This window comes from Urocitellus parryii, assembly GCF_045843805.1.
Source record: "Urocitellus parryii isolate mUroPar1 chromosome 8 unlocalized genomic scaffold, mUroPar1.hap1 SUPER_8_unloc_1, whole genome shotgun sequence".
Taxonomy (NCBI): domain Eukaryota; kingdom Metazoa; phylum Chordata; class Mammalia; order Rodentia; family Sciuridae; genus Urocitellus; species Urocitellus parryii.
In genome coordinates this window covers 39,731-181,918 of record NW_027551785.1, presented here as the reverse complement: position 1 = coordinate 181,918, position 142,188 = coordinate 39,731, and the positions used below count along the sequence as shown (strand labels likewise).

Sequence of the window (142,188 nt, the reverse complement as noted above, 5' to 3'; positions counted from 1 at the left end):
AACATTTTGTTTCTATTAAAATTTCTTCAAAAATATGACTGCTGATGAATGACTACATGATGATATTTAATCTTTTGTTCATTATTTTTAAAATAATTCCCCTATTAGAAAACATCTGCAGTTAATAAGCCTCCATAATTTCAGTAGAGGGTGTACCCTTGTATATCTGTCTTATATTTCTGATCACTTCCTTGGGACGAATTATTACAAGAACAATTACTCATATGGGATTTTAAGGCTTTGAGACAGAAAAACATAGTAGTCATGACCATGGGCTTTGGGTTCAGAGATTTGGGTTTGACATGCACCTCCAGGTTACTAATTATCTGACCTCAGGCAAATTGTTGGTCTCTTCAAATCTCTGTTTCCCTGTCTATACAATGGAGATAATGGTGGTACATCCCATGGGTGTTGAGAAGATTGATAATCTCATTCTTTAGAGAGCTCCTACGCTATGTCCCAAACCAGAGCAAATGTTGAATGCATGTCCGTCCCCACTCTGACCATTTTCAAAATAATTTGTTTCCAGAAGCTGCTCAAGAGAGAGCTTGCACAATTCAACCTTTCAGTACTAGGCATCTTCCTAAAACAATACAAAATGGAGAAGGAAAAATCGACATCTACATGTTTTGATTGGCATGCCTAATGATTAGTGAGGTGTGCGTTTTCATAAGCCTGTTATTAATATTTTTTGTTTCTTCCTGGGTATGTCGCTCTGTGTTTCCATTTTTCTTCTCAGGTGGGGGCCGCTGTTCTCACTGCCCTGTAAGAATGCACCAGCTCTTTTGTGCTCTTCCTCCTCTCCACCGGAAGCTCAGGCCCTTGGGGCCAGCAGCTTGGCCTCAGAGCTGGTCCCAAAAAGGGGTGAATGTTGAATGTTCCTCACCCAAGCTCAGTTCTCTTTCCTTCTTTCCCATCCACTAAGTCAGCAGCCACAAGGACCCTGCCAGGGGCCCAGAGCAAAAGGAGAGCAGGAAGGGAAGGAAGATCTTACAGGGGATATTTTCCCACCAGGCCAGTATCCCTGAGGGAGCTCCGAGCAGCAGTCTGCCCAGGGCCAGGCCAGGCCCCGTCTGGAGGCCCTGCAGCCCTGTGTGGTGGCCAGTGCTGCTTACAGCGCGCCTAGAAAGAAATATGAACAAATAAGGGAACGGTGCTCTCTGCATAACACGGCCCACACTGACTTTCTGCCTGGACTCAGTGCATTAGAAAACAAAAATGTCCTTCCTCGAACTTTATGTCTTATTATTCTTGGTGGTGGGAGTGAGCCTGGATTTAAAAGAAAAATAGGGTAAGAGAGTAGAAATAAACCAAGTAAGATTATGCTTTACATGTGTTGGGTGTTTCCATTGTCTTTTTTCATGTGCTTGTTAGAGGGGTCCTGTGAGGTCAGGGTCATCCCCATTCAACATGGACATTGAGGACTCGGGGCTCCAGGGACCTGCGCCAGCTCTGCAACCTGTTGTCATAGCCTCTCCTGGATGTGGGGGTTTTCTGACTCCACTTCTGGCCCCCGTGTTTCATGCACCCCATTCTCCCATCTACATCATCCCTAACTGTCCCTAGAGATTCTGGTGCACAGAGGGGTGGGAGGGCCAGCAGGTAGGAGCAGTTCCAAGGAGAAGCCCAGTTCATCCTGGAAGTGGGGTAGAGTTTGCAAAATCTTCCATGAAGATTCCAGTGTGTTCTTGTGGTCACAGGGGGGCAGTCACCTTCTTTGCAAAGTCACCCCCATTTCTGCTTTTGACCATGTTGTCTGAAACAAGTTATTTATTGGCTTTTCCAGTGTTTACTTTCAGCCTCTCTTGGAGACTATAGCATTCAGGCAATGCAAGCAGCTCATATTTGTGTGACAATGTTACAGTGAATAATTTTACAGTGAGTATGTGGTACTAGAGCAGTACCACATTTTACTATTGGTTCTGTTTAACTTTTCCAAATGATACCAACACTCTGTGTGTGTAGACCCAGTACTTTGCACATCATACACACATACACACACACACACGCACACGTGAGCACACCTACACATGCACAAGACAGGAGGGGACATCCATGAAATGACAGGAGCATTAAGGGGAACAATTAGGTTTTATAGATATTCTTAGGGGACACTCTGTGGTTGCAGCGAGAACAGAATGCTTCTGCTTTAGAACGCAGCAGGCAGAAGGTCAGGGCCCCATGAAGTAGCCCTGGAATTTGGGATTCCCTTAGGGTGGGCTCTCTCCTCCCACCCAGTACATCCCCTTGCTGAGGACTGGGGAGGAAGAGCCCTCCCTACAAACCTGAGTCGCTGTGATCTTTCTGCAGGGAGTGAGTGGGAGTACTCACCGGCCAGGGATTTGGGGTTTTGTTGTGCGGAGCTACTTTGGTGATCCCTAGTCCTTCCCTAGGGCCTGTTATTTCTGCAGATCCTTGTCCAGCAGACAAGATTCTTGAAGACTGGAAGACCGCAGGTCAGTCTGGCAACAGTCTGTTCTCAGGGTCTTATTTTGGCTTCAGATCTGGCCAGTGAGATCTGAAGTCCTGTTGGCCACGCTGGAGGACAGAGGGCGGAGCCAACCCTCCTCTGAGTCCTGTCAATCAATTAGATGGAGACTAACTCACCAGTCAGGGCAGTTCTCCTCAAGTCCCAGCCAATCAGAAAACGCCCCATTCTGCTCCCCGACAGTGAGCCCAAGACATTTTACTCTTTTAAACACGTGTTGTTCTGCACACCTGGCACTGCGGGCTCGGGAAGCCTCTGTGTTCCCCAACATCTCCACACCAAGGACAACCCTGGGGCGCCATGCTCCTGGCCCACCAGCTGTGGCAGGTGCGTGGGTTGGCGAGGCCCACAGCAACCAAGGCACATCCCACCCAGATCCTCACCACCCCACCTCTCTGTGGGTGCTAATGACCAAAGGGCATGGGGTGTGGGATGCAGAGTGGGAGGGGACATTCCTGGGGGATTGTCTTTGCTGGTGACTGGAGAAGAGGCGCCGTCAACCCTGCTGTCCCCCCCTGTTCTTTCTTGGGGTTGCAGGGCTCACCTGTGATCCTGAGATACCAAGGAAGGGGTTGAAAGGAGGCTTGCAGAAGAAACTGGATACTGACAGGACAGCTCCAGCAAGGCTGGTGCCACCAGCTCCGGTGGAGCCATGTTTTGATGATGTCACTGTGGTCAGCTCTTTTCCTTGACCCTGAAACCACACCAGGCAGGTGATTATTTTCGATATATTTTTAAAAATCAAACGGTAGGGGCAGAAGACAAGCTCCCTGCTGTGAGTGATCCCCTTTGTGATTCCCCTTTGTGATCCCCTCCCCTTGAGTGGGGGGAGAACTTGTGGCTTGCTTTTAATCAATTGAAAATGGTCAAGCTGAGAGAGCCCTGTTCTAAGAGTCCTCGGGATTTGCTTGAATCACCTACGTAACATGGAGACATGAAGATGATTGTCATAAAGGAAGAAGCAGAGGCAGGCATGGCTCTCGGGTCCCACAGGGAAGCACTGGAGTTGGAGAAGAGGCAGAGGGAGAGGGGGACTGTGGGCAGCAGGCTTTACTGTGGTTTCCTGGAAAGAACTCAGGTGCCTGGCCCTGGGGTGGTTAGGGCAGGTGGATAGAGGCCCAGAGTGTGAGAGCCCTGTAGAGGCCGCGGTGGTGGGAGGACAGACTCCCATTAGTGAGTTTGCTTCTTCTGCAAGACAAACTCTCTGTCAAGTTCACTGTCTCCAGAAATGCTAGCCCAGGGAGGGGTTGTTACATGGCCAGCAAGATCCAGGGAGTCAAGCACAGAAGACAGACCCTGAGGACAGGGCTAGGGCAGAACTGCTGGCGAGGTTGCACTGGGCTGCACCATGGTCTAGGCTCTGGGGAGTGGGGCTCCTGCTCTGGGGACTGCCCACGGGGAGGGCTGCATGGTAGGGAGCTGCAGGTGGTCTCCAGGACCCAGAGCCTCAGTCCTGCTCTCCCAAGGCTCTGAATAAGAGGATCCCCTTGCTGCGTCTATACCTCAGACACAGTCCACACCTTGACCCCCACCAGTGAGACCCTGAGCCGAGCTGAGGATCCAGAGCTCAGGATGCATCACCCACAAAACTGACATGATAAATAAGTGTTGTTTTAGGCCACTATATTTGGAAAACAGCAAGAGAAAATGGATCACTATGGGAATATAGTTAGAAATTAGAGTCTTAAAAGGCTTATATTTTGCAAAGAGATCCTATTCCTATCACTTCCTGTTCTACTTTTAAAATAACAGCTATTTTGAATTTTTCAGGAGACTTCTTCTGGACTCATCCCTTCATTTAAAAACAATGGGTGCGCTCTACCCTTCTTGCTCAAACATTGATTTCTTCCAGTTTGGGTTCTGCTTCATCTCACCACTTCCTCTCCAGCTCTGACCCTCTCAGCGTAATTAAATCTAGTTTGTAGTCAAGTTCCTTTTTCTTGTAATTCAGTTGCCTTCCCTAAACCTCAGAAGGTTCCAAAACCCCAAGAGGATGCCTAAAAAAGCAGGTAGAATTGAACCCTATATATACTGTTTTCCCTATACATACAGACCTATGATAATGCTTGATTTATAAAGGAGGCACAGAGATCAGCAACAATAAGTCTTCATAAAATGGAACAATTATAGCAATATGTTATGATAAAATTTATGTGAGTGTGGTCTTTCTTTCAACATATCTTAAATGGCCAGATGTGGTTGCCTTCGCCTGTAACCCCAGCTACTTGGGAAGCTGAGGCGGGAAGATCAGTGCAAGCTCAAGGCCAGCCTGAGCCTCCCTGTCTCAAAATTGTAAAAAAGGGGCAGAATGCTCCTGGGTTCAATTCCTAGTACCACAAAATATACATGCTATATTTTATCAGGGCAGACAGCTGGACAAGGAAGATTCAGGGAAGGAGCAGGATGGTGTGAGATTTCTTCATGGTGCTCAGAATCGCGGGACATAAAACTTATGGGACTGGGGTCACAGCTCAGTATAGAGCAGGTGCCTCGAATGCTCAAGGCCCTGGGTTCCATCCCCAGCACAAACCAGAGCAGGTGCCTCGAATGCTCAAGGCCCCGGGTTCCATCCCCAGCACAAACCAAACAAACAAATAAATGAAGGAAGCAAGAATTATTTCTATAATTTTTGGTTTAGTGTTTTGGACTGCAGTTGACTGTAGTTAATTGAAACCCCAGAAAGTGAACCTTGGATGAGGAACGGGTGGGGACAGCTGTCATAGAAATATTCTTCACCGAAGGTTCAACAGGGGGACTGCGGATTGCTTCATATTTTCTTGAAGAGCGAATTCTTATTTTCCACCAGAGTGAAACAGGGCCCCACATTTTAACGTTCACATTTTTCTATCTATTCTTATCTTTTCCTCACATCATCCTTGTTTTTTCCACTCCGTGTGTCATGTGCCTTAAAATATGTGCTAAAGATGCAAATGTTCTGAGCTATCTGCCTGGGTTTTCTGGGAGCTCTCGGCCTCTGCAGTCAGGCCTTGCTCCCAGCCAGCTGGCCACGCTCGCCTTCCTTGGTCACTTTTCTGTGTTAGGGACCCTCTGGTTTATTTTTCCTATAGGCCATCCCAAGGGGCTTCCAAAGACAGGGTGTAAGGGAGATGAATTTCGTATGGAACAGAGAGACATGAGCAGTGGGAACATGAAATCACTGGAACGCTTTTATAAAGCGGGCCCTGGTGCAGACCCCCACAAGCTTTCTCTTAGGAAGCAATTCACCTGCAGCCCTGCCTGCTTTAATAGACAGACTATGTCACATTCCTTAGAAAACAACTTGTTATCTTCAGAGGAAATGCAGGCTTGAAATGCTGATAAAAAAATTTACCCTGAAAGTGTCGGGGGATTTTTGTGACAAGATTGCAGAACTCAGGGACATAAGGATAATTTCCCTGAACTATAAAATCTGTAAAAGCAGGTCCCAAGCCAAAGTGACCTAGGGCTGTCATGGCAATGGGGACTTGAAAGTCTGATGTCATCCTGCTGTCAGTCAAAAGTCAAGAAGTGGGCCTGGGCAGGATTCTGGAAGTTTCCTGAGACCCCTCAATAAAACAGAGGGCAGGAGAGGCTTGCCGACCCTCACTCCTCTGAGAGGGTCCACTTCTTCCTTTCCCCTTCCCTGTCCCTTCTAACAAACTCATGCCTGCTGCCTGAGCCACATGCCTGCTCTCTTTCGAGTCCCATCACAAGAATCAGGGTTACAAGGGCGGGAGGGTCTGTCTGTGCTGCCTCAGTTTCTGGCAAGGCCTAATGCTCTCTAACAGGTTCTAGAAAACTTTTTATTATGGGAAACGTCCAACATATGCCAAAGTAGAGAAAAGAGTGTTGCCGGTGCCCATGCCCCTTTTACCAAATTTCAGCAATTAACACAAGGCCACTAGGGCTTCAGCTTGAACCCTGCCCACTGGGTATTTTAAGGCAATTCCCAGGTATTGCATAACTTCCTCTGTAAATATTTCATTACACAGTTATAAAACAGAAAGGCAAAACCAAAACACAAAAACATCCTAACCACACTACCTTTACATACCTGAGAAAATAGCAGTGTTCTCTAACGTCATTAAGTATCCACTTGGTGTTATATAAAATACAGCTTGTTGTGGGAGTCGACATCCAGATAAGGTTCATTTATGATTCTACGTGTCTCTTAAGCCTCCTTTAGTCTTTAGGTGTCCCCCCGCGCCCTGCCACGCTCACACACACCTTTTTTTTTCCTTGCAGTCTTTGTTGAAGAAACTTGCTCATTGGTTTCATGGAGGGTTCTGAATTCTGGACCTTTGGCCCATATCTCCAGGGAGCTCAGCCTCCACCCTGTCTCCGTGTGTGAGAACCTCAGTTTGTTTCACATCCAGTCTCTCTGGGGGATTATTTCCTGGGTGTGCACTTCCAGCCACCAGGTTGTCTCGCCTCTGTGGTGCTGCTGTTGGCCATTGATGGTGATCACCTGGATCAGACGGCGGTGGTCCTCCTTCAGCCCCGCCACCAAGGGACTCTTGGCAACTTCTGGAGACATCTTTGATCACGGTGCCCAGGGAGGGTGGGTGCTCCTGGCACCCAGTGGGAAGAGCCGAGGATGCTGCTGAACACCTGGGAGGCACAGGGTGGTCTCCCCCGACTCCCACCTACAGTTCTCTGGCCAACCTTGCCAGTGGTGCAGAGGTCTACGATCACTTCACGGAGTTTCAGAACAGTGATGTCCTACGTCTCCCATTCCTGCCTCACTTATTAGCTGGAACAAGTTCAGTGTTTTGCCAGACTTACTTCCTCTACACCTTCTCTCTCTTTCATTTTTTTTTTTGTTATTGTTGAAAAACTTAGAAGCAAATCCCACACATCGTGTCGTTTCTCTCCTCCACTCTCAAAAATATTTGGCATCCTCTTGAATGATCATAATGCCATTGTCACAATCAGAACTAGCAGTGCTCTTGGTCCTTCTCCGCTTCCTATTCAAATTTACCTCACTATCTCAAATACGCCGCTCACCCCCTTTTCTTTTTCCATACCAAGATCCAAGCAGCCCTCATTGTAATAGGTGTGCCTGTCTTAAGAAGTGTCTAACCTACAGTGGTTGAGCTCTCTTTCTAAGCCCCTGTAGATCTGAAAATATGTAAATCTGATCCCTAACCTGACTCTCAGGTCTGCTGGTGTCAAAGACCCTGGGCTTGTCCTCCCAGGGTCCATGTGAACTTGCTCATTCCTGGGGATTCCTCCCTCTAGAGGCAGCTTGCGCCTTGAGAGGGGACGGTTCCAAGGTGAGCAGGGTCACTGTGACAGATCCCATCCCTCCAGCTTCAGACAGGAGTGTGTGGCTCAGCTCTGGCTCTGAATCCTGAGCAGATATCTGTGGAAGGCTTGGGGGAAATGTCGTGGACTCTAAAAGAGCCACTTAGGAGACTATTTCCTTCTGGCATTTCCAGGGGTGGGTGAGACACCTGGGACAGCCCTGTCACCTCAGGATTCAGCTCAGGAGGAGCCCAGTACTAAAGATGTCGGAGGGAGACAGGGACAGCACCTGGTCCAGCCCCTCTAGCGCTGCTCTATCTTTGGGCTTAGTGATATAGCAAGAAAATATGTATTATTTTAAGAACTAATTCAAATGTTCACTTCTGGTATTTGCAGCTAAAACATCCTCACAGATACAGTTGAGTTTCTGAGTTTAAATTGATTGACTCTCCAGATCCCTTTAGAAGACTGACCTGATTAGGGATAACATTACTTTTCATTAATTTGGTCAGTTGACTAGGGACCACTCCAGGGGAAGGATTCTACCAGGTGTTTCCACTGGAGGCAGGAATCTGGGGCCATCTTGAAGTTCTGTCTCCCAGAGCCAACTATCAGTCCCCAAGTGTTGCTCATATTTCTCGTCTTTAATGTTACCCGTCCCCTCCCTTTCATCTTAGTGGCCTGTAAGTGTTTTGGAAGCTGTGGATTTATTCTTAATCAGCAAATACTGTTTTATACCACAGACTTGTCTGACCGCCTGCTGGGCACCTTTATAAGAAATCTTCTGGAGAGAAAAATCCACCACTTGATGGCACCCAAAAGTAAGGTACCCAGAGGGGCAGCTCCTTGCCTGCTGGTGAAGTCCCCCAAACTCCACTTTCCCAAGGGAGAGGGAGGGATGCTATTTTTTGAAATGTGTTTTGATGTATTTTTGTTCTCGGAAGAGCTTGTTACCGTGGCGCTCTAGCCCGAGGCTAAGGCTTCTGTGTGTGAACCAGGGCCAGGGCCTGGACCCTGCACACCCTGGCTGGAGTCAGGGTCTAAGAGTTAGCTGCAGCCCTGGTTGAAGGAGCAGGGTTCTGGGAACTTCCGAGGCCCGGCTGGGAGTGTCACTGGCCTCCCCTGGAGCACTGGAGCCTGGACAGTTTGTTTTAAGAGGGAGCCTGGGGAGTCGAGGCTGAGGCAGGGAGGGGGCGAAGCCGTAGAAGGGAAAGGAGATGTGCTTCTTTCCAGGCTCCCAGGCCCGGCTTCTGACAATAGTCAATTCAGTTCTCTGCAGACTCCTGATGGATGTCCTACGACTTAATCCCATCCCGACAGTGTCTGCCTGGAGTCAGCGTCAAATCCCACAGGTGTGGGCTCCAGCCTACAAGATGCTCCCCACTTCAGAGGTCAGGGACAAGTCTGGGCCTCCCATGTGACTCCTGACTATGAACTTTGGTTCCCAAGACCCCCTCCTCGGCGGGGGGGGGGTGTATAATTTTCTAGAATGGCTCCCAGAATTTAGGGGAACACTTTCTGTCCATTGGCCATTTAACATAAGGCAGGAGCAGCCAGATGACGCACAGGGTGCCCGGAGCAGGAAGGGACAGGAGCTTCCAGCACTTCCCACTGGCACCAGCACAGAAACTCTCCAAGCCCGTCTTTGGGCTGTTGGGGAGGTCCTATAAGTAGGACATGAGAGACATCATTGGCCCCTGGCAATGGACTGGACCTCCAGTCCCCTCCTGTTTCCTGAGGGACTTCCCCAAAGTCTCCTCGTGAACATAACTCAGGTGTGACTCAAGGGCTGTGTTATGGTTCCCATATGGGTGCTCCCCCAAAGCTCCTGATAATGCAGTGTTCAGAGGTGACATGATTAGATCGTGAGAGCTGTAACCTCGTCATTTCTTCCTAGTTTGAATGAACTACCTGTGTAGTATCCGCAGGCAGGCGGGATGTGGCTGGAGGAGGGGGTCGCTGGAGGTATGCCCTGGTCCAGACCTGTAGGGGACAGGTAGGGAGCCCAGGGGAGCCCATCTATTGCTCTGGGGTGGCTTCAGAGTGCAGACAGTAGAGCTAGATGGAGCTATGGTCCTGAGGTGACCTCCCGGGGGGCTTCTGAGCCTGCAGCAATCCCCAGGTCACCTGTCATGTTGCAAATAGTTAAACAGAGAATTGCCATTTGATCCACCAGTGACAGCAGGGACTTGACAGATCCCACTGCACCGATGTGCACAGTAGCCTGATACACTGCAGCCACTTGGGGAAACAACCAAGTGTCCACCCATGAATGAATGCATGCACGCAATGGGGTCTACGCACGCAACAGAACACGGTGCAGACTCAAGGAGGAAAGGAATTCTGATACACAATAAATGCTGTGACACGCAAGGACCTTGGGAACAGGCTGAGTGAAGTAAGACAGGTACAAAAGGACAAATGATGGATGATTGTACTTGAGTGTGGCACCTGAACAGGTAAATCCATAGAGACAGAGAGGGGGAGTGGTAGGCGGGGTAGGTGGGGTGGGGAGCTAGTGTTTAATGGTTACCCAGTTGCTGCTCAAGATGATGAACATGTTCTGGGAATGGATAGAAGTGATAGTTGTACAACATTGTGATTGTACCTAAAGCCATTAAGTTGTACACCTTAAAAATGGTTAAAACGGTGATTTTTCATCTTATGTATATTCTACTCCAACAAAAGTTTTTTTTAACAAGCTACTGCCCTGTTAAGTGAAATATATTCTATCCCTTATCTTTTTTTAATATCTTTATTTTATTTGTATGTGGTGCTGAGGATGGAACCCAATGCCCTGCACATGCCAGGCAAGTGCGCTGCCGCTTGAGCTACATCCCCAGCCCCTCTACCCCTTGACACAGGCACTTCTGTAACATTTGGAAGTCTAGTTACAAATTTAGAATTTTTAAACTCTTCAGAGCCTGCCTAGGCTCTTCCTGAACTTGGCTCCGCCCCTCACCATGAGGGGTCTCACTTGCACATTATGGGTACCCCTGGGAACTCAAGCACATCACTGCACACAGCCCCAGCCTGGCCACCGTTAGCCCAGGGGTGTGTGCACGGGCAGCCCTTTATCCTCAAGGGATAAGGCTGAGCTGGCCTGGGAAGCAGGCTCAGAGCTTTCTGGCTGGAATAGCAGGTGCTCTGAATATGACCTCCATCAGGAGGCAGGCACACAGCCTGGGCCCTGGGGACTCTGATCTTGGGGTGGGACAGGATGGAGAAGGCTATGGGGGAGTCCAAAGGGAGGGCTCAGGACAGGGACCCCCTTCACTGGCCGAAAGCAGTGTGGGGTAGTCTAGGACCCTTACTGCCTGCCATGAGGAGCGTGACGGGGCTGGAGAGGCCAAGAGAACCTGCAGTGGAGTGTGGTTGCTGCTCTGGGCCATCCGGTGTCTGAGCCCTCTTATGTTGGGGGAACTTCCCGCCGTGTGGTGTGACAGTCTCCCTTTCCCAGCCCTCCTTCTGCTGGGCAGGGACATCTGACGTGCCACAGCCAGTCAGATAGACCTGGTCCTGACTTTGCCTCTGCTGTGCTGCCCAGAAGGGGCAGGGTCACAGGTGCTGCCTGTAATAGGGGCGACAACAGCGTGCATGCAGGGTGCTGGGATCCAGGGTTGTGGGGCTGCACTGGGAAGAGGCTGGCTCTGCTGTCAGGATCGGGCTGTGGTTTCCAGCACCTCTTTGATGCCTTTGGTTTCCTCCTCCCGGAGGTTCTGAGCTGGCGACGTCTCTCTTTCTACTGCACTTGATGGGTGCCTATTTGTGTTCCTGAGGTTAAGAACCCTGACTTGCAGGTCCCTTGGTGCAGGTGTGATTCAGAGCCAGAGGTACGTGTGCCATGCCTTTTGAGTGGCTTTAGGTGAGGTCTACCATATTACTGATTCCAAGAGGGTTTCTGAGAACCCATGGAGAGAAAGATGAGTTCAGGAATGATCTAGAAGCATGTTCCACTGGACAGCAATTACTCAAATCTTTCAGAGTAGTTAATAGTGAGGATTTTGAAAGTTTTTAGCACAAATAAATATCTGAGTAATAGATATGTCAATTACCCTGATCTGATCAATGATGTACTGAAATGTCCCACTGTACCCCATGAATATGTACAATTGCTACTATTTTACTAAAGATCCATTAAAATAAAAACTTATTTTTAAAAAGATATCCTCTAACAATCCAAGTGTCCACTAACAGTTACATGGATAAACAAAACATGCTTTATACTATGTTGGAATATTTTTCCAAACTTAGAAAGAAGAGAAATTCTAAAACAAGGTGCAATGTGGATGGACCCTGAAGGTGCTGTGTCAGTGAAATGAGCCTGTCACAGAAGGACACAGGGTGCCTGGAGAAGTCGGCATCACAGAGGAAGAAAGCAGAACGTGGAAGGGTGGTGGCCAGGAACTGAGGGCGGGGACTTAATGTTTAATGGGTACAGAGGTGCAGAGTTTCAGTTTGGGAAGGTGAGAAAGTTCTGGGGATGGGTGGAGGGTGGAGAGGGTTGCACAGCAATGCAAACGTGCTTAACACTGAACTGCAGCCTTCAGGGTAATCAAGACGCAGATGTTACAATGTGTGGATTTTACCATAGTAAAAATAATTAGGGGAAAGGGGGAGGAGAGAGGGGGAGGAGGGAAGGGGAGGGAGAGGGAGGGTGAGGGAGGGTGAGTGGGGGAGCACTCTCTGTCTGAGAGTGAGATTTGAACCTTACGCCATCTTGGATTTCCGGTTGGCCCTTAAGAACTGGGTTCAGGAAAGTGATGTGGAGTCGCTGTTGGTCATGTCTGAGGTTGTTCTTTCACGTGGGACACACCTCAGAGGGAAGGAACCCTGGCTGGGGTCACACAGAGGCTGGGGCCACATGGTGGTCACAGCTGTAACTGTTGGGTCCACGAAGGCTGGAGCTGAGTGATGGAGGCCAGGGCCTCATTCCTGCTGTCCTGTCTGCAGGTAACTGAGAGTCTTCCCAGGAAGGGCTAAGTAACCCTGGGGCCCAAGGAGGGCAGGAGCTTTTCCTGGGGGAGAATTGGCTAAGATCCAAGCAGAGAGCCCCTGCCCACAGAGTGGCAAAGTCCAGGGCACCAGTGGCTCTGTGCCACTTCAGCTGAGGGAAGACACAGAGGAAGACGGTGGGATGGCCCTGCGCTGAGGGAGTTTGAACAGAGAGCAGATCTTTTTGTTTGCCAGGGCCCCACAATTTACTGTGGAACTGGAGTGAAGTGCGATCGGGTCCTGAGTACCTCGGAGGCATGTTCTATGGTGCTGGCAAACAGCTGCTCTCTCCCCTAGGAAATGTCAACTAGTTCTGGAGATATTAGATGATCACTTGAGACGTCTGGAAGGCAAATTTTTTATCCAACATGACAGATTATAGTGATTCTTAAAAAAAAAATCAAGCCAAACCACAGAAGTGTTGGCTTTATTAATTAATTAACGTATACTGAGGGTGAACCCAGGGGTGCGGTATCACTGAGCTACACTCCCAGCCCCTTTTTCATACTTTCTGACAGGGTCTTGCTAAGTTGTTGAGGTTGGGCTTGAACTTGCAATACTCCCATATTGCTGAGAAGTTCACACCCCTGTGTTTGACCAGAATAGAGGATTCTATATGAGAGCTCTGGGTCTGCTTGGGGCAGAATCTACCACTGGATTCAGCATCCCAGCATATGGGCTTCCTGCCGGAACCTTCTGGTGTCTGGGTGTGCACGTGGGACACACCTCAGAGGGAAGGGCTCATGCAGAACTGCCCGCCATCACTACCCAGAAGGCCTCGACGGGAGACACGTCATGGAACTTTCCATAGGTCCTGAGCATTGGCATGCCCACGAGTCTCCAGGGTGAGACCACAGGCTCCCCCTTTGTGCTGGGGACTCAAGTGGGAGCCTGACCACCCGTTTGTTTTTTGAAGGAGTAAAGATACAGAAAACCTATTCCACTGTGCGACTGATATCAGGAACAAAACACAAGACCACAGCAAGCAGCCACCAACGCGCTTGGAGCATCTTGGACTAGAATAGGCCATGGCTGCCTGCCAGACAGAGGGGGTTGGGGAGCTGTGGGCAGAGAGAGTCTCTGGGCTCTAAAGACAGGAATGCCGCAGTCTGGCTGGGCACAATTCAGGAGCCACTTGTCAAAAGAAACTAACTTTATTTTTAGAACTACAAACGCCAAGCAAAACAGCTCCTCAGGAAAAGAAACCCTCAGAGACCAACTGCCACCACCGGCTTCCACAAGCCTCTCCCCACACAAACCTCCCCACCTCCCACAATCCTCCTGCTCTTGAGGCCGATTGGCTGGGTCCCATGGGCGGAGCCGAAGAAGTCCCCCAATGAGCAGTTCTGTAGTCTGAAGGGCAGGGAAACAGCCCAATGAACATCACCGCAGAGGAGCCAATCAGCTAGATGTTGCTGGGGCCACTGTGAGCCAATCATCAGCCGGCAGCTGGAAGTTTGCTGGCAGCTGGAAGTTTGCTGGGCCCCTTTGGCTGTGGCTCTCAACACAGGAACAAAATGGTCCACTGCCAGAACCCCTCTGTGTCTTGAGCTGCAACAGTTTAGGACCTTATTCATTGTAGTGGGCTGTACCATGTCCCCCTGATAAATGTGTTGAAGCCCTAACTCCCAGTACCTCAGCAGGCAACCCATCAAGAGTTAGGGCCTCAAAGGAGGGATTCAGTCAAGATGCGGTCATAAGGGTGGGCTCTGATCCAAGATGGCTGGTGTCCTCAGAAGAAGAAGAGTTCAGGACACAGGTGGTACACAGATAGAGAGAAGATCTTGTGATGGTGGGTACTCATGTAAGGTCAAGGAAAGGTCTCTCTGCTAACCCCTTGACCTTGGGCTTCCAACCTCCAGAAGTGTGAGCAAATGAACGTCTTTCCTGTCAGCCCCCAGCCTGAGCACTTTGTTACGGATGACCTACACAGTGGGCATAGGTAGGAGAGGAGAAGGGAGTTGGACGAGATGTCATGATCCACAGGAGAATCTCTTGCCTGGTGCTGAGCTTTCCCTGTGGGCACCACGTAGACAGATCTGGCTGGACGGATGATTCTGCTTCCTCGGATTGGGGGTGGGACGGTGGTCACCATGTGGGGAAGGAGCTCTCCCGGGTGGGTCTAAGCCTCAAATGCATGCCATCAGGGGCAAGGTGGAGATCCCTAGCCCAGGTGTGGGCTCCAGGGCAGGAGCAGCAACTCCATCCTGCACAGGGCGAGCGAGTACGCAGTGCCCACACACGGCCCGGTGCTGGTCGGTGCTAGCCGGTGCTAGCCGGTGCTGGTCAGTATGCCAGGTGGGAGCCCGCCACTCTGGAGAAACAGAGTGGGGACAGTCCCAGCTCCTCTCTGGTTGGGCAAACACCTGGAGGAAAGAAAGTCTGTGGGGCCTCACCACGTTCTCACCATGGGACCCTGAAGGCTTGTCCCTGGCCCAGCCTGCCTCACTCTACAAGGTCATCTGCCGCAGACACGGGAAAGGGGGAAAGGGGGCTATGATTTGAGCAGGACAGAAAGATCAGGAACATCTTGCAGAGCAACCTTTTCCATGGACAGTGAGTGGATGAACCATGACAGGTGGGGAAGAAGGAGAAAGTCACTGGGGTCCAGATGGGGCAGGGCCTCAGGGTGGCCTTCCACATGCAGGGGATGAGGATCTGCTGGGCCAGACTCAGCTTGAGCTGACCCTCTTGCTCCTGGTGTCCCTAAGGTCATTTCATTGTCCACAGGGAATGAGAGCCTCCTCCATCCCCCAGGCCCTGCCCTGCTCTGCCTGTCTGTGGTGCAGGGGGCAGCTGTCTCCTTCACAGTCCTCCACAACAGAGTGGGGAGCTTGAGTATCTAATAAGGGCCTGCAGGGATCCTGCTGGAGGGGAAAACAAAATGGGGCCATTGGTTCCCATACCAATTGCCTGTTTAGGATCTAGCGAGGATATTTGCTAAAAAAGCCCAGAGACAGATCTCCTTGTACCTGTTTCCGCTCACTCTCTTTTTTTTTTCCTGGACAGTTTGCTTGCTTTAGTCTTTTTAAAAATCAATTTCATGGATATGTACTTAATATGCAAAGAAATTAGCATGATTCAGTGGGCAGGTCAGTGACTATTGATGACCGCACACACCTTGTACCACCACAGACAGGGGACAGGAAGGACGGCGACAGGGGAATTGGTTCCTTTCATCTCAGTCATTGCTCCCCAGGCACCATCCCTCAGCTTACCCACGGGACTTTTCAATCATGTGGAAATGCTTTTGTTTTCTCTGAACACATAATTATCAGAGGGCTGGGTTGGGGTCCAGAAGAATCCTGTGTGCTCAGGGAGCTGGCCAGGCCCCACGGGAAGCCCACACCACCTACTGGGGACGTTGGGTCTCCAGAGTTACCCGAGCAGGTCAGGAGAGTGTTCTCCAGTGCCTTCCTGGTGCAGAAGCAGGTGTTACAAGTTGAATTTGTGTCCCCCAGAAAATATGTTGAAGTCCAACCCACGGTATGTTGGGATTAAGCTCATTTGGAAACAGGGTCATTGCAGATATAATTAATCCAGATGAGGCCATCCTGGGGTGGAGTGAATTTATATTGGGTTACTCCAACATGTGGTCATAGAGGCAGAGACTGGGGTGCTGTAGCTGCAGACCAAGGACACCAAGAGTGGATGGCCACCTCCAGAGGCTTGGAAGGGGAAAGGAAGGATTCTTTCCAGTCTGGAGAGGCCTGACCCTGCTCACGCCTGGACTTTGAGCCTCCATAGTGTAAGAGAACACAGTTCTGCTCGCTGTTCCAGCAGCCCTGGAAAACTGGACTTTTTCATTGTACGGTCCCCACCACACCACTCCAGTGATCTTCTGTTACCTTCTTCCCAAGTCCCACCAGCCAAGGCTGCTTTATTGAGTTGGCTTTTTTATAGTTTGTATTGTAAAAACAAAGAAGTGACTTATTGAAAATTTAGACAGAAGTTCAGATGGCACATTCTCTGAGCCTCACTGGCCTGCCCACCACAGCAGAGGGGCAAGGACTCTGCAACAGCAGCTCAGATTGGCAAGCACCTACTGGGAGGATGTCTGGCACCACCCCACTTAATTCTTCACAGCTTCATGAGATGGGCATGTCATTGTCTCCATCTTGCAGATGGAGAAACCCAGGCTTTACTCGAGGTCGATGGTGGTAGAATTGGGTGGAAAAAACGGACAGGTCCAACACAGGAGGCCACGTGTGTCCCAGTGCTCCCTCTTCCCTGGGCACTTCCACCAAGAATCCCCATGCAATGCTTGCTGAGCCCTGCTCTGGCCACAGGAACTCAGGTGTTCAGGTCTGGCTGGAGGTGGAAACAGGAAGGGGTGACTGGGTTGTCCCTCTGTGCACGTTGGGGTAGAAGGAGTATAAATGGGTCCATTTGCAGAGTATGAGGCTTAAAAATCACCTGGTAGCAGCCTGTGGTCAGGTCCCTGTTGTGCTCATGTCCAGCAAGGCGGTTCCCAGGAGGGCGCGTCTCCATGAGGGAAGCTATGAGTGCAGAGGTGGCTTCTCTCTCTTGTGTGCTCAGGGTGGGAGAGTGCAGCTTCAGAGGAGCCATGCTGGAGATCTTGGTCAGGAAAGGCTTCCTGTTCTAGAGCCTTCTAGATCTTTCACCTCAGTTTTGTTTTGTTGGCAATCCCAGGGTATCAGAACTATTTAAGGGATTTGAATGTAATTCAAGTGAATCTTGCTAAGAGCCTGGATTGGGCTTGGGTTGATCTACATCAACAAGCCTCTGTCCTCTGACCTGACCTTTCTGCATGGTTCCACGGATTCCTTGGGGGGTGGGGAGCCCTTGGCAGGGCTCATGCATCTTGCCCTGTTTGTGGGGGTCTCCTGCTTTCATCATCATCCATCCTGCCCCCTCAGCACATAGGATTCCAAACTCTCACGCCCACTTCTGAACCTGCCCTGTCTCAGGCCTCGGAGGACATATTGACGCTGGCATCTTCTGACTCAGTCACTGACCTGAGGTGGCCTCACATGAGCCCGTGGTCAACTGAATTTTCCTTGTCACCAGAGCATAGGGGGAGAGAACTCAACAGGAAATGCTGAAAATCCCTTGTCTCTCATTGGACAGTACAGGCCACTCGGCAGGGTGGGCTTGACCATCTTGTTTCCTATTAGGCACTTTACATGGTGGTGAGTCTGCAGAATAAAGAGCAAATCTCCAAAGGTCAAGGTGACATGCAGTCACACACGCACCGCCAAGTCAGCCTCTGGAAGTTCACTGTACTTTCTTCTTTCCCTTGAATAATGATGAAAACTGAGACCAAGTTGTCTATTTTACACTTTTGTAGGCAACACTAATTTCTTTTTTTTTTTTAAAGAGAGAGTGAGAGAGGAGAGAGAGAGAGAGAGAGAGAGAGAGAGAGAGAGAGAGAGAGAGAGAATTTTTAATATTTATTTTTTAGTTCTCGGCGGACACAACATCTTTGTTGGTATGTGGTGCTGGGGATCGAACCCGGGCTGCACGCATGCCAGGCGAGCGCGCTACCGCTGAGCCACATCTCCAGCCCCCTAGGCAACACTCATTTCTAATTTTGTTTACTACAAAATTTTTTTATGAGTAACTGATGGTAGCTGGGTAGCTTGTCTGTTGTCACAGTTACCCGAAATATTGAACCATTCTTTTCTGGGTTGCAGATGTTAAGTATCTCTCTTAACAATGGGCCCTGTATGTGGTATAGCATTTGGGTGTTGTACAAGTTAATTTTAGACCAATGCAGCAAGTTCTTTGCAACTTTTTACCAAAATTGCTTAGTAAATGCATACTGCGTCATGATACATCATTCTGCTTTTAAAAAAGAAAGTTAGCAAGTTGCTTACCCTCTAAAATATGAAGGTAATGACAAAGATGTCCCACATATACCCTAAACAAACATAAGTCATTAGTGTTGTGTCATGCCACATCCAGGGAAAGTACTTGCTAAGCGTTAATTATGATCAACAGAGACAGATTGGTCCAACAAAATATCAACAAGGGCTCTGATAGGTTTACTAACCGTCACAGGGAGCCAGACATCTGTGAGACCATCGATCAGTAATCAGCCCTCACTTTATTCTCAGCCCTGTGGACTCAGTAGAGTTCCTTTCCCAAATGACTTAGAGTCTGGCTGGAAAAATTAGACCAACATGATACAAAGAATGACAAGACAAGCAATATTGGAAATTAGGGTACCAATTCTAAACATACTTGATTTATTCAACTTATCTGTTGGCTCAACCAACATTAAACAAGTAAGACAGTTCCTGCTTCAAGGAGCAAATTGTTGTGAGAAAACAGATCCATAAACAAGTAACTCTAATGTAATTTAATGTATGCAACCATGGAATTTTGAGAACTCCCTCTGCTAGGATTCAGTGTTGCCACCATTTAAGTTTCTTGTAGCATCCCTAGCATGCAGTATACTATCATTTGGAGGTGTCTTTTTTTTTTCCTTTTCTCAGTATCTTTAAGGATTTTTTGGATGAAAAGGCATTGTTTGCCAAAATCCGAAGTTATTGGCAGAAAGCTGACTTCTGACTAAATTAGTAATTTTGAACATTTTTCTTTTATGGTACATTTGCAAAGGCAGGTCAAATATGTGTCTTAAGACTTCTGAGCATGAAAAGGAAAAAACATACCCTATTACCTAATTTATAGTATTCCATCAATACAAAGTAATTGGCTGCTGCTCAGGAGAAATGCAACTATTCCAGGTGCAGAAATTGGAGAGGCGACTTTGTTAGTGTGGTGGGAAGGGTGATAGTCAACCTGTGAACACAGTTTTGGTTCTTTTACATCTCTTTTTTGTAGAGCCTCGGAATGCTGATCATTCTCCAAAGGAAAATTTAGAAGTCACAGTTCTGCGAACAGCCCAAATACTGCTGGCCAAGTATGCGGCTGCGCCCAGGGAATATTTAGAACAGCCAGCAGAATGAACCCAAGGCAAGGCTCCAAAAATATTCTTTCTCAACTTGATTTTTGCATGATGTTTAGACAAGGGAGAGCATGTGATGATAATCTAGGTAGGGGACAGAGAGGGCCAAGTGTCTCTGTAGCAGATTGGGTGCTGATCCAGAGGACAAGGAAATTTTCCAGTTATTAAAATGATGGAAACTGCCTGATACTTTGGTCTCGACCGATGGCCACTGTTGGGGCCCAGAAAGGCCCTAGCGATTCTGCCAGGTTGCTTACCAGAAAGTTTTATTAACGACTATTTGCATTAGCAACATCTATGAGCACCTCTCAGGGAACCCTTTCCAGAATTGGGAATTTTAATTTTTAAACCTTTGAAATCAGTAAATATATTTTTAAAATTTGCATTTGTTTGGCTAATCATGAGAGGGGATGTTTTCTGTGTCTTTGCTCATTTTTTCTGTTGGGAGTCAGTAGTTTTTCTTATAAATTGACATGAGCTCTCTGTAGACTGAGCATGTTCATCTGTTTTAGCCTGGACCCAGAGAGTCTCCCCAGGGGAAATCTGAAGTGGGCCAGTGTAAGGAGTGCTGGGCTTAGATGACTGAAGTGTTCCGATGCTGTGAGGCTTCAGGCCGATGCTGAACTCCTCTACTTGCAATTAATTTTTTAGTCTTATTCCACCCCACAAAATTGTGGCAGATACCATAAGCTACTTGAGTAATGATCTGGGCGTGGAGCAGCTGGAAAGAAGAAATGGAAGCGAGGAAACATCCAGGAACTTCAGTGTGTCACTTGGAATCACAGAAGAAATAAATCCAGAATCTCATTTCTCCTCAGAGTTTGCAAAGCAGGCATTTCCATTTGATACAGTGTGGGCTCCTGCCTGAATGTGTATATTGCAGTTTAGTAGCAAATCACTGAAATCATTTTCCTTCGCCACTGAGGGAAAAATGTGTGAAGATTCCGGTGACTAAACTCAGCTGTAACACTTTTTTTGAGCTAAGAAATACTCTCATTGAAGTCAAATTTATATGTAGTGAAATACACAAATTTTTATTATGCTCTTGGGTCCATTTTGGTAGACGCATACACCCACACAGGTCACACCCCCACCAAGACCTGGCACATCCTCACCTCTGAAAGGGCCCTCATGTCCCCTGCCAGCCTGCCATTTCCAGTGGAAAATGATCAGGTTTCTAATACTATAGACAAATTTCACCTCTTCTAGAATTTTACAAACTATCTTTGTGTGTGTGTGTGTAACTTCTGTCACTCAGCACCATGATTTTGGGATTTATCCATGTTGTTACAAAGGTTCCTCCTTTTTATGACTCAATAGTACTCCATTGTATGAATATACTTCAGTTTGTAGATCCAGTTTCCTCCTGATGGCATCTGCACTGTTTCCAGATTTGAGTTTTTATAAGTAAGATGGTTATGAACATTCTTATCTGGATCTTCATGTGGATATAGGTTTGAATTTTTCATAGATAAATACCCAAGAGTAAAATTTCAGGGTCACATGGCAGATGTCTGTCTCATGTTTCAGCAACTCCCACTCAGTTTTCCAAAGTGGTGGTGCCACACCAGGGAGCTAAGGAAATGCCTTCAGATTTCTAATTATCCACATCTTCACCAACATATGGGTGTGAACAGCCTTTGGTTCATAATCTTTTGCACCTGCATTTTAATGGGTATGGAATAGCATTTCATAGCTTTTAATCTGCAGTCCCCGGATGTTTAATGAGGTCGAGCACTTTCTCAGGAGCTTATTGGCCAATAGTATGTCTGCTCTTGTAAAGTACTTGTTCAAGACTTTTGCCCATTTCTAAAAACCAAATTATCTTTCAAATGTCCTGTTTTCTTTTTTTTCCAGTTGAAGAAAGTCTTTATACATTCTGTGTATAAGTCCTTGGTCAGAAATCTTGCAAGAATTTTCTCTGAGAGGCCCAGTCTCACAGCCTGCATGGATACCCTGCTCAGAGGAGGCACTGGGTGGCCTTGGGTCAGAGCCAGGGCATCAAACATGACTGTTAACATAGAGTCCATCTTTTTTGGTAAGATTGATAAAATATTAAGGTTTTAGAATCCATGTCCCCAAGAAAGAAACTATAGCTTTGAGCATATGCTTTAAGTTTTAAATCGTAAAATCCTTTCAGTTAACTATGTCTTTGATGATTAATTGAAAGTTATTTTTCTTTCCCCTTCCAATGCAAAAGTAGAAATCAAGGAATTCTGCTGCATGTAGATGCCTTAATTAGCTCACTGGTCCTCTGGTGGAAGTACCCAAGAATATGAGCTGTGTCATAGTCTTTCTCCCCAAACTGTGTGTTTATATGTGACGTCTGTAGCTTTATGGAAAGACGTGGGGGAGGGAGATATCATACCAACAATTGAGAAAATCATAAAAAGAAAAAAGTTTTTTTTTAAAAAAAAGCATTTTCTCTGAGTCTGTGGCTTACCTGGAATTTTTTTTTTTTAACTGTGCCTTTGATGAGCAGAGGTTTTTAATTTTGAAGGAGTTCATTTTATCAGTTTTTCTTCCTTTGTTTTTCCTCTCCTCCCTCCCTCCCTTCTTTCTTTTCTTTCTCTCTCTCCCTCAATCCCTCTTTTCCTTCCTTTCTTCCTTTCTGAATTAACGCTGTGTCCTAAGAAAGTCCACAAGATGTTGTCTTATGCAGTCTCTAGAAGCTTTCTGCTACAGTCTGGATATGGTTTCCACATGTTCCCCAAGAGCTCATGTGTGGGAAGCTGGGCCCTGGCGGTGGCCATGTTGAGTGGCAGAATCTTTTGAGAGGTGGGGCTTGCTGCGAGGTGGTTAGGTCATTGGGGGTGTGTCCTCAGAAAAAATGAACATAGTTCTCATGGGATCCTGGGTAGTTTCTGTAAGAATATGTTGTTATAAAAGTTCAAGCCTGACACCTGAATCTCTCTCTGACCTATCTCATGTGAGGTGCTTCTCACCTGCTCTCCTGCCACGATGCCATCCATCACTAGGCTCTCACCAGAGAGAGGTCAAATGAATGGGGCCTGCTGATCTTGAACTTTTGTTTTCTCAAACTGTGAGATAAATAAGACTCTTTTCTTATAAAGTACTTAACTTCAGGTGTTTTGTTATAGCAATGGAAAAGTAGACTAATACAATTTGTAATTTTAGCTTATATATTTAGATCTATGATCTCAATTTAAATTTGTTATATGGTGTGAGGTTGGAACTGAGTTTTTTAATATAACTATTTACATGTTCTATAAAGACTTTATTTTCCTCATTGAATTGCTTTTTCTCCCCCCACTTTTTTAACTTTTTGAAAATCATTTGGTCCTGCATGTGTGAGTCTATTGCTGCACTCATTACTCTACTTCGTTCTTTTGTCAAAACCACACTATCTGGATTACTTACTTGATCATAAGTCTTCAAGTCAGGCAGAGTAGAATACTGTAACTTGAAATCCTCCTTTAATAAATGCTAAGGCTTCGGACATCCACTCTATTTCCCAAAACATAGACACTATAAAGCATCCTTTGGGAGTGTATTATCAGCTGTCTATCCACACACTGAGATGTTAATGTTGCAGATGTCCTGAAGTCCCTACTAGGAATTTATAAACTATTAGTACAAGCTTTTGAGCCTCTCCCACCCTGTACTTATTTCCAAATATCTTTAAAGAACAAAATTTCACTCTTTAGTGTGATGTTCTGGATATATGAAGGCAGAAAATGAGAGGAAGAAGAGTGGAAAATAGAGAAGAGATTCTAGTTGACGACTTTCCTGTCCTAGATGAAGGTGGGAATTTCAGATTTGGAGTTATTCTACCCTTTCTCCATCATGGGAGTCGGCAAGTTATTTAGGCCCTGCAAGCCTCACTTTCCTCACCCATAAAATGGGGATAAAAGATCAAGCACTTAACAAATGTTCATGTAACGCCTGGGAGCAAGAAATGGAATTCGGGGGACTTACCATGTTTCCATAGTAATCAAGATGGTGTTGAGATGGAGGCAGGACAGACACGGCACATTGAGCACAAGCAATCTTCAGATTTGATTGTAGGGAATGAATCATCCTTGACGTTCCTATAGGCTCACCTGTAGTTGAATGCAGACTCTCTGAGGGATGTCTGTTTTGGAGAGATCATGGCAACGGGTGCAGGCCTCTGCCTCTCGGGGCTCTTTGCACAAGGATCCTCGGTGGAGAGGAAGTGTGTGGGGTCACAGCTCCCACACCATTGGAGTCTGCAGACCTTTCAGGCAGACCCAGACATCCCCTCTGGGGGTGTGCCCTTCCCTGCTCCCCACCTGCCCTGGCTCCCCTGGAGCCACTAGCACTCTCCCTGTCAACCGGGCACCATGGTGCAGGCTGTCCTTCTCAACACCTCACTCAGTTAGTTTTCTAGTTATTCTCCCTGCTGTACACTTTAGCCAGCCCTGCAGACCTGACACTGGTGATTCTGGGGGACTCCAAAAGGGCATTTATTTATTCCCATTTTGCTGGCTTTGGGAGTTTTCCTGGTGGAGCCAGCGAGGCCTTGCCTGTCAGCTGCAATGATCTGTACTGGTGGCAGGCAGGTACCAGGCCCTCCTGTTGGGAACAGCAACTCCTGCATGTTCCTGGGACCTCAGCACAGAGGGCTGTGTGGTCAGGACTGCTCACCTCATTCTGGGTCACTTTACGTCTACTTCTTGCTCCTGGAAGGCCCTTGTGCTGGATGGGAAGAGTCTAATCCTGGAGTGCAGGGGGAGGCTGGGGACACTCAGGGATGGAGCTTGGCCCCTCCCCATCTGAATGCAATCTGCTGCTGTGGTCGGTTTGCACCCGTCCTGGGGTTTAGCCAGGAGGGCTGCTTCCCTCAGTGTATGGATGTGGCTGTGCCGTCCAGAATGCTCTTGCTGTGCCCCACCTCGTGGACCCGTCTAGCTGGAGGAAAACAGGAGATGCCACCACCTCTTCAGACTTGACATTTAAGAAATGTGCATTGAAGGTAAAGATCAGAACTTGGAACAGCCCCAGCCAATCCCCCGGCAGCATAGGCAGGAAGCCCAGAGATTTCCCGAGGCTGAAGGGATCAGAGAGGCTGAGGGGATCAGATTGGCCTGAGAGAGTTTTGTTCTCAGGGTTTTATCTTGGACTTTTATCTAGCCACTGAGATCCAAGAACTCTGCTGCAGGACCAGAGGGCAGAGGGCCGATGGGTTCTGCTCGGAGAGTCTGTCAATCAAACAGATGGGACACAGAACCACTCATCACTCCAGTCAAGTTTGCAAGTCCAAATTTCTAGCATACCTGAAATCGTTCTGCTCCCAAATGGTGAACCAAGACAACTTGTGCTTAGTTCTGTGTCGTTGGCAAACCTAACTCCAGAGCCAGCTTCCTATGGAGATGAGCACTGGGCCCTCCCCTCCGTCTTTCTAACTTGAAACAGGTGCTGGGCCTTTGCCAAACATTTAATGGCCGTTTCCCCCCTAATCATAGGCCCGACACCTGGGATTCAGCGCCTGCCCAGGGTTTGGCACCTTGGGAAGCCCCGTAGTAACTGGAGGCTTTGGGCCCCCCGTGGAAGCAAGGAACGGCCCCCACTCACAGGTCCACTCAGCTCCTCGTGGGTCCACCCTTCTGGGTTGTTAGGCTTCTTCCTCCCTTGTTCCCACAGCCCCTTCCCCGTCCCCTCTACCTGTTTCTCTTTCTCTGTTTGATGGGAGAGAGTCTCTAAGGAGAGAAAGAACTTTGGAAAGGTGACTTGTCTCATGAAATGCAAGTTGGAACTTCCACTTAGGAAGTTGGGAGCCACAGACCCTTCTTTTCCTGAGACTTAGTTGGTGTTCTCTCTCTCTCTCTCTCTCTCTCTCTCTCTCTCTCTCTCTCTCTCTCTCTCTTTATTTATTTACTTTTGGTACTGGGATTGAACCAGGGGTGCTTTACCACTAAGCCCATCCCCAGTCTTTTTTATTTTTTATTTTGAGACAGGTTCTTGCTAAGTTGCTGAGACTGCCCTTGAATTTTTCCATCCTCCTGTCTCAGCCTCCCAAGCCACTTGGCAATGACAGGGGTGTACCCCGGCGCCCAACCTGTTACCCATTCTTGCTACACCTCCCTCCCCCCAAACTCTCCCCACCTCTCAAGAAGATTACTCACAAAGACAAACCAAGCACAGAAATAGCCAACCTATTTGTGGCTTAAATGCAAGCAGTTTTATTTTTACTGTGAGTTGCTGTCTTTTCTGTAAGTAGAAATCATTCTCTACCACAAATGAAAGTCCCGGCTCCATCTGCCATAGTTCCTGCTTTGTTAGTGGGGCCAATTAGTCACAAAACAATTGGCGCCTTCCCCTGCCACCCACTCTGGGGGAAGAGAGACGTCCTCTCCAGACCCCTGGCCAGCAGCCCGTGGCCAGCCCCCTCTAAGACGCCCCTTCACCTGGCCACCCCAGCTTCCTGCTGGCTGGCTCCTCATTTGCATGGTGATTGTCGTTTTCCGAGTCGGGCGACTTGTCCTCTGGCAGTGTGGACAGACATGTCTGTTCTGTTATGAGCTGGAAAAAGCATATTGGTGAGGTCCTCTGTTCTGTTGACTTAAATAATGACGTCGGAGACTCCCTTCGAGTTGGGCACTCCGCTCAGGGTTTTGCAGCACCTGTAGGGACAACTGTCCACCAAATCTGGACAGCCTCTGAGCTGAGAAGAAGCAAGTATGGGCAGAGGGGCAGGGAGCGCGTTCCACCCCTTCCCCCTGGCTTCTCCCTCTTCTCCCTTGAGGCTTCTCAGCAGCCTGACCCCTCCTGGTGGTAAGAAGGATCCCGCCCCACAGCTCCTTCTTCTCTACCTTGCAGTTTGCTTCAGACAGACGTCCTTGTTTTCCTTTCAGCTCTGACTGTCCTCTGGGCAAGGTGAGTTCTCAGGAGGTGGACCTTCTCCTCCCCTGGAACAGCAAGGCCAGGTAATGAAATGCACTTGCCACCACCCCCTGCCTCCTTTCGGGGCTGCAGTTTGAAAGTCTGCAGGGAAGGACCCTTTCTCCCCTTGCCCCTCCCCTGTGGTGGCAGGGAGTGGGGTGGGGTGGCCCCAGGGTCCAGGTCACCTTCCTGTAGAGCATTTTGCTTCAAGTTTGCACATGCCACCCAAGTCTGCTTTCCCACATCTTCTGGAACTCCTTCCGAGTTGATCCCACTGGACTCAGGGGTCATTACCGCGGGACTTGGCTACCTGAGATCCAAATGATCCGGACGGAATTCTCCTGCTCAGCTCTACACTGGGTCCCTGGAGAGAAAGGGGACGGGGCCATGGAGTAAAAGGACTTCTGTGCTAAACTGGGCATGATAGTCCCTGCAAATGGCTTGTAGGAAGGGGAGGAATAGCTAATTAGTTAACCTTGTGCCTCCCTCTGAGCAGCCAGGACCCACATCTCGCTCAGGCATTATACCTCGGGAGGGAATTTTGTCAGATCCACTTTACAGCTAAGGAGACTGAGCCTTCAAGAGCTCGGCAGAGGTCACATGATGAGTCGCAGGCTGCCTGGGCTAGGAAACCGAGTGGTTCTATCTGATTTGCCCAGCCACGTGGCATTTCTCTGGGTCACCCTTCTCCTGCACAGCGGCGGGCGTCTCCACAGGCTGGCTGGCCACAGCGGCACAGGGTGCTCGGCACCTTGTGTCATCCCAGCGCACTCCCACTCTGGATCAGCCTGGGGATTTTCACTTGAGTGTGTCACCGAATGATGCCATTTGATGTTCGGCTTCTGCTGATAAGCGTGGGACCATCTGCTTGGCACATCTCAAGGACTCGCAGCAGTCGGAGAGCAACTCTGATTTCTTGAGAGCCGGAGGCTGCAGCCGTCCTTGGGGATGTTGGGACCGGAGACCCTGTCGGTCGGTGGGTGGGGCATGGACATCGCAGGATGTGATGGGACGCTGCCCCTGTTGTCACCTCTGACCCTTCCAGAGTGAAGGACACCAGTGAGTGTGCACCCCAGTTTTTGATTTTCTGGATGCCCTTGACAACCAGAGTCAGACCTTCCCTCTCGGGGAGCCGCCCGGGCAGCTCTTCCTGGGCTGATGCAGCGCTGGATGAGGGCTGTCCCTGTGTGCTGGCAGGGCTTCTGTCTCCTCCTGCCTTCATTCTGGAAAACGTGCTGCTCTGCTGGGTGAATGGCGCCCAGACACTGTTTCTCAACTTCAGGGTCAAAACTTCCGTGCTGTTTTGACTCACGAGGAGGCAAGAATCTTAGGATCAATTCTCAGATCCGAGGGTGGGCTTGCAGGTTGCCGAGGTTGCTTCCTTTGGTGTTAGGATGGATACAGGAGTTTGGGACTCACGGGGGTGTGACTGTATTTGACTCCTATGGAGAAATCACTTGACTAGATGCCACTGGGCTGATTGAGGTGAGCAGAATCAATTTTTTCTTTGCCTTTCCTTGGTGAGCACCGACTGGTGTTAGTCTTAGCTTTTGATTTCAGAAGTCACATGCATCCCAGTGGTGACAAGGTGTTGCTAAAGAGAATCTCCTGCTCGGTCTCAATCTTGGCTGTGAATATCTGAGCAACGTTTCCCGGGCAGCTGGGCGGGGTAAGCTGGGATGTACAGGTGTTGTTGGGCTCTGTGAGCAACAGTTAGCAGGCAGCAGCAAGCCTGCCCCGGAGCAGGGTCGTTCAGCCTTGGTACTGCAGACAGTTTGGGGGGTGGATAATTCTGTGTTGTGGAAGCTGACCTGGGCTTTATCAGATGTTTTGCCACTAGATGAAGTTAGCATGCTCCTCTCAGTTGTGACAACCCCAAATATCTCCAGACATGCAAACAAATGTCTCAGAGGGGTCCAATCTGTGCCCTCCCTTTTGAGACCAGTGTTGTAAGCTGGTCCTGCTGAGCCCTTGAAAAGGGAGCCAGGAGTCTCTGCTTCTGCGTGCAGATGGCTCTGGGGCTGGGAAGGTGGGGAGATGCATGAACACCAGGACAGAGGTTCCCGCCACACATCCCGTCCTCAACCTTCCCTGCCCTGGAAATTCCATCTCACACATGGTCTCTGTTTGCCCAGGTTACTGCACACATACGGAGGGGAGGACTCGTCCTTTCCTCGGGATCTCCCACCTGGAAGGGGCAGCCCAGGGTCAGGCTCTCTTGGTGGTTGCCTGGGGATAAGCAGAGGTTTCAGCTGCCCGCTCGGGAACCTGAATTCTGCTGGCTTTCTCTTTTCTCCTTCCCTCCCTCCTTCCCTCCTTCCCTCCCTTCCTTCCTTTCTCACCCACCCCGACCCTGCCCTCTCTCTGGGGCCATGGAGGACTGCTCAAGTGGTCGGGATGTCTGCTTCTTGGGTCTCTAGAGAAAGCTCGAGCACAGAAAGGCACAGCATTTAACGCCCCCTGTGTGGTTCTCCTCGCCCTCCCTTCAGCCCCACCATCCGTGTGTCCTCTCGCCTTCACTGAGAGGTAAATGCCCCGCTGTGGGTGCACCTGCCCCGGCATGGCTCTGCGAGCCACACCCTTCACCATCCAGGGGAACCGCCATGCTTCTTTCCTGTGAGCGGATCCCTTATCTCATTTTGGCATTTCCACGAGACTTTGGCAAAGAACTGCTTAATCTCCAGCTTTTCCATCTCTGACATTTCTTACACCCAGGCTTCCAGAAGCACGTTCAAATACCGATTATGAGAAGGAGTCGAGGTCCGGAGAGGCCATCCTGCTTGTCCCAGGGCTTGCTTCTGGGGTCAGTTTGCTTAAAAGCATGGCTCCTGGGCCCAGCAGCCCTAGACACAGGCAGGATAGGAAGCAGCCTCAGCATTGTAACTCGAACAATGTCAAAACCCCTCTCGAAAATCTGTTTTGCACTTTGCCAAAACTACTGAGAATGGAGGCCGTTCTCAGCAATGGGGCTGTTGACTTTCAGAAAATACACACAGTTATTGTGAAAGGCCCCAGAGGAACCTTGAAGAGGGACTTTGGACTCCTTGGAAAGAGAAGAGGCTCTGGTTGGCAAATGGTGGGGGAGCAGAAGGGAACTGGCTGCTGTGCACCCTGTCTGTCCTCATGTGTCACAGTGGCTCTGTTGTAAGGCACGGTCTGTGTGCTGCACTTCCCCAGCAGCATTGTCACTCAGGAGAACAGGACCCTTGTGGAAGTCTAAAATTTCTTGGGTGAACCATGCATCTGCAGGGCTTGGGTGAGGCCAGGTGTTGCTTATTCCACATCTCCAAGCTAGAAAGATGATTCATCTTCAAGGAAACATTAGAACTTGGTTCAGCTACTTCCATCCAGCAAGTTAAAAACAAGGATGTCAGACAATTTGGGGTGATGAATATGTCTCTGGAAAAGGAAGATTCATCAAATTAATGAATAAGAGTTAGTTATGCAGCTGCAGAAACTAGATTCCAGATTATAAGACAGATTTGCAATATTTTGCGGGGGGAGTACTGGGGATTGAACCCGGAGGCACTCAGTCACTGAGCCACATCCCCCCCAAAATAAAATAAATAAAATATTTTGTATTTTATTTAGATACAGGGTCTCGCTGAGTTGCTTAGTGCCTCACCATCGCTGAGGCTAGCTTTGAACTCCCAAAACTCTTGTCTCAGCCTCTAGAGCCGCTGGGATCACAGACAGGCATGCGCCACTGCATCTGATTGATTTGCAATATTTTAAGGATGCACTAAAAGACCACTGATTTGCAGGGGAAGCCTCTTTTGCACCCTGATGTCGTACTGCCTATGGTTATTTTGATTTCTTTGGGTGGTGTGTGTTAAGTACTGCCTTCTCTGGTGGTCAGCCTGGCTTGTGACCAGCCGTAGTGGCTGGGTGCTACTGGCATCGGAGCAGGTGAGGTAGCCCAGCCAGGCAGTGGGGGTGGTGACAATGCAGGGGATGTCACTCCAGGCAGGGCAGGAGAACATCTGCATGGGAAGTGGAGGGGACCTGGGTGTCAGAGCCCCTGCTGGGTCAGAGTGTATTCTGGTGCATGGGGCCAGGGCTGTGGTAGCCTGACATGAAGTGAAATGTCCCAGCAAAGTGAGGAGCCTTGTAGGCAGGAGTGGGGTACAGGTTGTTGACACACAGGGGACTGATCACAGAAGTAAGTACATGGAGGACAATGGGAGCCAGGGGCCTCACTGTCAGGGGAGGAAGTTACAAACGCACGGATGGAGAAGTTGAGGACGAGCTTGGTGGTAGTAGATAAACACTGAGATGTTGGTGTGTATCGTTTTGTCTAGTTATGTATAACATAGAATATGTATATACATCTGTAGGTCTGTGTGACTGCATGACTATGCATCTGTGTACTAATCCATGTGTATTCCTTAGCCCTGCCTTTGAGAGGGCCTGGGAACAGTGACACCCAACAGCCATGAGCACATTTAGCTCTTAGACCTTGGCTTCTAAACACACTGCTTCATTGTAAAGGAACCAGGCTCCTTAAAGAAATGGCCGATTCTAAGGACTCGTGCAGCGGACATCCAAGATTATCACTTGGTGAAATGTCTAGCTTTTTTGTCTTGGAATACTAAGCATAACGGAGGAAGTCAGAACAGCAGGGAAGGTCTGTTTCTGTTTGGGATTGGCCGGGGTTGGAGTGCCCTGTGGAAGGCCAGGCTGGAGATGTCCAGATCTGCTGGTTACAGGGGTCTCATAATCTGGGGAGAGGTCTGCACAGGATCCGTAAATTCAGATTTTATTGGTGTATGTGTCAACCAGGGAGCCCCGAGGGTAAGAAGGACAGGGGCCCAAGAGTAAAGCGCAGCGGAACACTGAGGCCCAGGAGCATTTTAAGAAGAGGTTCAATAAAGAGACAGAGAAGACCGCAGGAAGGCAGAAGGGGAGTCCAGGGTGAGAAAGCGCGTCCAGGCCCTAGCAGCTGAGACAGAAGTGAGGGGAGGTGGCGCACCTCCCACAGCTGCCTCGTGAGTGTGGCAGGTAGAGAGTGGAGAAGGTCCACCCCCTCTGGGGACTTGGGACAAGGACTGGCTGTTGAATGGGCTGGCTCATTTCTGTCCTTAGTTCTGATGGAAGGACACGCCTGGACCTCCCCTGGACGTCAGTCCTCGTTCTACAAGCTGAGGCCAGTCCCTCTTGTCCTCAGAAGTGTTTGCTCACGTGGTGGAGACCGAGTCCCTCACTTCACGGACTAAAGTGGGGACAGAGGCAGTGCTTCTGAACACAACTCGTCTTGTTTGTCAGGCTGCTGTTACAGGCTTGGCATTGGACAGACGGTGCCTTCATAAAGACCTGTAATAAATACGATCCACCTTTTGTTAAAGAAAAAGGCCTTCCTTTGAGGCTTTTGATAAAGATCATGACCGACAATCAAGTTATATGGTGTCTCCTGGTGACACACAGGCCGTTACTAGAAGTCCCCAAAGCTCTGCCATCTGCATGAAGGGCTGTGTGCCCCCCACACATGAATGGACTATCGACAGTGAGCGGGCATGAGGGGTGGAAAGAGTGACAGCATGGACCCGAGCACTCTGGGCCCTGGCGCTGCCTGCTACTACCCAGTCCTGTGTTCTGGGACAGGTCACAAGTTAATTTCCACTCCTGTAAGACAAGGGGGTGGGCGGCAGCATCTACACAATTCCTTCAAGCTCGGAACCCAGGTGAATGAGAGAAGACAGTCAGACTTCATAGTAAAGTAGTGTTTTTAAGAAAATTCCAAATGGCATCCCTCAATGTTTTCTATAAAATACTCCAGTGTCTGGGGGGAAAGAATTTATGGCACAAAGTGTTATATTTACAAAGAATTCTTGCAACTCAATAAATGACAAGGATAAAAAGTGCAAAAAATATCCATTAAAGAAGAATACAAGGAAATGTTAACATTATAGAATGTCTAAACCATTCACAGGCAAATACCTGCAAATTCAAATGAGGTCATTTTCAACATCTATCAAATTTAGAAATTCTAACAAATGAACATATTGTGGGAATAGAGGGGCATATATACTGTGAAAAAGAAAGCCTTTCTGTTGGTATAATTGATATGGTGATTTTGAAAGATGATTTTTAAATATGACTTTAAATCTCAAAAAATATATCTTTTGACCCAGCAATTCCACTTTTCAGAAATATGTTCTGGGGAAGGTTCTGAGAGATGTGCACAAAACTTGTACCCACCAGAGTCCGTTGCAGTGGCTTCCCCTTCTACTCTCAGCTGCCCACAGTCAATCCCAGTCTGGAAATAGTAGGTGAAAAGTTCCAGAAGTAGAAGATCCATAGGTTTTAAGTAAATTCATTACAGTATGTTTAATAATTTGTTTCATTTTATTATTATTTGCAGTGATGGCTGTTATGTTGTTAATCACTTCCTGTGCTCAGCTCACAAATGAAGCTTCCTCGTAGGCATATATGTAAGGCAAAACCTACTGTGTATCGGTGTGGAATAGTCCGTGGTTTCAGGCATCCTTGGGACGCTGGAAATGTACCCCCTGTGGATAAGAGGGGACGCTATACCCTGCTTTGTCTTAAAAATAATGGTGGAAAACCACGCAACTGTTATGTCCAAAGCCAGGAGATCAGGTAAACATAACTCCTGGTACACGTGAAAGTGATGATGAAGCCATGTTTTAGAGAGCACAGTGACAGGGAAAATGTTCCACTATGACAGGGGCTGGAAAAGCAGGAGGCCACAGCAGGTTATAAAAACTGGTCTCCATTTTTTAAAGGTGTGTGAGACATTGAACAAGACTAAAAGGGAGTGTCCCAGACAGGAATCAGCTGACTCCAAGTAGAGCTGCATGAGTGGATGGACAGAGGCTGCTTTATGAGCAAGCCTGCACAGGCAGGGGCGTTTGATCAGTCCACGGGCCACCCCACCGTGGACCTGAAGGGCAGAGCGCACAGAGGCCAGTCCCGCCGCTGCAGCTAGAAGTTAAGTCTTCAGGAAGAGTCGCCCGTCACCTCAGGGAATGTGGGGCCTGTGGTCCCCAAGTAGGAAGGACCAGAGGCAGACTAGCTGGGAAAACCCAAGCACAGGGGCCGTGGGGGGCACGGTAGTGAAGACGGGAGGCCCCAGAGCAGCTGGGGGAGCTCAGGGGTGGGATTGGGGCCCCGCCCAGGGCTTCCCACATCAGTGACAAACCGACTCTATGCCTTCTGTTTCTCCATCTGTGAAGTGAGGGGTTTGGTTTGACCTGTGGCCCACAGACTTTCTTGTTTTCCTTAAGAGGGAGACTGGCTCCTCTTTGGATGGGAGTCAGGCCATCTCTCCTCCTAGGACCCACTTGAGCTTCCAGACACTGCCACCCCGTGGGCCTGGGAGCACCAGGCCCGTAAAGCAGGTGCGGATGTGGAGCCGGGTGCTGGGTGGCAGCAGCTCAGAGCCGGGCCTTAGTATTACCCGTAGTTTTCCCTGCAGAATGGGGGCAACCTTGCCTTCCCTGCCAGCCTCCCTGGCTGGGGGCAAGGGACAGTGGGGGGAGGACAGTGGCCTTGAGCCTGCCGTGGTCCTCTGATGCTCCACCAGCTTCTTCCTCCCCAGCAGGTGCCCCCGTGAGCAGGAGGAGAGGAGATGAGACCCTCCCGGGTGCCCCAGCCCTGCCTTCCAAGGGCGATGTCGGCCGCTCCACTCCTCTGGCACTCTGTTCCCAGCTGAGGCTCCGGTCACTGTGTTACTGACCAGGTCAGGGGCGGCGGGGACTGTTAGGATGAGCTGACCTCACACCACACACTGTCCCTGCCAGATCAATACACATCACTGCAAATACAATTGATGTATTTTCAAAAAACCGGTGCGTGTCTGGGCAGAGCCCGGATAGAACTGGATGGGCGTGGAGTCAGGAGGTCACCCTGATGACCTGCTGCAGTGCCAGTGCTTCCGCTCCTCCGCACTGCTTTCTGAGCGCTCACTCGGTGGTCTTTGTTGGTCGTTGGGGAGTTGAAAGTGAAAACCTCTGAGCCAGGTGGTATTGTCAGCCGACAGCAATTACTCTCCTACTCCCCTAAGCCTTCCCTACCTCAATACCCCAGACATCCACCCACAGAGACCAGTAACTCAGGAGATGACCAAAGAGCCCCGAGGAGGACAGGGTCAGGGGTGGCGAGCACGCAGGGCCCGCTGGGTTCCAGGCCCCTCTCCTCATCCGTTATTTCACTGTAGAGGCTAAAAGTCAGTTTGGCTGGGAAAGATGGCGGAAAGTGAATTCTTAGCAATGTGCTCATTTAAATAAAACCCATCCAAGGCTTTCTTACATGCTAGAGCCCCAGATTCATTTAATACACAACCCCTGGGAATTTTTAAAGCATCAGAGTTGGATAAACAATCTGCAGGAGAAGCCGACGTGCTCTGCCCAGCCGTCCATTTCCCTGTGGAACCTCACCCACCGCGCAGTCTCCCCGGGTGCCCTCCCGTCTCCCTGCCCCTGCCCGTGCTCTTCTCTTTCCTTCAGTGCTTTAACCCCTCCCTCAGCTAACAGTCTCCTACTGACCACTTAAGACCTGGCCCCATAGTCCCCTGAAGGCCCTGAGATGCACCTTCCTGCCGTGTGTGTGTGTGTGCGCGCGCCCACCCTTGGCCCAGATCTCCCTCATTCCACCTGCCTTTTTTTTAACCTTTTAAATTTATTTATTTCTTTCTTCTGCATTACAATTCTTAATACACCATTATACCATAATTTATCATCTCTCTGATTGTATATAAGGATGTTGACACCAAATTCACATCTTCATACATGTATTTTGTACAATGATGAGGGTCTCCTTTCACCATCCATGCTATTCCCCTTCTCCTTCCCTTTCCCTCCCACCCCTATTCCCTATCTAGAGGTAATCTTCCTCCCTTGCCCTCCCTCCCAACCCCACGGTGAGTCACCCCCCTTATATCAGAGCCACCTGCCTTTTTAATGTGGCCCCTAGAAAAAGTTCAGTTACCCTAGTGGCTCATGCTCCATTTCTAGTGGACAGAGCTGATTAGACTTTTTTGAATATTCCAGGTTATTCTTTTCCTCTCCCCCGCACAACACCCAGCTCTGAGGCATGCACCATCAACTCCCCCCACAGCCGTCTCGCCATGGCACCTGCAGACCTCCGAGTGGCTCTCCCAGGTCCTTGCGAGCTCAGCACTGGGCTCACAGCGTGGTTCCCTACAGGAGGCCTGTGCTCCAGCACTGTTTCTCAGTGATCTCGTTGTCTATGTTGGTAGCTCTGGCTGCAGGTCCTGACCCCACCTGATCTCGTCCTGCACTCTCCCTCAGCCTTTCCTGGGCGGGTTGTGCCCTGCACTTGTTCACACCAAGAACCCCAGAGCGACGCCACCCGGCTCAGTGACACCCCACCTCCTACTGCCCCTCCAGTGCCCGTGGTGCCCCTCCTCCACATCCCTGGACAGCTGGGATCTACCTCTGATGCTCCCGCTGCTGTTTGCTGTCATCTTCCTCTAGGTCTCACTTTTCTCCTTACCCTGTTGGCTTTCCCAGCTCACGGTCACAGCCATCACTTGCCCTGCACTTCAATTCCACGGGCCCTGCTCTCGGATGTACCAATCTATATTTCCAACCTTGGGTAGATCCTGGTCCATCCTGGCACCTGGACAATGGGGCCGTAGCCGGGTGCAGCACACCCGAGCTGGATTACCGTCCTTCAAACTCCTGAGCGTGGGCTGCGGGACTCCGAGGCCTGCCTGCCATCCTGCTGTTTGTCTGTTCCTGGTCTTTTCTTTCACTTGATCATGTCACTCTCACCTTCTCTTCTTAAACCTTGAATCTCTCCTCACCCTTAGCTGATGACCTTGACCTTAGTTTGCTGAGAAAAGAGATCCTGTGTCTTCAGGGAGAACATCTAACTTCTTTCTACCCCTTCTGCAATCACAGCTACCCACCAGGCTGCATCTGGGCCACAGCTCTGCTCTGTGTCACCACGAATTAATGGGGCTCCTTGTCCAGCACAGGCCAGCGATCCCCAAGCTCTAGACTCGCACGTTCCTGAAGCATCAATTGCTTCCTACTGGGTATTCCTCTCAGCTTATCAAATCTCCCTCCCTCCCCAGCCCGGGAGGCTTGTCCATACCCTGTCTCCACTGACGCATTCTCTCTAAATCCACTCTAGCCAGGGCCGCTTTCCCCTCTCTACCAGAACGGCTGCCATCAGGGTCAGAAACGACTCCGCCCCCGTGGCCGAGTTCCGCTTCTCATCTCACTTGAGCTTCCAGTAGGATCCGCTGAAGCTTCAGTTGATTCCACTCCCTTTGCCTTCCTGGAAGGCTTGGCTGCCCCCTGGATGCATCCTCCCTTCTCAGGACACTCAGCCTGATGGAGCCCTCTCGGTTTCCATCGCTTCTTCCTTCTCCTCTCCTCTAAACTTTGAAACCTGCCAAGATTCAGCCCTTAGACCTCTTCCCCTTTTCAGTGACTGGCGTTTTGCAGGTATACCCATCCGACCTCAGGATTCCAAGTTCCGCCTGTTTGCACACAGCACCCACATTTAGATCCCTGCATACAAGTGTCCCCAGCTCCAGGTACTCCACTGGATGTCCCCACTGGCGGTCTCCTAGGCTCTCAAGCTCCAGAGGTCTCCACCTTGCTCCACTGCTGTCTGGTCCATTCAACAAATGGCTAGACACTTATCCTCTCTTTCTTCCAGAACATACATCGTGTCCACATGCAAATCCAGTTGTATCCAGGCTCCATCCAGGTATTGCTGTCTCTCTATGGTCTAGTCCATGTCACTGTCCTCTCTGTCTGGGCTGATGCAAAAGCCCCAATTTGGCCTTTCTCTTCCTGCTGTGCAGCCCTTGGAGTCTAATCTGAACACAGAGGCTGTTGACTCTTGAATCCTATTAGTCACTCCTCTCAGAACCTTCTGGTGGCTTCTAATTTCACTGGGAGTGAGAGTGAAATCCTTGCAATAGTCTATGCACTATTTTGGATCTGGCCCCGTCCACCTGTCTGTCCTGCCTGACTGCCGGATTCTGCCCCTGCTCATGCTGTTTGGGCCATACTGGTCTTCTTCCTGTTCTGTACAAACATCCAGCTCATTCCTGCTTCCCGGCCTCTGTTCTTGCTGATCCTTCTGCCTAGAAAGGTCTTCCCTAGTATCTGCAGGGCTGGATAGCTACCTCCTTCTTGTCTTTGCCCAAGAGTGACCTTATGAGTGGCATCTTTCCGTCACTCCAGGCAAAATAGAAACCCCAGCCTGCCCTTCTCCAGCTCAGCTCTGCTTTCCGCCGCAGCACCTGTTGTGCTCGGACGTCAACTTGTTGACGTTGTGGTTGATCTTTGGCTACTGACAGCCTTCCCACTGGAATTTAAACTCCAAGAGGCTGGTGTGTGTTCTGTTCCCTGCACTGCTGTGTCCCGGTGCCTAGAACAGCACCTGGCACTGAGTACTTGTTTGACGGGTGAGCTTGAGGAGCACAGTTGCAAACTTCTAACTTCATGGTTGAGTGAGTTCTGGTCCTTGTGCTGGGTTCCTGAAGTTATGGGGGGTCTTTGTCTTCTAATTACGAAGGAGAACCTGCCCCACTGGAAGGAATTTCCTGAATCCCACCTGCATGGCAGAGGGACGCGTGAGTGGCGAGGTGCAGTCGGGACAGGGTCCCCTGGGCTTCTGGATCACACCACTGGGAGGCAAGCACCCAGCTCACCAACTGGAACTTGGCCCTGAGCCACCGGCAGATGGTAACCCAGGATGAGGGGCGACCGGGGATGGGAAACATCACCAAATCAGTTCTTTCTCTTTTCGAATGTCTCATCTCATCGGCATTAGAGAGCCACACAGTCCACTGAACTTCTTAAAAGTAACCTGGAGGTCAGGATTCTCAGCAGAAATCTCCCTTTTATTTCCATGCACCGCTTTTCACTGTTTGTTTGTCTGGCTTGTTCACAGACCGTCACCTGAAGCATCCCGCCGAGGTCTCCTCATGGATGGGTCCAACATGACCCCGACGGTCGCGGAAGCGTCCCTGAACGCCTCGGGCCGCGGGAACGCCTCCGTGGGGAGTCCGCGTCCGCACATCCCCGTGGTGCACTGGGTCATCATGGGCATCTCCCCGCTGGGGCTGGTGGGAAATGGAATTCTCCTCTCGTTCCTCTGCTTCCGGATGAGGAGAAGCCCCTTCACGGTCTACATCACCCACCTGTCCATCGCGGACATCTCCCTGCTCTTCTGTATTTTCATCCTGTCCATCGACTACGCTTTAGACTATGAGCTCTCTTCTGGCCACTACTACACGATCGTCACGTTATCGGTGACTTTCCTGTTTGGCTACAACACGGGCCTCTATCTGCTGACGGCCATCAGTGTGGAGAGGTGCCTGTCAGTCCTCTACCCCATCTGGTACCGATGCCACCGCCCCAAGCACCAGTCGGCACTGGTCTGCGCCCTCCTGTGGGCGCTTTCTTGCTTGGTGACCACCATGGAATATGTCATGTGCATCGACAGCGAAGAGGGTCACTCCCGAAGTGACTGCAGGGCGGTCATCATCTTCATAGCCGTCCTGAGCTTCTTGGTCTTCATTCCCCTCATGCTGGTGTCCAGCACCATCTTGGTGGTGAAGATCCGAAAGAACACGTGGACGTCGCACTCCTCGAAGCTGTACATGGTCATCATGGTCACCATCATCATATTCCTCATCTTCGCCGTGCCCATGAGAGTCCTCTACCTGCTGTACTACGAGTACTGGTCCACGTTCGGGAACCTGCACAACCTCTCTCTGCTCTTCTCCACCATCAACAGTAGCGCCAACCCTTTCATTTACTTCTTTGTGGGCAGCAGCAAGAAGAAGCGGTTCAAGGAGTCCTTAAAAGTGGTTCTGACCAGGGCTTTCAAAGATGAAATGCAGCCTCGGCGCCCGGAGGGCAATGGCCACACCATCTCCATCGAGACGGTCGTCTGAGGCCTGAGGAGGACAGAAGTGTGGACAGAGGTGGTGGAGCACAGGTGACTGACTTCAGCGTGTTTAAACTCCTGGTCCCAGAAGGATGCCCTTTTCCTATGCATGAGACGCCGACAGCCGTGAGAGTCTGCTCTTGTCCTGTCTCCGCTGGAAAAGCCTGAGTCCGCGTCAGGCCTCTGTCACTTCTGTACTTAACAGTCCCCTCTGTGCTCTTGCTGGCCCTTCTGGTGGCGTTTTATTGTGATTCACAAAAGCTACTCCATAGCTGTGACCAGGAGAGGGACCACCACAAAGTGTGCAGCGTGGAGGGAAGAACCAGGGCTTAGCCTGACTCAGCCGTCTGCACCCCTGGCATCAGGCGGTGCTCTGACCTGCCTGCGCCTCCCTCCCTCCCTCCCTCACTTATGAGATACTCACAGAGGCTGTCTGGACTCCCAGGGTCGCTGTGGGGGTGAGGTGGAGTTATGTCCAGACCTGGCACGTGGTCAGATGTTCAATGAACACCCTCCTCACGCCTTCAAGTGGGAGATGAAGCGCTCATTTCTGCCTGGTAAAGGGCACGCGCACAGCTCTGTCTTGCCCAGATATTGTCACATCTTTTAAAATGTTGGGTGTCGTTGGGCGAAGGCCTTTTGGCTCACAGTGTGACAGCTTCTCGTGGCGTGGCACCTTAGGAGCTTGGTGTCAGCTGTGAAGACAGGCACTTGCCTGCCCGGGGAGTTCCCTGCGGCTTCCTTTCCCTGGCTGCCTTGACTCGGGGCTGGCACGTCGACTTCCTCAGACGCAAGCTCACGAGGCCGGCTGTGTTCCGAAGACCCCCCTCCAGGGTGGGTGATCGGTAGCCACAAGTCCTCACCTCAGCCTGGGCAGGCCTCTGCAGCTCCATGCCTCCCTTCTCGAGGCATTCCGTCCATGGTTCCTGGAAGGAGGCCCAGCCGCAGGGCTGGCAGGGAGGCAGCCACACCCGGAGGGATCTGGAGGGTCTTCCTCAAGACAGATCTTTGCACGGCTCCTCCAGCATCTCTACTCAGCTCGGGCCCAGGGCAGGCCCTGCCTCCTGCCTGCCCAGAGTTGCTGTCCCCAGGCAGCTGGTCCCGCGTGTTTTTGATAAAAGGTCTTGCTAAAGTTAGCAAGGCTGGCCTTGAGCCTGCTATCCTCCTGCCTCAGCCCAGTTGCTAGGATTACAGGCATGTGCCACGCCACCCGGCTCCACTCAGTCTTTTATAATTAATATTTTAAACTTTGCCTTTTTTTTTTTTTTTTTTTTTTTTAGTGTGTGTCAGTATTCTTTAGTAAATACAGCCTTTTTTTTTTTTTTTTTTTTTGGTGTGTGGTAGTTTTATATTTGCAATGATGAGGCCTTTTTGTTTCAGTGTCCCACATACATGGAGATGCAATCAGATGTCCACAATTCTTGCATGAATAACAACTTTCAATTATAGTTGTTCTTAATTTAATCAGTGCTTTTTCTAGTGGATTTGTGTGTGTGCAGGGAGAGAAGCCAGGGCCTTGCATTCATGCACTCTGTCACCTCATGTGCTCTGTCTCCTGTCTATTCCCCTAGCCCCTTAGGGGAAAAATCTTAAGATCAAAGGGGATAGGGATTTAATTAATGGAGCTGGTAAATCAAGTTAATGCAAGGGCATTTCCCCCATCATTTTACATATGTTTTCTTTGATTTTTAATAATTGTTTCTTTTGCTTTGCACAGACTCAAATTCAGTACCTCAAGCAAGTCCAGCAGCCGAGTGTTGCCCAACTGAGATCAACAATGGTAGACCCAGCGATCAACTTGTTTTTCCTAAAAATGAAAGGCGAACTGGAACAGACTAAAGACAAACTGGAACAAGCCCAAAATGAACTGAGTGCCTGGAAGTTTACGCCTGATAGGTAAACAAATCATACTCCCCAGTCAAGACTTCCCTGACAGTCCCACTGCGAGAAAGCTGTGGTGGGACAGCCAAGTACTCGTTTCCACACCAAGACTCAGACTTTTTGAGCCAAACAAAACAAAACACATTCTTATACCGTGCAGCTTGTAATGATTAATGTAAAACTTACCAGATGAACCTTGTGTTTCAGCTTTTTCTTCTTCCCCTTCCCTTTGCTTCTGAGGCCTGATGTCGTCGGACTATTCCGAAGAAGAGGCCACCTCCGAAAAATTCCCCTTCTAGAACATGTAGACACTTGAGAAATGTTTCTGTTTGAAGAAAATAGAGGGAGAAACAGAAGTCTTAAGTCTGTGGCACACTGTGTCTTCAGACAGTTTGGAGGATTGAAAACCTAGAGATTTAAAAATCATGAATTGAACATGTAAAATTCCAGTAAAATGTAAAAACGGAATATGCATCGCTCTTAGCCTTGAGCATAATGACTTAGAGACACTGTGTATCAGTTTTGCCAATAAGACTGTGGACTTCATGATTGTTGTTGAACTTCTGGGTCAAAACTCAAATGAGGTGATATTGCCTTTAAAGGTTTTTCTGCTGAGAACCAACTTTTAATAGTCATGAGAAAATCAAATAATAGCTGTCAGTACAAGTAGAGCATATATTTAACCATCTAGCTTAGGGCTCTCTCTTACATAATGGAGCCTTAAATCAATGTGGTTTTCATCAATGGTTCTTTGAATGGTTTTAAAAACTGCAGACAACTGAGGACTGTGCAGACATGAAGGTGTGGTATTGAACTTCAGGTTTAAACTGTGTGAAGCGTTATGAACGTTCATCTCACAACTAGATTGTATAAGGACATTGGCAGTGATGATGAGACTCACTGCATTATTTTTTCTCAGTAGTGAACTTTATGAATCCCCATCCCATTCAACAGGCACATGTTAAAAGAGCATTGTCACTGGTGTTAATGGGGGAATGTGTTCCTTCGTTGTATTGGGGCCTTTTGTATTACACTCTTGATATTAAATTAAATGTGCCTTGGAATAGTCGCTTTTTTTTCCCCCAAAGTTCAAGGAATACTATGATTTTGTTGTACTCTTAACATTTTAATTTTGGGGGGCTGTGGAGAGCAGATTCATTTTGGAAAAATGGTTGCTGTGCTCTCAAAGTGAAGGAAAAAGCTATCTCATTTTTAAAAGACCTTCTTTGTTCCAGCTGGTATCATAAAAGACAAGGAGACTTGATACTTATTACTTTTTGACACTTTGTCCTAGGGTATTGTAGTAGAAATTAATGTGGGACAATCTCACAGGGTGCCTGCCAGAAGATTGGGGACATAATATGTTGGAACTATGGGCTGGCCTAAGTGAGACATTTTGCGAACCAAAAAAAAGGTATAGTGACCATTTCTAGAAAATTCATATGATCATTTAGATAAATGAGGCATTATTTTCTTCATGCTTCCATCCAATCCTGGAGATGAATTTTTTTTCATCAGAACATTCTATAAGTCACCAATTTGAATTTTCGCTTGGTGATAATGGAGTCTGAGATGAGTAGAAGAGAAATGTTCCAGCTTGTCCCATCGTTTAAGTGCAGTTTTAACAAGGGTGACTTAAGTTCTTTCTTAATCATTCAAATCAATTGTAAGTATCTTGTATGTTTGTGCTTTAGGGAATTTATGGGGCAGAGGGTGGGTTGAGGTGGTTTATGTGACTTTGCAGCAAGAAATCTGCTTCTAAAAACTGTGTTTTAAATTATCTTATTGTGGCCACATTAAGTCTTTTGTATTTATTTTGTGCTTTTTAAGATTTATGGCCTAACTGTATTTATAGTAGGTCAAAAGGTAGTTCATAAAATGTATCAATTAACATGTACTCAAATTTAGCTAGCATCTTTCTTTGCCACTTAGGTACAGTCACTTTGAGGTCTGTGGGCTATATTCATGTTATTATAAAACTTTTCTCTTAAATTAACAAGATAATAGATGCTTGTATGTAAAATTGAAACACTTGGAAAAAGGTAGAAATGAAAAGTGAGTGTCACTCCTGGATGTGACCTCATTCTTCCACTCTGCTTTCCAGGAGTAGTAACCATTGTTGAATTTCTTGGGTATCATCAAGATAATTTGTATGCATACACAATCATTTTATGTGTATTGATTTAAACAGATGTGATTATACCATTACATACAAATGATTTGTAGATCCCCACCACCTTTCTTTTTTCTCTTGGGCATTTTTTAGTACATATAGTTTACTATATTTTAATGGTTACATAGTATTTCCATTTAGTGAATCATAATTTATTTTAATGAAATTTTGTTCTGTAAAATTAGGCTATAAATCCAAAGTTCTTTGGGTACTAAAAATACATTATTAATTTGGAACAAATAATGCTCCATCGATTATAATCAGTGTGTAATAATTCAAGTAGAATGGGGTTTTGTGTATGTGTGGCATTTTTTTTTCCACTTTAGTATTTTTCTGCTTTAATTTTATGGGAGAAAGATTCCTGAGTTATATTGTCCACTTTAGTCAAAATATTTCATTCATGTGTATAATGCATACATTTTAGCCTGTGTTTCAGCACATTTAAAGAGGTATGTTTTAGTATTTGGCAGTTTTCAGTTTGCATTTAATCACATAGGTAATTGTGTGCTCATTTCTGCAAAATAGCCTGCCAGGCATCCCTTCACCTCGAAATACAAGGTTCATTTCTTCATTCCTTTTTTAAAATCCTTCTCTTCAAATATTTCCCATTGTATTTGTTTTGTGAGTTATTTGGTTTTAGAAATGGTGTGTGTGTGTGTGTGTGTGTGTGTGTATAATTTAAAAATTATTTCAGAAACATTTGAATTAATGAAAAAAAAGAAAAAGAAAGAAACATTTGAATGAGAGGAATGATCCTGACTTTTTATTCATCTTTCAAACACTTTTTATTTATTTATTTGGTACTGGGATTAAACCCAGGCCTTTTTAATTTTTGTTTTGAAACAGGGCATCGCTAAATTGCCCAGGCTAGCCTCATGTGCGATCCTCCTTTTTTTAAAAAAATTTATTTATTTTTACAATACCTTTATTCATTTATTTTTAGGTGGTGCTGAGGATGGAACCCAGGTCTTGCATGTGCGAGGGAAGCGCTCTACCGCCGAGCCACAACCCCAGCCCTTAATATTTATTTTTTAGTTGTACTTGTACATAATACCTTTGTTTATTCTTATGTGGTGCTAAGGATCAAACCCAGGGGCTTGCATCTGCTAGGCGGAGCCTCTACTGCTGAGCTGCAACCCAGCCCAGTATGTAGCAGTTCTTCTGTCTCATCCTCCCCAGTTGCTGGGGTTATGGACCTGCCCCTCCAGTCCTGACTTTCAACTATTTTGTATGTTTTGTTTCCTAAACATTTTATTTATTTATTTAGTTGTGTTGGGGATCAAACCCAAGGCTTTGCACATGCTAGGCAAGTGCTGTATCACTGAGCTACACCTCACTGCCTGTTTGTTGGGGGCAGGTGCTGAAGCTTGAATGTAGGGCCTCACATGCTAAACATAGGTTCCACCCCTGATTATAACCCCAAGCCTTTTTTTTTTTTTTTTTGTGTGTGTGTGTATGTTATGCATCACATAAATTTTACATGAGATAATTAATAAAAATGAGATAAAATTACAGAGTTTTTTTGAAAAGTGTTTTTGTGTTTGAGTTATCACTAATTTTAGAAGTGATAGTGTTATCTTAGATCAGCTATTTATAAAAAGATGAGTTTTTAAAATTTTTTTTTGCAATAGAATTTTTTTGGGATGTGATTGGGGGGGATGCCAGGGATTGAAATCAGGGGCACTTGAACACTGAGCCACATTCCAAGCCCTTTTTTGTGTTTATTTAGAGACAGGATCTCATTGAGTTGCTAAGTGCCTTGCTTTTGCTGAGGCTGGTTTTGAACTTGAGATCCTCCTGTCTCAGCCTCCTGAGCCGCAGGGATTGTAGGCGTGTACCACCATGCCCAGCTTGCAATAGAATTTTCGATGTTTTTATATGGGGTTAAGTCAGGTCATTAATGTATTTTACAGCTTTCTTTTCCTAATCCTTATTAAATTCATAGAAAAGAATTTTCAGTTTAATTGCTGTATGCCTTGCAAGAAATAAAGTTGTTGCAGCATTGGTAGCCAAGTGGGAAGAATTCCACTGCCTTTGACAGCGGTGTTCATGATATCTTTTTTGTTGTTGTTGTCCGTAATATCTTATTTCCTCATTGTTTGGTTTCTAAGTGCTTGTTCAGTGGAGGGTAAGTCTGAGGATGCTTATGAAAAATGGGATAAATCTGAAGCTACAGTAGCAATGAAGAAGAACACCAGCTAATATAATTGAAATATAAAAGAATAAAACCCTTGTCATGTGCTAACTCGTGAGTTTCACCTCGTACTCATTTGAGTAGTGTTAAACTGGGTTTTACTGTTCCATAGATTTTTGTAAGGAAACTTACAGGCTTTTTTGTTGGGTTAGAACATAAGCTGTGATAGTGAAAAGAACTTTGCCATACTACTTGAAAGATTAAGAATTATCTATCAAGTGCTCCCAGTTTTAAAGTTCTAAGTCTTGATAGAATCAGATGCACTCAGAAGTAATGCATCAGGAAAGTGCATTACTACTAGAACAAGGAAAAACTAGAATTAAAATATTTTTAACCAATAAAGTCATTTTGAGCTTAATTCAGTGAAAAGAATGTCGTACTGTCCCTATCCACATCCCAAAGTTATTATCACAGTTATATACTTAAATTAATACCTTTAAAAGTACCAGTAATTTCTGTCAGTATTGCTGAGGCTGAAGTAAAGCTGTTATCAGGGCTTCTGATTTTACTTCTGCCATTGCTGTGCATGTGCTTATAGGGACTACAGTATATGGCCCTAGCATTTGGAAATGGAGCTATTGAAAGTAAGGCACTCCTAATTTGGTAGACATTTTTATGTTTGCATTATTTGTCTTAAGTAATCCCTGATTGGGCTGGGGATGTGGCTCAAGCGGTAGCGCGCTCTCGTGGCATGCGTGCGGCCCGGGTTCGATCCTCAGCACCACATACCAACAAAGATGTTGTGTCCGCCGAGAACTAAAAAATAAATATTAAAAATTCTCAAAAAAAAAAAGTAATCCCTGATTGTTGTGATTCATAGTTAATCTTTTTCCACATCAGTAAAAGCTAAGCTGCATATTAGTATTAAATTTTAAAACTTATGCCCCAGTTTGGCGACTTAAAAAAATATCTATATCTATATCTATATATATATATTTTTTAAAGAGAGAGTGAGAGAGGAAAGAGAGAATTATTTATTATTTATTTTTTAGTTTTCGGCAGACACAACATCTTTTGTATGCGGTGCTGAGGATCGAACCCGGGCCGCACGCATGGTAGGCAAGCACGCTACCGCATGAGCCACATCCCCAGCCCCTATATATATATTTCATATAAAAAGTTAAACGAGGCTGGGCGGCTGTGCCACATGCCTGTAATCCCAGCTACCTGGGAGGCTGAGGCAGGAGGATAACAAATTCAGGGTCAGCTTGGGCAATTTATTAGCAAGACCCTGTCTCAAAAAATAAAAAGGGCTGGAGGTGATGGAGTGTCCCTGGGTTCAGTCCCTAGGCTGGGGAAAGAAAAAGTTAAATGAGGCATTGATGAGTGAGTAGAAAAGAGCCCCCACCCTCCATTCCCACTGCTACGGATCAGGCCCAGGGCCTTGTACATGCTGGGTAAGTGTTCTACCACTGGGCTACCCCAGCTCAGAAGAGTTTTAAGGCTTAAAATAGTAATACTGAAAGTGCTTCACTTAACAGAATAGATATATTCTTGAGAAGTAGGAAATATTCATGTGCCAGAGAATCTATTTAGTAGGAGGAATTTATATGTTTTTCTAGCAAGGATAAATATATTTTGATTCATTTATAGGTATTTTAAAGAAAGTATATTTATGACTGATACTGCATGTACCTTTTCAAGAACTTTTGTTTGATAAAGCTAAGTACCTGAGTGTAGTTAATATGGTATATGCAAGATGTGTATTACTTAACTGGACTGTTTCTATTTTAAATGATATTTTGAGTTGAATAGATTATTGATGTAAAAGAAAAACAATTAAAAAAGGCTTTTTGGGTACTCTCTGTATAGGGGTTATTTTTGCTGGTGTATAGGCAAAATACTGACATACAGAAGATGGACATGTTCCAGAAAAGAAGATGGTAATTATAGGGTGGCATTTATTGTGAAGTAGTTATGTTCTGTATGTGTTATATCTACTGCTGTAGTAATGCAAAGAAGGTTATAGAGATTTTTATCTTCATTTTGTGATGGTTGGCTCTTTCCTTTGCAGCCAAACAGGCAAAAAGTTAATGGCGAAGTGTCGAATGCTTATCCAGGAGAACCAGGAGCTTGGAAGGCAACTGTCCCAGGGTCGTATTGCACAGCTTGAAGCAGAGTTGGCTTTACAGAAGAAATATAGTGAGGAACTTAAAAGCAGTCAGGATGGTAAGGGGTTTTTTGAAAAGTTTGCTTAACTTTGCACTGGCTTTAAAACACTGCCAGGCATGATCACATAGGTTAGATTCTGTGCATGCTGTTCTCTGTCTGGTTATATAAAGTTATGAATGAAACATTTTTAGTTAAGTCAAAAAACAGCTATTTAATTTTAGGATTTTCCCCCCTCTCTAATTGCTTACTCCACAAATTGCATAAGAAATTTTTTTTGTTTGGTGGTTAAAAGGTGTATCTTTAACCATTTCTCGGTAAGAGTGAATCTTAGAAATGTTTAGCAATTTCCAGTAGTCTGAAAAGAATATAATTTTATCTATCAGGGTCCTAGTGAATAAGAGATTTAATATTTAAATTTGCTAAGACAACCCAAGTTTAATTGTTAGCCACTGTCCTCTTTGGGGCAAGCAGAGGTGCATCCAGTGCTCTTTCTCCTGTTTGCGAAGAGGACTGATAGTGAGGCACATAGCCAAACTGAACATTTAAACTGAGGGATACCATATGTGATGGTTAATTGCAAAGAGAATCAGTGGCCAAGTACTACCTTTAAAACTACCTTTTAGTTGGGCACAGTGGCGAACACCTGTAATCCCAGTGGCTCCAGAGGCTGGGACAAGAGGATCATATGTTTGAGACCTGTCTGGGCAACTTAGTGAGACCCTGTTTCAGAATTGAAAAAGGACTGGAGTCAACTTGTACTACTTGTAAACATGTTAACTAGGAGATTTTTATATATCAGTGAGGGACTTTGTTTTCCCAAAGTCTTTTAAAAACTTAACAGACGTGTATTTGGGGGTGGGGTATGGGTAAAGGGAATTGAACTCAGGGCACTTGGCCACTGAGCCCCATCCCAGCTTTATTTTGTATTTGTAGACAGGATCTCATTGAGCTGCTAAGCACCTCACCTTTGTTGAGGCTGGCTTTGAACTCGTGATCCTCCTGTCTCAGCCCCCTGGGCCGCTGGGATTACAGGTGCCATGGGGCCCAGCTCGGACATGTGTATCTTAACTAGTCTCCTAGTAGTATTTTATGTGATTTTGTTCTTATATATGAAGCAGTCTTTGGTAACAGCACAGACCTCTTAAGAGAATTAAAGAACCATACTGTCCTGAGGACTGGACCTACTGTGGAGTTAAGACACTGACTAAGAGGGTGAGGAGTAAGGGGATTGGCTGTGGTGAACCCACAGGTAAATGTGGGTCATATTTTTCAGGCTGTAACCAGCTATGGGTAGCAGGATGGCTTGAATCATTTTCAGCTCGGTTCTTTAATATATTACTTGAAGTATCCAATTTGCCCCCACACTCATTTCTGAATGGCTATTTTAAAATTTCAAGTAAAAATTTAAAATGTGTTGTGGTATTAGCATCATTGTTTCTTAGCTGGTCTTGGTGGCATACGCCTGTAATCTCAGCCACTCAGGAGGCTGAGGCAGGAAAATCGAAGTTTGAATTCAGCCTGGGCAACTTAGCAAGACCTGGTCTCAAAGTAAAAAATAAAAAGGGCTGGGGATGTAGCTCAGTGGTTAAGTGCTCCGCAGTACCTCAAAAAAGAAAGAAAGTTGTGTTTCTTTACTTACTTAGTATTTATTGACTGCTTGGCTTTATGACTTTATTGAGAAATATTTTAAAATATTTTAAGAGATATTAAAGTAGGTTTGACTCTCCTTTGCACAGAACTAAATGACTTCATCATACAACTTGACGAAGAAGTAGAAGGTATGCAGAGTACCATTCTAGTTCTTCAGCAACAACTGAAGGAGACGCGCCAGCAGTTGGCTCAGTACCAACAGCAGCAGTCTCAAGCCTCAGCCCCAAGTACCAGCAGGACTACATCTTCTGAACCTGTAGAACAGGCAGAGGCCACAAGTAAAGACTGCAGTCGTCTGGCAAATGGACCAAGCAATGGCAGCTCCTCCCGTCAGAGGACGTCTGGGTCTGGATTTCACAGGGAGGGGAACACAACAGAGGATGACTTTCCTTCTTTTCCAGGGAATGGTAATAAGGCCTCCAACAGCTCAGAGGAGAGAACTGGCAGAGGAGGTAGTAGTTACGTAAACCAACTCAGTGCGGGGTATGAAAGTGTAGACTCTCCCACGGGCAGTGAAAATTCTCTTACACATCATTCAAATGACACAGACTCCAATCATGACCCTCAAGAGGAGAAAGCAGTGAGTGGGAAAGGTAACCGAACTGTGGGCTCCCGCCACGTTCAGAATGGCTTGGACTCAAGTGTAAATGTACAGGGTTCAGTTTTGTAATATTTTTCCAGCAAATTTTTATACAGTGTCATTTAATTTGGGAGAGGATACTGTCCAGAAAATTGATGCATACTTTTTGTCACAACTTGCCTTTTTATGGGTGTGTTTTTGTTTTGTTTGATTCTTTTCTTTTTCCCCTTTCTTTTTTCTTTTTTTCCCTGGCTTCAATACCCCTGCCACTTTGGAAATTGTAACAGTTAATTACTTTGAATGTTGCTAAAAGGACATTTTGTGTAGGGTCAAGTTATTTTTATATGAGTTAATGTGAAGTTGTAAATGGAAATCTTTCCTTAAAAGTATGACACAATGATGTCTGTATAAATCTGTGTCTCTAGAACCCGTGCTGTGTAAGGGCATTCTTCCTCATGCTGTTATATACTTCCGCACCATTCAGACTTGTTAGAGTAGATGTGGGTTTATGACTGCCAAGTTTGCCCAGTACCGTAGATTTTTATCACTAAAAGTTGGACTTGTTGATGGAATCCTATAGTAGTTTCAGTGTTAGATACAATTTTTTCCACCATACATCTGTGCATTTTCTCTTTAGGTGACTGAATGTTTAAGATATTTGTGTGCATAGTTAACTCAATTTTTATGAACTGTTGTATCCTGTTAATGCATATTGCTCTGTGACTCCAGTATATCTTACCTGTACTGGCCAAACCTAAATAAAGATTTTTATTGTAACTCTTTATCATTGGTAAAAATTTTTTGTTTTGTTGTTTTGGGTATGTTTAGCTTTTGTCACATTGTCATTGACTTGCTGAATTTCTAATCATTATCCTTTAACATGCCACAAAGCTGAAATTTAGGTCTGCCCATTCATCAGTTTTGATTGTGCACATGATTATTAATCTGTGCTTTTTTTTGCAAAATGAAGTTGGAGTTTAGGACTGTTCTTTAATGTTTTTTTTCCTGACATAAAAATAATAATTTAAAAATATTTGAAAATGCAGAAAAGTCTAAAGAAAATAGTCACCAGCTATTTTTTTGGTTTTAACTGAAAAGCAGCTTATTTCTGTGGCCTGATTTTAATTAATTAGTGTATCCTTGTAGTCAGTGATGTTTGTTTTGAAACATAGGCCAGTATTATTGGGTTTCACTAACATATCTGTATATATTATATCACTAAGTCTATGGGGGTATTGAGATGTAGGAGAAAATGCTAAGATTGCTAAAGCTGGTTCCATTTTTTCCCCCTCAACGTAATTATACATTAACTATCAAGGACTAAGACATCATGTCTTTAGAATTCTGTAGCATATTTATATACGGTTGATATAAAACATGTCATTTCTGCTAAAAGCAAAACAGTTTTCAGACATAACTTGTAACCAGTGAACCTCAGAAGTGGAGTTACAACAATAATTGTAACAGAAGTTCAACTTAATTTGGAAATGATGACTATATTTTGCTTATCTAGCTGACACATCTGTGGTCTTAAGTGGTGTATTAAAAATAATTACTGGGGGGGCTGTAGTTGTGGCTCATGGTAGAGCGCTCATCTGGCACGTGCGAGGCCCTGGGTTCATTTCTCAGCATTACATAAAAATAAATAAAATAAAGGTATTGTGTCCAACTACAACTAAAAATAATTATTAAAAATAATAATAATGTATTGGGCTGTGGATGTGGCTCAGTGGTACAGTACTTGCATAGCATACACAAGGCCCTGGGCTCAATCCCCAGAACTGTAAAAAATGAAAAACCTTTTTTCCTTCATTATTGGGTATTGTGCTTGCTAGGCAAGATGTCTAGTGTACTGTGCTGAATCCCCAGCCCCATCCCTGCTTTTTGAAACAGATTGCCCAGGCTGGCTTCCGCCTCAGCCTCCCTAATTGATGGGGTTGTAGGCATATACCACTGCCTGGCCTGCACGTAAAAAAAAAAAATAATAATATATATATATATATATATATATATATATATATATATATATATATATATATAATATTTTAGTTGAACACAATATCTCAATATCTATTTTTTAATTTTTATGTGGTGCTGAAGATCGAACCTGGTGCCTCACACCTGAGAGGCAAGTGCTCTACCACTGAGCTACAACCCCAGCTTTTGCACTGTCTTTTGATTAACCTTTAGTTCAGTCTTCTAAAGTGAATGAAAAATAATATACAATTTGCATTTTTATATGATTAAACATTTTGATACATGCTAAATTAATATTCCCTGAGCAGGGTGTGGTGGTACCTGCCCATTATCCCAGCAACTGAGGAGGGTAAGACAGGATGATCACAAGCTCAAGGCAACTTAGTGAGAACCTGTCTCAAGATTAAACAAAATTTTTTTAAAGGGCTAGACATGCAACACAGTAAAGTACCTCTGTGTTCAATCCCTAGTACTAGGGGCAGGGGAGATATCTATGGAATGGAACTCACCTGTCGTGTTATCATTGGTGTGCAATAGAAAATTAGTTTTTCAAGGAGTAGTGCAATTTTATGACTAAACTTGTGTAGGCTTCTTTTTTTTTTATTATTGGTTGTTCACAACATTACAAAGCTCTTGACATATCATATTTCATACATTAGATTGAAGTGGGTTATGAACTCCCAATTTTACCCCAAATGCAGATTGCAGAATCACGTCGGTTACACATCCACAATTTTACATAATGCCCTATTAGTAACTGTTGTATTCTGCTACCTTTCCTATCCCCTACTATCCCCCTCCCCTCCCCTCCCATCTTCTCTCTCTACCCCATCTACTGTAATTCATTTCTCTCCTTGTTTATTTTCCCATTCCCCTCACAACCTCTTATATGTAATTTTGTATAGCAATGAGGGTCTCCCTTCATTTCCGTGCAATTTCCCTTTTCTCTCCCTTTCCCTCCAATCTCATGTCTCTGTTTAATGTTAATCTTTTCTTCCTGCTCTTCCTCCCTGCTCTGTTCATAGTTGCTCTCATTATATCAAAGAAGACATTTGGTATTTGTTTTTTAGGGATTGACTAGCTTCACTAAGCATAATCTGCTCTAGTGCCATCCATTTCCCTGCAAATTCTATGATTTTGTCATTTTTTATTGCTGCATAGTACTCCATTGTGTATAGATGCCACATTTTTTTTTTATCCATTCATCTATTGAAGGACATCTGGGTTGGTTCCACAGTCTAGCTATTGTGAATTGTGCTGCTATGAACATCGATGTGGCAGTATCCCTGTAGCATGCTCTTTTAAGGTCTTCAGGGAATAGTCCGAGAAGGGCAATAGCAGGTTCAAATGGTGGTTCCATTCCCAGCTTTCCCAGGAATCTCCAAACTGCTTTCCAAATTGGCCGCACCAATTTGCAGTCCCACCAGCAATGTACAAGAGTACCCTTTTCTCCACATCCTTGCCAGCACTTGTTGTTGTTTGACTTCATAGTGGCTGCCAATCTTACTGGAGTGAGATGGTATCTTAGGGTGGTTTTGATTTGCATTTCTCTGACTGCTAGAGATGGTGAGCATTTTTTCATGTACTTGTTGATTGATTGTATATCCTCCTCTGAGAAGTGTCTGTTCAGGTCCTTGGCCCATTTGTTGATTGGGTTATTTGTTATCTTATTGTCTAATTTTTTGAGTTCTTTGTATACTCTGGATATTAGGGCTCTATCTGAAGTGTGAGGAGTAAAAATTTGTTCCCAGGATGTAGGCTCCCTATTTACCTCTCTTACTGTTTCTCTTGCTGAGAAAAAACTTTTTAGTTTAAGTAAGTCCCATTTGTTGATTCTTGTTATTAACTCTTGGGCTATGGGCGTCCTATTAAGGAATTTGGAGCCCGACCCCACAATATGTAGATCGGAGCCAACTTTTTCTTCTATCAGACGCAGAGTCTCTGATTTGATATCAAGCTCCTTGATCCATTTTGAGTTAACTTCTGTGCATGGCGAGAGAAAGGGACTCAGTTTCATTTTGTTGCATATGGATTTCCAGTTTTCCCAACACCATTTGTTGAAGATGCTGTCCTTCCTCCATTGCATGCTTTCAGCCCCTTTATCAAATATAAGATAGTTGTAACTTTGTGGATTAGTCTCTGTGTCCTCTATTCTATACCATTGGTCCACCCGCCTGTTTTGGTACCAGTACCATGCTGATTTTTGTCACTATTGCTCTGTAATATAGTTTGAAATCTGGTATTGCTATACCGCCTGATTCACACTTCCTGCTTAGAATTGCTTTTGCTATTCTGGGTCTTTTATTTTTCCATATGAATTTCATGATTGCTTTCTCTATTTCTACAAGAAATGCCGTTGGGATTTTGATTGGCATTGCATTAAACCTATAGAGAACTTTTGGTAATATCGCCATTTTGATAATGTTACTTCTGCCTATCCATGAACAGGGTATATTTTTCCATCTTCTAAGATCTTCTTCTACTTCTCTCTTTAGGGTTCTGTAGTTTTCATTGTATAAATCTTTCACCTCTTTTGTTAGGTTGATTCCCAAGTATTTTATTTTTTTTTGAGGATATTGTGAATGGAGTGTTTTTCCTCATTTCTGTGTCAGAAGTTTTGTCGCTGATATACAGAAATGCCTTTGATTTATGCGTGTTGATTTTATATCCTGCCACTTTGCTGAATTCATTTATTAGTTCTAGTAGTTTCTTTGTAGACTTTTTTGGGTCTTCTAGGTATAGAATCATGTCATCTGCAAATAGTGATAATTTAAGTTCTTCTTTTCCTATTTTTATGCCTTTAATTTCTTTCGTCTGTCTAATTGCTCTGGCCAGTGTTTCGAGAACTATATTGAATAGAAGTGGTGATAGAGGGCATCCCTGTCTTGTTCCAGATTTTAGAGGGAATGCCTCTAACTTTTGTCCATTCAGAATGATGCTAGCCTGAGGCTTAGCATAGATAGCTTTTACAATGTCAAGGTAAGTTCCTGTTATCCCTAGTTTTTCTAATGTTTTGAACATAAAGGGATGCTGTACTTTGTCGAATGCTTTCTCTGCGTCTATCGAGATGATCATATGGTTCTTATCTTTAAGTCTATTGATGTGGTGAATAACATTTATTGATTTCCATATATTGAACCAGCCTTGCATCCCAGGGATGAATCCTACATGATCATGGTGCACAATTTTTTTTATGTGTTTTTGTATTCGATTCACCAGAATTTTATTGAGGATTTTTGCATCTAGGTTCATTAGAGATATTGGTCCGTAGTTTTCTTTCTTTGAGGTGTCTTTGTCTGGTTTCGGAAGCAGGGTGATATTGGCCTCACAGAATGAATTTGGAAGAGCTCCCTCTTTTTCTATTTCCTGAAATAACTTGAAAAGTATTGGTATTAATTCTTCTTTAAAGGTTTTGTAAAACTCCGCTGTATACCCATCCGGTCCTGGGCTTTTCTTGGTTGGTAGTCTTTTGATGGCTTCTTCAATTTCATCCATTGATATTGGTCTGTTCAAATTGTGTGTATCCTCCTGACTCAGTCTGGGCAAATCATAAGACTTAAGAAATTTATTGATGTCTTCACTATCTTCTATTTTATTGGAATATAGGTTTTCAAAATAATTTCTAATTGTCTTCTGTATTTCTGTAGCATCTGTTGTGATATTGCCTTTTTCATCCCGTATGTTAGTAATTTGAGTTCTCTCTCTTCTTCTCTTCGTTAGCATGGCTAAAGGCCTGTCAATCTTATTTATTTTTTCGAAAAACCAACTTTTAGTTTTGTTAATTTTTTCAATAGTTTCTTTTGTTTCAATTTCATTGATTTCCGCTCTGATTTTAATTATTTCTTGCCTTCTGCTACATTTGCTGTTGTTTTGCTCTTCCTTTTCTAGGGCTTTGAGATGAAGTGTGAGCTCATTTATTTGTTGGTTTTTCCTTTTTTTGAGGAATGACCACCAGGCGATGAATTTCCCTCTTAAAACTGCTTTCATTGTGTCCCATAGATTCCGATATGTTGTGTCTGTATTGTCATTTATCTCTAAGAATTTTTTGATTTCCTCCTTTATGTCTTCTGTAACCCATTGATCATTTAGTAACATATTGTTCATTTTCCATGTGATGTAGGATTTTTCCTTCCTTCTTTTATCATTGATTTCCAGTTTCATTCCATTATGATCAGATAAAATGCATGGTATTATCTCCACCCCTTTATATTTACTGAGGGTTGCCCTATGGCATAATATATGGTCTATTTTTGAGAAGGATCCATGTGCTGCTGAGAAAAAAGTATATCCATTTGATGATGGTTGATACATTCTATATATGTCAGTTAAGTCTAGGTTATTGATTGTGGTATTGAGTTCTATAGTTTCTTTATTCAACTTTTGTTTGGAGGATCTGTCCAATGGAGAGAGAGGTGTGTTGAAGTCACCCATAACTATTGTGTTATGGTCTATTTGATTCTTGAACTTGAGGAGAATTTGTTTTATGAATATCGCAGTGCCATTATTTGGTGCATAAATATTGATAATTGTTATGAATTGTTGGTGAATGGTTCCTTTTAACAGTATATAATGCCCTTCTTTATCCCTTTTGATTAACTTAATCTTGAAGTCGATTTTATTCGATATGAGGATGGCCAACATTTGGTCCACAGCAAGTGCCAAGTACACAGTGACTGCTCAGTAAATGTCAGCCACTACTGTATCCAAGTGAAGTTCCAGTCCTTTAAGTCCACCTCCCTTTGTTAAACTACTCCCAATAGAAATTTTTATTTGCAGGGTTGGGGTTGTAGCTCAGTGGTAGAGCGCTCACCTAGCATATGTGGGTCCCTGGGTTTGATCTTCAGTATCACATAAATAAAAAAAAGGTATTGTGTCCAATAAAGATTAAAAAGTATTTTAAAAAATTTATTTGAGCAGTTGATTTTAAAAAGAAGAGATAATAATAGCTTTACTTAAAGAATCCTTTAATTTTTCAACAGGTTAGTGTTAGAGCTGCCCCTTTAGAGTGTTGCCATTAGAGCTCCCTCAGTAATATCCCCCTCAAAGCTGGTAGCTGAACTATGATTCCAAGAATTGAGACACTGTTAGTCTTCCTTCATTTTTCAGTAAAAAGAACTGTACCTGAACCAGAGATGCCAACTCAAGCAGTCTTAATGACAGCTGTGCCAAATACTTAAAAAGTTGGGCACAATCACGTGAAATGGCAATGGAATAACCAAAAAACTACAATTATGCAGATTTTAAGTATATAGCTAAAGACATAGATTAATTTAATGGATTTAGTTAAGTACTGTCTCTTAGAAGTAATTTGGTAGTTAGGAGCAAAGCTCAATGGTAGAGTGCTGGCCTGGCAGGCTCTAGGCTGGTGTTATCCACAGCACTGACAAAAATGTCAAATTTGGCCTGTGAAGGAAATACCAATAAGAGGAATAAAAACATTTCACAAGCCAGGTGCAGTGGTGCACACCTGTATGTAACCCCAGCCACTCAGACTGAGGCAGGAGGAGTGCAAGTTCAAAGCCAGCCTTGGCCTTAGCAAGGCCTCAGCAATTTAGTGAGACTGTCTCAAAAAGGGCTGGGAATATAGCTTAGTGGTAAAGTGCCCCCGAGTTCATTTCCCAGTAAAAGAAAACAAAAAACAAGTCTTGCCTTGAAGGATGGACCAATTGACATTCACATAAAGTAGTGAATGCCTCTATGCTACTACAGGGAAGATTTCAAGAACACCTGTTTTGTTAGTACTTGTTACTTAGAGCTCCATGGATGAGCTTGGTTTCTCAGCTGTTATGTGGCTGACCACTTCCGAGATACTTTTACAGAATTATGGAAAGTTATCCTGACAGTTTTGTCTCTCAGATGTTCCCCATTTCTCACACGAATAGCTCTTTATTCCCTGTACTCCATCATTATTCACTACTCTTCTATGATGATGCTGTCTTGGGCATTCATCTGTCTCCATGGCTATAATGAATACTTTATAGCCCTGAATAAAGTAATTATCTCTGATCTGGACCTATTAGGGGGCAGTTGTGACGAGGCAGTGTGGAGCTACCCTTAGTGGTACAGAGCACACTGCCAACCTCCATCCTACGCAAATCCACTGGGGATTCACCACTCCTCACATGAATACCAATTTGCTAATTGGTAAGTTGGTGAATTCTGCTTTGTATCTAAAACCTGACTTGGATCCTTGCAACTGTTTATGAAACAACCAAGAATGGTTTCAAAGCCTCTGCAGGACAAACTAGCTCTGTAATACCAGTAAAATGGTGGCTACTTATACGCACTTGGAAATTATGGTGGTTACCCACCCACTTCCTCTGCTAAGCAGCCCAGGTAACATGATTCTAGATCTAACTTAAGACTTTTTTTCTCTTCTTTCCTCCTCAATATTCTTAGCCCCCATCTGGCCCATACATACTTTTTAGTCAATATTGAGGATTTCCTGGAAGACAGCTGCTGCATGCCACTCAACAAAAAGTTACCTTCTCAAGACTTCCTCCTAAGCTGGTTCTAGATAGAGCCTCCAGGCAGGAGACAAGTGAATATATTCTTGTCTCCAGAAGAATATATTCATATTTAATGCCCCTGATGTGCTAGGAGCTACATAACAAGGTCATGATGCAGATCTTATAGTCTAGTAGAGGAGACAAATGAAATTAGGAATTATATGGTAAATGAAAGGTAAGGTGAGGTATAAGACACTAGGGGGTGGGAGTGGGAGGTCACCAAATACAGGAAATTGGAAGCTTTCCTGAAGTAAGTGAAGTTCAAAGGGTGTAGATTTCTGGTTTCGTAACAGAAGATAGTTGTTAGACTGCTCAGTGAGATTTTAAATAGAGAAGAAACAAAGGTGGGAAGAGTTAGATATGATTTGGGCTTAATTGTGTTAAATTTGATGTGCTTATGGGAAACTTAAGTAGAGAAGACCAGTCAGCTCAAGAGACAAGGAGGTTGGATAGGACTTCACAGCTGTCAACATCAGGTGGTAACTGAAGCCATGCAATTGCCTGTTAGTAAGGGACAAGGGAACGAATGCAAAGTAGGAACCTTGGGAATTATGTTAAGGGGCAGCAGAGCAAAACCACAAAGGAGAGTGAAGACTGGCCAGAGTTAAGAGGAAAATATGTTAGAATAAACCTGAAACCAGGGGAAAGTTCTTTGAATTCCTTGGACTCTCATATGCTTGGGGATAGGGAACAGAGTCTGGATTATCAGAAAGCAGAGAATTGCAGTGCACTGCTGTTCCCATCACTACCCCAGACCCTAAGGATTTCTTTCAAAGGAAACACCACTATTCAATTTTTTCCCTCTCAGAGACCCATCTCTGGGGCCTACACTGCAATTATCTGCTCTGGGTTATTTGACCCATTACATCTCTGCAAATCTTAAAGTAGGTTCCCAGTACCTAATGATTTTTTTCAGTCTACTTTGAAGTTCAGGAGGATTCTTTCTCCAGACTTGTCAACAGCTTTTCCCTCCACAATCTTGTGACACGTTCTCTTGTTCCATTATATAGTGTTCTCAACCAACTGCAGTGCTTGCCTAGAAGCCCTTTCCTTCCTAGCATAGTAGACTCTGCCTTGCTGAGAACATGGGAGTGAAAGACCCCAGCCCAACAACGTCAGGCCTAGTTACAAAACCACCGAGGCATGCCAGAAACCTACGCAGGCACCAGAGGAGTTTTTCAAATAATCAGTTAGGTGTAACCGGTTGAGAAAGGACAGAGAACCAGGTCCCAAGGCATGCCTGAATAAGCAGGAACAAGAGGACCAGAGTGCAAACATGTAGCTTTTATGTGGTTTTTCCAGTAACAGAGGAAAGAAACAACTTTGCCCTTTTAGGTAACCTATATGCTGAGTTTAGAATTAACTAATGAGAAACCTATTGCTTACCGTGTGCGAAAACTGCCCCTTTACCCTATAAATATCTCTGTATCCCCAAGCCCGGTGTGCCAGCTCACCAAAGCTCCGGCTGAGGTTCTGCTGGGCACCCACAGGCGCCTGTGTCTCAATAAACACCTCTTGCTTTTTGCAGCCAGTGTTTCGTGTGATTCTCCTTGGACAGGGAAACGGGGGTCTTTCAGGAGTTCTCTGCAGGCAAGCCAGCAAGCTGGGCAAGCAAACAGGATGGGTATTCTTTCAGAACAGTGGAAGCCCCACAGCTGGCCTGCAGAGGTATTTCCAAGAGGAAAGAGCTAAAGCTGGCACTAGGGCACTGAGGTTCTGGGGCTGGGGTTGTGGGGTTGTGCTCAATGGTAGAGCACTTGCCTAGCATGCATGAAGCACTGGGTTCGATCCTCAGCACCTCATACAAATAAAGGTTCATCAATATCTTAAAAAAAAAAAAAAAAAAAAGCTAGGAGATTCTGATTTGGGCCCAAAAGGGTATAGAAAGAGTTTGAAACAGAAGTGACCCCGCTTAATACACACACCCTTTGCCTTTCATCATCCAAACTGCCAACTATCCATCAAAGGAAATTCTGATTGTCAGACAGGAGGACAGTGCAGTTCCTTACCTTCTAGAAGAGGCCGGTAGTGCCGGCCCACCAAAGGCAAGGTGAGTCCTCCAGGTCGCGCCAAAGAACCCATGTAGCGCCCAGAGAGAACGAAGGGTTACTGGCTCGCGCCTGCGCAGAGCGGACCACGCGGAGGCGGCGGGGGCGGGGCTGCCTCAGGCTCCGCCCCCATGCGCGGCCTGAAAGCCGCGGGGAAGAGCTTTACCACCCTCACAGGCGGCGCTGGGCAGAGGCGGTCCTGGCAAGATGAATGCAGGCTCAGACCCCGTGGTCATCGTCTCGGCGGCGCGGACTGTCATAGGTGAGTGGCTGGCGGGTAGGCGCGGGGTCCGGGCCCCCTGCGCTTCAGTAGTCGGGCCAAGGGTCGGGCCCGTGTGGTGTGGGAAAAGGGTGGACAGGAGGGGCCATAGTCCGGTCGCGACCCCCAGTACTGCGGGAGGGCTCCAGCGCCCTGCGCCTCCCTAGCCCGGGCCTGCGGCGCCGCCCCTTGCTCACCTGCTGCGCTCGCTCCGCCCCTCGTCCTCGGATTGGCTCCTCGTGGTAGAGCCACTGTGCTGCCAAGCCCTCCTATTGGCTGGAACAGGGAGGCGTCTTCTTGAGAGACCCCTGATTGGCCAGCTCCGGGACACGCCATCTGTCAGCTGTGGTCGCTGGGGCTGAACCACTGGTGGTCTGAGCCCAGGCACTGGGCGGAGCGGGTCTGGTAAAGCGACCGTCAGCTGTGGTTGCCTCCACCTCCTTAGTGGGGCAGAACCCTTGGCAGCGTGGGGCCGCATCCACACCTTCCGTGGTCTTTCTAGATGGCGCCCATCGCCCTGGCTCAGGCTACTGGAGTCCCGAAGCGCGTGGTGGGCTTCTGCAGCGCGCCCAGGGTTCAGATCTCTGCTCTCTCCACAATTCTTTGTAGGCTCATTCAATGGTGCCTTATCTACTGTGCCTGTCCAGGACCTGGGCTCGGCTGTCATCAAAGAAGTCCTGAAAAGGGCCACAGTGGCTCCGGAAGAGGTTTCCGAGGTTATATTGGGACATGTTTTGGCAGCAGGTAACTCCTGAGTGACCTCAGGAAAGGATAGGTTTATTAGAAACAGCCCCGCCCCCCGCCCCGCGCACACACCACACACAATTGCCTCCATACATTTGCCCCAAATTCCCCCTGCTAGGATTTATCCTATCTTCCTTCTCCCAGCCTTGTAACTTCTTCAGCTCGGGATTCGGCTTCTTTACATGCTTTTCTTGAATGTTCCTACATCACTAACCTACACTGCCTTTCCATTCCTTAGAAGCAGGGCCAGCCTGATACATAGAAGAAATGCATTGTCCTCCACACATCAGTGAAAATGTATTACATTCCTCCTATGAGCCTGCACTGTGCTTATCACTGTCTGGAGGAAGATGAGTCCTGAGAATGCCCCCATGGTACTTCCAGTTCCTGCTGGGTTTATAAATCAGTGATCAGTGACCATACCTAATTTGATATTAACACTCATTTTGGGGATCTAGGAGTGTAGCTTAGTGGTAGTGTTACCGCTGTTGACCGGTGACGAGTTCTTGCTCCTCGATGTTGAAGAATAACACCAAAGAAGCACGCCGAGGCAAGGTCAGAGTAGAAATTAGAAATTTATTAAAGGACAGAAGAAAAGACTTCTCCCGGAGGAAGAAGGGGACCCAGAAGGTGGAATCCGTGGAAGTGCAGTTGTCTCCCCTTTTTATAGTTCTTTCAGTGATGGAATGTAGGTTGGAAGGCCTCAGGGGTGGGACACAGGTGGGCCAAAGAAGTAGTCTGAGCAGGAAGGACTTCATTATCACTTCTTTGTGATGGGCTATCTTCAAATCTGCTGGGGGCTATTCATTAATACTTCTTCCAGGTGGACTTTGGCCTAGGGCCTCTTCAGGACTTCATTAACATTCCATGAGTTGTCCTGTTTTCCCTGAGTCATTCCCAGCATGGCCTCCATTTTAGATTTCACTCGGTATTAGACCTGATTTACCTAACTACACTGACTACCTAACTTTAAATCTGGCTTCAGTAGAGTGCATGGTTACCATGTATGTGGTAATGGGTTCACTTTCCCGCACCAAAAGAAACAAAAATATTAGTTCATATTCACTCAATACTATAAATTCTAATTAATTGTAGTAATAATTCATAATACCCAAAACTAACTTCTGCCCCTACCCAGGCTGAGACCTGATGCATTTATCTGTGTACAGGTTGAATATCCCTTACTCAAAATGCTTGGGACCAGAAGTGTTTTCAATTTGTTTTTTTTGTTTTTTTTTTCAAATTTTGAAATATTTGCTTATACATACTGAGATATGTTGAGGCTGGGACTCAAGTCTGAACATGAAATTCATTTATGTTTCATATATGCCTTATTTACACAGCCTGAAGGTAATTTTATATAATATTTTTAATTGGTTCATGAAAAGTTTGTGTCACAGCTAAAGATCCTGGAAGGTTTTTTTTTTTTCCCTTGGGATCCTGACTTTTAACTTTGACCTGTCACATTAGATCATGTGTGGAATATTATGACATGTCAGCACTCAAAAAGTTTTACATTTTGGAGGATTTTGTATCTTCAGAACAGACATACTCAACCTATATTTGCAGTTCCTCTTCCTAATTCTGCTCAGCTTCTCCTTATGAACCTTAAAAGATTTGTATGAATTGTGACACTTTATCATGACTCTCCAAGACTTTAAAGTATGACTGTAACAACCTCAGCCTGATTGTGTTCTGGCCCCTTCCTCCTTCCTGTTTTCCCAGACCTGTAATTCAGATTTTTTCATTTTTCATAGGGTGCTTCACTACTGGTTTCTCTCATACCTCCTTCCATGTTTCATTGACTTCTTTTTTTTTTTTTTTTTTTGATACCAGGGATTGAACTCAGGGCCACTTGAGCACTGTGCCACATCCCAGCCCTATTTTCTTTTTGTATTTTATTTAGAGACAGGGTCTCACTGAGTTGCTCAGTGCTTTGCTTTTTGCTGAGGCTGGCTTTGAACTCACAATCCTCTTGTCTCAGCCTCCCAAGCTGCTGGGATTATAGGTGTGTGACTGATACCTACCCAGCTGTTTCACTGACTTCTATAGTATATCTTACATAATTATGATAAAAATAAACGGTTGTGGGGGTTGGGGCTGTGGCTCAGTGGTAGAACACTTGCCTAGCATGTGTAAGACACTGGGTTCAAACCTCAGCAGCACATAAATAAATAAAATAAAGGTATTGTGTCCATTTACAACTAAAAATGTAATTAAATAATTTTAAAAATTAAAAAAAATATATGGTTGTGAACTTGGGCATGGTGGTGCATGCCTGTAATCCCAGTGGCTGGGAGGATCACAAGTTGAAAGACAGCCTCAGCAACTTAGAGAGGCTCTAAGCAACTTAATGAGACCCTGTCCAAAATAAAAAATTTGAAATGTGGCTCAGTGGTTGAGTGCCCTTGGGTTCAATCCCTGGTAAAACAAAACAAAAAAACCCAGCTTTGTTTATTGAGGGCCTACTAAGTGCAGGGCCTCTAAACTCTATGCTAAGTGTTTCCCTTTTGCCTCACTTAATCCTTTTAATAAATGTGTTGAATCCTAGTATCTGCATTTTACAAATGAGTAAATGAGACTTTGAGAGGTCAAGTAACTTCCCAAGGTCACAGTTTGAAGTGGAGGTAGCACATGGACACAGATCCACCATACTTCTTAAACCAGGTATCTTCCACAATCATGTAATAAATATTCAATGAGCACCTACTGTGTGCCAGGCACTAATCAAACAGTTAGTGATAAGCACTGTGTCAGATAGGAATCCTCATTTTCATTCTATTAAATGCTTGCACTATTATGTTCAGTAATCATTTCCTAAATTTAGGGTTTTGTCTTTTTAAGGTATTAAGAATTTCTTTGTGGAGGAGAAAGCTTCTATCTGTTAAATAGCTGAAGAGCAGCACAAGGCAATATATATTCAAGGTCTAGACTGACTCATGGAGACTTATAGGCCTTTGTGCTTTCAGTGCAACTTAGCTGTGGGCTTTCAAAAAGTGGCAGGTGGCATAGTTGGCAATTTTACATGTAGTTGCACCCTGATATTTTATCTTTCTCCTTGATTGTGTAGAGTCTTCTGTTCTTCTTCCAGGTTGTGGGCAAAATCCTGCTAGACAAGCCAGTATGGGTGCAGGGATTCCATACTCTGTTCCAGCGTGGACCTGCCAAATGATCTGTGGGTCAGGCCTAAAAGCTGTGTGTCTTGCAGCCCAGTCTATAGGGGTTGGTGACTCCAGCATTGTGGTTGCAGGAGGCATGGAAAGTATGAGCAAGGTAAGTCCTTTGAAAAAATGCCTCTCAGTGACCTCTCACTGATAAACTTGTGCCCATACCATTGCAGAATAAGCTGATGCGTATCAGAACTGGAATCAATAGTAAGCCAACAAAAATTGGACTCAACCTTGACCCTACCTATGTGTGTATTTGTCTTCAAATTGGAAGGGAAATTCCATTTGAAGAAAAAACCTCTCTTGGGGCTGGGGATGTGGCTCAAGCGGTAGCGCGCTCACCTGGCATGCGTGCGGCCCGGGTTCGATCCTCAGCACCACTATACCAACAAAGATGTTGTGTCCGCCAATAATTAAAAAATAAATATTAAAAAAATTCTCTCTTTCTTTCTCTCTCTCTCTCTCTCTCTCTCTCTCTCTCTCTCTCCCCCCCCACTCTCTCTCTTTAAAAAAAAAAAAAAGAAAAAACCTCTCAACTGGAACAGAACCCATTGTTTCCAAAGTATTGTTACTGAAGCATACAGTATTTTCTAAATCAAACTCATAATGTTAGTTGTGTCCTTGGTTTTAAATTTCTTTCCAATTTGAAGAAAGTCAAATTTAGATGTTAAATTTTTTTAACATTTATTTTTTAGTTTTAGGTGGACACAATATCTTTATTTTATTTTTACGTGGTGCTGAGAATCGAACCCAGTGCCTCATGCATGCTAGGCGAGCGTGCTATCACTTGAGCCACATCCCCAGCCCCTAGATGTTAACTTTTATCTTCCTGCATATGACAAGGAGAAACCCAGGGACCAGACTTTGTTGGCCTTTTGGAGGTAAACAATGTGGAAAAGAGAACCGCAAAGCGGTGCTCTTCTCCAGTAGGTTTGCCAGGTGGGAATTGTCTCACTAAGTCAATCCTCTAATTGGCACAGAGGTGAAAAGACAAAGGATATCCCCTGCTTTCTACTGAGGCGGCTCAGGTCTGATCTGGGAATCCACTAGTCGGAGGCCAGTTCTCAGCTATTGCAGAGAGTCAGAAAGAGGCAGAATGAAGGTAGCAAAAATGATCAGTGATTTTGATGGGATCCTATGATATACTTTCTTAAGTGCTTTTGTACATATCGTCACAAAAGCCCAGTAGGATTGATGATATTATTCCCAATTTACGGGGAAGAAAATTGATGCCCAGAGTCGGCATTTAAGCACAGCTTTTGTTTTGTTTTGTTACTCTGAGATGGGTCTTTTTTGTTTTTTGGTACCAGGGATTGAACTCGGGGACACTTGACCACTGAGCCACATCCCCAGCCCTGAGTTGCTTAATGCCTCACCATTCCTGAGGCTTACTTTGAACTCTCGATCCTCCTACCCCAGCCTCCCGAGCCACTGGAATTACAGTCAAGTGCCACTGTGCCCAGCTTGAGAATGGGTCTTGCTGTGTTTCCCAGGCAGATCTCAAAATCCTGAGCTCCTTTTGAATCAGCTTCCTGAGTGCTGCAACTTGGGCATGTGCCACTCTGCCTGGCTAAATACAAGTCCTGTGGATCCAAGCCCATTACTCTTTCCATTCGGTTACAGGTGCCAGTGAGTTGGTGGAAGTTAAGAAATTTCTACCCAGAAATCCCTCTTATTAGTCAACCTACTTATTCTCATTGTATATATTATGTCTCCTGTCAAAATAAGTAACACATTGTTAGCATTACGGAAGTCCTTAGGTGAATGCTTCAATTTACAGATAATTAGTTCCCTCTCTGGAAAGAATAATGGGATTCTGCTTCTTTTTTTTGAGGGGGTGGTGGTACTGGGAGTTGAACTCAAGCCCTCTACCGCTGAGCTATATCCTCAACTTCTTTTAATTTTATTTTGATCTTATTAAATTGTGCATTCTGGCCTTGAACTTTGATTCCTCCTGCCTCAGCCTCTTGAGTAGCTGGGATTGCAGGTATGCATCACTATACCTGGCTACAAATGGGATTCTTAAGGAAATAAGACACCAAATGGACAGGGTTGAGGGAGCCGTAGTGGTGGGTAGGTGGGAGAGTAGTCATTCCCCTTTTTTTGGACCAGGGATTGAACCTGGGAGCATTTTGTGCTGAGCTACAGCCCCAGCCCGCCTCTTTTTTTCTTTGCTTTTATTTTGAGATAGGGTTTCGCTAAGTTGCCCAGACTGCTTGAACTTGTGATCCCTTTGCCTCAGCCTCCTGAGTAGCTGGGATTACAGGCATGTGCCACTGTTTCTGGCTTAAATCCACTTTTATTTCTTGTTTCCAGGCTCCTCATTTGGCTCACTTGAGAACAGGAGTAAAAGTGGGGGAGATGCCGCTGGCTGACAGTATACTCTGCGATGGTCTGACAGATGCATTTCACAACTACCATATGGGTATCACAGGTAAGGCAGAGGTAGCTGAGCATACACTAACTTTAAAAAGGTTGAAACAAGTCAACCTCCAGATCCAGCAGCCAGCCTACTTGACCTTTGTCTTAACTGGAAAGCTGAGTGTGGAATGGCACCCAGAGGACACTGATAAGTGTATGGTGTTCAGTACTTTATGGTGATCGGCTGGCCAGCCTACATTTCCTTTGGGCCTCATGCCAGAAAGTGGTCACAGTTGTAGATGCCAGTGTTCAGAACAGGGCTTTGGAGGATGGAGTGTATTCAGGCAAGGAAGTAGGCCGTGCCTCCCAAATGCCTGCGGCTAACTGACTCCATCCTTAAGTTCCCACACAGTGTCCTCCAGCAGTATGTCCCACAGGCCTGGCAGAAGGCAGATATCAGTACAAAATGTGTGGCCACAAAGTGGGCCAAGAAGACTGAAGCCAGAGAAAAGAAAGCCAAGATGACAGATTTTGATTATTTTAATACACGAAGGCAAAGAAAGTGAAGAGAATAATCAAGAACAAAGTAGGAAACGTCACAGGGCAGCACTCCGGAGAGTGTCCCCTGGAAAACCACTTGCTGGAATGCTGCTGGTGTAGCTTTTGCTGCTGCTGCTTGAACCTCCTCCTAACCCCTAAGAGTCCCGTTTAGTCCCTCCTCCACTTTTAGGTCATCTGTCTTCAAGCTTCAATACTTTCTTTTGTTTAATCCACTGTTCTTGAGGCTTTCAAATGAATTTTTCATTTCTTTTCAAAAATTTCTCTTTGGTTCTTTTTCAAAATCTTTATTTTTGAACTGCTCATTCACATTCTGCATTGTTTTCTTCAACTCATTCAACTGGGCTGGGGTGGTGGCTTAGTGGGTAGAGCGCTTGCCTAGCATGCGTGAGGCACTGGGTTCGATCCCTGGCACCACATAAAAATAAACAAATAAAATAAAGGTATTGTGTCCATCTACAACTAAAAAAATTTCAATTCATTCAACTGTTTGAGTGCTTAAAAAAATCATTCTTTTGAATTCCTTGTTTAGTATTTCATCCACTTTAATATTTCTGAAATCTGTTATTATGGAGTTATGAACTTTAGGTGACATTACCTTTTTTTTTCTTCTATTTCTTGTATTTCTATGTTGAGATTTGCAAATCTGTTGGGATTAATCTCTCTTCCACTTTTATGTGGTGCCCTTCTTAGTATGAGGCTTTCTTCTGCTAGCGAAACATGGGATATTGGTTTGTTGTATGTGTTGAGTTTATTTTCAACTGGACTCCATAGTGTGTAATCTCCCTGTAGCTTCTTTAGTTGTGATTTGTGGGTTTGCACAGGGTGTAGTGTTTCAGAGTGGGCGATACCATGAGACACTCTGGTGCTTGAGAGTGGTGTGGGCAGCACAATATGTGGGATGTGCCTCTGTGGCCACTTCTACCATGAGAGTGGCAGTCCTATCAGGAGCTGGAGATTTCCAGATGCTATTCATAGTAGCTCTGTTATAAATGATTATGATGCTGGCTGCTTCCGTTGTGTTGAAGCACCTGAAGCTCTTTTTCTGGTACCGGGGATTGGACCCAGGGACACTTAACCACTGAGCCATCCCTAGCCCGTTTTTTAATATTTTATGTAGAGATAGGGTCTCACTGAGTTGTTTAGGGCCTCTGGGATACAAGTGTGCGCCACAGCACCTGGCCCTAAAGCTCTTGTTCTCTTTACTGGAGACTAGTGCAGATCTGGGTGCTTCACCAGGAAGGGCAGCGGCTGGATTCACACGGCTCCTCTGTGGGAATCGCCTTCCGTCCTACCAGCCCTGTACAGTGGGTCAGGTATGGCTGTGGTTGATGTAGAGAACCCACTTAGATGCGATGTCAGCCACTGTTGTGCGTCTTCTCTCTGCACCACTGTGGAAGTTTCTGCCTGGGAGCCAGCATGGGGACAGGTTCACAGCTTAGGGCTCATGTCCCTCTTCTTTATGTAGAACTTTCTGCCAGGATTTGAGCGGGCTTCTGTTGTAGCTCAGAGGCTGAGCGTCTGTCCTAGTGTGCATGAGGCCTTGAGCCCAATTTCAGCACTGGAAGAAAAAGAGAGAGAATAAAGCAAAACGAAAACAGACAAAACACCAAGGGGAGAATACTTACATAAAAAAATAAAAAGGAGAAGGAAGAGAAAGATAATGATACAAATAGAAATAAAAAGGAAAAAATGAGAAAGGCACTTAAAAGTTTAAAATGAAATAAAGTAACAGACTAAAAGAAAATAAATAATAAAAAGTAACAATGACAAAAAAATAACAGGAGTCAATAATTCCTCCTGGCCAAGGTGCTCAGGAAATGCGAGTGAGGGCTGCTGGTCCTGAGCTGTGCCCGTCATCTCCCTGGGTCTCCTAGGGTTGGAATCCACCAAGTACTGGGTGAGGGTCGGGGATGGGGGCTGTAGTTTGCTGGAATTTCCTCAGCTCTCAAACCAGTTGGGGTGCATGCAGGCTGTGTCAGATCTTTCTTGCCCAGTGAGTTAATGCAGACGTCGGCTGTGCCAGGGGTATATTCTCTTCAGAGGTTTTAGCTTGCACATCCAGGGCCTGGCAGATGCTGGGCTGTGGCAGTCAAGAACTTCTCACCAAGTTTGGGTGGAAAGCCACCTGTCCCAGGAGTATATTTGCTCTGGAGGTTTTTAGTCTGTGACCCAGAATTGTGGCAAATGCCAGAGCCTCCCAAAGTGGGAGTGGCAATTGAATCACTGAGTTCTGGGCTGATTGAGGATCCCGGGAACCAGGTGATCTGCTATCCTCAATCCCAGTGCCTTCAGACCTGGGCCCTGCAAACACCAGACCAACTGGTATTGCTCCCCATCACAGAAGCCAGGTTCACTGAAACCACTGATTCCAGAGTGCTCTCAGCACTGTAAAGCTCTTGGCAAGTTTGTGTTGGCGACACTGCCCCAAACCAGGAGTGTCTCATGTGACTGCATTTCCAGTCAACATAGCGGGGTGTTACTGGAGAATATAGGTTTTTTTTGTTTGTTTGTTTTTTCAGTTTTTGGTGGACACCACATCTTTATTTTATTTTTATGTGGTGCTGAGGATCGAACCCAGCGCCCCACGCATGCCAGGTGAGCGCATTTCTGCTTGAGCCACATCCCCAGCCCTGGAGATTGTGTTTATGCCAGCTTTTGTACCCCTACAGCAGTATAGTTGCATATAACAGGATCTTTCTCAAGATGGCTTCTGGCTGTAGCTTCTGAGAGGCTGGGAATGCACTGAATTCCTTCTCTGAAGCTGGCTTATTGTGCGGTCTCCAGGTCACTTATTTACTTAAGCTATTTGTCCAAAGGTTGCAGCCTTCCTGGTCATGCTGCGACTCTGTTTCACCTTTACCCCACCCCCCAGTGGGGAGCATCCCCTTCCCCAGTCGCCCCGTGCCAGGTGCTGGGGTCTTCTGCTTCTTTTGCTTTCTTATTCTCCCTGGTTTCTGGTTTTCGTCAGGTTTGGTTTTCTTTGTCAATATCAGTGGTCACCATGGCCACTTTCCCTCAAGCAGTTACATTGCTGTTGTTTTGTTTCTTTTCTGTGGAGGAACAGTTAGTGCATGGGGACCTCTACTCTGCCATCTTCCCAACTTGCTAATCATTTTTATATCCCTACTTAGAAATGCATAATTCCTCTTTAATGAAATGAAATAAGTATTCTCTCCACTTTGTGAATCCTTGACATCCAGATATGTTAGAGATGGGACCTACTTGGATTGGGGATATGGCTCCGTGGTTAAGTGGCCCTGGGTTCAAACTCCCATACCTCCCCCCCCAAAAAAAAAAACCCAATAGTAATAGAATTGAGATGTACCCCAGGTTTTCTGGATCAGTCCCCTCATTTACCAAATGAGGAAACAGGGCCTCCAAAGAGTGGTTCTTTCTGTAGTAGAAGCAGTATCAGATACAAACCAGTACTTCTGGTATGCTGAGAGCCACAGCCGAGTAGGGATGGTGCCAGAAGGAGTGGTTAAGAGGTGAGCCAGCAAGCCATTAAGATGATGATAATTAAATTATAATTGCTGTGACTGGATGATGCTGGATTGAAACAGGCTGTGTATTGAGTTGTATATGGACCCCTGTGTATTGAGTTGTATATGGACCCTGCTGTCCGACAATAGGGCAGCTTCTGCTGCCTCAGGCGCCTGCTACTTTGGAGTCCCCAGTGGAGTTCTCGTGGGGTGCCCGTTGAGTTCTCATGGGGTGCCCGTTGAGTTCTCCTGGGGTGCCCCTTGAGTTCTCATGGGGTGCCCCTTGAGTTCGCGTGGAGCCCAGTGGAGGGTGAGAGAGTTCCCGGGGAGGCGCGTGGAGTGCTGGTTGAGTTCGGGCAATAAAGTTGTTCCTGTTGGAACCTACAAGTGCCTCGTGGAGGCTCGGTTATTTTGTGCCCTGCCAGACTGCGGCACTGGTACTTAACTATTTTTTTGCACTCCACGTTACATATTAACCAGCTATCTAGAAGGCCCCTGGTTTTATGTTTATTGACAATGCAATTGGTAAATCAAAATAACTCATGCTTTTTTTTTTTTTTTTTTTGGTGATAGGAATTGAATGCAAGGACACTTTGCCACTGAGATACATCCCAGCCCTTTTAAAAAATTTTATGGTGAGAGGGCCTTGCTAAGTTTTTGAGGCTGGCTTTGAATCTGTGATTCTCCTACGTCAGTCTCCTGAGTTGGTGGGATTATAGGTGTGTGCCACTGCACCCATCTCCATATTTTTTATTGGGGTACTGTAGTTGTATGCAATGGTGGAATTCATTGTTACATGTTCCTACATGCACATGACAACATGACAATATTATTTGGCCAGTATCATTCACCAGTGGTTCTCCCCTCCTGCCTCCCCCTGTCTACCACGCGGCCTGCGCAGTGGTTTCATTAATGAGGTTCTAGGCATAAAGTTAGTTAGACGAGATCGAAATAAAAACACAAGACTCAATTACCTTAATTCTATTGCTAGGTCCGAGACGGCTCCCCTCTCTGGTTCGCTCCTCTAGCCGCCCAGCAGGGCAGCAAGGATTACTCAGGGCTAGCAGGAGAGAGAGAGCGAGCACGCCGGGGAGTAGCCTTTTATTAGGGAACCAGAGATTCAGGGGAGAATTCCATCCAATGAAGGTTGAGGGGGGGCTGCACTCCAAGGTCAGGGTCAGCGATTGGGTCCCCGGGGTCAGTGGTCAGGCACACCCCCACACGGATGGGCTCTCTCATCAGGAGAGGGACGGGAAAAACTTCGACATGTGCCAAAGTGCCTCAGACCCTCAACGGGAGGCACCCGATCACGTGTGAGAATGGCTTCCCACACCCCTGGCTCTTTTCTTTACTCTCCTGATCTCCCTTTGACTTTCATGAGATTCCATACCCTACCACCTTTTCCTTTTTCCTCTCCACTTTTGCATGTGAGAGAAGGCATAGGACCCTTGACTTTCAGAGTTTGGCTTATTTCACTTAACATAGTGTTCTCCAGTTTATTTATTTTCCTGTAAATGATATAATTTCATTCTTCTGTGTGGGTGAATAAAACTGTATTGTGTATATGTACCGCATTTTCTTTATCCAGTCATCCATTGACAGACACCTAGGCTGTTTCCCTAGTTGGGCTATTGTGAATTTTGCTACCATCAGCATGGGTATGTGTGTATGCTATAGTATGACGACTTTAATTCTTCAGGATAAATACCGAGAAGTGGTATAGCTGTGTCACATGGTTCCATTTCTAGTCTTCTGAGGAATCTCTGCAGTGATTTCCATAGTGGTTGTACTGATTTACAATCCCACCACCAGTGTAAAGGTGTTCGTTTTTCTCCACATACTGTCAAGCATTTATTATTGTTTGTATTCCTGATGACTGCCATTGTGACTGGTGTTGATGAAGTCTAAATCTCAATGTAGTTTTGATTTCATTTTCCCAATTGCTAACTTTGTTGAACATTTGCATGTATTTGTTGACCATTTATTTGTATTTCTTCTTTTGAGAACTGTCAGTTTAGTCAGTTTAGTTCATTTGCCCATTTATTAATTGGGTTCTTTGGTTTTTTGGTGTTAAGTTTTTTTTAGTTCTTTAAATATTCTGTATATTAATCCTTTGTCAGAAGAGTAGCAAAGGTTCTCTCCCATTCTATAGGTTCTCTTCATATTGTTGGTGTTTTTCTTTTCTTTTTTTCTGTGCAGAAGCTTTTGATGCCATCCATATATTAATTTTCGGCATTATTTCCTGAGCTTTTAGAGTCTTATTGACAAAGTTATTGCTTGCACCTATATGTTAGAATGTCGAACCCACATTTTCTTCTAGAAGTTGCAGTTTCTGATCTTATTCCTAGGTCTTTGATCCAGGGTAGAGCTTGTCTCAGTATTCTACATATGAATAACACCATTTGTTAAAAAGGCTGTTTTTTTTCTCTAGTGTTTTCAGCACCTTTGTCAAGGGTCAGATGACTGTATCTGAGTGGGTTTGTCTCTGTCTTCTATTCTGTACCATTGGTTAATTATCTGTTTTATGCCAGCACTTACAGTTTTTGTTACTATAGCTCTATAGTATAATTTGAGGTCAGGTATTGTGATGTTTCCAGAATTTTTTTTTCTTTTTTCTTTTTTTTTTTACTTAGAATTGCTTTGGCTAGGGCTGGGGTTGTGGCTCAGCAGTAGAGCACTCACCTAGCACATGCGGGGTATTGGGTTCCATAAAAATAAATAAGTAAAATAAAGGTATTGTGTCCAACTAAAAAAATATTTAAAAAAAATTGCTTTGGCTATTCTGAGTCTTGTATTCTTTCAAATGAATCTTAGGACCGCTTTATCTAGTTCTGTGAAGAATGTCATTGGTATTTTGATGGAGATTACATTGAATCTGTATATCGATTTTGGCAAAATGGCCATTTTAACAGTATTAATTATCCATGAACATGGAGGGTCTTTCCATTTTCTTGGGTTGTCTTCAATTTCTAATATTCATTGTAGAGGTCTTTCATCTCCTTGGTTAGGTTATTCCTAGATGTTCATTTACTTGTTATTGGTCTGTTTAGGTGTTTTTGTTCTCTTAATTCAACTTTAGTAGGTCATATATATCTAGAAATGTATCCATTTCTTCTTGGTTTCCAATTTATTGGAGTTTTCAAAATAATCCCTAATATCCTTTGAATTTCTGTGATGTCTGTAGTGATTTCTCCTTTTTCATCTCTAATTGTATTAATTTGGGTCTTTTTCTTTTGTTAGGCTATGGGCTAATCAATCTTGTTTATCTTTTTCAAAGAAACGATTCTTTGTTCATTGTTCCTTTTTATATGTTTTTCTCAATTTCATTGATTTTTGACTCTGATGATTATTTCTTTCCATCTTTTGGTTTTGGAATTGGTTTGTTCTTTTTCAAGACCCTCGAGTCAAATGTATCATTAGATTTATTTGGGTTCTCTCTGATTTTCTTATGTGACGTGACACTCAGCTATCTTTCTTCTTAGAACTGTTCTAATAGTGTCCCAGAGGTTCTGGTATGTTATATCACAATTCTCATTGGATTCTAAGAATTTTTAAATTTCTCCCAATTTCTTCTATCACTTATTCATCATTCATAAGTGTGTTGTTAAATCTCCATGTGTTAAAATAGTTTTTCTAGTTTTTTTTTCCTAATTTCATTTTATTATGATCAGATAAGATGCATGGACTTGTATCTTTTTCTCTGTGTCTGTGTATATGCTGAGTTGCTTTGTGGCCTCAAATATGTTCTATTTTGGATGTTTCCATGAGCAGCTAAGAAGAAAGTATATTAAGCTGATGTCAAACGAAATGTTCTATAGATGTCTGTTAAGTCCATTTGATTTAAATTTTTTAGGTCCAAAGAATCTTTACTGCATTTATGTTTGGATGAGTAATATACTGATGGGAGAGGTGTGTTGAGATCATCCACTATTATTGTACTGGGGTTGAGGCTTTAATTTCAGTAGTGTCTGTAAAGGCAAACTCTTCTTTTTGATATAAAACCAGTTAGTCCATATCAAAAGAATGTTGGCATTAGAAATCATGAATGAAAGCTAAAACTAATGAAGAAGTTTAATAAGAAGATATTTTCCTAGACTTAGAACAACTTCCCATAACTTACTGATTAATTATAAATGGAAAAATAGTACCTGTAGAGTTAGAAACCTGGCAGATACCACTGTAACCAGGGACCAAATCTGACATCATCTGGGATACATTGATTACTTTCATGTCCTGACAAGATTCCTGAAAGATCATGCCATGACAAGATTCCAGAAAGATCATGCCATCATTTGGTGGTATTCTGCCTTTAAGCAAAATTGTCACATATAAGCTTGAGGAAACATGAGACAACCCAAATTGAGGACATTTGATTAAGTAGCTGGCCCATGCTTCTCAAATTTAACATGCACAAGGCCCTGGGTTCAAATTTCCAGTTAAAGAGGAAAAAAGAAAATGTGTAGTTCAAAGTCCTTTTCATAGAGCAGACCATGCTGAAGAATCTCAGAGCTGGAAGAGCAAGTTTATGAAACACAAAGGTAGTCTAAAGAATGTTCCAGATTAAAGGATACTAGAGATGAATAGTTAAATGATGTAATACATACTCCTGCATTGGATTCTGTACTGAAGAAGAAAATATCTTCCTATTGACTAGTAGGATGATAGGTTAAATTTGAATAGGGACCAAGAATTAGACAGTAGTATTAAATTTTCTGATTTTTATAACTGTGGTTATGTTAAAAAAAAAAAAGGCCTTGTTTTTGGGACATGTACACTGAAATTAAAATTCAGGGTGAAAGGACAGTGTATCTCCAGCTTTTACTCAGATGGTTTGGAAAGAGAATGTTAAAGCAAATGGGGCAAAAATGGCCTGAGTCATTGCAGCATTTTCAGATCGCTGCCAGGACAGGGCATTGCAGACAACGCCCAGCATTGCACCTCAGCCCACTAGGAAGCCTGCTAGTAGGTGTGGTCTGCACTGCTTTAAGTGTGGACAGCTTGAACTACCAAAAGCCAGTTTATGAAAATGTTGGGTTTTACTTTGTTTTTCCACAGCTGAAAATGTAGCCAAAAAATGGCAAGTGAGTCGAGAAGATCAGGACAAGGTTGCAGTTCTGTCCCAGAACAGGACAGAGAATGCACAGAAAGCTGGCCATTTTGATAAAGAGATTGTACCAGTATTTGTATCTTCTAGAAAAGGTGGGTAATAAAAATTATAATTTAAACCTTGACCTATTTATAGTAAGAATCATATATAGGAATTTTTATACATTTTTATCTTAGGTTTTTCAGATTGCAAGGATATATCCTGCTTATATCTGAATGTAGGGGAGAGGAGATGCTGTATTTATGGGTCATGGTAACATAGAAAACTGTTATCAGCCATTGGCTTGTGAGATTATTAAGGGGCAACAGCTGACCTATTTCCCATATAAGCTAAACTAAACCTTCTCAGAAGTCAACATCCATTAATTCCTGTTGCTTCTGTGTGTGACTCATATTCTAGAGAATGGTCACATGCCATTGTCTAACACAGAATGCTGCAATCAAGTTCCTTCATTGATAACTGACATCTCACCTCCAGGCAATCTTGAGATTGGCTGTTAAGACTTCCTGATTCACTCAGTTTTAACCAGCCAAAAGTGCTACGATGCAAACTCTAGCACCTTTTGCTTTTACATCTCCCTCAGGAAAGGTTACAGATTTGGAACATATAGTAATTGTACTTTTCTTCTACTGGAATGAGTGGGTATATATTAACAATCTTTCTGCCAAATATGAATCCTCATTTCTGGGAAACCTATCATTCCCAGGACAATCTAAATCTTGGCTTCTCTTCTTGTAGGTCTCACTGAAGTTAAAACAGACGAGTTTCCTCGCCATGGGACTAACCTTGAAGCCATGTCCAAGCTGAAGCCCTACTTTGTTACGGATGGAACAGGAACCGTCACCCCAGCTAATGCTTCAGGTTCAATTTTTGATGGGTATCTGGGGAGATATATTTTCTGCAAGGTCTAACAAGTGAAGTGAATACCTTTTTAATACACAAAATGGTTCTTAAAATTCATTTTAGTTTAAGGAAGAATTCTATTTGATCATTAGCCTATATTGAATTTGATTTCTTGGTAGTCCAACTAGACATAGAAAATACAGTATAAGGCTGGGGAGTGGCCCAAGCGGTAGCGCACTCGCCTGGCATGCTTGTGGCCTTGGTTCGATCCTCAGCACCACATACAAAGACGTTGTGTCTGCCGAAAACTAAAGAATATTAAAAATTCTCTTAAAAAAAAAAAAGGAAAAAAAGATATACAGCTGCCTTTATGCTTTTCTAATACAGAAATTCCTAGTACCCTTCTGTGATTCCTGAGTATATTTATTCCAGTAGAGACTTCCTAAGTCTCTACTACTCCACTGCTATAACCTCTCCATTCTTTCTCTTTTTCCCAATATGGTAACTGAACCAAGGCACTTTACCAAAGCTGCAACCACAATGATTTTTTTTTTTTTTTTGACAGGGTCTCGCTAAGTTGCTCAGGCTGGCCTTTAGGTTGTGATCCTCCTGCCTCAGCCTCTTATGGTTGGAATCACAGGCACATGCCAACATGCAGGGTCAAACATACCAATTCACTTTTTTTTTAGTGTTGGGGCTCAAACCCAGGGCCCCATGCATGTTTCACAAATGCTCTACCACTGAGCCACATTCCTAGCCCCAAATGGCTTTTCTACCCTATAAAGTCTGAATTGTGGCAAATGGCTTTGCCAAGATGGCCAAGTAATTTAATGTCTTCAAATGGAAAAGTGAAATTCTTTTAAGTAAAATTAATGAGCATCGTGGAAATCAAGTCGCTTACATTTTATAGGAATGAATGATGGTGCAGCAGCTGTGGTTCTCATGAAGAAGTCAGAAGCTAACAATCGTGGGCTTTCACCTTTAGCAGAGATTGTTTCTTGGTCACAAGTAGGTGTGGAACCTTCCATCATGGGAATAGGACCTATTCCAGCCATAAAGCAAGCTGTAAGTGTAACTTTAGATCTCATCCTTCACTCTAGGTAAGAACTCTTTAGACCAATAATCTGTGTTCCCGTATTCAGTTCACTTCACTTCTAATTTCTGCTTAGTCTTCCTACTACTTGGGATGCCAGGATTGTGCTTGGTTTTGTCAGGTTTCATCTGCTCTTTCCCTTTGTAAAACACAAGTCCTTATTGGTAGCTTTGTTTCTTACCATGAAGAGCAGCATTCGGCTCTTTTCTATTCCATCACCTTACATGGACATGGACATGACTGATGCTACTGGTTCAATATTTATGAATCTGGAATTTTTGAGGGATGTTTTTAAACAGCACACCCTTAACCTTTTGGATAGAATTAAATCATTGGGCTGATCTAGGAACACCACATAGTGGTAGTTTAAGAGATCCTTAAATGTGGAACATTATCTTCGTAAGTCAACAAACAAGGTTTAACTTTAAGGCTTTCAACCAGACCTATATCCCATTTATCTTTCTTTAGGTTGCTAAAGCAGGCTGGTCCCTGGAAGATGTTGATCTGTTTGAAATTAATGAACCCTTTGCAGCTGTCTCTGTTGCAATAACTAAAGAACTTGGATTAAACCCAGAGAAGGTAAATAAAAAGAAAAATCAGTACAATGAAAATATGAAATAGGGTTGTCCGCTTGGCAGTGGATGATATTGGGACAGATTAATTACAAAATAACAAAGGGGGACTGCAGTTGTGGCTCAGTGGTAACGCACTTGCTTAGCATGCGTGAGGCACTGGGTTAGATTCTCAGCACCACAAACAAATAAAGGTCCATCAACAACTAAAAAATATTTTAAAAAATAACAAAAGGTTGTCACCAATGCATACCAAAGGTTATGATTTTATTTCTAAGCAGTCATGATGAAAATTGAGCTTGAAAGTTTTGACACTTAAGTGGACAAAGATATTTGGGATTTTAACCTCTATCTGGAGATCAAGGATCTAAGAAGAATCTTTTTCTTCTTAGGTCAACATTGAGGGAGGGGCCATCGCCTTGGGCCATCCTCTTGGAGCATCTGGCTGTAGAATTCTTGTGACGCTGTTACACACATTGGAGAGAACTGGTGGAACCCGTGGTGTTGCTGCCCTGTGTGTGGGAGGTGGGATGGGAATAGCAATGTGTGTTCAGAGAGGATGAAATACTTAACCACATTGTGATAACCAAAGTGAGGATGGAGACCATCTTCACAAAACAGAAGTTGATAGCATGTATACTACTCAAGGTATAAGACATTGCATTTAACATTGTTATAAATGAAAGGGAGATTCAGATCAGTCATCAAGGGCTCCAGAGTGAACAGCATCTTCATAACCTCCATGCTTATCATCTTTACTTTCTGGGTGTAATTTAATAAGGTCATCAATCCGAAGAATGGTAATTGCCGCTTCTGTTGCAAATTTCAAGCTCTTCACTTTAACTACAGTTGCTTGCTTGTTATCTCGAGGTTTACCATTGATCAAATCAAGACCAATCCTACAATTAAGGTGAAATAGCTGATTAAATGATTTCCCACAGGTTGCTTAGGTGTCCTGTTATTTCCAATTATTCCATTCAAATATTAATCTTGAGAAATACTGGCTTTATGGTTACACTTAACAAACACAGCACTGTGCAATACAAAAAGGAAGAAACCCTGTTCCCAGACATCTAAAACACGTTATGTGCTGCATGATAACATTTTGGTCAATGAAAGCCCAAATATAAACATTGGTCCTTCCTAGAAGATGATTACTATTACCTATACCTTACAATGTTCTCATGATGATCACTGTGAAAAGGAGAAAAACTATATGCTTACCATTTTAGATTTTTACGTTCTGGATTAACTTGAGCCTCATTATGAAAAGCTCTTAACTTTGCAACCAGATCTATGGAGTCTTGGGCAGCATTAACTGCCAGTGTATTAGGAATAACAAGAAGAGATCTTGCAAACTCTGCAATAGCAAGCTGTTCCCGAGAGCCCTAAAAGGAAAAGATAATTAGGTTCTTTTCAAAAAGGAAAATCCTAAGGTTCACAGCAGCAATTAAGATCCCAGACAAAGCATGTCAACAAAATGCCAATTATAGCCCCTCTTGAAAATCAACTCTTACCATGCTGGTTGCATAGTTTTCAAGGTATATGGAAAGGGCTGCTTCTACAGCACCCCCACCAGGAACGACAGATTTCGACTCCAAAACTCTTTTCACCACACAAAGAGCATCATGTAAAGAGCGCTCCATCTCATCACACATGAAATCATTTGCCCCACGTAAAATAATCGATGCAGATGTTCGTGCCTTAGTACTAATAAGAACAAAAAGTAAAACTGTTAAAAAAGAACATTTATGAATACTATACAAAAAGAATATCTAGGGCTGGGATGTAGCTTTGTGATAGCTCTACCACATTTGTCTAGCAAGCTCAAGGAATTGGGGTTCAATCCCCAGCATTGTAAAAAGTGAAAAAAGAGGGCTGGGGTTGTGGCTCAGTGGTAGAGCATTTGTCTAGCAAGTGCAGAGCTGTGAGTTCAATCCTCAGCACCACACGAAAAACAAACAAAAAAAAATATATAAAATAGAAAACACTGTCTAGACCATGCAGAAGAGATGAAAGTAACTTCACCTCAATTTACAATGGCCCCATATTGTTTTATCCCACGCGTATAACTGCTTACATCACTGAGAGACTATAGCAGCAAATAAATGGGAAGGAAATTTTTTACGATGAAATCTGTATAGCTTTAATTTGGAAAGTAGCTCTTACTTTTTGATTAAGATCAACTCATCATCACAAATTCTCTCCTGGACCACTTCTTCTGCTTGTCCCAACATTGTAGCTTCAAAAGTTTCTTCACCTTCCAAATTGGCCAGGGTTGACAGAATAGTTGCTATAGGAGTTAAAAAGATCTCTAAATATTGTTTCCCATGATATTAAAGTCTTAAATAAAGAAACATTTATGATAAAAGTGATGCATTACAAATTAAAGGTTTACAGCTAATTATCAGATAATTAACAGTTATATTTTATACTAATATGAAACTATATCATTTTGAAGTGAATAAAATCAGTTCATGAATTCCCAACATACTAAAGAACTTTTCCAGTTCATGAAAAATAGCTCTATATTTATTGTGGATAGTGCTGAGTGTTTTTGAAGCTGCTCAGTGCCAGTACTCCAATGTTAGGCTTGTGCCAGGGTGTCGCGACCCCTCGCCGGCAAGGGAAAAAATGACACAGGATTCTTCCTTTAGCAGTTTACTCATAATGAAAAGACAGGAACAAGAAAAGAAAGTGTGCGCGCCCCGAGCGGTCGGTCTGCCCTAGCTTAAGTACCCAGCCCCACCAATGAACCAGCACCACGTAGAAGAGTCTAATAGGTGCAGCGCAGCGGAAGCAGGCCAGAGCCCAGCCCACAGCCCAACAAGGAGTTGTTTAACAACTCTAACGGCTGAGTCATCAGAAGCAGGAAGCCAGCGCCATTTTCAGGGTGCGGTCGCCGGCTCCCAACAGTTCCCCCTTTCTGTTTTACAAGCAACAGGTAAAAGTAGAGGTCCTATCTCCATTGTGCAAAAAATGGCCGCAAATAATGGCACACTCCTGAGGGGCGCCTCCCCAGGCGAGTCACCATTTCGACCGATGCCTTTTTCATGGAGGTGGGACGTCGACATCAAACCCACAAACAATAGGACATGCTTTTCTTGGGACTCAAACCTAGAGCTCCCAAGTGCAGTGCCTTGCCTCGCATCCTGTATCGTGACGATGGTGAATGAAGGGGGACAGCTGAGGCTGCTTTCGTAATGCAGACAAAATTAAGCTGGCAACACCCCAAGAGAAAGACACGGACAGTAGAGAAGGGGAGAAATTCGGTTGTAACATCCGCTATTGTTAGATAAAGGTCAAGACGTTCCCGTGGAGCACATATGTCGTGGCCTTGTGAGCTGGCCACCTTGACATGCAGAACAAGGAATTGGGGGCTGGGCCCCGGGGGCCAGGGAAGGCCTGCTTCCAGCAAGTCAACCTCTCTTGCATGTCAAGGGGAATCAAGTAGCCCCTGTCTTAGGTCGTCCACTGTCCCTGCACTGCTTACCCGTCTCTGGGGAGGCCCCATTCCCCTGGCTTAGGTTGCAGTGCAAGCGTGGAAGTTGCCCGTCACTGGGTACTACAAGATCAGCTCAGGGTGTTGTGGCCAAGAGGACATTGTTATGGTAAATGTTCAACCGCCTCCAAATACAGGACCCATGACCATCACCATCAAATGGCAGGTGTAGTTGGACCATAAGATTAGCTAGCAAAGATCCTAGTGCAGAAAGGCAGGGAGGAAAGATATGCACAGAGGAAAGATCAACATGTACAGAGAAACACAATGTGTCAAATAATGAAACAGTAGAAAAGTTATCAATAGCTGCTACAGTATCCATAGGCAAGGTCGGCCAATCCAGGGTGGCAGAGTCATTAGTAGTGAAGAAAAATGAAATCACACCAGTCCGAGAAATAACGGGCAATGGATATGGCCACGTCTCTATCACCGCCCAGAGGAGTCGTTCTGCAGTCCAGACGACCTCATGTCCGATCACCATCAGGAGAAGCATCAAGCACCTCATCCTGTTCATCTTCATTCCTCCCTCCTGACGGGGCTTGAGGAACTCTCCGCACGAGGCGCTCTGGCACCCACAATGGTTCCTTTCGATCCTGTGGGAAAACACAGACAGCACCTCGTGCCCATGCCAGCATGGGATCAGGCCCATACCATTGTCCAGAAAGTACATCTTTCCACTTAACATGCCCAAAATTCGGGGCAGAGGGCAAACAGTGCCTAGTCGCAGCAGAGCGCCCTTGGATGTCCAGATTCAAAAAATTAATAGTGAATAGAGCCAGGGAGAGGCGCTCTTTCGGGGTGTGGCCTAAGCCAATTCCCCCTTTTTGTTTTATTAACATCTCTTTTAGAGTCTTATGAGCATGCTCTGCAATACCCTGACCTTGTGGATTGTAGGGTAAACCATGGACAAGCTGGATACCCATCTGGCTGCAAAAGGAAGAAAACTGTCGTCCAGTATACGCTGGACCATTGTCCGTCTTAATGGTCTGTTGCAATCCCCAGGCTGTCCAGGCTTCCAAGCAATGCGTAATAACACTTCCAGCCTTTTCACCAGACAAAGCAGAAGCATGGATAATGCCAGAACAAGTATCTACAGACACATGGACATATTTAAGTTTGCCAAAGTCGGGAACATGAGTGACATCCATCTGCCATACAGTTAAAGGCCGCAAACCACGAGGATTTACGCCTACAGAAAAGGGATGATGCAAAATGATACAATTAGGACAATCCAATATAATCTGCCGAGCATCAGCACGGGAGATAGTAAAGCGCTTCTGGAGTGCTCGTGCATTAACATGAAACTTACCATGAAAGTTTCTAGCTTGATCCAAGGAGGAAACAGGGAACACCCAAGAAGAACGAGTAGCAAGATCAGCTTGGGCATTGCCAGCAGAAAGAGCACCCGGTAAACCTGTGTGGGCTCGAATATGCAAGGGGTAAAAACAGGCGGAGCGATTCCAAATCAATGTTTGAAGATGGAGAAAAAGGGAAGACATTACTCCTGATGTGTGTATGGGACCCACTGCTTCCAACACCTTTAAAGCTTGAACTACATAAACAGAATCTGAGATTAAATTAAAAGGAAATGGACATTGTTCAAATACTTTTATGACAATTTGCAGCTCCACCCATTGTGGATTGCCAGGAGCAAACTGATGTTGGATAGGAGGTTGATCATTTACCACATAGGCTCCAATACCAGTTTTAGATCCATCTGTAAAGATATTTGCAGCTCCTGGGATAGGCGTAGAAGAAGTGATTTTAGGGAAAATAATAGGATGTTCCTTAACAAATGTAATAAGAGGATGTGAAGGATAGTGATTATCTATCTCTCCTGAAAAAGAGCATCGTAATATAGCCCAATTATCCAGGTTAGCACACAAAACTTGAATTTGTTGAAACGTATAAGGAACAATCACAGACGTTGGAGAAAAGCCAAAAAATTGTATACTTTGTTGTATCCCTAACATAGCTAAAGAAGCAACTGCATCAGGATAATACTCAAGAGATTTTCCAGGGGATATACGTGGATGTATCCATAACAAAGGACCATCTTGCCACAAAACTCCAGTAGGTTGCCGTACAGTGGCGAGCACACATAATTGAAGAGGCTTATCCTCTTGAAGCCTGCAAAGGCTAGCATGTTGTATAGCCTTTTCCACTTTAAGCAACACTGACCTGGCTTCCTCAGTAAGATGTCACCTTTAAGAATTTCATACAAGGGCTTTAACTCAACATTGGAAATATGCAAGTAGCCCCTAATCCAGTTTATGTCACCCAATAATTTCTGAAAATCATTTAATGTATGTAAATTATCAGTCCTAAGAGTTATCTTTTGGGGTGTAATAGTTTTACAAGAGATACTAGCACCAAGATAATCAATAGAGTCTCCTGTCTGCACTCCACCAGGTGAAATAAGCAAGCCCTTCAATTGTAGCAAATGCACCAAATCAACACAAGCCGCTCCACCTGAGTAAAAGTGAAAGAAGCATCTACACCATAAGTGTGAACAGATTCTGCCAAGGTTTTAATTATTTTAAAATCTAAAGGCTCATGGTATCTTCCCCTATTAGGGTCCTGAAAAAACGGGTACGCTAGTCCCATGTCTGTATTAACTGTTCTCCAAACCTGTGCATGAAAAGTTCTCCCGGAGCTTTGGACTCCCCCCACATATGGGGGCGATGCAACAGGCACTGCATCTTCTTCTAAACTCTCAACCTCTTCTTCAAAATTAGATTTATCCCCCTTCTCATGGTAGGCTTTCATGCTCTGTGTCTTCCTTTTTTCCTTTTCATTTTTATCTTACGTAGTTGTTGTAACAATACGTCCAGGTCCTCAGAACTCTCCGAGCCGCTTGTGTCCTCCGGTGTTTTTAATTCGGTCAAATCTGGATAGAGCCTTCTCCTATTTTTATTTTCAGGCTCTTTTGCCCTTTTACTACTCTTACTCCTAAAACTCTCTGCCACTTCGCTATGTGACCCCTCAGATCCTTCCTCATGTAGTTGTTCAAGAACGGCCTGACCCTCACCCACAGCTTCCTGGCATTTACTGTCTGCTATACATCCTCTAACCAATTTCCAAAGTGGTATAACGCCATTCTCCAAAGTACCTTGCTCATAAGCGAAATCCAGATCTCTCCCTAATTTGTCCCAGCTGGGAATTGTAAGACTCCCTGAAAAAACAAACCAAGGAGCCGCTATATCAGCTTCTCTTAAAAACATCCGCAAAGTACTCTGTTCCACCCCAAGTCCTTTTGAACGCAGCAGCCCATCCAGGGCCAAAAAAATTGGGCTTGAAGAGGTAACACCCATAATATTTTCAAAATTATGAAGAAAATGAAAATACAAAAGCCCCGCTCTCTCTTTATCTCCAGAGGAGCGTCCTATTTTATTATTTTTCCCCGCTCTCTCTTTATTCACAGAGGAGCTGCCCCGCTTTAATCGCGGATCCCACTCACCTGGGGCTTATTCCCGCTCTCTCTTTATTTGCAGAGGAGCATCCTATTTTATTATTTTTTGCCCGCTCTCTCTTTATTCACAGAGGAGCGTCCCGCTATTTGCTTGCGGATTCCCACTTTACCTGGGAACTTACCGGTGCACCACCCTTACCGCTGAAAGTTCTGGATCCTGGGTTCGAGGAATATTCCTCCCCATTCTGGCCACCAACTGTCGCGACCCCTCGCCGGCAAGGGAAAAAACGACACAGGATTCTTCCTTCAGCAGTTTACTCATAATGAAAAGACAGGAACAAGAGAAGAAAGCGCGCGCGCCGAGCGGTCGGTCTGCCCTAGCTTAAGTACCCAGCCTTGCCAATGAACCAGCACCACGTGGAAGAGTCTAATAGGTGCAGCGCAGTGGAAGCAGGCCAGAGCCCAGCCCACAGCCCAACAAGGAGTTGTTTAACAACTCTAACCGCTGAGTCATCAGAAGCAGGAAGCCAGCGCCATTTTCAGGGTGCGGTCGCCAGCTCCCAACACCAGGGAATGCATATCAACACAAGGTTTTTTATTCAAGATCTTGCAGTTGTAGTACCTCCAGAAGCTTTAGCAATACGCTTAAGGTCCTTTTTCAAAACTCTTCTAACTGCCAGGGCGCCAGCCTCCACAAAGTACTTCAGACACATATCATCAATTCCACCAGTGGTTAGAATAACGTTGGCACCCGTTGCCAGGATCTTCTGAATTCTCTCCTTGGTGATATCTGATTCTCTACAGAGAAAGTATTTTCGTTAACTCGTTACTTTCTGTGTTTTTTAATACTACAACTCTTAACTTCCATCGAATACTTTTCACAAAGATTAGTGTAGCTCAATGGTACAGTGCTTGCTTAGCATGCACAAAGACTTGGGTTCAATTACCAGCACCACAAAATAAAAACTCCAAAATACTTACCATGAAATAACTGTAGGCTAAGTTATGTCAACTGTTCTTTCCTACCCAGAAGCAAAATTAAAATTAACCACTTTGCTCTCCTCAACTCCAATTTGAGTTCCTATCAAGTATGGTTAGAAAGAAATAGGAGGCCCTGCCTTCAAGAATCTTATAGGGAATTACCAATTTCTCAGGGCAAATGTTTAATAAAGGGATCAAGAGTTAAACTACAGAAATAAGTAGGACCAGAATATGAATCTGGCAGGACACATTAAAGAGTCTAGATGGCTAAGATGCTGGTGTTTCAAAGCAACAGTAGTATTACCAAATCTGATTCTTTTTACATGGAGTGAGGACTTGAACCCAGGGCCTCATGCATATGTTAGGTAAGTACTAAATACTGTACCTCTGAACCATACCCTGCTATCCTTTGAATCTGTATTTTCAAAATGATGCCAATGTCCATATGAAAGTTGCAGTGGAAAGATTAAGGACTGAAGACATGGGGACAGTAACTGGAGATACAGAAGTATCCCTTATGAGGACCGACAGCATGAACGAAAGTCAAACTACAGGCACAGGTAAATGGGAGGTATGGGCTTGGGGCAGGTTGGGAAATCAAGAGCACAGTTTGGGATGTTGTAAGTTTAAAGTCTCTGTTATTCAGGGAAGGCTGCAAAGAGGAAGTCAGTATATAAATCATAAGCAACTCTAGTAAGGAAATATAGATTCAAAGTCAATATACAATTGAAGTCATGGAGTAGATGAGATTATTCAAAGATTTTTTTCAAGTAGTCAATCATGCATTCATTTTGGTCAATGATAGGCCAAATAAACAACAGTGGTCCTATAAAAAATTATAATGAAGCTGAAAAATCCTTATCACCTACTAGCATTATAGCAGCTATCTTGTCACAATGCAGTGGACACACGTATGTAGTGATGATTATTATGAACTAATGACACTTATCAGTTGTACTAAAGCACAATCAAGCACAGTACATAAAACTTAAATGATCAAAAACGACTGTTACTCGTCTGTAGACTTACCATACCTATTGCCTCTGCCTCTCAGGTAAGTGAGACTACAGACTACAAGGATGTACCACCATACTTAGCTTGTTTATTATTTTATAGAGTACTACTACTCACCCAGTCTACTAAATAAGTACTGTGTACCAGATACTGAAGAACCAAGGCTACAAAGCCAAAGAAATAATGCCATCTCTATATTCAGAACTCACATTATAGTTGTATACATAGCAGAAACTGTGTAAGCCCAGGAAGACAAAGACTGGGAATAACCCAGATTGAGGGAAAGCCTCCCCTCTTTAAAGGCATGTTAAGACAGAATTGGCCAAAGGCTTGATAAAGATCAAGAAAAAGGAGGCTGAAGATGTCAACTGACTTTCATGCTAGTGTTATTAGTGACCCTGACACTGGAGAAGAGGGATGAAAAAGGGATCGAAAAGTAAAGTCCCAGCAAACATGTTTACATCACTCTTGTGGCACCTGCTTGATAAGAAAGGACAGGGAGTAACTATGTCAGGTGGATGAGCAAAATGCTTTCAGGACAGGAGAGCTCCAAGTGGAATCCAGCAAAGGAAGAGTTGAGTTAAAGATGCAGTTGTTAAAGAACAATCAATGAAGGAGGGCTCTAAGGGAACAGACTCTGGAAAACATACTGCTGGAGAATTCCCCTATGATAGAAGGAAAGAGTAAAAGGATACACATGCATATAGATTTCGAAGATGGGTAGCATTTCTAGCTTTTGCAAAGATTTCTTGCAGTCTTTGGTTAGTTGTTTATTCAAAGTAACCAAATAGCAAAAAGTAAATAAATAAATAAAAATAAAAACACACTTCCAAGAAGTAGAGAATAGAACAGCAGTTATCAAAGTCTGGGAAGGGTGTGGGGGAAAGATACAAAAAGTTTAATGGGTACAGGGACAGGAAGAAATAACTGAATGTTTCAAAGTACCTAGCAGAGAGGATTCTGAATGTTCCCAATACAAATAAATGTCTGAGGCAACAGATAATGATTATCCTGGTCTGATCATTACCCAAAGTGAAGCCACACTGCACTCAAATATGTAGTTACTACATGTTAAAAATAATGATAATAATAATAATAAAATGAATGTGGATAAAGTGGAAGAAAGCAGGCAAAATCCCTGGGAGCAAACTACCTTCACAACTAGCTCTTCCTGTATGCCAATCGAGTAACACCATCTGCAGTCCATAGTATCCAGTATACAGTAGCAAAAAGTCTGAACTGCTTCTTTGAGGAAATAGGTTCTTGGCTTTTATACCTTTAATCTCAAATCAATTCATAAAGCCAAAATTCCACAAAAAGTTCAATTTTCACAGAAGTCATAGCACCCCAAATCCCTTTTAAAACATCATCACATTTCCTATTTTTTTTCTAGAGGTTCATGTAGAACAGTTTGATTTGGGTAAATGTTAAGTTTTCCAAAACTCTGATACTTAAAAAGTCCAGTTCTATAGCCATCAGAATGATGACTATTCTGTCCTATGAGAAAACTCATTCTTTCCAGTCTACTGTCGCCTGGTTCAACACAAAGGAGTTTTACAAACACCCCTGACAAAGGTAAAAAATCTCTCAATATAGTGCCGGGTGTAGTGATGCATATCTGTAGTCCTGGCAGAGGAAGGCTGAGGCAGGAGGATCACAAGTTCAAATCCAGCCTCAGCAAAAGTGAGTTGCTAAACAACACAGTAAGACCCTGTCTTTAAATAAAATACAAAATAGGGCTGGGGATGTGGCTCAGTGGTCGCCAAGAACCTGTGTTCAATCCCCAGTACTAACAGATTAAAAAACAAAACAAAACCAAAAAACCCCTCAACATACCTCTGTCTAATTTGGTCCAATTTTTCAGGGTCTGCAATAATCACTTGTACACCAAGCTTCATTTTTGTTTTCTGTAGGCTGAAGTCAAGGCAAGCAATTTTTGCATTAACTATTCTCTTGGGCATGCCTATAAGTGAACATAATATTTTGTGATAACTATAACAATATTCAGTTCACATAATACACCTATCCCTAAAATTAAAATAAAATTATTAAGCCTTCAATATAAAGGCATTAAGGGGAGATATTTCTTTTAATTTGCACGCATCTTAACTTTTTTTATGTGCTCAAGTTACAAAAGATGTATTTTAACTATAGAAATCTCATTCTATGATTAAATCTCAAACCTTACCCTGAGATCCCACCACACAGTTAAGTGCATAGCCACTGATCAGCATGCTCTCCATCTGACTTCTCCCATGGGCTTTCAGAATATTAACAGAATTGATAGGATAGCGAGGCTGGCCTCTCATATCTGTGTATTTGATAGCAAGTACAGCATCTACTACCATATTAGAGAAGAAATCACCATCTCTAAGCTGATAGTTAAGGATAACAACAGAACGAATGAACAAAGGGTACACATAAAAATCAAAGGCAATTGAAAGTGACTTTCTTTTTAGCAATTTCATCAAAGAAAAAATATTTATCAAAGTGACTTATTACTTATCACCATCCACAATTCATATCACTTACACATGCTTTACATTATATTTTTACCCTTGAAATACAAAGAAAGCAACAGGCAATTTCAACACAATGTCATATCTCTGACAGATTTATCAATTTGCATTAAATTGATATTTAAAACTTTTACTGTTTAAAAAAAAAACCCCAAACCTAAATCAGGTTCAATCCCTAGCACTCTACCCACCAAAGGGGTAGGGGTGCTAAACTTTACTTGGATGCAAGGGTACATTCCAATAATTTTGGAAGACATGGAAGTCTTAGCAGCATTAATCAGGCAATCTTTTCCAAGTTCATCTATGTTAATAATTAAGTTTTCACTGATATAGCGCCCTGTTTCCCTGTTTAAAGGGACAGAAAAAACAGTCAATTCAGTACTCAAACCTTTTAATGTTATCACATTAAAAAAGACACTTTTTATATTTGTTTTAGTTATGAGTGGACACGATATCTTGGTTCTATTTTTATGCGGTGCTGAGGATCGAACCCAGTGCCTCACATATGCGATTCGAGGCCAGTGCTCTCCTCTGAGCCACAATCCCAGCCCTAATGTTATCACATGTAACAGTTTCAAAATGTCAAAGGAAAGGACTTTTTGTTCGGGAAGCTTGCGGCAGATTGGGCTTTGTTGTGGGACTAACAGGCATGACCTTGCGAGTCTGCACTTGGTTAGTATGGGGCCAGGTTTTCCAAGGGCCACAGGGGAAAGCCTTCAGTTCCCAAAAGACGGCACCCTTTTTGAGGAAAAAGTGTGAACATTGCTCTGCCTCCTTTCCTCCCAATTACTGTGTCCACGCTACAATGATGGGCTTAAGGGGCCAGACAACCCAAATACGGTAACTTCAAGTTGTGTCTCGGAGGCCGAGCTTGGTGTAAAGGGTAGTCTGCAACAAACTGCCTTTCTATCAGGTGATTGGTTGGTGCCTAGCGTGATTGCAAATTTCTTTTGGCAGTGCCCGCAGTATCCTGAAGGAGTACAGGTGCCACCCAACCCTGCAGGTCTCCCTATACCGGTATTGGAGTTAAAAACTCAAGGATGTCAGGGTGAGCCAGTGGGTGCTCAGGACAGTGCAGGGCAGGGTCCTTGAGTTGGGGAGGCACCTCACCGAGGGCCGATGAGGCCACTGTGAGCCGACGTAGGCAAACGAGGATGGATGAGGCAAGGAGGAACTGGGTCCTGTCTGAGTGGGCATAGTAAGGGCCACTTGGAGGAATTGAGGATCACTTGGTTTGGGCAGAGGAAGGGCACCATCCAACTGTCTTCTCTGCTATGGTAGGCTAAAGAGGAGGTGGAGGGCAGGGGCACCAGGAGGCCAATGTGTCTGTGGTATGGCCCAGCCTGGTGGTAGTGGGGACAGAGAAGGAGCCAGTGGCAGAACCAAGAAGAGCTGTGTGCACTGTTGTGAGGCAGGTTGCTCAGAAAACACACCAAGTCCCAGTTTTGTCCAGATTGAAGAGTATTTAGCCGGCTGGCCAGTGACTGCCCCCCACAGGAGGGGTTATAACTGTCTCTGCAAGGAACAGCCCCAAGACTGAGCGTTTTAGGATATTTAAAGGCAAAAATCACATCCGGGTTGACATAACTGCAAGCTAGCAGGTACAGAAGCTGAATTGGGCAGTTAGCGAGACAATGCAATGGGTACATTGGTAATGCTCATGGGACTTTTCAGGTTGGTATAGCAGCAGGCAAGCAGAGGCGAAGGAGATCAAAATGACCCTATTTCAGTACACATTAGAGAATGGTTACGAATGTATAGACAATCAATCTCTGTAGATTGCCCAGGAAAAATGGAAACCAAAGAGAATAATTTGACATTGTATAAGAATTGCTATTTTGTGTTGTCAAGTATGTTATGCTAGGTAATGGGTACAGGGGTGGGGCCTTCCCATGGCAGAAGCATTTCTTACATGACATGGAGACTCAGGGTAAAATGGAGTCTGTTTGGTTATTGCCCATATAGCCTGGACCATAACATGCACAGTCAAGGTTCGCCCTGAGTAACTTGAAAGACAGACTTGCAGTTACTGAAATTTTACGAGGATTCTGGTGTGCTATATAGGAGCTGGATCTGTAGTGGACAGCACTGCAGAAGAGAAATGGTAGCCTCCCAAACAGCTCTTTGTCCTCCTGCCAACCTCTGATCTAAATCACTAGGGAAGGTGAACTGTTTGTATCCCAGAGCCATGGACCCTGAGAGACGAGCAAGCAGCTCAGTGTTGGCACCAGGAAGAAAGGAAGGACTTCTGGGGTTGGCGGGAAGAAGGGGGAGTCTGCCTGCTACTTTGAGACCTGCCAGTGTCACAGAAGAACCAGGCTTCTGACCCACGTCCTTGTCTTACAGAGTCTGTGGAGTGGTCACTACCTGGGCTCTGCTGGCGTTTCTCCTGGGAAGATCCAGATCCTGAGTGCTGCAAGCCTCTTGGCCTGTGTTCTGTCGCCAGGCCTTCCTGGGGCGTGTGTGTGTGTGTGTGTTAATATGTGGAAATCATATTCTCTTTGCAGGTGGATTATATTGTCCTTACTAGAAATTTTGTTATGTTTTGAATGTGAAATTCTGTAAATACTGCAGCTCTTCATGTCTGTTTTACCATCAGCTGTCCACTAAAACCCACAGACCCGGGGAACCAGGTGCCCTGCCCTTCCCTTAGCTCTGTCTGCCTGTGACCCTTCTTCCCTTTCAGGATGAGTGGGCTCTGTCGCCCTGCCCACCAGCAGCCCTGTGAGGCCTTAGGTGCTCCGGGGCCCAGGCCAGCCTGCACCAGCACCTTGCGTCTGCTGATGCTCTGCCCTGAGCCTCGGGGTCATTCTTCTCTCAGATGCCCTCGGTCCTTCAGCGTGCGGTGTTGGAGGACTCGGCACACGGGTTCTGTGCCAGCATGACTCTGAAGCTTCTGGTCCAGCTGGCATCTCTCCTGGCTGCAGGTCACCTGCTGAGCCTTCCTAGAGTGTCCCACAGACATGCCAGACTCCGCCCAGCAGAAGTCCGTGCCGCCTTCTCTGATGAAGCCCCAGCTCCTCCCGGTTCCTGCCCTGCTCTGCTGGTGGTCTGCCCTGGCCCTCTCCACCCAGGCTTGCTCTGCTAGCAGCTGCTGGCTGTGTCTGCACCCTTCACAAGGCCAGGAGAGCCAGTACCTTGGCTGTGACAGTCCTGCTGCCTGTTCCTCCCCTCTCTACCATGACCTTCAGGCACAGGCGAGGGGGAAGGCAGACATGGCCATCTCCTGCCCACAGTCCTGTGGATTCTGTACCAAATCCTTGAGCCCTGAACCTCCAGGACTGGGACCCTGCTGTTTGCTGCTTCTGTGGGCATCTGCCTCTTCCTTGGGTTCACTGTTTCTCTTCTATCTCCCTGGGGCACTCACTCCCTTGAGTCTCAGATCAGTTAATGACTCATTATGGTACCCAGCTAGGCTGGTGTCCAGGGTTCAGCCTGCTTCTGGGCACCTCACGCCTGCCCCTGCTGAGACACTTGGTACTTTGTGCCCTGGTTGGGCCTGCATGGGTGAGTACTTCAGACTGTGGAACCTGCAGGGATGTCAGTGTCTTCAGGAAGGGGCCTGAGCTTAGATGTTGCTGGAACCTCTGGGCCATGTGTGTAGTGTTTTTTGGGGTTATTATTTTTTTGGTACCAGGGATTGAACTTGGGGGCATCTGACCACTAAGCCACATCCCCAGCTCAATTTTGTATTTTATTTAGAAATAGGGTCTCGCTGAGTTGCTTGGCACCTCGTCATTGCTGAGGCTGGCTTTGCGCTCACAATCCCCTGTGTCAGCCTCCCGAGTCGCTGGTATTACAGGTGTGCCCGGCTGATTTTCTTTTGACACAGGGTCTCATTAAATGCCCAGGCTGGCCTCAAACTTGCAATGCTCTTGCCTTAGTCTTCTGAGTAGTTGGGATTATAGGTGTGCATCACTGTGACCAACTGGGCTGTTTTTATTTTTTTGGTGCTGCTCATCTGTCTTCCACTAAATACCTATAAAATCACACAGAAAAGGGGTTTCAGCCTGTTGCTTTTGCTGAGGTAGCCATCCCAGTGTAGAGAGCAGCGGAGCTTGGTGAGGAGACATAGCCAGGAGGGGACTGGAGACCTACAGCCCCCTATGAAGAGGCACTCCCAGGGGCCTGGGATGTCCCCCTAGGCGGCACCTCCTAAATTTCCGCTGTCTCCCAATAGTGCCCCTTCATGATCAAAACTTTCACACACAGGTCTTTGGGGGGACATCTCGGACCCAAACTAGAGCATCAGGGAATGAGCTGTAAAGATGGCCCAGTCTCATTATTTTGTTCTATCTGCCAAAGAGAAAAGGGATGAATGGGTCCCCCAAGCCTACCCAGCCCAGGCTGTTCTTACTGGTCCGTGGGTCCGGCTGCTGTATAAGTGACGTGACTCCACATCATTCTAAGTTTCGAATCTTGATTCTTTGTAGTTTACCATTTTAGCATGAGATTGTGACTCGAAATAGCAGTCTTCATCTTAATGTTAACTAACCTTTCTCTTTACATCCTTCAAGTACCTCTTTGGCTGCTGTAACAGAAGAACCACAGACTGGGTGCGGGGCTTCAGCAACAGACATGTATATATTTCTCCTGGTTCTGGAGGTCGGGGAGTCAGATCAGGATGGCAGCAAACATTTTAAAAAGGCACTAAACGAAAACACCCGGTGCGGGGCTTCAGCAACAGACATGTATATGTTTCTCCTGGTTCTGGAGGTCGGGGAGTCAGATCAGGATGGCAGCAAACATTTTAAAAATGCACTAAACGAAAACACCCACCCAGGCTACTTGTGGGAGGCTGAGACCAGGGCCTCTAGTCTGAGGCTGCGTGAGGTGGCAGCACTTAACGTGCCCTGGCTGTTGTTTCCACAGTTCCTGTACCAGCTGGTGACTGCCACCTTCAGAGTGTGTGCAGGATGAGCTTGGTGGCTGCAGGGTGGCCTCAGAGTGGAGTCGGCCTCCTGGGGGCTGCCGGTGCCTTACACCTTCCCTCCTACCAGGTCCCTGTGACCGCCTCATGGAGGTGCTACTCTGTCACCTTGTACTGTATTTGCCGTGCTTCTTCTATTTATGAAGCCATTTTTGTCCCTAGTTACACGTGTCTTCTTTGCGGTGTAAGCTCCTTTGGGATGCAGACAGTCTCCTGTCCCTGCAGGCTGGTGGCATGGTTCAAGGCTGAAGCTAGGCAGTCGCTGCCCTCCACCTAGAGGGAAAGCTGAGTAACTGTGACAGTAGGTTGGCAGTCCCGGCTGGAGGAGGGCTGGCGCCTACATAGCAAGGGCCCCTACAGAGTGATGCCCAAGTGGCAGGGAGGACGCTCTTGTCCCTTATAAGCAATAACCTGTGGTCGTGTCCGGCAATCGCTGCACGCTAGACTCGGCTGTCCATGCACTGCAGCTAAATAGTTCATTTGCTTCTCCCTGGACCTTGGAGGGGAGCACTGGCTCTTCCAGCCCTGTGGAGTAGAGGCTCTGAGAGCAGAGCAGGAGCTGCCTCCACCAGGGTGGGCAGCTCTTCCTTCCCACGCTGCCTGCAGGGGTCAGGAGCCATTGGATATCCTTAATGGTTTGTTTTTCTTTTTTAAATATCAGAGCTAATCACACCAAAATTACCCTGGTGTAATTTTAAATGGGTTAAGAAAACAGGACACGTGACAAACATCTGAAGGTCAGGGCTAAGCTGGGCGTGGTGCTGCATAAAGGTAATTCCACTACAGGCAGGCGACTGAGGCAGGAGGAGACAAGTAGTACAAGGCCAGCCTGGGCAACTTAGCGAGACCTTGTCTTAAAAAGTAAAAATTAAATAAAAATAGAGTGGGGCTGGGGTTGTGGGTCAGCCGTAGAATGCTCGCCTAGCATGTGTGGGACACTCGGTTTGATCCTCAGTACCACATAAAAATAATAAAATAAAGGTACTGTGTCCAACTACAACTAAAAAAAAATAAGGACAGGGCTTGCCCTTTTGTGGGACCTCAGCACACGCCCCCTGGTGGTGGTTGGTCCTCTGGGCTCCCCGGGCACCTCATTTCTCCCAGTTCTGGAAGAGAGCCTCTGGTGTCCCCATGTCAGAAGTGTGGCTCTCGTGTCCCAGTGTCATCGAGACTCATTCACTCTGCTGCTGTCCCTCTCTGCCATCATTGTGTTGTCTCATGTCCCAGCTGTCAAATTGCTGTCATCTTGAGACCCAGTTCTGGAAACCTCAGCTGGTGCCAGGTGGTCCCTCACTGGCTCCCAGCGTGGAGAGAGAACTGCTTTCGACCAGTTCTCTGTGGGAGCAGAGCCATACAGCGTCCTCCAATGTCTGTTTTTATGGCCAAAGAGAGCTTGGGTGATGCTTTTTATGGGTCTTGACACTTAATGAAATAGCTTGGACTGTTGTGTGTTGGACTCCAGGGGATGGTGGTGTTTGGTGGGGAAGACCTAATAGACAACCCATCGCTGAAGCTACCTCTAGGCCCTTTCTATCCTCATGACCACACCTGTGGGGGCAAGCGGGGTGCATGCATTCCGAGCAGAGTTACCTTCAAAAAACTAATAACATGCATTAAAATGTTATCTCGTGGGAAGATTCTTAATTTATTTCTCAGGCTTCTCTGGATGCCACAAGTTTTCACAGTATAAGCTTGTATCCCTTCAAAATCAGAAATGGCCTATTTTTAAATATCAGTATATATAACTTAGTATCTTAGTGATCACAATTCTAGGAAAGTTATATACTTTTGTTGAACAGGGAAAAGTATACACAAAGTTTACTACCTACCTAAGATTTGAGGTATGAGACTTATGTAACTTTTTATATTAAAAAGTTATTGAAGTGAAATTAAAACCGAGAGAAGAGATACTAAAGTGTGGACAAGGTAGCTTGGCTTAAGTAATTAAATTGAGCTCTTCAAGAAAAAAAGCCACAAAAATAGGAGTGGGTCCCTTGGTCCCTCTTTGTCCAGAAAGGCTCTAGTGTTTGTACTTCATGGGTTTCTAGCTTTGATGAACTCCTAGGACTCCGAGGCCAGGCAATCCCCGTCCCTCTCGTTCTAGAATGCCTGGTATACCACAAGTGTCCAGGCTTCCGTGGAGCGCCTCGGGTTCCGTATTTCTAGACCCCTACGCTCATCTGTGGAGGGAGGTGGTGGTGGGCAGCCTGGACTGTGGGGAGCCCATTGGGGAACCCCAGGATCTGGGTCCCTGGCCCTGCATTTGAGGAGTAAGGGCAGTTGGGACGCTGGAGGAGAAGGAAGAGGAGGTGGGCATGGGGTTCTCCAGGACACTTGGGCAGCCACTGGACAAGACCTGAAGCAGATGGACAGTATTCTTCTCTTGGTGATTTGTTCTCCACAATTTCAGGAGCTGCATTTCCCACGGGTCTCCAATCTCTCCGAGGTGTATGAAGTACTGAGCAGGTGAGGGGCGCTTCCGGAGCTGGTTCTGGGGCAGGGGGCCTGTGGCTGCAGCTGCTGTGTGGCTCAAGGTCCCTCTGGTCTGGTGGGTGCTCTTCCCACCCATCGCACTGCTTCCTGGAGCTGGTGTCCCCTCCAGGTCCTGCTGCCTCAGCCCATCTCTGCAGCCCTCTTGGCTCCCATTTCCAAGAACAAAGTCTGATGGCACAAGCAGAGAGAGGCTATTTGGACAGACCTGGCAGAGCTGAGGGAAGAGACCCCATTTTCCCCATTCCTCCATCACTCATTTATTCCCTTCAGCAAATGCCATCTGAGCACCATACTGCGTGCGGAGGCATTGGGCTTGGCCCCAGGAATCCAAGAACAGCAAAACCATTGAGGTCCAGTCTCAAGGAGTGTGGGCTAGAAGCATAGGATGGGAGCCCAGCACTGAAATTGACATTCAAGTCATTTCCAACAGCGAGAGACACTGGAGGAAAAGCAGGAGTTGCTGTCAGAGCAGAGTGACCACATAGTATGACTGCGGGAGGGCAGCCCGCCTGCAGGGTCACCCGCACTGAGAGCTGGGGCCTGGTGGGTTCTGGCACTGCTGATTCTGTCTCAGGAGAAGAGCGGGCATCCTGGAACACGGTGCATGAAGCCAGTTTTTAGTTGGCTGAAGAGAGAGAACAACGCTGCTGCTGCCTGCTCTTTTCCCGATGCCACCAATATATTGAAACCTTGTGTGTCTCTTCTGTCCCCGTGGGCATGCGTTGAGATCCTTTGCTGGGCACCTGGGTTCTGGCTGGGCCTGGAGTTCCCTGGGCTCCCACCCTAAGTCTTTTGGTCCACCAGGGCTGACACAGTCCCTGGGTCATGGTGACTTCTGAGCCCATTTGTCCTGAGAGCCACTCTGTAGCAATTAGCCACCTATGTCAGAGGGCCAGCCCCGGAGGCTGTGTTTCTCAGGTGACATGCCTGCTGGTGTCAGCTGGGTTTAGTCAGTTGGAGGCCTTGGAGCAGGGGCAGGAGAAATGGAGGAGCCAGCGTGTGTCACCACCCTCTTGGCTTCCTGGCCTCAGCAACACCTTCTGCCGCAGCCCGACTGCAGCAAACTAACCGGGGGGTGAGGAATAACTTGTGTACGTTGATACAGCAGGAGTAGGAGCCATTTACTGTAGGACAACAGAGCTATTTATACATTTTGCACAGCTTATCTTAATTAGCATAAACTAGATACATCAGTCAACCAATAAGGAATCTCCACACTTAGTGGCTCACTTTTGTTACTTCTCAAACCACTCCCTCTGACATTTTGCCAGGCACCATCCAGACTTGTTTACGAACTCTAACATTCCCCTGGCAAAATACCAGGTGTTATTTTGACTTGTTTACAGACCTTAACAACCTTCCATCCTCTAGCCCCTCCCCAGGGGCCAAGTCCAGTGTTACCGGCTCTGGGGGTCCTCACGTCCTGTCTGCCCTTTCAGCCCTTCTGTCATCTGCAGAACCAAATGGCCCCGTCCGATTCCTGCAGGTGGCATCTGTTTTCCTGACAGAGCTGCCTAATTCAAGGGTGGCCTCTCGCCCATCCAGTGTGACTTCCCCTGGTTATGGGTTTTCCCATGGAGGTTGCCCTCAGGGTCCTGCACTGCCCCCAGGAAGGTGCTCTGGAGCCTTTTGGCTCTGAAGTCCCTCAGCCCATCGAGGCTTCTCTTCTGTAGCCCGCCTCCCACCCTGGGCCCCCGGCCTGCCAGCCCCGGCTTCCCGCCAGCCTGGTTGCTCGAGCACTTATCTCTGTTTGGATGGAAAATTGCTCCTTTATCGTGGTGTATTTTTTCCTACCCATGATTTCCCTGTCAACTCCGCAGAATCCAGGAGGCCTGCTATGGAGATGGCGTGCCAAGTCGTCAGAAATGTGAAAAAAATAAACAAAACAAAACCTCGCCGAAGAGCCAGCTTTTGCAAATCAAGAACGCTTTGGCTTCCATACAGTCGACTCTGCTCCGTCTTTCCAAAATTCTGTATAAATTAAGCTCAGAAGCCAAGAATGTGACTTTTTGGTCAAAGCTGTAGCCTACCTTCCCCTGGGACAATTTACGTCCCCGGCTTTGATGGATGGGCGGGGACAGGGAACCTCAGTTTAGAAATATCCAAAGTTCATTCTCTTAATATTGCCATTTTACAAAGGAGGAAACAGAACAGTTTTTGTTCCTTGCCAATCAACTAAGGACAAACCAATATCGATTTTATTTCTTTAATGTTTCAACAAACTATATTTCATTTCCTGGTCTGACAAAGACAGGCCACTGTGCTTGGCAACTTTCTCTCACCCTCTGACTTCTCTTTCATAGTCATAGGTCTAAGAAGAGCAAAATGAAAATACCAGCTTTGCATCGCTGCAACAGAACACCAGAGGCAATTAACCTACTAGAGAAGGCAAGCTTATTTGGCTCACAATTTTGGAGGCCACACTGGCCTGTTCTCTTGTGAGGATGGGATATGGTGGAAGGTGTGGGAACAGCAGTCATCCCGGAGCTGCAGAGAAAGAGACCTATACTGGTCCCACAATCCCCTGGGAGGGCTGGCCCCCAAAGACCGGGAGACCTTCCTCTAGGCCGTCTCCCAAACCTCCTCTACCTCCCAGTATCCCCACCCTGAAGGCCCAAGCCCCCAATCACGATGGACCCTCGGAGGACATGCAGACAAATCACAGCCGTGGGAAAGCCTGATTTGCTCAGTCCCACTCTGACTTTAGAAGCTCCATTTCTCTGAACTCAACCTGGTCAGTTCTTCATTCCAGTGCCGTCTCGTGTCGTCATCACCATTGTCACCTCTGTGCCCATGTTGTCCCAGCTCAGACGGCAGGAGCCAGGGAGCCCCTTCCTGTTCCCTTGGCTCTGCTGCCGCTGCAACACCTAATTTCTAAACGGAGCTTCCTCGCTCCAGCCAGCCCTCTGCTCAGATGCCACTTCTATGAGATGCTGTTTTTGTCAGCTTTTTCATCACTGTGACCAAAAGACCCCACAAGAACAATATTAGAGGAGGAAGTTTATTCAGGGCTCTTGATTTCAGAGGCCTCAGTCCCAGGACAGCCAACTCTATTATGGGGGGGGCCTGCAACAGAACCTCAAGAAGGGTGTGGAGGAGGAAAGCGGCTCAGGACTTGGACACCAGGAAGCTGAGAAACAGAGAGCTCCACTCATGGGGGACAAAATGCAAACCCTAAAGTCAGGCACCCAGTGACCCACCTCCTCCAGCCAAGCCCAGCCTGCCTAACGTTACCACCCAGTTAACCATTCAAATGGATTAACGCACTGATTAAGTTAAGACTCTTACACCCTAATCATTTCACCTCCAAATTTTCTTACATTGTCTTATGCATGAGCTTTTCTGGGGAACCTCATATCTAAACAATAACAGATGCCATCCCTGACCACCACAGAAACGTAATAATACCTCTGTCACTCTTTGTCCTTTTTCTCTACTTATCATTATTTTTATCTGCAGTGCCTTAAACAGTGCCAGGCACATGCAGGGCTCAGTGGACATCTGCTTAATGAATGGAACAGTCCTGACCAGAGATTCTAATAGGCTGCACCTCAGTCCTATGCCTGAGTTGCAGTGGCCATGGGGTACAGAGAGGAACTGTGCTGTGTCCTCTGCTTCCCACACAAGCAAGAGGCGGAATGGTTTTGATGCCAGGGCAGGAAAAAAAGAGCCATTCAGACTAGAAAGATGAGTATCCTCCTAAATTATTTTTATCATAAACTAGGAGCACCATCAGTAGATAACTGACCCTACAACCTAAATTGTATAAGAAGAATGATTTTTAAATCACCTACATTAAACTCAAAATGGTTTTGTTTTGGCACATAATTCGCCCCTATTTCATCAGTCCGTATCCAGGAAGGGTATGCAGCAGGGGAACTCATGTTCTCACTCGGAAGTTCGCCTGACAGTCTAGTCATTTTGGGGTTGATGTGGAAGCCACATTCTCAGATTCAAGCTTTTTGTCAGTGCATTAAGATTTTTCTGTGATCATAATGGGCCATGCTGACTCCTGCTCTGGAAGTCTTCAGGGTCAAGTCTGAGATGGGCTCTGTGCTATGTACCTTCATTTTTTGTTCACAAGCTATGGGAGAGCCAGAATGTTTTCTAAGTAAAACCCCAACTTGACGGTAAGTGCTTCTCCGTGTACTGGGTGTTCCATACACAGATGGAAAACTGCTGTTGTGAGCATGAATCTTGGTTAGGCTTCTTAATTTTCCCCAAAGTTTCTCATTCCCATCAGCTGATCAGTTAATTTTTGAAGTTTGTTGGCCAGCCCCAGGATCTGTCTTGCCCACCAGGATATATGCGGGCTGTTTCTGCTCAAATTTGATCAAGTTCCCACCTGGAAAAAATGTACAGCCATAATTTGAAAGACTAACTATGCATCAAATTCCTTAGATATCCTGTTAGTGTCATGGACAGTTAGAAAGCCATCTACCCCACCACCACCCTAGAATTACTCTCAGCTTAATGAAAGGAGGCATCAGAAGTGTCCATGCAACTGAATATTATTTGGCAATAAAAAGGAATGAAATACAGATACATGCTGTAATATTGGTTGAAAACCTGCTAAGAAAGAAGTTGGTCACAAATGACCACACGTTGTCTGATTCCGTTTATAGGAAATGCACAGAATGGACAAATCCATAGAGACCAGAGAGAGATCCACAGCTGTTGGGATCTGGGGCGTGATTGCCAACGGGCATGGGCTTTATTTGGGGGAAGGAGAAAATGTTGTAAAAATAGATTGTGGCAATGGTTATGTAAGTCTGTGAAGCCATTAAACTGTACATTTTAGATGGGTGATTTTGATGGCTAGTGAAGTAGATCTCAATAGAGGTGCTTAAAACAGCCAGAGCTGCGTTTACTGTAGGGTGGATTCTAAGCCTGTATCCCCAGGCAGATCCACGGCAGAAACTGTTCAGAGCAAACACAGCCCATGTGTCTCCTGCCTCCTCCACCAGCCCTTCCCAGGAACCAGGTGGCTTGCAGAGAATGCTGGTCACTCCCCACCGACCCCAGGTTTTTCTTTTTAGTTTGAATGCAGAAAGCCCACACCCTGTACCTGGTGCAATGTGACGACACATGACCGTGGCCTGCATGTTCACATCTTTATTTTCCCCTTGGCCTTCATCTCCGGTGCTACCTGTGCTTTTCTGATTTCCACTGTTACCCATTTCACTTTCCATTTAATTCATTTGCGTCAGCCTCTTCATGCCCTTTGGTGTGTGCGCAGATCAAGTGAACACACCTCCCTGTGGACATCCTTAGAGATGGGACTTATAATGGCCTCCTGAGCCTTCCAGCTCCTCTTAGGATGAATCTGGAAGGTGAACCACAGTTAGTCCTCTGTAATAGTTGGGACAGACAATAACCCCTTGCACTGTTGGGTTCTGGAGAAAGGGTGGCAGCTGACTGGCCTTTAGATAACCTATTTGCATGAATGCCTCAAGACCCGCTGGACCCAGAGAAAAGGAGACTTTGACCCCGAGGACCCTCCACATTGAGTTGCTCGAGGGCTGGTTTGGAACTGAGCACTCTTGAGTTTTGTGTTTTCAGCTGAGAAGAAATTAAGAAATGCCATTAAAAAAAAGTCTGGTAGGTTGACAAGTTTGCATCATGTATATCTAATATTTTTGTTAAATCCATCTACCAATCCTACCCCTCAAGAGAAACAGCCACCTCTTTAAAAAGTTCTGTACTTTTAAGAAAGTGATCAAAGTTCAGGCAGGGATCATTTCAATTATTTCCAGAAGGGTTAGAAAGATTATAAGAAACAGAGTAATGAATATCATCATTAGAATTATTTATTAAGAACAGAAAGGCCACGTAATAGCACAAAAATAGGGAACATAAGAGGGTTTTACACTGGTCAATGTTGTTTTTGTTGTAAACACAACTGCTCTCTTTTTTGTGTGATGATAGGACTTTTCTTTTTTAAAAAATATTTTAGTTTTTAGTTGTAGTTGGACACAACACGTTTATTTCACTTATTTATTTTTATGTGGTGCTGAGGGTCCAACCCAGGCTGGGTCTTGCACATGAGAGGCACGCCATCTACTGCTGAGCCACAACCCCAGCCCATGATAAAACTTTTCTACAGAAATATTCTTTTGAAATTATTCAGTGTGTGGTGCTGGGGATGTAGCTCAGTGGGAGAGCACTTGCCTAGCATGTGTGAGCTCCACATAAAAATAAACAAAATAGAGGCATTGTGTCCATCTACAGCTAGGAAAAAATATTCAGAGGGCAAAATATTATTGCATTCTTCCTTCCTGGTTTCTTTCCAGATATCTTTGCAAAGAAATAACCAAATAGGATTGTTTTCTTTCTTTCATCTTAACTTTGATTTGACTTTTCCTTGCAATTGATTTTCACTCTCAACACTGTCCTTTCCTTCAATGCACCCCAGGTGAGATTCTTCTGCCTAGCCCTGAACCGTCTTTTCGGGGTCTCGGGAGAGTGAGCCGGCGCTCGAGCCACACAGACGTGTTGGTGGAATTGCTACTTGAGGAGAATTTGAGGAAAACTTCCTGATACCTTCCCTGAACTTGGTTTAGTAAAATGTGTCCCACCCTGTCACCTGGGCCCCCACGACACTGTTTGCATCGGGAAATCAAAGGTTCAGTCAAACCCCACAGGTGATCCCCAGAAGGCACCAAGAGTGGAATTTTAAAAACTGTCCACAATGGCCCTCACTACTGACAGTTGCTGTGACAAGCCCTTCTGATAGTGGATGCAACATCCTCCTGTGTCCTGGGAGGCAGATGTCCACCAGCATGAAGAAGCAGGGGGCCTTGGGGACTCAGGGAACTTGCCCAGGACCACAATCAAGCATTGATGAGCTAGGAGGGATCTGAGCCCAGGTTTGAACAGCCCTACACACACACACACACACACACACACACACACACACACAACCCAGGGGACAGAGTGTGGTGGAGCCCACCAACCCCTAACCCATGTGGTGACTCTGAGGGTGCCATGGTTGACGGAGTGGGCAGAAGCTATTGGATATGGAAAATGAAAACCCCCCAAATAATGAGGCCTGGGAAAAGGGAATGAAAAAGCCAGACTTTCTCAAGGTAAATCTCTTTCAGATGCTGGCCGCAGGTAGGGGAAAAAAATGTGTCATCAATCCTAAAGTGGTAGTCTCTAGGGAGCACTAATCTCTTCCAAGATAATGCCTCTTCAGGTGCTGGCCACTGACCTCCAGCCCCAAACTCAAATTCCTCAGTGCCCAGACTGACACGCTCACTAAATCACCCACAACCTATATAAGCCCAGTCCCCGCCTTTGTTCAGTGGCTCATTTTCCACCAGGAAAATAGGTCTGTTCCCGTAGGTGTGGTCCCGATCCTGAGTAAAGGCTGAAATGATCTATGAAGTGTGCATCCGGTAAGCCCGTCTCTTTGTGCTAATGTTCTGCTGAATGAACTATGATTTGGTGGCACTAGGACTGTTCCAACAATGATTATCACCAAATATAAATTAGGATGTACTTTAATAAATACAATAGTGGGTTACTATCCCTTAAAATATGGAATGCTCAATTAAACTGAGGAGAAAAATGTTGGGCCGCTAGTGGATGAATGGGTGGAGACATGGTGGGTAACTTATAATCACACTGAGTCACACAGACACAAATGTTAATGTCTAGCTTATAGACGTAAGAAATGTTCAGAGTCACTAATAATCAAAAATTATAAATCGAAGTCACAGGATATAATTTTAGCCTATACAAACAGCATAGCCTAGAACCAATACAATTGCAACTTTTTCTGTATTCTTTTTTTTTTTTTTCTGTATTTTTTTTGGTTGTGGTGCTGGGGGTTGAACCCAAGGCCTCATGCCTGCTAGGCAAGTGCTCTATGACTGAGCCCCACCTCCAGCCAGTGTGAGTTTTCCAACTAGCCGGAGTGGTAAGAAGGGCACACACAGATGCTGCCGAGAGGAGAAAGGCCTGTTTTTACCCTTCTGGAAAGGTCAAGAGCTTCACACCCTTGCTCTGTCCTGCAGTGAAGGGTGATCTGCTGGGGCTCATTTTCTATGCTGAAAAGAGAACTTTAACCTCCTTTTGCCCTTTTGCGGATGTCACGGAGAGGGTGTCTTCACCAAGAATCCCGACTGTAAATGTAGCCATGCACCCTCTGGAGCCCTTTCTCATCAAACAAGCAGTTGTGAGGAGTAATAGCTATCCATCACCCTCAGAAGGAAAGGATGCCATTCTCCATCCCCAGACGCTCCAGAGGCCCTGTCAGAGCTGGGTCCTCAGAAAGCATCGCTTCCTTCTCTTGGCAGTTGCCTGCCCTTTTCAAAATCGCCCTTTGATGGGATGTACTTGGCTTACCCTGAGAAGTAGAAACCTTCCTACTGCACTTACGAATGGGGTGTCGTTGAGGACGCCTCACCCCACGACCTCCCAGAAAGAATCAGGAAACAGTGTACGTCTGGATACCCAGGAAACCATAAGCTCGACCCTCATTGCTAAACATTTTTTTTTTCTTTTTGCTTTGACTTCCAGAAAACTCAGAAACAAATGTATGCCTTACCTTTAGCAATGGCACCAGCCCTCATGGGAAGTGTCTGAGCTTTCCAATATGGCTCTTCTCTCCTTACTATATTTACCCTGTTCCAACCATCTGTAGTTATTATTTCAACGTCTAGTATTTACTTTGTTTTGGTGAACCACATCAATGATGGAGATATAAATAAATATAAGTTAAAAATATCAAAAGAAACATTCAAAAGCTCCTGTTAGATGTCAAGGAGGCCTTCTGAAAAAGTCTGGAAACCACAGGTCAGTTCTGAGAGCTTTTCAATGAGACTTTTTCCTTTTTCTCACACTGATTCCGTGTCACTTTTAGAGCAAATGTTTGATTTCATGTTCTGTATTACTGGGAGACCTGAGAAACCTGGGCATCTCCCAATGTAGACTTGATCTCTGTTATTAATTGTTTATTTAACTAGGAGAACCCATCCATAAAATATCTTTAGTTCCTTATGGGAAAGATTTTTGTCAGCTCTTATTATATTATTTTACTTTTATATATTTGTTTATGGACCAGATATTTCTTGAGCACCCGCTGTCTGTGGCACAGTTTGTGATCCTCGGGAAGATGCATAATAACCCTGTAGGAGTCTGGTCCCTTCAGCTCTCAGGCTGGGAGACCCTGAGGCCAGGGCTGTGACTTACCCACTGAGCAGTCTCAGGCCACTAAGAGGCCTTCAGTAAATGTTTGGTTAAATAAATGATGAATGTAAAGTTCTTCCTCAAGCCTTGCTTTTCAATTTTTTATTTTTTAGTTGACAAATAATTTTTTGTATTTGTGGGATACAATGTGATGTGATCTATGTATGCATTATGCAGTGATGAGGACAAGCTAACTAACATATCACCACCCTGCAGACTTAATAATTTTGTGTGGTGTTTTGTTTCATTTTTGTATTTAAAGGTTACCCTTTTAGCCATTTCCTTGGTGGGGGGGTGGGTGTTGTCATTGTTTTTGTTACTAGAAATTGAACCCAGGGCCTCCATCATGCTGAACAAGTGTTCCACCACTGAGCTACATCCACACTTTTAGCGATTTTGAAATATACGATACATTATTATTAACTATTAACTCCAGTCACCATGCTGTGCAGTAGGTCCTGAAAGTTTATTCCTCTTAACTGAAATTTTGTACCCTGCGGTTGTCACCACCCAGCCTCTGGTAGTCCCCATTGTGCTCAATTTGATTGAGCATTCCATATTTTAATCATTCCACTATTGTATTTATTAAAAGTACATCCTAATTTATATCTGGTGATAATCATTTGTTGGAACTGTCCTAGTGCCACTAAATCATAGTCCATTCAGCAAAATCTGAAGGTAAGTGGAATTAAATTTAAGAATTTGTTACATGATGATCAGGTTGGACTGCAAGATAATTCCAGTAAGAATATGGCTGGATGAGCAAAATCTATAAATAGTCTTGGAAAGTGTGGGGCTTGGCTTATAATAGTGAAGTCCATCAAGAGGGCCTTGGGACCACAGCAAAATGTTTGCTTTGTAATAAAAAAAGAAAACACCTCATTCCAAAAAGAGTTGGCAGCATCTCAAGTCCGGTACTCAGAACTGAACTGAGAAAAGAGGGATGGTGGGCTGAAGAGATGGTGGAATAGCCATGCGCTGAAATTCTCTAGAAAATACATGGTTTTGTTTTGTACACATTTTGCAAAGAAAGCATTCTTCCATCTGTTGTATTTTATGGATATATCCATACCACAGATTAAGGGAAGGAAGGAAGAAAGGAAGGAAGGGAGGGAGGAACGGAAGGAGGGAGACAAAAGTGAAAATTTCCATGTTCAAGCAAAGCTTCAGTGATTCTTTTTGAAATTCCCTTGCTTTTTATTTTAATTTTTAAGTTTTCATAGTACTGAGGGTTGCGCCCAGGGCTTCACACATGCTCGGCAAGTGCTCTACCAGTAAACTACATCCCTAGCCACTTTTAGTTTTATTTTGAGGCAAAGTCTTGCTACATTGCCCAGATGGTAGGCATGTGCCACCAAGCCCGGCAGTTCCTGCTCACTATTACAAGACGACATTCTTAAAGGACTTATGGGATAGCTCTCCTATTCCCCAACACATCCCAGGATGAATTCTTTTTTTTTTTTTCTTTTTGTGGTGTTGGGGATGAATTCTTCTTTTTTTTTTTTTATTGGTTGTTCAAAACCTTACACGGCTCTTGACATATCATATTTCAGACATTAGTTTCAAGTGAGTTATGAACTCCCATTTTTACCCCAAATACAGATTGCAGAATCACATCAGTTACACATTCACCTTTTTACATAATGCCCTATTAGATGTATTCTGCTACCTTTCCTATCCTCTCCTATCCCCCCTCCCCTCCCCTCCCATCTTCTCTCTCTATCCCATCTACTGTAATTCATTTCTCTCCTTGTTTTTTCTTCCAATTCCCCTCACAACCTCTTTTATGTAGTTTTTTATAACAATGAGGGTCTCTTTCCATTTCCATGCAATTCCCCTTTTCTCTCTCTTTCCCTCCCATCTCGTGTCTCTGTTTAATATCAATCTTTTCTTCCTGCTCTTTCTCCCTGCTCTATTCTTAGTTGCTCTCATTATATCAAAGAAGACATTTGGGATGAATTCTTAATATGTAAATAATAGGGACACTTCTATAGGACAGGCTGATAGTCATCTTTGCGTCTCCAACAATTCACATTCCTTTCTAAGAAGAAAACGTTTTCCTCTGACTAATCAGGAGCACAAGGTTTGAAAAGAAGACCTAAGGGAGAGACAGTGGGGAGTGGTGTTGAAGACATTAGTGCAAACAGTTTAAGATATCACCTCTCAAAGACAGTCCTGGGTATCATGGTGCAAGGAAGGGCTTGGGGTCGGGCTCTGCGGGTCCCGTCCCAGCTGGGCCTTCCATGCTCCGGAACCTTACTAAACCTCTGGGAGCCCCACTTCCTTGAGTAACAGTGTTGATTCCTAAGGTTGTTAAGAGATGAAATGAGACAATGTGTGTAAAACGTGGGGCTTGGTGCCTGGAAGAGAGTAAGTGTCCTAAAAGGATAGCTGTCACGAAGCCACAGCGGCCAGGTGGATGGTGGGGACTGCGCGTCTCCTTGCTATTACTAATTCCCAGGAGGAACAAAGGAACTGATTTTTATCTTAGGTGAGCTGCAGGTGGGAAAGCAGAGAGGTGTTTTCAGAACATGTTACCTTTTCCCACGGAGACAGCTTCCGACCCTCCAGAGTGTCCTCAGGACCTCGAGGTCGGAGAGGAAGGGGCAGCGTTCCCACGTGAAGGTGGCTCTGGCTTTTCCTCAAAGACTTTCAGCAGCGCTTCTTTCAGGGACTTTCTACTTTTCTTTCTCCTGAGACCACCCACCACCAAATAGCCAATTGGATTCACACTGCAATTGATGGTGGACAGCAGGTGCAGATAGGGGAAGAACTTCCACACAGACTCGCCGCTGGGGTTGGAGTAGTAGACGACGATGAACAGGACCTTCATGGGCATGGCAAGACCAGGAACAAGACCACGGTGGCCGTGACGATCACACAGAGCTTGGCGGGTTGACGGGACTTGAGGTGGCAGCAGACCTGGACGGAGAGGATCAAGTTGGAGAAGATCGTGAGAGGAACGAAGACAAGGAAGGTCAAGACCCAGGAGAAAGCGTCCACGTATCGGCACTCTGGGAATCTCGGCTCCGCTGCCAGAAGGCAGAAGAAGTTTTCCAGCCCCGATGCCAGCACCGAAAGAGCCCACAGCAGCGCGCAGGCCACGGCCGACGGGTGCCTCGGGCGGCGGCACTGGTGCCAGATTGGGTAGAGCACCGAGAGGCAGCGCTCCACGCTGATGGCAGTGAGCAGGTGCAGACCCGTGTTGTAGCCGAAGATCATGAGGAGGAGGACGTAGCTCAGCCAGGTGTCATCGTGCAGGTGGAGGCTGTCCACCAGCTGGAAGATGGACGAGCAGAGAAGGACCATCAAGTCGGCAATGGCCAGATGCAGAAGGTAGACGGTGAACGGCTTCCTCTTGACGCAGAAGATGAGAAACAGTATCAGGAGTCTGTTCCCAGTGACTCCGGGGACACAGATGAGCAGGGAAAAGTAGACATGGCCGTGCTCTCTTTCAGCCTCTGACAGGGGCTCCCTCACCTGCTCTGATGACCAGGTTGTTCCATCCAGGGAGGCGTTTCTGGGAATCAGTGTGGGTTCTGAAGGATTCGGGGTCACTGCCCATGGCTCCATTCTTGGGGATCGCTGTTTTCCTCCTGCACACCTGTGGTCAGAAATGGAAGATGGAGCTGATGGTGTCGTTTGCTGTGCATCCCACAGTGAGTTGGTTTTTGATCCTCCCTCACAGTGGTGTGGGAGGAAGTGTGCTGCTGTGTTTCCCATCTTCTTCCCCGGTTGCTCTCCCCTTCTGTGCTCCGCCCAGGCAGATTCCACTGTGATCTCCAGGTTTCCTCCACTGAACCCAAGGCTGGGCTTCTAACCTCACCTCCAGCCATTGCCTCCAACCAGGATTCTTTCTCTCTGGCCCTGTGGAAAAACCCACTGTGTTCCTAATTTGTCCCCTGCCTTCCTGAAAGAGATTTCTAAGGGTTCTTACCAAAAATAGAGGACAGAGCTAGGAGAAAGGATCCAAAATAAAAAAGGATAAAAAACGTACCAATGATCAAAAGCCCATGCACAAGGAAGTAAGCGCTCACGGTTGTGTCTAGAAACTTCTGCCCCATCTCTCTCTTGAGATACTCTTCCTTTCCCATGCCTTGGCTTTTGTTTATAATATCCACATAACCCCCCAACAGTTTCTATGCACCAGTAAACACAATTAACAGCTGTTTGTGTCTTTCTCTCCTGTACATTGAGGGTCATCCTCTTGGGCTTAGCTGACAGGACGATCCAGCAGCCAATAGGAGAGACAGGGGGAGAGGGAGGGAGGAAGAAAAGAGGCTTGCTCTGTTGAACTGGGGTTCGGGGGACAAGGGCTACCTAGGGTGGGCGGGCATGCAGGATTGTGAAGTCAGGGCCCAGGACTGCCTGGTCCACACTTCTCTGTCCTTACCTGGTGTCCTGGTTGTCTGAGGATTCACTCACCCCAACCCACTGAGACATGGGTAGGAACAGGGAAGGGCTTACAGGGCTTTCTAGATTGTTTCTTTGTGGACTCTTGACAGCAAAGGATGAGCTGTCTCATCTTGACAGATGGGACTGTGTTAAGAGTCACTTGTCAGTCTTCCTTGGAAACTTGGAACACATTTTCTAAGACTTGGCTGGATGTCCAGGACAGCCAGTGAACCTTAGCTATAACCAATTGAGATACTATGAAATATGTATTTGGTCTTTTCTCTTTTCCCAGCAGACACTCCTGAAATCCTTGGAATCTCCAAAGTAATGTGTCTTTTGCATGCTAATAAAGTGGCTGGTGGCTGGCAGCTTCAGGATATGGCTGGTCACTGAAAGACTGAGGCAGGATGAGAGGATTGGGACTTTTAGCAGCATCCTGCAACCTTCAGGGAGGGGAGAAGGGTTGAAGGTTATTGATCACCAATGACCAGTGATGTCACCAATCATGCCAATGTAATGCACCTCCATAAAACCTGGGGGGACAGGTCCACAGAGCTTCAGATTGCAGAACACACGGAGCTTCCCAGAGAGGGTATGGAAGTCTGTGTCCCTCTAGACCTCACTCATGTACCTCTCCATCTGCATCCTTTGTAACATCCTTTAAAATAAACCACTAAATGTGAATGTTCCCCTGAGTTCTGTGAGCCACTTGAGCAAATTAATAGAACCCAACGAAGGGACCCTGGTTTATATGTGAGAAGGAAGCACAGGTGAAACTTCCTGGGGTCTGGGACTGGCATCTGAAGATGGGGAGCATTGGTGGGCACCAGTCCTCAGCTGGTGCCATCTGACACTGTCTCCAGGTGGAGGCTGGAACTGGAGAACTCACTAGGATTGGAGAACACCTGGGCGGTGCCTGCGGCTGCAGAACCGATGGCCTGCTTGCTGGTAGGGAGAATCCCCAGTCCTCTTGGGGTCCCAGCCTTCTGTGCGGCAGCTGTAAGAACTGAAGGAAAGTGGTTTGCTCTCCCCATTCACAGCTGTGCAAGGGGGAAACAGCCAGGACCTGCCCCCTCTGGCCTCCTCCCACCCTGGGCTGGCTTCACTGTGCCCCTTCTTGTCTCTGGGTCCAGCAGTGGCTCTGGGGTTTCCCTCTCCACCACCACCAACCACAGTGGCTGGTGAGAATGTCCTTCTACCCCTGCCTTCCCGGGCTCCTCTTCTCCCCAAGCAGCCCCAGGGCCCCAGGGCATTCCTGTGGCTTACCTTGTAAGGCTTCATGGGAAGGGAACGGGCAGGAGAGCCAATTATTGGAAGTCTCAGAAGCACACTGTCCCTCCTGCCCCAGGCAGTCTGTGGCTTGGCCCTTCTCTGAGTCCTTCCTGCTCCTTTTCTACCATCCACATCTTCCCCTCTTACTCTGGCAAACCCAGTCCACCCTGGAAGAGGAGCCTCTGCTTCAACTTCTTTTGCATTTTTCTGAATGCTAAAAGTAATAACTACTTATTTCACAAACTTTGCAAAAAGAAGGAAAAAAAATTAATTTTCCCATTTCACCACCCAAAGATAAATTCTTTTATTTTTAATTGACTCATAGTAACTATACATGTTTATGGGGTATGCTGTGGTTTTTCTGTACACATTTAATGTATACAATGTGTAATGATCAGGTCAGGGTCATTGGTTTATCTGTCATCTCAGATATTTATCATTTCTTTGTGTTGGGATTCAAATTCCTACCTATTGTTTTTGGGACTGGGGATTGAACCCAGGGGCACTTAACTACTGAGCCACACATCACCAGCCCTTTTTATTTATTTTGAGACAGAGTCTCACTGCATTGCTTACAGCCTTACTAAGTTGCTGAGGCTGGCTTCAAACCTGTGATCCTCCTGCCTCAGCTTCCTGAGCTGTTGGGATTATAGGCATGTGCCACTGTGCCTAGCCCTCTCTACCTGTTTAAAAATATTAAATTATTCATTGTCAACCCAAAGATAACTTCCGTTAATTTGTTCACATGTCTTGGAAACTATAGTCTATGTAGTTTTACACCTGCCTTTTTAACTTAATATCATATCATCAACATTTTGTTTCTATTAAAATTTCTTCAAAAATATGACTGCTGATGAATGACTACATGATGATATTTAATCTTTTGTTCATTATTTTTAAAATAATTCCCCTATTAGAAAACATCTGCAGTTAATAAGCCTCCATAATTTCAGTAGAGGGTGTACCCTTGTATATCTGTCTTATATTTCTGATCACTTCCTTGGGACGAATTATTACAAGAACAATTACTCATATGGGATTTTAAGGCTTTGAGACAGAAAAACATAGTAGTCATGACCATGGGCTTTGGGTTCAGAGATTTGGGTTTGACATGCACCTCCAGGTTACTAATTATCTGACCTCAGGCAAATTGTTGGTCTCTTCAAATCTCTGTTTCCCTGTCTATACAATGGAGATAATGGTGGTACATCCCATGGGTGTTGAGAAGATTGATAATCTCATTCTTTAGAGAGCTCCTATGCTATGTCCCGAACCAGAGCAAATGTTGAATGCATGTCCGTCCCCACTCTGACCATTTTCAAAATAATTTGTTTCCAGAAGCTGCTCAAGAGAGAGCTTGCACAATTCAACCTTTCAGTACTAGGCATCTTCCTAAAACAATACAAAATGGAGAAGGAAAAATCGACATCTACATGTTTTGATTGGCATGCCTAATGATTAGTGAGGTGTGCGTTTTCATAAGCCTGTTATTAATATTTTTTGTTTCTTCCTGGGTATGTCGCTCTGTGTTTCCATTTTTCTTCTCAGGTGGGGGCCGCTGTTCTCACTGCCCTGTAAGAATGCACCAGCTCTTTTGTGCTCTTCCTCCTCTCCACCGGAAGCTCAGGCCCTTGGGGCCAGCAGCTTGGCCTCAGAGCTGGTCCCAAAAAGGGGTGAATGTTGAATGTTCCTCACCCAAGCTCAGTTCTCTTTCCTTCTTTCCCATCCACTAAGTCAGCAGCCACAAGGACCCTGCCAGGGGCCCAGAGCAAAAGGAGAGCAGGAAGGGAAGGAAGATCTTACAGGGGATATTTTCCCACCAGGCCAGTATCCCTGAGGGAGCTCCGAGCAGCAGTCTGCCCAGGGCCAGGCCAGGCCCCGTCTGGAGGCCCTGCAGCCCTGTGTGGTGGCCAGTGCTGCTTACAGCGCGCCTAGAAAGAAATATGAACAAATAAGGGAACGGTGCTCTCTGCATAACACGGCCCACACTGACTTTCTGCCTGGACTCAGTGCATTAGAAAACAAAAATGTCCTTCCTCGAACTTTATGTCTTATTATTCTTGGTGGTGGGAGTGAGCCTGGATTTAAAAGAAAAATAGGGTAAGAGAGTAGAAATAAACCAAGTAAGATTATGCTTTACATGTGTTGGGTGTTTCCATTGTCTTTTTTCATGTGCTTGTCAGAGGGGTCCTATGAGGTCAGGGTCATCCCCATTCAACATGGACATTGAGGACTCGGGGCTCCAGGGACCTGCGCCAGCTCTGCAACCTGTTGTCATAGCCTCTCCTGGATGTGGGGGTTTTCTGACTCCACTTCTGGCCCCCGTGTTTCATGCACCCCATTCTCCCATCTACATCATCCCTAACTGTCCCTAGAGATTCTGGTGCACAGAGGGGTGGGAGGGCCAGCAGGTAGGAGCAGTTCCAAGGAGAAGCCCAGTTCATCCTGGAAGTGGGGTAGAGTTTGCAAAATCTTCCATGAAGATTCCAGTGTGTTCTTGTGGTCACAGGGGGGCAGTCACCTTCTTTGCAAAGTCACCCCCATTTCTGCTTTTGACCATGTTGTCTGAAACAAGTTATTTATTGGCTTTTCCAGTGTTTACTTTCAGCCTCTCTTGGAGACTATAGCATTCAGGCAATGCAAGCAGCTCATATTTGTGTGACAATGTTACAGTGAATAATTTTACAGTGAGTATGTGGTACTAGAGCAGTACCACATTTTACTATTGGTTCTGTTTAACTTTTCCAAATGATACCAACACTCTGTGTGTGTAGACCCAGTACTTTGCACATCATACACACATACACACACACACACGCACACGTGAGCACACCTACACATGCACAAGACAGGAGGGGACATCCATGAAATGACAGGAGCATTAAGGGGAACAATTAGGTTTTATAGATATTCTTAGGGGACACTCTGTGGTTGCAGCGAGAACAGAATGCTTCTGCTTTAGAACGCAGCAGGCAGAAGGTCAGGGCCCCATGAAGTAGCCCTGGAATTTGGGATTCCCTTAGGGTGGGCTCTCTCCTCCCACCCAGTACATCCCCTTGCTGAGGACTGGGGAGGAAGAGCCCTCCCTACAAACCTGAGTCGCTGTGATCTTTCTGCAGGGAGTGAGTGGGAGTACTCACCGGCCAGGGATTTGGGGTTTTGTTGTGCGGAGCTACTTTGGTGATCCCTAGTCCTTCCCTAGGGCCTGTTATTTCTGCAGATCCTTGTCCAGCAGACAAGATTCTTGAAGACTGGAAGACCGCAGGTCAGTCTGGCAACAGTCTGTTCTCAGGGTCTTATTTTGGCTTCAGATCTGGCCAGTGAGATCTGAAGTCCTGTTGGCCACGCTGGAGGACAGAGGGCGGAGCCAACCCTCCTCTGAGTCCTGTCAATCAATTAGATAGAGACTAGCTCACCAGTCAGGGCAGTTCTCCTCAAGTCCCAGCCAATCAGAAAACGCCCCATTCTGCTCCCCGACAGTGAGCCCAAGACATTTTACTCTTTTAAACACGTGTTGTTCTGCACACCTGGCACTGCGGGCTCGGGAAGCCTTTGTGTTCCCCAACATCTCCACATCAAGGACAACCCTGGGGCGCCATGCTCCTGGCCCACCAGCTGTGGCAGGTGCGTGGGTCGGCGAGGCCCACAGCAACCAAGGCACATCCCACCCAGATCCTCACAACCCCACCTCTCTGTGGGTGGTAATGACCAAAGGGCATGGGGTGTGGGATGCAGAGTGGGAGGGGACATTCCTGGGGGATTGTCTTTGCTGGTGACTGGAGAAGAGGCGCCGTCAACCCTGCTGTCCCCCCCTGTTCTTTCTTGGGGTTGCAGGGCTCACCTGTGATCCTGAGATACCAAGGAAGGGGTTGAAAGGAGGCTTGCAGAAGAAACTGGATACTGACAGGACAGCTCCAGCAAGGCTGGTGCCACCAGCTCCGGTGGAGCCATGTTTTGATGATGTCACTGTGGTCAGCTCTGTTCCTTGACCCTGAAACCACACCAGGCAGGTGATTATTTTCGATATATTTTTAAAAATCAAACGGTAGGGGCAGAAGACAAGCTCCCTGCTGTGAGTGATCCCCTTTGTGATTCCCCTTTGTGATTCCCTCCCCTTGAGTGGGGGGAGAACTTGTGGCTTGCTTTTAATCAATTGAAAATGGTCAAGCTGAGAGAGCCCTGTTCTAAGAGTCCTCGGGATTTGCTTGAATCACCTACGTAACATGGAGACATGAAGATGATTGTCATAAAGGAAGAAGCAGAGGCAGGCATGGCTCTCGGGTCCCACAGGGAAGCACTGGAGTTGGAGAAGAGGCAGAGGGAGAGGGGGACTGTGGGCAGCAGGCTTTACTGTGGTTTCCTGGAAAGAACTCAGGTGCCTGGCCCTGGGGTGGTTAGGGCAGGTGGATAGAGGCCCAGAGTGTGAGAGCCCTGTAGAGGCCGTGGTGGTGGGAGGACAGACTCCCATTAGTGAGTTTGCTTCTTCTGCAAGACAAACTCTCTGTCAAGTTCACTGTCTCCAGAAATGCTAGCCCAGGGAGGGGTTGTTACATGGCCAGCAAGATCCAGGGAGTCAAGCACAGAAGACAGACCCTGAGGACAGGGCTAGGGCAGAACTGCTGGCGAGGTTGCACTGGGCTGCACCATGGTCTAGGCTCTGGGGAGTGGGGCTCCTGCTCTGGGGACTGCCCACGGGGAGGGCTGCATGGTAGGGAGCTGCAGGTGGCCTCCAGGACCCAGAGCCTCAGTCCTGCTCTCCCAAGGCTCTGAATAAGAGGATCCCCCTGCTGCGTCTATACCTCAGACACAGTCCACACCTTGACCCCCACCAGTGAGACCCTGAGCCGAGCTGAGGATCCAGAGCTCAGGATGCATCACCCACAAAACTGACATGATAAATAAGTGTTGTTTTAGGCCACTATATTTGGAAAACAGCAAGAGAAAATGGATCACTATGGGAATATAGTTAGAAATTAGAGTCTTAAAAGGCTTATATTTTGCAAAGAGATCCTATTCCTATCACTTCCTGTTCTACTTTTAAAATAACAGCTATTTTGAATTTTTCAGGAGACTTCTTCTGGACTCATCCCTTCATTTAAAAACAATGGGTGCGCTCTACCCTTCTTGCTCAAACATTGATTTCTTCCAGTTTGGGTTCTGCTTCATCTCACCACTTCCTCTCCAGCTCTGACCCTCTCAGCGTAATTAAATCTAGTTTTTAGTCAAGTTCCTTTTTCTTGTAATTCAGTTGCCTTCCCTAAACCTCAGAAGGTTCCAAAACCCCAAGAGGATGCCTAAAAAAGCAGGTAGAATTGAACCCTATATATACTGTTTTCCCTATACATACAGACCTATGATAATGCTTGATTTATAAAGGAGGCACAGAGATCAGCAACAATAAGTCTTCATAAAATGGAACAATTATAGCAATATGTTATGATAAAATTTATGTGAGTGTGGTCTTTCTTTCAACATATCTTAAATGGCCAGATGTGGTTGCCTTCGCCTGTAACCCCAGCTACTTGGGAAGCTGAGGCGGGAAGATCAGTGCAAGCTCAAGGCCAGCCTGAGCCTCCCTGTCTCAAAATTGTAAAAAAGGGGCAGAATGCTCCTGGGTTCAATTCCTAGTACCACAAAATATACATGCTATATTTTATCAGGGCAGACAGCTGGACAAGGAAGATTCAGGGAAGGAGCAGGATGGTGTGAGATTTCTTCATGGTGCTCAGAATCGCGGGACGTAAAACTTATGGGACTGGGGTCACAGCTCAGTATAGAGCAGGTGCCTCGAATGCTCAAGGCCCTGGGTTCCATCCCCAGCACAAACCAGAGCAGGTGCCTCGAATGCTCAAGGCCCCGGGTTCCATCCCCAGCACAAACCAAACAAACAAATAAATGAAGGAAGCAAGAATTATTTCTATATTTTTGGTTTAGTGTTTTGGACTGCAGTTGACTGTGGTTAATTGAAACCCCAGAAAGTGAACCTTGGATGAGGAACGGGTGGGGACAGCTGTCATAGAAATATTCTTCACCGAAGGTTCAACAGGGGGACTGCGGATTGCTTCATATTTTCTTGAAGAGCGAATTCTTATTTTCCACCAGAGTGAAACAGGGCCTCACATTTTAACGTTCACATTTTTCTATCTATTCTTATCTTTTCCTCACATCATCCTTGTTTTTTCCACTCCGTGTGTCATGTGCCTTAAAATATGTGCTAAAGATGCAAATGTTCTGAGCTATCTGCCTGGGTTTTCTGGGAGCTCTCGGCCTCTGCAGTCAGGCCTTGCTCCCAGCCAGCTGGCCACGCTCGCCTTCCTTGGTCACTTTTCTGTGTTAGGGACCCTCTGGTTTATTTTTCCCATAGGCCATCCCAAGGGGCTTCCAAAGACAGGGTGTAAGGGAGGTGAATTTCGTATGGAACAGAGAGACATGAGCAGTGGGAACATGAAATCACTGGAACGCTTTTATAAAGTGGGCCCCCGGTGCAGACCCCCACAAGCTTTCTCTTAGGAAGCAATTCACCTGCAGCCCTGCCTGCTTTAATAGACAGACTATGTCACATTCCTTAGAAAACAACTTGTTATCTTCAGAGGAAATGCAGGCTTGAAATGCTGATAAAAAAATTTACCCTGAAAGTGTCGGGGGATTTTTGTGACAAGATTGCAGAACTCAGGGACATAAGGATAATTTCCCTGAACTATAAAATCTGTAAAAGCAGGTCCCAAGCCAAAGTGACCTAGGGCTGTCATGGCAGTGGGGACTTGAAAGTCTGATGTCATCCTGCTGTCAGTCAAAAGTCAAGAAGTGGGCCTGGGCAGGATTCTGGAAGTTTCCTGAGACCCCTCAATAAAACAGAGGGCAGGAGAGGCTTGCTGACCCTCACTCCTCTGAGAGGGTCCACTTCTTCCTTTCCCCTTCCCTGTCCCTTCTAACAAACTCATGCCTGCTGCCTGAGCCACATGCCTGCTCTCTTTCGAGTCCCATCACAAGAATCAGGGTTACAAGGGCGGGAGGGTCTGTCTGTGCTGCCTCAGTTTCTGGCAAGGCCTAATGCTCTCTAACAGGTTCTAGAAAACTTTTTATTATGGGAAACGTCCAACATATGCCAAAGTAGAGAAAAGAGTGCTGCCGGTGCCCATGCCCCTTTTACCAAATTTCAGCAATTAACACAAGGCCACTAGGGCTTCAGCTTGAACCCTGCCCACTGGGTATTTTAAGGCAATTCCCAGGTATTGCATAACTTCCTCTGTAAATATTTCATTACACAGTTATAAAACAGAAAGGCAAAACCAAAACACAAAAACATCCTAACCACACTACCTTTACATACCTGAGAAAATAGCAGTGTTCTCTAACGTCATTAAGTATCCACTTGGTGTTATATAAAATACAGCTTGTTGTGGGAGTCGACATCCAGATAAGGTTCATTTATGATTCTACGTGTCTCTTAAGCCTCCTTTAGTCTTTAGGTGTCCCCCCGCGCCCTGCCACGCGCACACACACCTTTTTTTTCCTTGCAGTCTTTGTTGAAGAAACTTGCTCATTGGTTTCATGGAGGGTTCTGAATTCTGGACCTTTGGCCCACATCTCCAGGGAGCTCAGCCTCCACCCTGTCTCCGTGTGTGAGAACCTCAGTTTGTTTCACATCCAGTCTCTCTGGGGGATTATTTCCTGAGTGTGCACTTCCAGCCACCAGGTTGTCTCGCCTCTGTGCTGCTGTTGGCCATTGATGGTGATCACCTGGATCAGACGGCGGTGGTCCTCCTTCAGCCCCGTCAGCAAGGGACTCTTGGCAACTTCTGGAGACATCTTTGATCACGGTGCCCAGGGAGGGTGGGTGCTCCTGGCACCCAGTGGGAAGAGCCGAGGATGCTGCTGAACACCTGGGAGGCACAGGGTGGTCTCCCCCGACTCCCACCTACAGTTCTCTGGCCAACCTTGCCAGTGGTGCAGAGGTCTACATCACTTCACGGAGTTTCAGAACAGTGATGTCCTACGTCTCCCATTCCTTCCTCACTTATTAGCTGGAACAAGTTCAGTGTTTTGCCAGACTTACTTCCTCTACGCCTTCTCTCTCTTTCATTTTTTTTTTTTTGGTTATTGTTGAAAAACTTAGAAGCAAATCCCACACATCGTGTCGTTTCTCTCCTCCACTCTCAAAAATATTTGGCATCCTCTTGAATGATCATAATGCCATTGTCACAATCAGAACTAGCAGTGCTCTTGGTCCTTCTCCGCTTCCTATTCAAATTTACCTCACTATCTCAAATACGCCGCTCACCCCCTTTTCTTTTTCCATATCAAGATCCAAACAGCCCTCATTGTAATAGGTGTGCCTGTCTTAAGAAGTGTCTAACCTACAGTGGTTGAGCTCTCTTTCTAAGCCCCTGTAGATCTGAAAATATGTAAATCTGATCCCTAACCTGACTCTCAGGTCTGCTGGTGTCAAAGACCCTGGGCTTGTCCTCCCAGGGTCCATGTGAACTTGCTCATTCCTGGGGATTCCTCCCTCTAGAGGCAGCTTGCGCCTTGAGAGGGGACGGTTCCAAGGTGAGCAGGGTCACTGTGACAGATCCCATCCCTCCAGCTTCAGACAGGAGTGTGTGGCTCAGCTCTGGCTCTGAATCCTGAGCGGATATCTGTGGAAGGCTTGGGGGAAATGTCGTGGACTCTAAAAGAGCCACTTAGGAGACTATTTCCTTCTGGCATTTCCAGGGGTGGGTGAGACACCTGGGACAGCCCCGTCACCTCAGGATTCAGCTCAGGAGGAGCCCAGTATTAAAGATGTCGGAGGGAGACAGGGATAGCACCTGGTCCAGCCCCTCTAGCGCTGCTCTATCTTTGGGCTTAGTGATATAGCAAGAAAATATGTATTATTTTAAGAACTAATTCAAATGTTCACTTCTGGTATTTGCAGCTAAAACATCCTCACAGATACAGTTGAGTTTCTGAGTTTAAATTGATTGACTCTCCAGATCCCTTTAGAAGACTGACCTGATTAGGGATAACATCACTTTTCATTAATTTGGTCAGTTGACTAGGGACCACTCCAGGGGAAGGATTCTACCAGGTGTTTCCACTGGAGGCAGGAATCTGGGGCCATCTTGAAGTTCTGTCTCCCAGAGCCAACTATCAGTCCCCAAGTGTTGCTCATATTTCTCGTCTTTAATGTTGCCCGTCCCCTCCCTTTCATCTTAGTGGCCTGTAAGTGTTTTGGAAGCTGTGGATTTATTCTTAATCAGCAAATACTGTTTTATACCACAGACTTGTCTGACGCCTGCTGGGCACCTTTATAAGAAATCTTCTGGAGAGAAAAATCCACCACTTGATGGCACCCAAAAGTAAGCTACCCAGAGGGGCAGCTCCTTGCCTGCTGGTGAAGTCCCCCAAACTCCACTTTCCCAAGGGAGAGGGAGGGATGCTATTTTTTGAAATGTGTTTTGATGTATTTTTGTTCTCGGAAGAGCTTGTTACCGTGGCGCTCTAGCCCGAGGCTAAGGCTTCTGTGTGTGAACCAGGGCCAGGGCCTGGACCCTGCACACCCTGGCTGGAGTCAGGGTCTAAGAGTTAGCTGCAGCCCTGGTTGAAGGAGCAGGGTTCTGGGAACTTCCGAGGCCCGACTGGGAGTGTCACTGGCCTCCCCTGGAGCACTGGAGCATGGACAGTTTGTTTTAAGAGGGAGCCTGGGGAGTCGAGGCTGAGGCAGGGGGCGAAGCCGTAGAAGGGAAAGGCTCCCAGGCCAGGCTTATGAAAATAGTCAATTCAGTTCTCTGCAGACTCCTGATGGATGTCCTACGACTTAATTCCATCCCGACAGTGTCTACCTGGAGTCAGCGTCAAATCCCACAGGTGTGGGCTCCAACCTACAAGATGCTCCCCACTTCAGAGGTCAGGGACAAGTCTGGGCCTCCCATGTGACTCCTGACTATGAACTTTGGTTCCCAAGACCCCCTCCTCGGCGGGGGGGGGGTGTATAATTTTCTAGAATGGCTCCCAGAATTTAGGGGAACACTTTCTGTCCATTGGCCATTTAACATAAGGCAGGAGCAGCCAGATGACGCACAGGGTGCCCGGAGCAGGAAGGGACAGGAGCTTCCAGCACTTCCCACTGGCACCAGCACAGAAACTCTCCAAGCCCGTCTTTGGGCTGTTGGGGAGGTCCTATAAGTAGGACATGAGAGACATCATTGGCCCCTGGCAATGGACTGGACCTCCAGTCCCCTCCTGTTTCCTGAGGGACTTCCCCAAAGTCTCCTCGTGAACATAACTCAGGTGTGACTCAAGGGCTGTGTTATGGTTCCCATATGGGTGCTCCCCCAAAGCTCCTGATAATGCAGTGTTCAGAGGTGACATGATTAGATCGTGAGAGCTGTAACCTCGTCATTTCTTCCTAGTTTGAATGAACTACCTGTGTAGTATCCGCAGGCAGGCGGGATGTGGCTGGAGGAGGGGGTCGCTGGAGGTATGCCCTGGTCCAGACCTGTAGGGGACAGGTAGGGAGCCCAGGGGAGCCCAGCTATTGCTCTGGGGTGGCTTCAGAGTGCAGACAGTAGAGCTAGATGGAGCTATGGTCCTGAGGTGACCTCCCGGGGGGCTTCTGAGCCTGCAGCAATCCCCAGGTCACCTGTCATGTTGCAAATAGTTAAACAGAGAATTGCCATTTGATCCACCAGTGACAGCAGGGACTTGACAGATCCCACTGCACCGATGTGCACAGTAGCCTGATACACTGCAGCCACTTGGGGAAACAACCAAGTGTCCACCCATGAATGAATGCATGCACGCAATGGGGTCTACGCACGCAACAGAACACGGTGCAGACTCAAGGAGGAAAGGAATTCTGATACACAATAAATGCTGTGACACACAAGGACCTTGGGAACAGGCTGAGTGAAGTAAGACAGGTACAAAAGGACAAATGATGGATGATTGTACTTGAGTGTGGCACCTGAACAGGTAAATCCATAGAGACAGAGAGGGGGAGTGGTAGGCGGGGTGGGTGGGGTGGGGAGCTAGTGTTTAATGGTTACCCAGTTGCTGCTCAAGATGATGAACATGTTCTGGGAATGGATAGAAGTGATAGTTGTACAACATTGTGATTGTACCTAAAGCCATTAAGTTGTACACCTTAAAAATGGTTAAAACGGTGATTTTTCATCTTATGTATATTTTACTCCAACAAAAGTTTTTTTTTTAACAAGCTACTGCCCTGTTAAGTGAAATATATTCTATCCCTTATCTTTTTTTAACATCTTTATTTTATTTGTATGTGGTGCTGAGGATGGAACCCAATGCCCTGCACATGCCAGGCAAGTGCGCTGCCGCTTGAGCTACATCCCCAGCCCCTCTACCCCTTAACACAGGCACTTCTGTAACATTTGGAAGTCTAGTTACAAATTTAGAATTTTTAAACTCTTCAGAGCCTGCCTAGGCTCTTCCTGAACTTGGCTCCGCCCCTCACCATGAGGGGTCTCACTTGCACATTATGGGTACCCCTGGGAACTCAAGCACATCACTGCACACAGCCCCAGCCTGGCCACCGTTAGCCCAGGGGTGTGTGCACGGGCAGCCCTTTATCCTCAAGGGATAAGGCTGAGCTGGCCTGGGAAGCAGGCTCAGAGCTTTCTGGCTGGAATAGCAGGTGCTCTGAATATGACCTCCATCAGGAGGCAGGCACACAGCCTGGGCCCTGGGGACTCTGATCTTGGGGTGGGACAGGATGGAGAAGGCTATGGGGGAGTCTAAAGGGAGGGCTCAGGACAGGGACCCCCTTCACTGGCCGAAAGCAGTGTGGGGTAGTCTAGGACCCTTACTGCCTGCCATGAGGAGCGTGACGGGGCTGGAGAGGCCAAGAGAACCTGCAGTGGAGTGTGGTTGCTGCTCTGGGCCATCCGGTGTCTGAGCCCTCTTATGTTGGGGGAACTTCCCGTCGTGTGGTGTGACAGTCTCCCTTTCCCAGCCCTCCTTCTGCTGGGCAGGGACATCTGACGTGCCACAGCCAGTCAGATAGACCTGGTCCTGACTTTGCCTCTGCTGTGCTGCCCAGAAGGGGCAGGGTCACAGGTGCTGCCTGTAATAGGGGCGACAACAGCGTGCATGCAGGGTGCTGGGATCCAGGGTTGTGGGGCTGCACTGGGAAGAGGCTGGCTCTGCTGTCGGGATCGGGCTGTGGTTTCCAGCACCTCTTTGATGCCTTTGGTTTCGTCCTCCCGGAGGTTCTGAGCTGGCGACGTCTCTCTTTCTACTGCACTTGATGGGTGCCTATTTGTGTTCCTGAGGTTAAGAACCCTGACTTGCAGGTCCCTTGGTGCAGGTGTGATTCAGAGCCAGAGGTACGTGTGCCATGCCTTTTGAGTGGCTTTAGGTGAGGTCTACCATATTACTGATTCCAAGAGGGTTTCTGAGAACCCATGGAGAGAAAGATGAGTTCAGGAATGATCTAGAAGCATGTTCCACTGGACAGCAATTACTCAAATCTTTCAGAGTAGTTAATAGTGAGGATTTTGAAAGTTTTTAGCACAAATAAATATCTGAGTAATAGATATGTCAATTACCCTGATCTGATCAATGATGTACTGAAATGTCCCACTGTACCCCATGAATATGTACAATTGCTACTATTTTACTAAAGATCCATTAAAATAAAAACTTATTTTTAAAAAGATATCCTCTAACAATCCAAGTGTCCACTAACAGTTACATGGATAAACAAAACATGCTTTATACTATGTTGGAATATTTTTCCAAACTTAGAAAGAAGAGAAATTCTAAAACAAGGTGCAATGTGGATGGACCCTGAAGGTGCTGTGTCAGTGAAATGAGCCTGTCACAGAAGGACACAGGGTGCCTGGAGAAGTCAGCATCACAGAGGAAGAAAGCAGAACGTGGAAGGGCGGTGGCCAGGAACTGAGGGCAGGGACTTAATGTTTAATGGGTACAGAGGTGCAGAGTTTCAGTTTGGGAAGGTGAGAAAGTTCTGGGGATGGGTGGAGGGTGGAGAGGGTTGCACAGCAATGCAAACGTGCTTAACACTGAACTGCAGCCTTCAGGGTAATCAAGACGCAAATGTTACAATGTGTGGATTTTACCATAGTAAAAATAATTAGGGGAAAGGGGGAGGAGAGAGGGGGAGGAGGGAAGGGGAGGGAGAGGGAGGGTGAGGGAGGGTGAGTGGGGGAGCACTCTCTGTCTTGAGAGTGAGATTTGAACCTTACGCCATCTTGGATTTCCGGTTGGCCCTTAAGAACTGGGTTCAGGAAAGTGATGTGGAGTCGCTGTTGGTCATGTCTGAGGTTGTTCTTTCACGTGGGACACACCTCAGAGGGAAGGACCCCTGGCTGGGGTCACACAGAGGCTGGGGCCACATGGTGGTCACAGCTGTAACTGTTGGGTCCACGAAGGCTGGAGCTGAGTGATGGAGGCCAGGGCCTCATTCCTGCTGTCCTGTCTGCAGGTAACTGAGAGTCTTCCCAGGAAGGGCTAAGTAACCCTGGGGCCCAAGGAGGGCAGGAGCTTTTCCTGGGGGAGAATTGGCTAAGATCCAAGCAGAGAGCCCCTCCCCACAGAGTGGCAAAGTCCAGGGCACCAGTGGCTCTGTGCCACTTCAGCTGAGGGAAGACACAGAGGAAGACGGTGGGATGGCCCTGCGCTGAGGGAGTTTGAACAGAGAGCAGATCTTTTTGTTTGCCAGTGCCCCACAATTTACTGTGGAACTGGAGTGAAGTGTGATCGGGTCCTGAGTACCTCGGAGGCATGTTCTATGGTGCTGGCAAACAGCTGCTCTCTCCCCTAGGAAATGTCAACTAGTTCTGGAGATATTAGATGATCACTTGAGACGTCTGGAAGGCAAATTTTTTATCCAACATGACAGATTATAGTGAGTCTTAAAAAAAAAATCAAGCCAAACCACAGAAGTGTTGGCTTTATTAATTAATTAACGTATACTGAGGGTGAACCCAGGGGTGCGGTATCACTGAGCTACACTCCCAGCCCCTTTTTCATACTTTCTGACAGGGTCTTGCTAAGTTGTTGAGGTTGGGCTTGAACTTGCAGTACTCCCATATTGCTGAGAAGTTCACACCCCTCTGTAAGAATAGAGGATTCTATATGAGAGCTCTGGGTCTGCTTGGGGCAGAATCTACCACTGGATTCAGCATCCCAGCATATGGGCTTCCTGCCGGAACCTTCTGGTGTCTGGGTGTGCACGTGGGACACACCTCAGAGGGAAGGGCTCATGCAGAACTGCCCGCCATCACTACCCAGAAGGCCTCGACGGGAGACACGTCATGGAACTTTCCACAGGTCCTGAGCATTGGCATGCCCACGAGTCTCCAGGACTCAAGTGGGAGCCTGACCACCCGTTTGTTTTTTGAAGAAGTAAAGATACAGAAAACCTATTCCACTGTGCGACTGATATCAGGAACAAAACACAAGACCACAGCAAGCAGCCACCAACGCGGTTTGGAGCATCTTGGACTAGAATAGGCCATGGCTGCCTGCCAGACAGAGGGGGTTGGGGAGCTGTGGGCAGAGAGAGTCTCTGGGCTCTAAAGACAGGAATGCCGCAGTCTGGCTGGGCACAATTCAGGAGCCACTTGTCAAAAGAAACTAACTTTATTTTTAGAACTACAAACGCCAAGCAAAACAGCTCCTCAGGAAAAGAGACCAACTGCCACCACCGGCTTCCACAAGCCTCTCCCCACACAAACCTCACCACCTCCCACAATCCTCCTGCTCTTGAGGCCGATTGGCTGGGTCGCATGGGCGGAGCCAAAGAAGTCCCCCAATGAGCAGTTCCGTAGTCTGAAGGGCAGGGAAACAGCCCAATGAACATCACCGCAGAGGAGCCAATCAGCTAGATGTTGCTGGGGAGGCTGTGAGCCAATCATCAGCTGGCAGTCTGAAGTTTGCTGGCAGCTGGAAGTTTGCTGGGCCCCTTTGGCTGTGGCTCTCAACACAGGAACAAAATGGTCCACTGCCAGAACCCCTCTGTGTCTTGAGCTGCAACAGTTTAGGACCTTATTCATTTTAGTGGGCTGTACCATGTCCCCCTGATAAATGTGTTGAAGCCCTAACTCCCAGTACCTCAGCAGGCAACCCATCAAGAGTTAGGGCCTCAAAGGAGGGATTCAGTCAAGATGCGGTCATAAGGGTGGGCTCTGATCCAAGATGGCTGGTGTCCTCAGAAGAAGAAGAGTTCAGGACACAGGTGGTGCACAGATAGAGAGAAGATCTTGTGATGGTGGGTACTCATGTAAGGTCAAGGAAAGGTCTCTCTGCTAACCCCTTGACCTTGGGCTTCCAACCTCCAGAAGTGTGAGCAAATGAACGTCTTTCCTGTCAGCCCCCAGCCTGAGCACTTTGTTACGGATGACCTACACAGTGGGCATAGGTAGGAGAGGAGAAGGGAGTTGGACGAGATGTCATGATCCACAGGAGAATCTCTTGCCTGGTGCTGAGCTTTCCCTGTGGGCACCACGTAGACAGATCTGGCTGGACGGATGATTCTGCTTCCTCTGATTGGGGGTGGGACGGTGGTCACCATGTGGGGAAGGAGCTCTCCCGGGTGGGTCTAAGCCTCAAATGCATGCCATCAGGGGCAAGGTGGAGATCCCTAGCCCAGGTGTGGGCTCCAGGGCAGGAGCAGCAACTCCATCCTGCACAGGGCGAGCGAGTACGCAGTGCCCACACACGGCCCGGTGCTGGTCGGTGCTAGCCGGTGCTAGCCAGTGCTGGTCAGTATGCCAGGTGGGAGCCCGCCACTCTGGAGAAACAGAGTGGGGACAGTCCCAGCTCCTCTCTGGTTGGGCAAACACCTGGAGGAAAGAAAGTCTGTGGGGCCTCACCACGTTCTCACCATGGGACCCTGAAGGCTTGTCCCTGGCCCAGCCTGCCTCACTCTACAAGGTCATCTGCCGCAGACACGGGAAAGGGGGAAAGGGGGCTATGATTTGAGCAGGACAGAACGATCAGGAACATCTTGCCGAGCAACCTTTTCCATGGACAGTGAGTGGATGAACCATGACAGGTGGGGAAGAAGGAGAAAGTCACTGGGGTCCAGATGGGGCAGGGCCTCAGGGTGGCCTTCCACATGCAGGGGATGAGGATCTGCTGGGCCAGACTCAGCTTGAGCTGACCCTCTTGCTCCTGGTGTCCCTAAGGTCATTTCATTGTCCACAGGGAATGAGAGCCTCCTCCATCCCCCAGGCCCTGCCCTGCTCTGCCTGTCTGTGGTGCAGGGGGCAGCTGTCTCCTTCACAGTCCTCCACAACAGAGTGGGGAGTTTGAGTATCTAATAAGGGCCTGCAGGGATCCTGCTGGAGGGGAAAACAAAATGGGGCCATTGGTTCCCATACCAATTGCCTGTTTAGGATCTAGCGAGGATATTTGCTAAAAAAGCCCAGAGACAGATCTCCTTGTACCTGTTTCCGCTCACTCTCTTTTTTTTTTCCTGGACAGTTTGCTTGCTTTAGTCTTTTTAAAAATCAATTTCATGGATATGTACTTAATATGCAAAGAAATTAGCATGATTCAGTGGGCAGGTCAGTGACTATTGATGACCGCACACACCTTGTACCACCACAGACAGGGGACAGGAAGGACGGCGACAGGGGAATTGGTTCCTTTCATCTCAGTCATTGCTCCCCAGGCACCATCCCTCAGCTTACCCACGGGACTTTTCAATCATGTGGAAATGCTTTTGTTTTCTCTGAACACATAACTATCAGAGGGCTGGGTTGGGGTCCAGAAGAATCCTGTGTGCTCAGGGAGCTGGCCAGGCCCCACGGGAAGCCCACACCACCTACTGGGGACGTTGGGTCTCCAGAGTTACCCGAGCAGGTCAGGAGAGTGTTCTCCAGTGCCTTCCTGGTGCAGAAGCAGGTGTTACAAGTTGAATTTGTGTCCCCCAGAAAATATGTTGAAGTCCAACCCACGGTATGTTGGGATTAAGCTCATTTGGAAACAGGGTCATTGCAGATATAATTAATCCAGATGAGGCCATCCTGGGGTGGAGTGAATTTATATTGGGTTACTCCAACATGTGGTCATAGAGGCAGAGACTGGGGTGCTGTAGCTGCAGACCAAGGACACCAAGAGTGGATGGCCACCTCCAGAGGCTTGGAAGGGGAAAGGAAGGATTCTTTCCAGTCTGGAGAGGCCTGACCCTGCTCACGCCTGGACTTTGAGCCTCCATAGTGTAAGAGAACACAGTTCTGCTCGCTGTTCCAGCAGCCCTAGAAAACTGGACTTTTTCATTGTACGGTCCCCACCACACCACTCCAGTGATCTTCTGTTACCTTCTTCCCAAGTCCCACCAGCCAAGGCTGCTTTATTGAGTTGGCTTTTTTATAGTTTGTATTGTAAAAACAAAGAAGTGACTTATTGAAAATTTAGACAGAAGTTCAGATGGCACATTCTCTGAGCCTCACTGGCCTGCCCACCACAGCAGAGGGGCAAGGACTCTGCAACAGCAGCTCAGATTGGCAAGCACCTACTGGGAGGATGTCTGGCACCACCCCACTTAATTCTTCACAGCTTCATGAGATGGGCATGTCATTGTCTCCATCTTGCAGATGGAGAAACCCAGGCTTTACTCGAGGTCGATGGTGGTAGAATTGGGTGGAAAAAACGGACAGGTCCAACACAGGAGGCCACGTGTGTCCCAGTGCTCCCTCTTCCCTGGGCACTTCCACCAAGAATCCCCATGCAATGCTTGCTGAGCCCTGCTCTGGCCACAGGAACTCAGGTGTTCAGGTCTGGCTGGAGGTGGAAACAGGAAGGGGTGACTGGGTTGTCCCTCTGTGCACGTTGGGGTAGAAGGAGTATAAATGGGTCCATTTGCAGAGTATGAGGCTTAAAAATCACCTGGTAGCAGCCTGTGGTCAGGTCCCTGTTGTGCTCATGTCCAGCAAGGCGGTTCCCAGGAGGGCGCGTCTCCATGAGGGAAGCTATGAGTGCAGAGGTGGCTTCTCTCTCTTGTGTGCTCAGGGTGGGAGAGTGCAGCTTCAGAGGAGCCATGCTGGAGATCTTGGTCAGGAAAGGCTTCCTGTTCTAGAGCCTTCTAGATCTTTCACCTCAGTTTTGTTTTGTTGGCAATCCCAGGGTATCAGAACTATTTAAGGGATTTGAATGTAATTCAAGTGAATCTTGCTAAGAGCCTGGATTGGGCTTGGGTTGATCTACATCAACAAGCCTCTGTCCTCTGACCTGACCTTTCTGCATGGTTCCACGGATTCCTTGGGGGGTGGGGAGCCCTTGGCAGGGCTCATGCATCTTGCCCTGTTTGTGGGGGTCTCCTGCTTTCATCATCATCCATCCTGCCCCCTCAGCACATAGGATTCCAAACTCTCACGCCCACTTCTGAACCTGCCCTGTCTCAGGCCTCGGAGGACATATTGACGCTGGCATCTTCTGACTCAGTCACTGACCTGAGGTGGCCTCACATGAGCCCGTGGTCAACTGAATTTTCCTTGTCACCAGAGCATAGGGGGAGAGAACTCAACAGGAAATGCTGAAAATCCCTTGTCTCTCATTGGACAGTACAGGCCACTCGGCAGGGTGGGCTTGACCATCTTGTTTCCTATTAGGCACTTTACATGGTGGTGAGTCTGCAGAATAAAGAGCAAATCTCCAAAGGTCAAGGTGACATGCAGTGACACACGCACCGCCAAGTCAGCCTCTGGAAGTTCACTGTACTTTCTTCTTTCCCTTGAATAATGATGAAAACTGAGACCAAGTTGTCTATTTTACACTTTTGTAGGCAACACTAATTTCTTTTTTTTTTTTAAAGAGAGAGTGAGAGAGGAGAGAGAGAGAGAGAGAGAGAGAGAGAGAGAGAGAGAGAGAGAGAGAATTTTTAATATTTATTTTTTAGTTCTCGGCGGACACAACATCTTTGTTGGTATGTGGTGCTGGGGATCGAACCCGGGCTGCACGCATGCCAGGCGAGCGCGCTACCGCTGAGCCACATCTCCAGCCCCCTAGGCAACACTCATTTCTAATTTTGTTTACTACAAAATTTTTTTATGAGTAACTGATGGTAGCTGGGTAGCTTGTCTGTTGTCACAGTTACCCGAAATATTGAACCATTCTTTTCTGGGTTGCAGATGTTAAGTATCTCTCTTAACAATGGGCCCTGTATGTGGTATAGCATTTGGGTGTTGTACAAGTTAATTTTAGACCAATGCAGCAAGTTCTTTGCAACTTTTTACCAAAATTGCTTAGTAAATGCATACTGCGTCATGATACATCATTCTGGTTTTAAAAAAGAAAGTTAGCAAGTTGCTTACCCTCTAAAATATGAAGGTAATGACAAAGATGTCCCACATATACCCTAAACAAACATAAGTCATTAGTGTTGTGTCATGCCACATCCAGGGAAAGTACTTGCTAAGTGTTAATTATGATCAACAGAGACAGATTGGTCCAACAAAATATCAACAAGGGCTCTGATAGGTTTACTAACCGTCACAGGGAGCCAGACATCTGTGAGACCATCGATCAGTAATCAGCCCTCACTTTATTCTCAGCCCTGTGGACTCAATAGAGTTCCTTTCCCAAATGACTTAGAGTCTGGCTGGAAAAATTAGACCAACATGATACAAAGAATGACAAGACAAGCAATATTGGAAATTAGGGTACCAATTCTAAACATACTTGATTTATTCAACTTATCTGTTGGCTCAACCAACATTAAACAAGTAAGACAGTTCCTGCTTCAAGGAGCAAATTGTTGTGAGAAAACAGATCCATAAACAAGTAACTCTAATGTAATTTAATGTATGCAACCATGGAATTTTGAGAACTCCCTCTGCTAGGATTCAGTGTTGCCACCATTTAAGTTTCTTGTAGCATCCCTTGCATGCAGTATACTATCATTTGGAGGTGTCTTTTTTTTTCCTTTTCTCAGTATCTTTAAGGATTTTTTGGATGAAAAGGCATTGTTTGCCAAAATCCGAAGTTATTGGCAGAAAGCTGACTTCTGACTAAATTAGTAATTTTGAACATTTTTCTTTTATGGTACATTTGCAAAGGCAGGTCAAATATGTGTCTTAAGACTTCTGAGCATGAAAAGGAAAAAACATACCCTATTACCTAATTTATAGTATTCCATCAATACAAAGTAATTGGCTGCTGCTCAGGAGAAATGCAACTATTCCAGGTGCAGAAATTGGAGAGGCGACTTTGTTAGTGTGGTGGGAAGGGTGATAGTCAACCTGTGAACACAGTTTTGGTTCTTTTACATCTCTTTTTTGTAGAGCCTCGGAATGCTGATCATTATCTCCAAAGGAAAATTTAGAAGTCACAGTTCTGCGAACAGCCCAAATACTGCTGGCCAAGTATGCGGCTGCGCCCAGGGAATATTTAGAACAGCCAGCAGAATGAACCCAAGGCAAGGCTCCAAAAATATTCTTTCTCAACTTGATTTTTGCATGATGTTTAGACAAGGGAGAGCATGTGATGATAATCTAGGTAGGGGACAGAGAGGGCCAAGTGTCTCTGTAGCAGATTGGGTGCTGATCCAGAGGACAAGGAAATTTTCCAGTTATTAAAATGATGGAAACTGCCTGATACTTTGGTCTCTACCGATGGCCACTGTTGGGGCCCAGAAAGGCCCTAGCGATTCTGCCAGGTTGCTTACCAGAAAGTTTTATTAACGACTATTTGCATTAGCAACATCTATGAGCACCTCTCAGGGAACCCTTTCCAGCATTGGGAATTTTAATTTTTAAACCTTTGAAATCAGTAAATATATTTTTAAAATTTGCATTTGTTTGGCTAATCATGAGAGGGGATGTTTTCTGTGTCTTTGCTCATTTTTTTCTGTTGGGAGTCAGTAGTTTTTCTTATAAATTGACATGAGCTCTCTGTAGACTGAGCATGTTCATCTGTTTTAGCCTGGACCCAGAGAGTCTCCCCAGGGGAAATCTGAAGTGGGCCAGTGTAAGGAGTGCTGGGCTTAGATGACTGAAGTGTTCCGATGCTGTGAGGCTTCAGGCCGATGCTGAACTCCTCTACTTGCAATTAATTTTTTAGTCTTATTCCACCCCACAAAATTGTGGCAGATACCATAAGCTACTTGAGTAATGATCTGGGCGTGGAGCAGCTGGAAAGAAGAAATGGAAGCGAGGAAACATCCAGGAACTTCAGTGTGTCACTTGGAATCACAGAAGAAATAAATCCAGAATCTCATTTCTCCTCAGAGTTTGCAAAGCAGGCATTTCCATTTGATACAGTGTGGGCTCCTGCCTGAATGTGTATATTGCAGTTTAGTAGCAAATCACTGAAATCATTTTCCTTCGCCACTGAGGGAAAAATGTGTGAAGATTCCGGTGACTAAACTCAGCTGTAACACTTTTTTTGAGCTAAGAAATACTCTCATTGAAGTCAAATTTATATGTAGTGAAATACACAAATTTTTATTATGCTCTTGGGTCCATTTTGGTAGACGCATACACCCACACAGGTCACACCCCCACCAAGACCTGGCACATCCTCACCTCTGAAAGGGCCCTCATGTCCCCTGCCAGCCAGCCTGCCATTTCCAGTGGAAAATGATCAGGTTTCTAATACTATAGACAAATTTCACCTCTTCTAGAATTTTACAAACTATCTTTGTGTGTGTGTGTGTAACTTCTGTCACTCAGCACCATGATTTTGGGATTTATCCATGTTGTTACAAAGGTTCCTCCTTTTTATGACTCAATAGTACTCCATTGTATGAATATACTTCAGTTTGTAGATCCAGTTTCCTCCTGATGGCATCTGCACTGTTTCCAGATTTGAGTTTTTATAAGTAAGATGGTTATGAACATTCTTATCTGGATCTTCATGTGGATATAGGTTTGAATTTTTCATAGATAAATACCCAAGAGTAAAATTTCAGGGTCACATGGCAGATGTCTGTCTCATGTTTCAGCAACTCCCACTCAGTTTTCCAAAGTGGTGGTGCCACACCAGGGAGCTAAGGAAATGCCTTCAGATTTCTAATTATCCACATCTTCACCAACATATGGGTGTGAACAGCCTTTGGTTCATAATCTTTTGCACCTGCATTTTAATGGGTATGGAATAGCATTTCATAGCTTTTAATCTGCAGTCCCCGGATGTTTAATGAGGTCGAGCACTTTCTCAGGAGCTTATTGGCCAATAGTATGTCTGCTCTTGTAAAGTACTTGTTCAAGACTTTTGCCCATTTCTAAAAACCAAATTATCTTTCAAATGTCCTGTTTTCTTTTTTTTCCAGTTGAAGAAAGTCTTTATACATTCTGTGTATAAGTCCTTGGTCAGAAATCTTGCAAGAATTTTCTCTGAGAGGCCCAGTCTCACAGCCTGCATGGATACCCTGCTCAGAGGAGGCACTGGGTGGCCTTGGGTCAGAGCCAGGGCATCAAACATGACTGTTAACATAGAGTCCATCTTTTTTGGTAAGATTGATAAAATATTAAGGTTTTAGAATCCATGTCCCCAAGAAAGAAACTATAGCTTTGAGCATATGCTTTAAGTTTTAAATCGTAAAATCCTTTCAGTTAACTATGTCTTTGATGATTAATTGAAAGTTATTTTTCTTTCCCCTTCCAATGCAAAAGTAGAAATCAAGGAATTCTGCTGCATGTAGATGCCTTAATTAGCTCACTGGTCCTCTGGTGGAAGTACCCAAGAATATGAGCTGTGTCATAGTCTTTCTCCCCAAACTGTGTGTTTATATGTGACGTCTGTAGCTTTATGGAAAGACGTGGGGGAGGGAGATATCATACCAACAATTGAGAAAATCATAAAAAGAAAAAAGTTTTTTTTTTAAAAAAAAAGCATTTTCTCTGAGTCTGTGGCTTACCTGGAATTTTTTTTTTTAACTGTGCCTTTGATGAGCAGAGGTTTTTAATTTTGAAGGAGTTCATTTTATCAGTTTTTCTTCCTTTGTTTTTCCTCTCCTCCCTCCCTCCCTTCTTTCTTTTCTTTCTCTCTCTCCCTCAATCCCTCTTTTCCTTCCTTTCTTCCTTTCTGAATTAACGCTGTGTCCTAAGAAAGTCCACAAGATGTTGTCTTATGCAGTCTCTAGAAGCTTTCTGCTACAGTCTGGATATGGTTTCCACATGTTCCCCAAGAGCTCATGTGTGGGAAGCTGGGCCCTGGCGGTGGCCATGTTGAGTGGCAGAATCTTTTGAGAGGTGGGGCTTGCTGCGAGGTGGTTAGGTCATTGGGGGTGTGTCCTCAGAAAAAATGAACATAGTTCTCATGGGATCCTGGGTAGTTTCTGTAAGAATATGTTGTTATAAAAGTTCAAGCCTGACACCTGAATCTCTCTCTGACCTATCTCATGTGAGGTGCTTCTCACCTGCTCTCCTGCCACGATGCCATCCATCACTAGGCTCTCACCAGAGAGAGGTCAAATGAATGGGGCCTGCTGATCTTGAACTTTTGTTTTCTCAAACTGTGAGATAAATAAGACTCTTTTCTTATAAAGTACTTAACTTCAGGTGTTTTGTTATAGCAATGGAAAAGTAGACTAATACAATTTGTAATTTTAGCTTATATATTTAGATCTATGATCTCAATTTAAATTTGTTATATGGTGTGAGGTTGGAACTGAGTTTTTTAATATAACTATTTACATGTTCTATAAAGACTTTATTTTCCTCATTGAATTGCTTTTTCTCCCCCCTCTTTTTTAACTTTTTGAAAATCATTTGGTCCTGCATGTGTGAGTCTATTGCTGCACTCATTACTCTACTTCGTTCTTTTGTCAAAACCACACTATCTGGATTACTTACTTGATCATAAGTCTTCAAGTCAGGCAGAGTAGAATACTGTAACTTGAAATCCTCCTTTAATAAATGCTAAGGCTTCGGACATCCACTCTATTTCCCAAAACATAGACACTATAAAGCATCCTTTGGGAGTGTATTATCAGCTGTCTATCCACACACTGAGATGTTAATGTTGCAGATGTCCTGAAGTCCCTACTAGGAATTTATAAACTATTAGTACAAGCTTTTGAGCCTCTCCCACCCTGTACTTATTTCCAAATATCTTTAAAGAACAAAATTTCACTCTTTAGTGTGATGTTCTGGATATATGAAGGCAGAAAATGAGAGGAAGAAGAGTGGAAAATAGAGAAGAGATTCTAGTTGACGACTTTCCCGTCCTAGATGAAGGTGGGAATTTCAGACTTGGAGTTATTCTACCCTTTCTCCATCATGGGAGTCAGCAAGTTATTTAGGCCCTGCAAGCCTCACTTTCCTCACCCATAAAATGGGGATAAAAGATCAAGCACTTAACAAATGTTCATGTAACGCCTGGGAGCAAGAAATGGAATTCGGGGGACTTACCATGTTTCCATAGTAATCAAGATGGTGTTGAGATGGAGGCAGGACAGACACGGCACATTGAGCACAAGCAATCTTCAGATTTGATTGTAGGGAATGAATCATCCTTGACGTTCCTATAGGCTCACCTGTAGTTGAATGCAGACTCTCTGAGGGATGTCTGTTTTGGAGAGATCATGGCAACGGGTGCAGGCCTCTGCCTCTCGGGGCTCTTTGCACAAGGATCCTCGGTGGAGAGGAAGTGTGTGGGGTCACAGCTCCCACACCATTGGAGTCTGCAGACCTTTCGGGCAGACCCAGACATCCCCTCTGGGGGTGTGCCCTTCCCTGCTCCCCACCTGCCCTGGCTCCCCTGGAGCCACTAGCACTCTCCCTGTCAACCGGGCACCATGGTGCAGGCTGTCCTTCTCAACACCTCACTCAGTTAGTTTTCTAGTTATTCTCCCTGCTGTACACTTTAGCCAGCCCTGCAGACCTGACACTGGTGATTCTGGGGGACTCCAAAAGGGCATTTATTTATTCCGATTATGCTGGCTTTGGGAGTTTTCCTGGTGGAGCCAGCGAGGCCTTGCCTGTCAGCTGCAATGATCTGTACTGGTGGCAGGCAGGTACCAGGCCCTCCTGTTGGGAACAGCAACTCCTGCATGTTCCTGGGACCTCAGCACAGAGGGCTGTGTGGTCAGGACTGCTCACCTCATTCTGGGTCACTTTACGTCTACTTCTTGCTCCTGGAAGGCCCTTGTGCTGGATGGGAAGAGTCTAATCCTGGAGTGCAGGGGGAGGCTGGGGACACTCAGGGATGGAGCTTGGCCCCTCCCCATCTGAATGCAATCTGCTGCTGTGGTCGGTTTGCACCCGTCCTGGGGTTTAGCCAGGAGGGCTGCTTCCCTCAGTGTATGGATGTGGCTGTGCCGTCCAGAATGCTCTTGCTGTGCCCCACCTCGTGGACCCGTCTAGCTGGAGGAAAACAGGAGGTGCCACCACCTCTTCAGACTTGACATTTAAGAAATGTGCATTGAAGGTAAAGATCAGAACTTGGAACAGCCCCAGCCAATCCCCCGGCAGCATAGGCAGGAAGCCCAGAGATTTCCCAAGGCTGAAGGGATCAGAGAGGCTGAGGGGATCAGATTGGCCTGAGAGAGTTTTGTTCTCAGGGTTTTATCTTGGACTTTTATCTAGCCACTGAGATCCAAGAACTCTGCTGCAGGACCAGAGGGCAGAGGGCCGATGGGTTCTGCTCGGAGAGTCTGTCAATCAAACAGATGGGACACAGAACCACTCATCACTCCAGTCAAGTTTGCAAGTCCAAATTTCTAGCATACCTGAAATCGTTCTGCTCCCAAATGGTGAACCAAGACAACTTGTGCTTAGTTCTGTGTCGTTGGCAAACCTAACTCCAGAGCCAGCTTCCTATGGAGATGAGCACTGGGCCCTCCCCTCCGTCTTTCTAACTTGAAACAGGTGCTGGGCCTTTGCCAAACATTTAATGGCCGTTTCCCCCCTAATCATAGGCCTGACACCTGGGATTCAGCGCCTGCCCAGGGTTTGGCACCTTGGGAAGCCCCGTAGTAACTGGAGGCTTTGGGCCCCCCGTGGAAGCAAGGAACGGCCCCCACTCACAGGTCCACTCAGCTCCTCGTGGGTCCACCCTTCTGGGTTGTTAGGCTTCTTCCTCCCTTGTTCCCACAGCCCCTTCCCCGTCCCCTCTACCTGTTTCTCTTTCTCTGTTTGATGGGAGAGAGTCTCTAAGGAGAGAAAGAACTTTGGAAAGGTGACTTGTCTCATGAAATGCAAGTTGGAACTTCCACTTAGGAAGTTGGGAGCCACAGACCCTTCTTTTCCTGAGACTTAGTTGGTGTTCTCTCTCTCTCTCTCTCTCTCTCTCTCTCTCTCTCTCTCTCTTTATTTATTTACTTTTGGTACTGGGATTGAACCAGGGGTGCTTTACCACTAAGCCCATCCCCAGTCTTTTTTATTTTTTATTTTGAGACAGGTTCTTGCTAAGTTGCTGAGACTGCCCTTGAATTTTTCCATCCTCCTGTCTCAGCCTCCCAAGCCACTTGCAATGACAGGGGTGTACCCCGGCGCCCAACCTGTTACCCATTCTTGCTACACCTCCCTCCCCCCAAACTCTCCCCACCTCTCAAGAAGATTACTCACAAAGACAAACCAAGCACAGAAATAGCCAACCTATTTGTGGCTTAAATGCAAGCAGTTTTATTTTTACTGTGAGTTGCTGTCTTTTCTGTAAGTAGAAATCATTCTCTACCACAAATGAAAGTCCCGGCTCCATCTGCCATAGTTCCTGCTTTGTTAGTGGGGCCAATTAGTCACAAAACAATTGGCGCCTTCCCCTGCCACCCACTCTGGGGGAAGAGAGACGTCCTCTCCAGACCCCTGGCCAGCAGCCCGTGGCCAGCCCCCTCTAAGACGCCCCTTCACCTGGCCACCCCAGCTTCCTGCTGGCTGGCTCCTCATTTGCATGGTGATTGTCGTTTTCCGAGTCGGGCGACTTGTCCTCTGGCAGTGTGGACAGACATGTCTGTTCTGTTATGAGCTGGAAAAAGCATATTGGTGAGGTCCTCTGTTCTGTTGACTTAAATAATGACGTCGGAGACTCCCTTCGAGTTGGTCACTCCGCTCAGGGTTTTGCAGCACCTGTAGGGACAACTGTCCACCAAATCTGGACAGCCTCTGAGCTGAGAAGAAGCAAGTATGGGCAGAGGGGCAGGGAGCGCGTTCCACCCCTTCCCCCTGGCTTCTCCCTCTTCTCCCTTGAGGCTTCTCAGCAGCCTGACCCCTCCTGGTGGTAAGAAGGATCCCGCCCCACAGCTCCTTCTTCTCTACCTTGCAGTTTGCTTCAGACAGACGTCCTTGTTTTCCTTTCAGCTCTGACTGTCCTCTGGGCAAGGTGAGTTCTCAGGAGGTGGACCTTCTCCTCCCCTGGAACAGCAAGGCCAGGTAATGCAAATGCACTTGCCACCACCCCCTGCCTCCTTTCGGGGCTGCAGTTTGAAAGTCTGCAGGGAAGGACCCTTTCTCCCCTTGCCCCTCCCCTGTGGTGGCAGGGGGTGGGGTGGGGTGGCCCCAGGGTCCAGGTCACCTTCCTGTAGAGCATTTTGCTTCAAGTTTGCACATGCCACCCAAGTCTGCTTTCCCACATCTTCTGGAACTCCTTCCGAGTTGATCCCACTGGACTCAGGGGTCATTACCGCGGGACTTGGCTACCTGAGATGCAAATGATCCGGACGGAATTCTCCTGCTCAGCTCTACACTGGGTCCCTGGAGAGAAAGGGGACGGGGCCATGGAGTAAAAGGACTTCTGTGCTAAACTGGGCATGATAGTCCCTGCAAATGGCTTGTAGGAAGGGGAGGAATAGCTAATTAGTTAACCTTGTGCCTCCCTCTGAGCAGCCAGGACCCACATCTCGCTCAGGCATTATACCTCGGGAGGGAATTTTGTCAGATCCACTTTACAGCTAAGGAGACTGAGCCTTCAAGAGCTCGGCAGAGGTCACATGACGAGTCGCAGGCTGGCTGGGCTAGGAAACTGAGTGGTTCTATCTGATTTGCCCAGCCACGTGGCATTTCTCTGGGTCACCCTTCTCCTGCACAGCGGCGGGCGTCTCCACAGGCTGGCTGGCCACAGCGGCACAGGGTGCTCGGCACCTTGTGTCATCCCAGCGCACTCCCACTCTGGATCAGCCTGGGGATTTTCACTTGAGTGTGTCACCGAATGATGCCATTTGATGTTCGGCTTCTGCTGATAAGCGTGGGACCATCTGCTTGGCACATCTCAAGGACTCGCAGCAGTCGGAGAGCAACTCTGATTTCTTGAGAGCCGGAGGCTGCATACGTCCTTGGGGATGTTGGGACCGGAGACCCTGTCGGTCGGTGGGGCATGGACATCGCAGGATGTGATGGGACGCTGCCCCTGTTGTCACCTCTGACCCTTCCAGAGTGAAGGACACCAGTGAGTGTGCACCCCAGTTTTTGATTTTCTGGATGCCCTTGACAACCAGAGTCAGACCTTCCCTCTCGGGGAGCCGCCCGGGCAGCTCTTCCTGGGCTGATGCAGCGCTGGATGAGGGCTGTCCCTGTGTGCTGGCAGGGCTTCTGTCTCCTCCTGCCTTCATTCTGGAAAACGTGCTGCTCTGCTGGGTGAATGGTGCCCAGACACTGTTTCTCAACTTCAGGGTCAAAACTTCCGTGCTGTTTTGACTCACGAGGAGGCAAGAATCTTAGGATCAATTCTCAGATCCGAGGGTGGGCTTGCAGGTTGCCGAGGTTGCTTCCTTTGGTGTTAGGATGGATACAGGAGTTTGGGACTCACGGGGGTGTGACTGTATTTGACTCCTATGGAGAAATCACTTGACTAGATGCCACTGGGCTGATTGAGGTGAGCAGAATCAATTTTTTCTTTGCCTTTCCTTGGTGAGCACCGACTGGTGTTAGTCTTAGCTTTTGACTTCAGAAGTCACATGCATCCCAGTGGTGACAAGGTGTTGCTAAAGAGAATCTCCTGCTCAGTCTCAATCTTGGCTGTGAATATCTGAGCAACGTTTCCCGGGCAGCTGGGCGGGGTAAGCTGGGATGTACAGGTGTTGTTGGGCTCTGTGAGCAACAGTTAGCAGGCAGCAGCAAGCCTGCCCCGGAGCAGGGTCGTTCAGCCTTGGTACTGCAGACAGTTTGGGGGGTGGATAATTCTGTGTTGTGGAAGCTGACCTGGGCTTTATCAGATGTTTCGCCACTAGATGAAGTTAGCATGCTCCTCTCAGTTGTGACAACCCCAAATATCTCCAGACATGCAAACAAATGTCTCAGAGGGGTCCAATCTGTGCCCTCCCTTTTGAGACCAGTGTTGTAAGCTGGTCCTGCTGAGCCCTTGGAAAGGGAGCCAGGAGTCTCTGCTTCTGCGTGCAGATGGTTCTGGGGCTGGGAAGGTGGGGAGATGCATGAACACCAGGACAGAGGTTCCCGCCACACATCCCGTCCTCAACCTTCCCTGCCCTGGAAATTCCATCTCACACATGGTCTCTGTTTGCCCAGGTTACTGCACACATACGGAGGGGAGGACTCGTCCTTTCCTCGGGATCTCCCACCTGGAAGGGGCAGCCCAGGGTCAGGCTCTCTTGGTGGTTGCCTGGGGATAAGCAGAGGTTTCAGCTGCCCGCTCGGGAACCTGAATTCTGCTGGCTTTCTCTTTTCTCCTTCCCTCCCTCCTTCCCTCCTTCCCTCCCTTCCTTCCTTTCTCACCCACCCCGACCCTGCCCTCTCTCTGGGGCCATGGAGGACTGCTCAAGTGGTCGGGATGTCTGCTTCTTGGGTCTCTAGAGAAAGCTCGAGCACAGAAAGGCACAGCATTTAACGCCCCCTGTGTGGTTCTCCTCGCCCTCCCTTCAGCCCCACCATCCGTGTGTCCTCTC

The 142,188-nt window shown here is 46.0% G+C and overlaps 5 protein-coding genes and 1 non-coding gene across 6 annotated transcripts; 3 read left to right on the top strand and 3 right to left on the bottom strand.

Moving 5' to 3' along the window:
- The first annotated feature begins 38,442 nt into the window (after window positions 1-38,442).
- On the top strand, window positions 38,443-39,417 carry LOC144251523 (proto-oncogene Mas). The gene has a single exon (XM_077794392.1). The coding sequence runs from the start codon at window positions 38,443-38,445 to the stop codon at window positions 39,415-39,417; it is 975 nt and encodes a 324-aa protein (XP_077650518.1).
- A 1,716-nt stretch (window positions 39,418-41,133) lies between these two features.
- Window positions 41,134-50,275, top strand: LOC144251520 (pre-mRNA-splicing regulator WTAP-like). The gene is made up of 3 exons (XM_077794389.1): window positions 41,134-41,306; window positions 47,673-47,827; window positions 49,507-50,275. The coding sequence occupies exons 1-3, from the start codon at window positions 41,188-41,190 to the stop codon at window positions 50,088-50,090; spliced, it is 858 nt and encodes a 285-aa protein (XP_077650515.1). The 5' UTR covers window positions 41,134-41,187; the 3' UTR covers window positions 50,091-50,275.
- Window positions 50,276-60,694: 10,419 nt separating this feature from the next.
- LOC144251512 (acetyl-CoA acetyltransferase, cytosolic) lies at window positions 60,695-79,291 on the top strand. Its single transcript, XM_077794383.1, has 9 exons — window positions 60,695-60,796; window positions 61,403-61,537; window positions 64,629-64,810; window positions 67,021-67,138; window positions 76,164-76,307; window positions 76,954-77,076; window positions 77,969-78,123; window positions 78,620-78,730; window positions 79,116-79,291. Exons 1-9 carry the CDS (start codon window positions 60,742-60,744, stop codon window positions 79,284-79,286), a joined length of 1,194 nt encoding a protein of 397 aa, XP_077650509.1. The 5' UTR covers window positions 60,695-60,741; the 3' UTR covers window positions 79,287-79,291.
- A 127-nt stretch (window positions 79,292-79,418) lies between these two features.
- On the bottom strand, window positions 79,419-90,470 carry LOC144251513 (T-complex protein 1 subunit alpha-like). Its single transcript, XM_077794384.1, has 8 exons — window positions 90,386-90,470; window positions 89,821-90,002; window positions 89,469-89,595; window positions 86,260-86,435; window positions 80,893-81,016; window positions 80,241-80,433; window positions 79,948-80,111; window positions 79,419-79,622 (listed from the first exon to the last, which is right to left on the bottom strand). Exons 1-8 carry the CDS (start codon window positions 90,406-90,408, stop codon window positions 79,421-79,423), a joined length of 1,191 nt encoding a protein of 396 aa, XP_077650510.1. The 5' UTR covers window positions 90,409-90,470; the 3' UTR covers window positions 79,419-79,420.
- On the bottom strand, window positions 80,712-80,839 carry LOC144251526 (small nucleolar RNA SNORA20). Its single transcript, XR_013342684.1, has one exon. It is a non-coding gene; the product is annotated as a small nucleolar RNA SNORA20 (small nucleolar RNA).
- Window positions 90,471-109,273: 18,803 nt separating the features above from the next.
- Window positions 109,274-110,342, bottom strand: LOC144251525 (mas-related G-protein coupled receptor member H-like). Its single transcript, XM_077794394.1, is given in 2 exon segments — window positions 109,274-109,613; window positions 109,616-110,342. Coding segments are annotated over 2 exon segments (993 nt in total). The 3' UTR covers window positions 109,274-109,347.
- Between the last annotated feature and the right edge of the window lie 31,846 nt (window positions 110,343-142,188).

What these genes read in the sequence shown, in the direction of transcription:
- LOC144251512 (XM_077794383.1), top strand. Translation starts at nt 60,742, where the DNA reads ATGAATGCAGGCTCAGACCCCGTGGTCATCGTCTCGGCGGCGCGGACT. An exon ending in CTACCATATGGGTATCACAG is followed by an intron (nt 67,139 to 76,163) that starts GTAAGGCAGAGG and finishes GTTTTTCCACAG; the next exon opens with CTGAAAATGTAGCCAAAAAA. An exon ending in TTCCAGCCATAAAGCAAGCT is followed by an intron (nt 78,124 to 78,619) that starts GTAAGTGTAACT and finishes ATCTTTCTTTAG; the next exon opens with GTTGCTAAAGCAGGCTGGTC.
- LOC144251513 (XM_077794384.1), bottom strand. Translation starts at nt 90,408, where the DNA reads ATGTCTTCCAAAATTATTGGAAT. An exon ending in TATTGCTAAAGCTTCTGGAG is followed by an intron (nt 81,017 to 86,259) that starts GTACTACAACTG and finishes TAACTCCTATAG; the next exon opens with CAACTATTCTGTCAACCCTG. An exon ending in GAGTTGATCTTAATCAAAAA is followed by an intron (nt 80,434 to 80,892) that starts GTAAGAGCTACT and finishes TGTTCTTATTAG; the next exon opens with TACTAAGGCACGAACATCTG.
- LOC144251520 (XM_077794389.1), top strand. Translation starts at nt 41,188, where the DNA reads ATGGTAGACCCAGCGATCAACTTGTTTTTCCTAAAAATGAAAGGCGAA. An exon ending in TGGAAGTTTACGCCTGATAG is followed by an intron (nt 41,307 to 47,672) that starts GTAAACAAATCA and finishes TTTCCTTTGCAG; the next exon opens with CCAAACAGGCAAAAAGTTAA. An exon ending in ACTTAAAAGCAGTCAGGATG is followed by an intron (nt 47,828 to 49,506) that starts GTAAGGGGTTTT and finishes TCCTTTGCACAG; the next exon opens with AACTAAATGACTTCATCATA.
- LOC144251523 (XM_077794392.1), top strand. Translation starts at nt 38,443, where the DNA reads ATGGATGGGTCCAACATGACCCCGACGGTCGCGGAAGCGTCCCTGAAC.